The 144,179-nt window shown below is 41.5% G+C and overlaps 2 protein-coding genes across 2 annotated transcripts; both read left to right on the plus strand.

Moving 5' to 3' along the window:
* The first annotated feature begins 17,066 nt into the window (after window positions 1-17,066).
* On the plus strand, window positions 17,067-74,747 carry LOC125464593 (ATP-dependent zinc metalloprotease YME1L1-like). The gene is made up of 19 exons (XM_048557176.2): window positions 17,067-17,239; window positions 27,803-27,931; window positions 37,866-38,037; window positions 41,666-41,767; window positions 41,856-41,965; window positions 42,048-42,198; window positions 45,358-45,441; window positions 48,390-48,472; window positions 48,559-48,649; window positions 51,335-51,487; window positions 51,584-51,716; window positions 53,994-54,056; window positions 54,559-54,671; window positions 54,753-54,908; window positions 56,051-56,202; window positions 59,549-59,675; window positions 64,173-64,246; window positions 68,793-68,879; window positions 73,758-74,747. Exons 1-19 carry the CDS (start codon window positions 17,210-17,212, stop codon window positions 73,899-73,901), a joined length of 2,154 nt encoding a protein of 717 aa, XP_048413133.1. The 5' UTR covers window positions 17,067-17,209; the 3' UTR covers window positions 73,902-74,747.
* Window positions 74,748-106,365: 31,618 nt separating this feature from the next.
* LOC125460572 (patched domain-containing protein 3-like) lies at window positions 106,366-137,719 on the plus strand. The gene is made up of 7 exons (XM_048548176.2): window positions 106,366-106,482; window positions 114,772-114,962; window positions 123,656-123,685; window positions 123,816-124,594; window positions 129,845-129,966; window positions 130,073-130,218; window positions 132,571-137,719. Exons 4-7 carry the CDS (start codon window positions 123,866-123,868, stop codon window positions 134,205-134,207), a joined length of 2,634 nt encoding a protein of 877 aa, XP_048404133.1. The 5' UTR covers window positions 106,366-106,482; window positions 114,772-114,962; window positions 123,656-123,685; window positions 123,816-123,865; the 3' UTR covers window positions 134,208-137,719.
* Window positions 137,720-144,179: the final 6,460 nt, after the last annotated feature.

The raw sequence follows: 144,179 nt of genomic DNA on the forward strand, positions 1-144,179 counted from the left end.
ATTTGAATTGTGTGAACTCATCCAGATAAGTGTCAAGTATTCCATCATACTCCCAACTTTCACCTAGTTAGCCTTTGAATTTGGGATCACACCAGTTAACCTTTTGGCCAGTGGTGATTCTATGATGTTGATGGTGGGGGACAGTAGATGGTTATTGGCTTGCATGAGCAAATATTTCTTGCCATTTATCAGCCTATGCCTGAACATTGTGCAATCCTTGCTGTATGCAGGCAAAGCTGTTTCATTATCTAAGAAGATCTGCATTGACCTGACAACAAGAAGGAAATAATTAACTATCTCTCACTTCAGATTATAAGGGAAAAATGTACGTTATCTCAATTTCAAGACATTGCTGGAGGGTTGTTTTAGGGCTATAGCTAACACCCAACTGCCACAATAAGGACATTTTGCCTTATTGTGGCAGTTGGGTGTTAGCTATAGCCCTAAAACAACCCTCCAGCAATGTCTTGAAATTGAGATAAGGTACATTTTTAAAAACCTAAACCACCTTTATTTGTGCTGGTATGGGCCCAACTCATGGAGAGTTTTCTTTCAGGTTCTTGAGTAGATTTGTAGCTTGAGTTGTGGATGCTGTGGTTGGTTCACTCACTAAGCTGGCTTACATTGGACAGACAGGAAGGAAATTGGCTACAAGAATACATGAACACTAACTAGCAACAAAAAGACATGACCAATACTGACTTGTCATACACACAGACAAAGAGAACCATCAGTTCAATTGGGACAATGTCAGGATCCTAGGACAAGCCAGTTAGAGACAAGCACGAGAATTTCTACAGGCCTCATTCTCCAACAGGAAGGCCATCAATAAATACATGGAATTAGACCCTATATACACACCACTACAAAGAAAAACCAGAAATGAGGTAATCGATTCCAACAAACCCGAGTTTAATTAACAAGTGAGAAAACACGACAATGCTTCATCAGAGGCTGCACCAGTAGGGTAATGAAAAATCTGCAAACTAACAAACCAGGTCAGTGAGCGAACCAACTGCAGTTTTCTTTCAATTCCCATTGACCTAACTTTTATTTAGGCTCCTTGAAAAGTGGACTACTTTAACAATGTTTTTAGGAAAATATATTTAAGTAGAAAAGTAGTTTAGCGGGTGCACCTCAGACAGATTGGCAAAAGGCCAAGCCAGGGAATGAGTGATGGAAACAAGGATGAACCCTAGGCAACATAATCAGCAGGATAATGGGAAGCCTTGTGTGGACATGAACAATGTATGACATATGTACTGTGGAAAATAAAAGACATCTGATCAAATTACAATCATATTAGAAATTGAATATATGACTTAAGGTCTACATGAGGTAGGAACTTCTGGGATTTCACCAGAATTCAGTCTTAGAATGTTCAAGACTGGACGTCTTTGAGTACATATGAAAAAAACATAATGTCCTGCACCTAAGTCTCCTGGTGGTTTATCAATTTGAACAGTCAAGAACTGTTTTGAGCAAGACCATTCAATCTTAAGTCAACTCTGAACAAGACCACTTTCGACCATGTTTTGACTAAAGACCGTAATGAGTTTTAAAGTCAGTTGTTCATATAGAACTTATCTCAGTGAGCCAGTCAGTAAGAGTGGAATGAAACTTCCAAATTTTAGTAAATGCCTACCTGGTTCATTAATGCTCTGAAGAGAAGGAAACCTACTGTCCTTATTCACTTTGACATAGGTGAGGCCTCTTCTGGAATACTGTCCAGTTCTAGTCACCCAGTTATAGGAAGGATATTATTAAGCTGGGTTCAGAAGAGGTTTCCCTGTATGTTGCTGGGTACGGAAGGTTTGAGTTATAGAGAAAGGTGGGATAAGCTGGGACTTTTTTTCACTGGAGCATTAGAGGTTGAGAGGGGACCTTGCAAAAGTTTATAAAATAATGACGAGTATAGAAAGGGTTAACAGTAGTTGCCCTATGCTTAGAATGGGGTATTTCAAGACCGGGGGCACGTCTTTAAGATGAGAGGAGAAAGGTTTTAAAAAAGACATGAGGGGCAATTTTTTTTACACAGAAATGTGTGAAATGAACTTCCTGAGGAAGTGGTGGATGTGGGTACAGTTAAACATTTAAAAGACATTTGGGTAAGTACATGAAAAAGAAAGGTTTGGAAGGATATGGGCCAAGAGCAAGCAGGTGGGACTAGTTTAGTTTGGGATTATGTTCGGCATGGACTGGTTGGATGGAAGAATCTGTTTCAGTGCTGTCTGACTTTATTGAGCCTGGAGTCACACAATGTGGCTTACTCTGAAATGGCCAAAGAAACCATTCAGTGCCATAATGTTAAACTATAATAGGCATAATACAGATCATAGAATTCCTACAGTGTGGAAACTGGCCCTTTGGCCCAACAAGCCCACACCGACCCTCGGACATCCCACTCATACCCATCCCTCTATAACTCACCTAATCTATACCTCCCTGAAAGCTATGGGCAATTTAGCATGGCCAATCCACCTAGCCTGCACATCTCTGGACAATGGGAGGAAACCCACACGGACACAGGGAGAATGTGCAAACTCCACACAGACTGCCGCTGGAGGGTGAAATCGAGCCCCGATTCCTGGCACTGTGAGGCAGCAGTGCTAACCACTGAGCCACCACTTGTTAACAATTTCAACACTAGGTTTAAACATAACAAAGGTACAGCTGGCCCTGCCCTCTCCAACTTAAGGAGTTGGCAGTTGGGATTGGTACCAAAATTGAGAGCTATCCCACAGACTCAAGCAATTACTTGAAATGATTAAATATAATCTTTCTTCTATATTCTAAATTCCTCTATCAAATCTCTGGGTACACCTGTTCCTACATCAGGACAAAACGGCAGTGGTAGCACTAGCATAGAGTCTGCATGGAGAGGTTCTGGGATCGTCAATAATTGCCTAGATGCCATGAAATCTCATGAAGACTACATGAGATGTGACCAAATATAACCAAAGAAACATCATGCTGATTGTCACTTTCCCTCATCTGATGAATGAGTTCTCCCTGCTGTTGACTAACATAGAAGAAAAATTGAGAGTAGCAAGAACACAGAATGTCCAACAATAAGAGTAGCTTGATGCATCACTAGTAGCCAAGACTCGAAGGTCATATTTTCAGAATGACTGGCGGCAGATAGTGAGTGTAACCATGAGTGTAAAATATACTTGATGTGCTCTCAAGAATTGATGAGTCACATGCGCATCTCCATGTTATTATTTCTCAGGGATGATGTAAAACCATCCCTTGTGAAGCCCCAACTTGACTCTGGATGGTCTCCATTATATCATGTGGCCAATGCGCATGCTAAAAAGGAAAGATTTAAGAGATCTGGGCATCCATGAAGTGCTGTAGGGTTCATTCGCAACATCACTGGAATTGTTTTACAATACAGTCTGTGACCTTGTGACTCAGAACATTCTTCACTCTTATCATTATATTCAGGCCAAAGGATCAAACTTGGTTCAAGGAGAATTTAGGAATGCATACCAGAACTAGCATTTTGTGTATTTAAATGTGAGGTGCCACCCTGGGGAAGCTACAACACAAGGCTATATACATACTAAACTGTGGAAACAGCATGCTATAAGTCAAGTTAAGTGATCCCAAAATGATTGGATCAGGTCATAGTTTTAGTGTCCATCCACATCCAGTTGTGAATGATGGTGAACAATTAAACACCTAATCAGAGGAGAAGGCCCCATTTTTAATGATCCCTAGCCTCAATGATGCCTCAGCACTGTACTTGAAATGCAATTTTAAAGTTCTTGCATTCTTCAGCCACATTTGAAGTGGGTGATCTATCTTGACATCTTGTGGAGACTTCCAATATCTGAGATGCTAGTGTTTAATACAATTAACCTATAAACAGCTGAGAGCACAGATTTGAGCAAAGAGTATTGGGGTAAACAATAACAAAAAGCAAAGTAGCTGGAAAAGCTCAGCAGGTCTGGCAGCATCCATGAAGGACAAAACAGAGTTAATGTTTCTGGTCCGGTGACCCTTCCTCAGAACTGGCAGTGAGTTAAATACTAAATAAAAACCAAAAGAAAGTGGATGCTAAAAATCAGGAATGACAATGTTCTGGCTGTTTTGCTGAAACTCCTCTAGGAAATACCTCTCATAAAGCTGTTTCAGTATAACTGCAAAACTGGCCAAGAAAATTAAAAGATATAGCCTTTTCCTTCACGAAAAGCTGAATAAAAATCTGCTGTACATGTGCTGCAAGAGTTGGAAGGGTTAATACTTGAATGTAATCAGCAACACCCACTGTGATGATGTCACAGGCACTTGATGAGGGAGAAGAGAAAACCAATATTACAGCAGAATAAAAATCTTTGAAGATGGGCTACCCAGTCATATTAAAGAACTGTAGAATCAATAGTGTTGCCAGGAAAATTTAAGTTCAGAGATGGGTTAAATAGAACACAGCACTGGACATGCTGTAGAAATCAATTCTTGCTGCATAGAATGGTAGATGTTGGACAAATAAATACAATTCCATATATTATTATAAATATTATGTAATGACATGGACACAGTTTATAAAATCAAATCAGCCTCCCTATCTCTGAATTTGCAAAACGATAAAATTACTCAGTGGCTGTCAAAATTGATCCCAATAGTTCCTGACCAGATTTAGTGAATAATTGATACCAGACACTATGTTTATAGTTTAAACAAAGAAAACAATTTATTAATAATACAGTAGATATAGCAGAGCAAAGTTAACCTGCAAGGTTATATATTTAAGTCTATGATTTAAACCCAGTCTTCTTTAATTAGAGTCATAGAGCTGTACAGCATAGAAACAGACCTTTTGGTCCAACTTGTCCATGCCAATCAGATATCCCAAATAAATCTAGTCCCATTTGCCAGCATTTGGCCCTTATCCCTCTAAACCCTTCCTAATCATATATCCATCCAGATGCCTTTTAAATGTTGTAATTGTACCAGCCTCCACAAGTTGCTCTGACACCTCATTCCATTCATGTACCATTCTCTGCGTGAAAAAGTTTTAAATCTTACCCCTATCGCCTTAAATCTGTGCCATCTAGTTTTGGACTAGCCCATCTCAGGAAAAAGACATTATCTACTCACCCTATCCATGCCCCTCATGAACTTATAAACCTCTGTAACATCACCCCTCAGACTCCCCAGTCCAGGGAAAGTAGCTCTAGTCTATTCAGTATCTCCATATAGCTCCAACCCTAGCAACATCCTTGTAAATCTTTTCTGAAGCCTCTCAATTTTCACCACATCCTTCCTATAGCAGAGAGACCAGAATTGCATGCAGTATTCCAAAAGTGGCATGACCAATGATCTGTAGAGCTGCAACATGACCTTCCCACTCCTATATTCAATGCACTGACCAATAAAGGCAGGCATACCGAACACTTTCTTCACTGTCCTGTCTAATTGGGATTCCACTTTCAAGGAACTATGAAACTGCACTTCAAGATGTCTTTGTTCAGCAACATTCCCCAAGACCTTACCGTTAAGTGTGTAAGAACTACCTTGATTTGCCTTTCCAAAATGCAACACCTCACATTTATCTAAATTAAACTGCATCTGCTACTAAGAGATAACACGCAAATTCTTACTATGCTCAGATAACAAGCAGAGGCAATTTCAGTGATAACAAAGTGTGGAACTGGATGAACACCCAGGCCAAGCAGCATCTTAGGACCAGGAAAGCTATGTTTCGGGCCTAGACCCTTCATTTCTAATGCCTGCTGAACACAGGCATTAGAAATGAAGGGTCTAGGCCCGAAACATCAGCTTTCCTGGTCCTAAGATGCTGCTTGGCCTGGGTGTTCATCCAGCTCCACACCTTGCTTTCTCAGATTCTCCAGCATCTGCAGTTCCTGTTATCTCAGAAGCAATTTCAGTTTCTATTTTTAACATATGATCCTCCTCATGACTTAAGAGACTGATGTTGTTCCTTCGGAGAGAGATTTCAAGTTTATTGAACAGTGTTTTCTCCAATTTTGACAGATTTTGAGAAGCTTAGTTGAGAATTCAATTTCTCCCTGGTTGGAGAGTCTGATAAATCATCAACTGAAACAGAGTAAGGAGAAATTTGTAAAGAACATGACTGCTTTCTTTGCTAGAGGGAGTGGCCCTGACAGATATCATCACATTTTTTAAGCCAAAAAGATGTAAATATTTGAAACAAGGATATGAGATGAAGGAACCAAAGCCAACCTGTGGGATTAATTATATATTTCTTCTGCCAAAGAACCAGTTTAGACAAGAGATAGTAGGAACTCCTGATGCTGGAGTCTGAGATAACAAGGTGTGGAGCTGGATGAACACAGCAGGCCAGGCAGCTTCTCCCACTTTCTACCTATTAGCCTCATCCCCGCCTCCTTGACCTGTCCTCCTTCTCTCCACCTATCTGTTCCTCTACCCACCTTCTATCACTGCCTCCCCCTCTCTCTATTTGACTCAGAGCTCCCTTCCCCTCCCCAATTTCTAAAGAAGGGTCCAGACCCGAAATGTCAGCTTTCCTCCACCTCTGATGCTGCCTGACCTGCTATGTTCATCCAGCTTCACACCTTTTTATACCAGTTTAGACCAAGTGGCTGAATAACCTTCTCAGTTCTTTAAACTACTTTGATTTATTTTTAGCTTTGTCCTATTCACTCTTTGTACAAAACATTTGTTCCAATTCTCTCTTTCTCCCAACAGATCATTGTGGTCTCTGACAGGAAAGAAGCTTTGAAGAACTTGACGTGTGACTGCTTGTAAAGTAGAAAGAAGCCAATATTGAAGAAGCAAATTGACTGCATCAAGCCAGTATTTAGGACATAACTATCATAAAAATTCAATCCAAATAATACAAATATCAATAGAAGCAGAAACACATGTCAATGAACTCACATATCTTAACAGCCAAAACTTATAAATCTTAAGGTAACAGTGAACAATTGTTGTTAACGAGAGTGAAACTCTTTTGCTCTGAAAGTTGTGAAACTTTGGAATACCCTTCCTTAAAGGGGAGTGGATGCAGAATCTTTAGATTTTTTTTAAGACAGAGGTAGATAAATTTTTCATTACCAAGGATGAAAGTGTCTCAGGGATGTGCTGGACTTTGGAATGGAGGTTAAAATCAGATTGGCCATGATCGTATTGAATGGTGGAGCAGACTTAAATGGCCAAGTGGCCAGTTCTTGTTTCTCTTGATATGTTTAAATGTAAAACGCTGGGGATGTCTTTACTTTTAAAAGTTTTGGTACCATTATTCACAGAAAGATGTCATTTCATTTTAGGCAGTTCAGAGAAAGTTCACTAGGGTGATTCCTAATATGGAGGGACTGTCTTATGAGCAAAGGATAAACAGGTTGGGAGTCTACTCATTGGAGTTTAGAAAAATGAAAGATAATCTCATTGAAACATACAGGATTCTTAAGGGGAAACTGGGTAAATGCTATGATGTTTCCTCTCACAGGACAGTCTAGGATCAGAGGGCACAGTGTCGGAATAAAGGGGCACCAATTTAAGACTGAGATGAGGAGTCTTTGGAATCCCTAGTCGCAGAGAGCAGTGGGGGCAGAGTCCCTATGTATATTTAAGGCTGAGATAGATTGATTCTTGATCAGTCGGGGAAAAGGGAAGGAAAGTGGATGTGAAAAATGTTGGATCAGCCATGATGGGTCCTATTCTGATTTCTTATGGTCCTATATTGTTGAACTGTGCATTACAATGTTGCTTTTTGGAAGCAAATGTAGATTTTGAGACTGATTGGCATCAAGAATCTTTCAAGTTAAGGTAATTTTGCCTGGCCAGAGTCCTCTGATTTGTTGACCCGCAGAGTGTTAAAAAGGTGTGAGAGCCAAGAGCATCAGAAAGTGAAAACATCCAGAACCTGCTCACAGCATCTCTCTCTCTCTCTCATTCTCTTTCTGTCCATGTGGGGAAAGTGACAGAACACCCCAGAAAGCTGAAATAAAAGAATTCACACAAGGAAAGGCCTACGTTTGCCTGATGAACCATTGAATCAAAGGACAACCATTATCAGACAAACAACAGCGTCTCATAATTATAAAAACCAAGAGGTCTGTAAGTGGAAAAGAACTTTACAACTTATGGTCTGGACAAATTCTATTTATTTATATTCTTTACGCATCCATGGTATGTGTGTTAAATTGTGGATAGTGCCACGCCAGAACAAATAAATAGGTTTTTATATTTAGGAGAAATTATAATAACAGATGGAGGATGTGACGTAGAAGTTAGACAAGGATAGAAATAGATGGAAGTAATTTTGTGAAGCTGAAGGATATGTTATCAACAAGAAAACACAAGCTTGTAACAAACAGAAAATGTCATAAATGCTTTATTCTATCTACTTTCCTGTATGACTCAGAAACCTGGACACTAATTAAAGATCCATGGAAGAAAATAGAAGTGTTTGAAAACTGAATACTAAGATATGCAGACTATAAGACAAATGAAGATATATTTGAATTTGCAAGAGCAAGACAAACTCTACAAGAGGCATCCAGAAAAGAAAATGACAATATTTTGATCAGAGCTGAAATATTAGAGATCTCTTCTGAAGGGTAAAGTGGAAGGAATGTAGTCATTGGTTGTTGGATACTAGAGTGACTGCAAATGAACTCCAGTGGATGTATGAGAATGGCACAAAACAGCTGAATATGACATGCCATGACAGACATGTCCTCACTGTAACAGCTACAAGCATTGGCAGCAACAGAACTGCACTATACAGAATGCAAAGGTATTAGATTTGAGTCCGTGTTGAGTCAGTTGATCTTGACTGGATGTTGACAGTAATTCAGCCAGAGCATCTCTGTACTAGAGTTATAGAGTCATAGAGTAATACAGCATGGAAATAGGCCCTTTGGCCCAAACTGGCCCATGCTGACCAGGATACCCACTCAGTTAGTTCCAACTGCCCACATTTGGTCCATATCCCTCAAAACCCTTCCCATCCATGTACCTATCTGAATGTTTTTTAAATGTCACTATTGTACCTGCTTCATTCCATTTACGTACCACTCTCTGTGTGAAGAGGTTGCCTCTCAAGTCCTTCTTAAATCTTTCCCCTCTCGCCTTAAACCCACGCCCTCTAGTTTTCAATTCCCCATCCCCAAGACTATATGCATTCATCCTAACTATGGCCCTCATGATTTTGTACACCTCAATAAGGTCATCCCTCATTCTCCTGCATTCCAAGAAATAAAGTCATATCCTGGCCAACCTCAATAACTCAGGCCTACTAGTCATGGCAATATCCTCGTAAATCTTCTTTGCACACTTTCCAGTTTAACCATGTCTTTCCTATAACAGGATGACCAAAACCATACACAATACTCCAAAGTGTGGCCTCACCAAGGACTTACACAATCGTAACATAATGTCCCAACTCTTATATTCAATTCCTAGACCAATGAAGGCATGTCTACCTGTGATGCTGCTTTCAATGAACTTTGTACTTGTGTTCCTAAGTCCATTCGTGCTCCTGCACTCCTCAGGATCTTATCATGTATTTTCTGATGAAGGGTCTAGTCCCGAAATGTCAGCTTTTGTGCTCCTAAGATGCTGCTAGGCCTGCTGTGTTCATCCAGCTCCACACTTTTTTTTATCCTGTATAAAACCTACCTTGGTTTGACTTTTCAAAGTGCAACATCTCACACTTATTTGTATTGAATTATGTTTGCAATCCTCATCTCACTTCCCCATCTGATCAAGATCCCTCTGTAATTTTTGATAACCTTCCTTGCTATCAACGGTACCTCCTAATTTTTTAAAATCATCCACAAACTGATGAATCATGCCTTGTACACACACATCCAGATCATTAATGTAAACAAGTAACAAAGTTTCCAGCGCTGATTCCTGTGGCACACCACGAGTCACAGGCCTCCAATCCAAAAAACAACCTTCAACCATCACCCTCTGCTTCCTACAATTGAGCCAAATTTGAATCTAATTACCCTGTCAAGGGGACCTTGTCAAAGGCCTTACTAAAGTCCATATAGACGACATCTACTGCCCTAACTTCAAATATCCTCTTGGTAATGACTTCAAAAATCTCTAAAAGATTTATCAGACATGACTTACTGCACACAAATTCACATTGACTATCCCTAATCATACCTTGACTATCCAAGTGTTGGTTGATCTGTCCCTCAGTATCATCTCCAATAACTTGCCTACCACTGATATCCGGCTCACTGGCCTGTGGTTCCCTGACTTGTCTTTGCTACTTTCTAAAACAACAGAACAACATTAGCCACCCGCCAGTCTTCTGAAACTTCACCAGTGGCTAAAGTTGAAGCAAAAATCTCTGCAAGGGCCTATGCAATTTCTTCCCTAGCCTCCCACAATGTCCAAGTATGGACTTGATCAGGTGCAGGGGATTTATCCACCTGAACGTGCTTTAAGATTGCAAATACGTCCTCTCTGGTAATATGGATGTGCTCCAAAACATCACCACTTGTTTCCCTTATTTACTTAGCATCTATGATTCTCTCCTCAGTAAACACTGAGGAGAAGTATTTATCAAAATTCTCCTCTGTCTCCTGTGGCTCCACACATAGGCAGCCAAACTGATCTTTAAGAGGACCTATTTTCTCACTAGCCATTCTTTAACTCTTAATATAGGTATATAACATCTTGGGATTATCTTTAACCTTATCAGCCAGATCAATCCCTTACCATCTTTTTGCTTTTCTGATTTCCCCCTCAAGTGTGCTCCTGCACTTTTTAATAGTCATCTAGGATTCACTTGAGTCCGTTAGCTTAAAACCAAAATATGCCTTCTTCTTTTCCCTGACCACAGCCGCAATATCCCTCATCAGCCAGGATCCCTAAACCTGCCAGCTTTTTCCTTAACCACATTGTCCCTGGACTCTTGATATCATACTTTTGAAAGCACCAAAATTGGCCCATCTCCAGTTCAGCACTTTTACCTGTGGACCCATCCTATCTTTTTCTATAATTATGTTTAAACTAAGACACTTATGGTCACTGGACCCAAAGTGCTCTCTGACTGACACTTCAGTCACTTGCCCAACCTTGTTTCCTAAGAGGATATCAAGTGTTGCACCCTCCTGAATAGGGACCTTTACATATTAAGTTAGGAAATTTTCTTGGCCATATCTGACAAATTCCGCTGCATCTAGGCAGCCCAGTCAATACAGGGGAAATTAAAATCTCCAACCAATACCACTCTATTATTCCTACAGGTATCTGCAATCTCTCAACACATCTGCTGCTCTAGTACACGCTGGCTATTTGGGGGTCTATAATATAAATTATAAAAAAATGACCATCCCTGTCTTGTTGCTAAGTTCTAACAATATGGCCTCATTTGATGGCCCCTTAAGAATATCCTCTCTGAGCACTGTTGTTATCTTCTCTCTTATTAAAATGGGGCAACATGGTGGCTCAGTGGTTAGCACTGCTGCTTCATAATGCCAGGGATCTGGGTTCAATTTTAGCCCCAGGCAACTGTGCGGAGTTTGCACATTTGCAGCTTATTTTCTTGCAAGCTGCTGATTCTTCTAATGTCAACAGGACATCCACTTACATGTTATTTTCAGGGGTTATCTGTCCCCACCATCTGCTCCTAGCACCCATGCCTTCCCTTATAATTAATACTTACATAGAAACATAGAAGATAGGAACAGGAAGAGGTCATTCAGCCCTCCAAGCCTGCTCCACCATTCTCCACGATCATGGCTGATCATCCAACTCAATAGCCTAAACCTGCTTTCTCTCCATAATCTTTGATCCCATTCACCCCAAGTGCTATATCTAGTCACCTCTTGAATACATTCACTGTTTTGGCTTCAACTACTTCCTTTGGTAATGAATTCCACAGGCTCTCCACTCTTTGGTTGAAAAAATGTCTCCTCACTAAGTGAGGGAAGTCATACTGAGCTGGGTAATTGACGGATGGTTTTGGTTGACCATGGTGTGGTTGGTAATATCAAAGATTGGAGAGAACATGACAGGACAGCACATCTGGTCAAAGAGAAAGTCATTTGCAAGTTTAGATCTTTTTCAGTGCTCTGGTAGCGGTGAAATGATTTGACAGTAGATCATAGAGTAACAGATAAAGGCATGACGTGTGGGTGGTCGGTGAGTATGGTAATGACAACATGTTCGAGGGTTTTAGTTTGGAAAGTCGGGATCATTGTGCAGTCGTGAGGTCTGGACAGAAAAGAGTGAGACACTTTAAATTAGACCTTTTACCATTTCCAAAGGACACCTGATGGAGAATGGTTCCAGTTGAAAGCATAAACAGGGAAGAATGGGAAGACCAATATTGTGACTGTTTACAAAAATAAACACTGAGACACCTTCATATTTCAAAATGGCATTATTTATGAGTGTATCCTGAGAATGGAATACTTCAAAACCCATTATACTTTTTTCAGTTATACTTATTTCTTGACCGGCTCATAACTAAGGCTGTCTGATTCCTTGTATGGGCATGCCAGTTCACTACACCATAGGAGTAGCAGTTAAATATGAAGATTAAAACCACCGTCCTCTAAGTGTAGGCATTAGTGTAGGCACTACTAGGCCAGCTTGTTCCAGTAGGGTACGGGAAAACCACTTCCTGATCTAGGTAGAAGAGTTTTTTGCAGTGAACAAAATATAGATTATTGTTTGTTAACAACTAGTTACAGGTTACATGTGCATGACAGATACTGTTATGGAGATTTTGAAAAGAACCAAATGTTAGGTCTCACTCCTTCAAGATCCTCAGTTATTCTGCCCTCAAGTCCATATGACATCATCACATTGGATGGTGCATATAGCATTCCCCAGTATAAATCTTATTCGAGCCATCTGCAACGTAAATTTGAATTTAATGAAATTGTGTAATAATGAAAAAGTAAAACTGACGTGTTAACATGAAAGAATTCAGTATTTCCTTACATATTTTTGTAGTGGGAATGCAAACATAAATAAAATCTATTCCACAAAACAAAATCCTTTCAATAAACACCCCCTAATTTCTTTTAAAGTACAAGTTTAAAATGCAAAAGTGGGATGCTCTTTGAAGGAACAGTGTGGACTTGATGCACCGAATGGCCTGCTTCCAAACAGTAAGCATTCTATGATTCAAAGTTCAATTTATTTCCCCTCAGCACAATGTAAACAAATAAGCTTCCCTGAACATAGTGTTATGAATTATGGTTACAGTCTGGCCAGGAAAATTTTTTTTTGCTTAAAATAGACTAAGTTTGAGATCCCAGGTATTTACCTAGAGAATAAAATCACCATTCTATCATGATATACATATAGTTTTTGATGAAACAAAAACACTTTCCAAGATTAGTACTGTAAAACAATCAATATATATTTGTACAACTTGTTCTCTCCCCCTGTGAATTAACATGAGGTAAATATGGATAATAGATAAAACCGTGGTCAAACGCCCAGACAACATGTCGAATAACAAATGCAATCAAGACACTGCCATGGATTTATCTGCAATCTCGCAATGGTTCGTGACACATTGGGCCAGCAAATCTCATAAAAATGTTATCTCCTTTAAAAGATATCAGAATTATTCGCATTTGAAGACCTAGTTTTGGAACTCTACCACAAGCCATTCCATTATGGACTGTCTCACCAATTGGGGTAGCATGGTGGCTCAGTGGGTAGCACTGCTGTCTCACAGTGTCAGGGACCTAGGTTCGATTCCACCATCTGGCAACTGTCTGTGTGGAGTCTACACATTCTCCCCATGTCCACGTGGGTTTCCTCTGGGTGTTCCGGTTTCCTCCCACAGTCTAAAGATGCACAAGGCAGGTGTATTGGCCATGTTAAACTGCCCATGGTAATCAGGGATGTTTAGGTCAGTGGGTAGGTGGGGTTAGATATGGAGAAATGCAAGGTTAGGGGGCTGGGTCTGGATGGGATGCTCTTCAGAAGGGCAGTGTGGACTTGTTGGGATGAATGGCCTGTTTCCACACTGTAGGGATTCTGTGATTGCTAAAGTTGAGGTATCTCAATTTCTTCCACCAAAACCGAATCACCAGATTCCCAGCTGCACTCCAGCACCTGCTCATGGCCAGAATTTCAGATCTTTCACAGACAGCTTCAGTAAGTGACACTGGCCCCAGGGTGTTCCTGAGCTCCAATATTTCTTAGCTGCACCAAACAAGTACTGCATGTGGGCTTATTTCACTCCCACTCTCAGCTATTAAAAGGCTCCTGAGACTAAGCACAGCTGACCACAGTACTTTAACTGTATTGTTTGTTTGTCTTTTGCTGCTTCCCTGTTTCCAGTACGGAATAGCAACCTTCCATCACCTTATCTGCTCCTTGGAGCTTCAACGAGCCTTTGACCACCTGGAGACTGCTAAGAGCAACACTCATGGTACTTGAAACTACTATTTTTGCTTCAATATTCTCCCAGTTCCAAATCATGATTTTCTTCTCCTGGCAAAAAAAAAAAAGATAAATTGAAACCAGAGGGATTTTCTTAATGTTCACTCATCTCCACCATCTAATTTGCTCTGGATTATTCTCCACCTAACCTCATATGCAATATAGTTTTAATCTAATTCAGTAAATAGTTTTTACAATCTTGCAGAGTTCACTAAATGCTTTTAATATTATTAGGCTCTAACTTCCAAACAGAACATCCATTAGGATCACAAGGTGTAGAGCAGGACGAACACAGTAAGCCAAGCAGCATCATAGGAGCAGGAAGGCCGATGTTTCGGGCCTAGACCCTTCAAGAGAAATGGGGGAGGGGAAGGGGTTCTGAAATAAATAGGGAGAGGGGGGAGGTAGATCAAAGATGGATAGAGGAGAAGATAGGTGGAGATGAGACAGACAAGTTAAAGAGGCAGGGATGGAGCCAGTAGGGGTGAGTGTAAGTGGGGAGGTAGGGAGGTGATAGGTCAGTCGAGGTAGGATGGACAGGTCAAGGGGGCGGGATGATGTTAGTAGGTAGGAGATGGGGGTGGGGCTTAAGGTGGGAGGAGGGGATAAGTGAGAGAAAGAACAGGTTAGGGAGGCAGGGATGAGCTTGGCTGGTTTTGGGATGCAGTAGGGGCAGAGGAGATTTTGAAGCTTGTGAAATCCACATTGATACCATTGGGCTGCAGGGTTCCCAAGCGGAATATGAGTTGCTGTTCCTGCAACCTTCGTTGTGGCACTGCAGGAGGCCCAGGATGGACATGTCGTCTGAGGAATGAGAGGGAGAGTTAAAATGATTCGTGACTGGGAGGTGCAGTTGTTTATTGCAAGCCGAGCGTAGGTGTTCTGCAAAGTAATCCTCAAGCCTCCACTTCGTTTCCTCGATGTAGAGGAGGCCACAATGGATGCAGTATACCACATTAGCAGATGTGCAGGTGAACATCTGCTTTATGTGGAAAGTCTTTTTGGGGCCTGGGATGGGGGTGAGGGAGGAGGTGTGGGGGCAGGTGTAGCACTTTCTGCGGTTGCAGGGAAAAGTACCAGGTGTGGTGGGGCTGGAGGGGAGTGTGAAGTGGACAAGGGAGTCACGGACAGAATGGTCCCTCCGGAAAGCAGACAAGGGTGGGGAGGGAAAAATGTCTTTGGTGGTGGGGTCGGATTGCAGATGGCGGAAGTGTCAGAGGATGATGTGTTGGATCATCTATGCAAACACTTCAACCCCACCTTTTCAGCTCAACGCATCCACCAGCTGTTTTATGATCACATCCTTCTAGCTGTTAAACTTGAATTACTAACACCAAAAAATTAAAACACAAGAAGTTTGAACTAAAATAATAAAATATAAATTTCTGAATCTACATACATGTCATTAAAGAAATTAGCTGGAAACAGAGAAAATTACACTGTGAAGCCTACATGTTGCAGTTAGAAACAAAAAGTCATTTAGGGTTCAGATAATTCTGTACTCTCTGATGTGTATTCCAAAAACAACACACAGCTAGTTGGGCTAGGAGCAATAGCCGTGTACGTAACATAACAGATCTTCCAGAAAATTCTTCTACCAGTTACAGAAAGTTGGCATAAAAACAAAATGTTGAAGAAATTCAACAAGTTTAGCTGGGGAGAGAGAAACCCAGTCAGTATATTAAGTCTGATATGACTTCTTTAGTTGGTATGCTGCCAGAGATCCCACCCCGCCAATTTTTTTTGGCCTGGCACATTGAGGCTATTTCTATCATTGTTGCCCATGCTGAAATCTTCCTTGTAAATGGATAAAGCAACCATTGCACGATATAGCAACTTTAAGAACTGAACCATTGCAGGAATTATCTAAATCACTACCATACCTGGTCAATGACCTTTTTGCACAAATTATGAATCAAAATTACAGAAGTTTGTACAGATTGGACAGGGAAAAGCTATTCACATTTCAAGAGGGTCAAGAACCACAGAATCAGAAGTGAATTGCAGAGCATTCTTTTTACGTGGCAGTTTTAGAATCTGAAATCCATGTCTTGACAATGCTGTTGGAGCAGAGTCAATGTAATAAAATGTGAGGCTGGATGAACACAGCAGGCCAAGCAGCATCTCAGGAGCACAAAAGCTGACGTTTCGGGCCTAGACCCGCAGAGTCAATCTTGGCTTTCAAAAAGGAATTGGGCAATTATCTGAAGAGAAAAGATTCACGAGGCCTTCAAGCGAAAGCCAGGGTTGAAGTTGTTTTTATTAAAGTGACAGGCCCCCTTCTGTGCTGAAGCATTCCAGCATTACACACAATTAACAAAAGAAATCCTCCTTTTTCAAGAAGTAGAGGAAAAAATATATAAATATAAGTCAAAAGGGTATTATTTTTGTCTAAGATAATTACCACACTGCCCACCCCCCCCCCATCATGGACAGAATGATTGCTATTATAAAGTATATCAGCCTATTCAGAGTCATTAGGAAAGAGCTCTATAACCACCCGAAGCGAGTCGTGAACCTGAGCCTTCTAGCCAAGAGGTAGGCACATAAGTACTACACCACAAAACCCCAAGCAAGTGAATTATGAGGTTGTCACAGAAGCAGGTTTACTGTACTCCATGTCAGGGAAGTGACGGTAATCGTAACCCGGTAGCACTAGCACAGTGGTCCGGAATGAGTGGTGGATAGACGTCACAGAGAGGAAGCCATTTTCCGGGCTGTCAGCGGTTGGCTTCTTGGGCTTGTCCGGGTGCGGACGGAGCGGGATTCCGGTCTTGCATCGCGTCTCGGTACACGACAGGTCGGACTGGTATTTGAGATGTTTTCCCTGTCTACGTTTCAGCCGCAGGTAGGAAGTTGGCGGTAGTGATGAATACGTGTGACTGATAGGCCGACATGTTGCGGGTGCCTTTGTACACATAGCTGGGGGCCCAGGCGGTATGTCACGGCACTGGCCGACCCGCGGCGAAAGCTGATTTTCCAATTCAGACCGCTCTCTGCCGCGTCAGAAGTTGATGAAATTCCTTACTTACTCAGCTCAAAACCTCTCTTCCCCTCATCGTCAACTCCCGTCTCTCATTGTGCTAACTTGTTGCAAATCCTGTTTGTGCTCGTACATGCATGCAGCCGACTGTTTTCCACGTACCAACAGAAATTGCTGGAGAAACTCATCAGATCTGGCAGTATCTCTGGAAAGAAAGCAGAGTCCAGTGGATCTCCCCCTTCCCCCACCCCGCGCCCTTGATGAATAGTTTCTCCCGCAAACTCTGTTTTTGTTCCACGTTTCCAGTATCAGTAGTTCTTTGTTCTTTGTATAGTTTCCAGATGGGTTCACTGGGAATGACGTGATACGCAGCTTTATCTATGATAACAAGGATCCTGGAGAGAAGGGGGCAATGACCTACCAAAATTTGTTTTTATTTCAGGCTTCCTGCACCCTCACTATTTTACCTTTGCCTCATTTCGTTAGACTTAATCTAGATTTCCTTCCAAATTTAATTGCAGATTCAAAGTAGCGTTGATGCATCCAGCAGGAATAGTTGCCTGCTGTTTGATATTTAAGCACTTTGTTTTGGAAAGTACTGTTTAGCCACAATGATGTGATCTTTTGTCATGAGCAATGAAAGGCAGGGAAAGACCCACTTTTCCAGCCATCCAGGTAGCCTCACAACTGCTACATAATTGCATCAAAATATATGGACTTCAATTTTTTTCTCTGAAAATCATGTAAAAATGCAAGGAAATGTGTGAAAACTTGAGATTGATTGATTGATTATAAGTAAAATCTGAAAAACATTTTTGCACAGTCATAAGTGACCAAAACTGGTACAGAAGGTAGCCTTTGTCGTGATTACTGTTATACAACCTTAGTGCAAAGTCAAGGTATGTGATATGGACCTGTGCTTGAAAAACTTGCCGATTACAGGAAAGTACTCAAGGAATTAACAGTGGAAGTAGAAGGAAGTCTTGAAATTGTAAAGTTGGATTGTGGTGTATAAACTTTTAAAGATTCCCAAGCTCTCCAGCTATACCTTTTTTTTGTCCTTCTAGACCCTTCTTAAAATTCAACTGTCTGATCATTCCATGTAACATCTTCCTCCTCAGCATCCTGCCATTTTTGTCAGATTATACGTTTGTAACCAGAAACAGAAAATAGGAGCAGCAGTGGGCGTTTGGTGCTTCAGCCTACTGTGCCATTCAATATGAACATAGCTGATCATACAACTTGGTACTGTGTTCCTGCTTTCTTGTCCATTCCCATTTGATCACTTCAGCCCTAACTTGCCTTGGAATGAAATTTAATCCTCTGAAAGTTATGGCACCTGCTTCAGTTTGTCATTGAGGCCTACAGCACAGAAAAAGGCCATTCGGCTAATCGAGTCTATGCTGATCAAGGACACATATTTAACTATTCTCACCCCGTTTTCCAGCACTTGACCCAGGTAACCTTATATGTATTGCCATTGCAAGTGCACATCTAAATGCCTACACTTCTTAAATATTATGAGAGTTTCTGCTTCTGTCATTCTTATAGGCAATGAGCTCCAGATTCCTATCACACCCTGGGTGAAAAATATTTTCAGTGCATCTCTCTGAACCTCCTGCCTCTTACCATAAATCTAAGCCCCTGGTCATTGATTCCTCCATCAAGAGGAAATGTTCCTTCATGTTAATGATTCTCATTTTATGCAACTCAGTCATGTCCTCTCTCTCGGTCTCCTCTATTCCAAGGAAAATAACCCTGGTCTATCCAACTTTTGTTCATAACTGAGCTTTCCATCTCAGACAATGCCTTGGTCAATCTTCTGTGCAACTTCTGCAGTGCAGTTGCAACTCTTCTATAATATGGATTCCAAAACTGCACATGATACTCCAGCTGTGACTTCACTGACAGTTTATACAGTTACACCATAACCTACCTGCTTTCAGAGTCTGTACCTCAGCTAATCGAGTCAAATAGCCCATCTGCTTCTTAACCACTATATCTACCTGTTCCTGCTACTTTAAGGGACCAGTGGACATGCAAGCCAAGAACCTCTGATCCTCTGTGCTTCTCAAGGTCCATCTGTTTCTTTGCTTGTTTGCACTGCTTATCCAGATTGAATTTCATTTGCCACAGACCAGATCAGCCTGTCTATCTAGAACATAGAACATTACAGCACAGTACAGGCCCTTCGGCCTTCGATGTTGTGCTGACCTGTCATACCAATCTCAAGCCCATCTATATGCTCCTGTAATCTAAGGTTATCCTCCTGCTTACCATCATACCAATTTTTGTGTCATGTGCTGACTTATTAATCAACTATAATTCAAGTCTGATTCGTTTGTAAATACTGCAGACAGCATTGATCCTGCGGAAACCCAATGGATACAGATTTTCACTCATAAAAACATTGCTTGACCATCACCCTCTGTTTTCTGCCACTCAACCAATTCTGCGTCCATTTAGCCAAATAATAGAATCATACAACATAGAACAGGCCCTTTGGCCCATGAGTCTGCACCAACAAAAAAAATTACATGTTTTCTTTAGGGTTAAAATGTAGGACCATCAAGCCCAGAGAACCATAGATGTCTGGGAATATCCAGGACTGGATAAAAATGAAAAGAGAGGTGCATAACAGTTACAAAGGGAGCAAAGCAATGGAGACTGTTCAGGAGTAAACAAGAATGCAATTAGGAGAGCAAAGAGTGGGCAGGGGAAAATGCTGCCACACAAGGCTGGGGAGAATCCCAAGATATTCTACAAGCTTACCAAGGGGAAGAGAATAACCAAGGAAAGAGTAGGCTCAACTAGGGACCAAGGAGGATATTAACAGAGTGTTAAATGAGTACTTCACATCTGTCTTAACTTGGGTGGAGAGTGATGCAATTACAGAATTCAAAAAGATGGACTATGAAGTTCTGGCGCAGTTTGAATTAAGAAGTGAGGACATATTGGAGGTTTTGATGAATGTCAAAACGAGGGAGGAAATTACAGGTGGCCCTGACCCAAATTTTTAAAAATATCTCTGACTACGGAGGTGCCAGAAAACAGTAAATGTACTTCTACTTTACAAGCAGGGTGTTAGAGATAGACCAGTGAATCATAACATCTGAGGTAGAGAAGCTATTGGAGAAAAGCATGACTTTGTCAGAGGGAGATCATATATGACAAATTTGGTGGAATTTTTTGAGGAAGTCACCAAGTGCTTGGATGAGAGTAAGGCAGTTGATGTAGTTTTATATGGATTTCAGCAGAGCCTTTCATGTAAGAAACTGATAAAGAAGATTAAAGCACATGGGATCCAGGGTAACTTGGCAAGTTGGATCCAAAACAGGCTTTGTGAAAGGAGACAGATGGTGGTGGTAGAAGGTTGTTTATGTAATTGGAACCCAGTGTGCAGTGGTGTATACCACAGAGATCCGTGGTGTGTCCCTATTGTTTGTTGCATTCATAAATGATGTAGATGAGAACGTAGGGGTGATAAGTAAGTTTGAGGATGATGTAAACATTGGTGGGTGGTGACCGTTAGGAAGTTGTTAGCTTACTGGAGAATATAAACATTGATCAGATTGCAGATCAGTAGCAGATGGAATTTAATTCTGAGACATGTGAGATGATGCACTTTGGAAGAAAGGTGAGAGAGTACTGAATGAATGGCAGGACACAAGGATGTTCAGAAGGATCTTTGCATGTCCACAGATTCCTGAAGGTGGCAGAACAGGTTAATAGGGTAGTTAACATTACATGCGGGCCACTTGTTTTTATCAGTCATGGCATAGATTGTAAGGGTAGGGAGTTCATGTTGGAGCTGTACAGATCTTTGTTTAGCCCACAGCTGGCATACTTTGTGCAGTCCTGGTCACCACTGTATGGGAAAGATGTGATGGCACTGGAGAAGGTGCAAAAGAGATGAACCAGGATGTTGCTTGGAATAGAGAGTTTGAGCTATGAGGAGAGGCTGGATAAGTTTGTGTTGTTTTCTTTGGAGCAGTGATGGTTGAGGGGACACTGGATAGAGGTGTGTAAGATTATGAGCGGCACGGGCTGGATGAATTGAAATCAAGTGTTTACGTCAGTCAAAGGCATCATAATTTTAAAGAGAAAAAGGAGTTGAGGAAAACAGAGGGTGGTGGGGGGAGGGTAGTCTGGAATGCATCACCCAGGAGGATAACTTGGGAAACCTGACAACTTTTAAAACAGAGATAACAAGGTGTAGAGTTGGATGAACGCAGCAAGCCAAGCAGCATCCAAGGAGCAGGAAAGCTGATGTTTCGGGTCTGAAACGTCACTTTTCCTGCTCCTCTGCTGCTTGGCCTGCTGTGTCCATCCAGCTCTACACCTTGTTATCTCAGATTCTCCAGCATTGGCAGTTCCTACTATCTCTCAATTTTTAAAACATATTTGAATGAGCATTTGAAGTATCATAACATTCAAGGCTGTGGGTCTAGTTAGGAAGTAGTGTTTTTTTATTGGTGCTACAGACTTGATGAGCTGAAAGAGATAATGGGAACTGCAGATTCTGGAGAATCCAAGATAACAAAGTGTGAAGCTGGATGAACACAGCAGGCCAAGCAGCATCTCAGGAGCACCAAAGCTGACGTTTCGGGCCTAGACCCTTCATCCAGGGTGGATGACTCGTGACTGGATGTGGCAGGACTGCAGTGCATTGTTCTGATCTTTTGGTTGTGGATTCACTTAGTTCTGTCTCGCTTGTTTATGCAGTTTGGCATGCAAATAGTTCAGTTTTTTTTAAGCTTTATCAGGTTAATACCTATTTTAAGGTAAATGTGTTGCTGTTGCTGGCATATCCCCCTGCACTGTACATTGAACCTGGGTTGATCCCCTGCTTGGTGGTAATTGTAACATGGGAAATGGCCTTAGCCAAGAGAATACAGATGATAAATTACAGGAGTAATTTTGGAGATTCTGCTGTTGATGATAGTCTCAGCACCTTCTTGCGTGCCTAATCTTGGGTTGCTAGATCTGTTCCAGTGTCTAGCCAGGTTGATAGTGCCAAACAGCATGATATAAGGTTTTCTTACTGTGAGGACTTAATCTCCACAAGGACTATCCGGTGGTCATTACTGATACTGTCATGCATAGATGCATTTGTCAGGTAGATTGGTGAGAATGAGTTCAATGTGCTTTTTTTCTCATTGGCTCCTCACCATTTGTTGCAGATTCAGTCTACCACCTGCCTTCTTTAGATACTGACCAGTTCAGTCAGTAGTATTGCTGCTTAGCCACATCTGGCAGTGGACATTGAAATTTCCCACCCGGAGTACATTCTGTGCTCTTGTCCTCCTCTGTGCTTCCTCCAAGTGGTGATCAAAATGGATGTGTGGTAATGAGCAGGAGGCTTCTTTGCCAATTTTTGCCCTGGCACCCTGAGTTTGCATGGGGTCCAGACTCAATATTGAGAGCTACCAGGGCAGCCCTCTCCAACAGTGCACCACTGCCATCACCTCTGCAGGGTCTCCCCTGCTGGTGGGACAGGACATACCTAGGGATGGTGATGATGTTATCTGGAACATTGTCAATAAAGTATGATTCGTGAGTATGACTGTATTGCTTGCACAGCTATCTTATAGACTAGTTCAAATTTGGCAGTAACCCCCAGAGGCCAGGAGGATTACAGGTTTGTTAGGGCTGTTTCTATCGTCAATGCCAGTCTAGTTTCTTTTGTTTTTTGAAACATTCTAGCAATTGTTCAAATTGAGTAGCTTTCTTGGTCATTTTATAGAAAAGTTTTATTGTTGATTTGTTTTAATTATTATCATGTGTGCCAAAATACAGTGAAAAGCTTTGTTTACAAGTGGTACAGACAGACTGCAGCAAGCAAAGGGTGGACAGATCAAAAAGACTTAGAGGCGTGCAGGTTACATTATTCGATGCTAGAGTCCATTCAACAGTCTGATAATGGCCAGAAAGAAGCTGTTCCTGAACCCATTTGTGTGTGTGTATTCAGTATTCTGTATCTTCTGCCTGACAGAAGGGGTTGTAGGAGGTCGTTACCATCGTGTGATGGGTCTTTGATGTTGGCCACCTTTTTGTGGCAGTGAGCCGTGTAGATAGAGTTCATGGGTGGAAGGTTGGCTTCCATGATGATCTGAGCTATGCACATCACCTTCTGTAGTTTCTTACGGTCCTGGGCAGAGCAGTTACCATATCAGGCAGTTTGCACCCAGACAATATGCTTTCAGTGGTGCATCTGTAGAAGTTGGAGAGGGACCTTGTGGATATGGTATATTTCCTGAGCCGCCTGAAGAAGAAGTGTTGTTGTGCCGCCTTGATTGTAGCATTTATGTGGGAAGTCCAGGACAGGTCATTGGGTATCATCACTCCAAGGAATTTGATCCTCTTCACTCTCTGAACCGCAGTTCCGTTGATGTAACTGGAGGCACGTTCTCGTCCTTTTTGTTTCTGAAGTCGATGAAGAGTTCTTTAGTTTGCCAATGGCGAGAGACAGATTGCTTTCATTGCACTACATCACCAAGCCCTCTATCTCCCTTCTACAGTTTGACTCATTGTTGTTAGATAACTGTCCCATGATGGTAGTGTCGTCAGTGAACTTACAGATGACGATCTTTCGGAATTTGGCTGTGCAGTCGTAGGTGTACGGTAGGGGGCTGTGGTGGGCCTCCAGTGTTGAGTGTTATTGTGGAGGAAATGCAGTTATATATCCTCATTGGTGTAGCCTATGGATCAGAAAGCTGAGGATCCTGTTGCAAAAGGCAGAACTGAGACCGAGATCATGCACTTCTGACATCAGTCTGAAAGAGATAATGGTGTTAAAGGTAGAGTTGTAGTCAATGAGCAGGAGTCTGATGTAGGTGTCTTTGATGTCCAGATATTCCAAGGATGAATGCAGTGCTAGGGATGTGGCGTCTTCTGTGGACATGTAATGTCGCTTTAAGGTAACCACGTTGCTGTGTGTTTGGAGTCACATGTTGGCGAGGCCAGGTATGGACAGGGGATTGCTTCCTGAAAGAATATTAATGAATCAGACAGGTTTTCCCAGCAAATGACAATGATGACCATGAATCCATTGGGATGTCTCAGCTTTGGAAGGCACTGTTGGAAGAACCATGGTGAGTTGTTGCAGTGCATCATCTGGATGGTGCATATTCCTGTTAATGTATGTCTACAATGGATCAAATGAATTTTGAATGGTTAGTCAGGGTGAATGTCGGTCTCACGGGGTGCTTTGTAGTGCATGGTTTTCAGTGTTGTTGGAGCTGCACTCGCCGTGCTAGTTGGAGAATAACCCATCACAATCCTGGCTTGCACCTTGTGGATTCTGGCTAGACTTTAAGAAATCAGGAGCTGAGTTACTTGTAGAATTCCCATTGTCTGACATTGTTTCATAGAATCCCGACACTCTGGAAGCAGGCCATCTTGAAAAGGATTCATATTACGGAGGAGGTGTTGCTGGATGTCTTAAAATGCGTAAAGGTAGATGAATCCTTGGGACATGATCAGATGTATCCTAGACCTTTGTAGGAAGCTGGGGAAATGATTGCTGGACCCCTTGCTGAGATATTTGTATCATCGATGGCCATGGATGAGATACCAGAAGACTGGAGGTTGGCTAATATGGTATGATTATTTAAGAAATTTGATAAAGAAAAGCTAGGGAACTATAGATTGGTGATCCTGACATCAGGTGGTGGGTAAGTTGTTGGAGAGAATCCTGATGGGCAGGATTTACGTGTGTCTGGGAAGACAAGGACTGTTTGGGGATAGTTAGCATGGGAAATCATTTCTCACTAACTAACTTAGTTGAGTTTTTTGAAGAAGTGTCAAAGATTGAGGAAGGCAGAGATGTAAATTTTGTCTGTATGGACTTCATGAAGGTGTGCAACAAGGTTCCACATGGTAAACAGGTTAGTCAGATTAGATTACATGGGATCCAGAGAGAGCTAGCCTCTTGAATACAAAATTGGCTCAAAGGTACGAGACAGAGAGTGCTGTTGGATCGTTGTTTCTCAGACTAGAGGCCCGAGACTAGCCCAGTATGCTGTTAGGATTGATGCTGTGTCCACTGCTTTTTGTCACTTATGTAAATGATTTGGATGTGAATATTGGAGGTATGATTCGTAAGATTGCAGATGACACCAAAATTGGAGGTGTTGTGGACAGTGAAGGAGGTTCCCTCAGACTACAAGAGGATCTTATTCAGATGGGCTTATAAATGACAGATGGAGTTTAACTTAGAAAAGTGTGGGGTGTTGCATTTTGATAAAGCAAATCAGTGCACTTAATGGTAAGGTCTTGGAGAGTGTTGCTGAACAAAGAGACCCTGGAGTGCAGGTTCTTAGTTCATTGAAAGTTTTGGGTCCCAGGTAGACAGGATTGTGAAGAAAACATTTGTTGCCCTTGCCTTTGGTCAGTGCATTGAGTATAGGAGTTGGGACATCATGGTGAAGCTGTACAGGACATTGGTTAGGCCACTTCTGGAATGCTGCATACGGTTCTGGTCTCCCTGCTATAGGAAATATGTTGTGAAACTTGGAAGGGTTCAGAAAAGATTTACAAAGAGTTGCCGGGGTTGGCGGGTTTTCCCTAGAGTGTTGGAGGTTGGGGATGACCTTTATAAAGGTTTATAAAATCATGAGGGACATGGATAGAGTAAATAAGCAAGGTCTTTCCCCAGGATATGGACGTTCAAAACTAGAGGGCATAGGTTTAAGGTAAGAGTGGAAAGATATAAAATGGACCTAAGGGGCTGTCAGAAGGAGTGATGGAGTCTGATACTGTTACAAGTTCCAAAAGGCATCAAGAATAGGAAAGGTTTAGAAGAATGTGGGCCAAATGCTGGCAAATGGGACTAAATTAAGTTTGATATCTAGTTGGCGTGGATGAGTTGGACCAAAGTGTCTGTTACCGTACTGTACCACTCTGACTGTTTGACTGCAAAAGAACAAAATTTGTGTTTGTGTGTGTGTGTGTGTGTGTGTGTTTAGATTGACATTTTAAAGTTAAAGTTAGTTTTAATGTGGAAATATGATGATGATAAAAGGGTATGCCACAAAAGGCTCACTTTCTCATTTAGTAACCCAATACCCATGTCACACTGGTGCAGAATTTGTCCAGATTACTTTTGCCGCAGAACTCATCCAGACTGACTAGACCAATGACCAGGGATGGTTCTATTTCCCTTTGACTACAAAAACCCTGCAAGTTGATCGTTGCATTTGTCCCACTGGATTGACCATAGATTTGTTTTCCCCTGTTTACCTCTAGTAAATGACAACATTGGCTATTTATATTGCAATTGTATTTAATTGCATAGTCAGGGTATTCTTCAACTTATGCCTACGTTGACAGTCTGCTGCTTTGCTCTCTTGACATATGTACTGTATCGTAATCAAGTGAATATGCGCAGTGCATATCAAGCAAACTAGGTCTGTTTGTGTAGATTGACCTGCAGCTCATTTTAGTGCAACATTTCAGGCATCCAGCTGGTCGAAAAAATGCTTATCCACAAGTACCAATGCTTTTAATGAACTTACTGCAAGAGTAATTTTTCTTTATATTGTTAACATGGTATTTGTTTCTGTTTTTTATTTTAGAGTAGCTCTAGCATACTGACCGGTTCATTAGTTGTATGGCAGATAAATATCTTTTATCCCATGCCATTGCGCTGATCCAAAGGTGATAGTGTCTATTTTTGCACATCCTCACGAAAACTCTTGGGCTAGTACAGAATGATTTTGGTTAGGCAGTAACAATGAAGTTTAGTTGGGCAATTATCCACTTTGTTGTAATTCATATATAGCAACTTTCATTCGTTCCTGTTTACTTCCAACATTTTCACCATTTGCAACCCACCCCCACGCCCTCAAAGGGTCCTTGCCATTATTTGACCATTAGAAATTAAAGTACAGGTATCAGGAATTCCTCCACTTGGTTTGATTTCTTCCTTTACAATTTTAATTTCTTGCATTAGAAATCAAATTTCTAATGCAACCATACCAAAAGTACTTGACCGGCTATAAAATGCTTCGGAATGTCCTGAAAGTGTGAGAGCAATTGTTTTTGATTATACTTACTCAGGTTGGAGAAAAATGGCAGTTTGATGTTGGATTGACTCTAGCATCAAGGTACTGAAAGACAAATTGATTCAAGTTGGGAATCCTTGTATCTAAAGTAGCTGTGCAGATACTTTGCAATGAAAACTTTTCAGAAGGCAGAAGAAATTTTCAGTTGACAAATACTGCTGTTTACAGCTTACATTGTTATATAATTGTTTATATGGAATGGGAATATGATCAGATTATTAAATGTGATTTGATGTGAAGTTTTGTTTGCTTAATAGGTAAACCTCAATCTTTACGTTCCTTTTACGTTTTTTCTAATTTAGAAATCCAATCTAATTTATATGACTCATATAACTTAAACGTTATTGTTTGAATTTTATAGGTAACTGTCCCTCTAAGTCAGCTGATCAGCACTTTCCATTCCCTTAAAAGTTCGGCAAGCTCAGTCAATTCTGTGTCAATACAGTGTCTGCAACGAGAAGCACCCCCAGAACATGATCAAGTTAATGAGGTAATGTTTGGCTAAATTATCTTTGTTGGGGGGAAAAAAATTGTTGAAACAAATAAAAAGTGAGGTTTTCCAGAAGATTAATTTTCTTTATTGTTTGTCCTTTTTATTATAATGGTAACATCATTTAAAGTTGTGCTCTGTAAACAAGTATCAGAATAATTAGAACTTAACATTTTAGTGTCATATAGGCATTGGTGAAAAGTTATTATATATGAGATGCTATAGTTTTCTCTCTTAACTAGAGAACAAATTAACCTTCAAATGTTGTAGAAGGATAAAGTTATTTTGGAATCTTACTGCCAGTACATTCTAGCAGACTGTTGGAAATTATCTCTGAATATTAGACATTTACAGGACTGGACTTCTATGAAACCTCCAGTAGCTTTCTAAATTATCATTGTCTATTCTCAAACATAAAGTATTGGCATCATGTATGGAAGAACTTCATATGCCAGGAAGTTTTGCAATTGACTGAAATAAAATTTGCATCGTGTCTAATAAGCCAATTTTGTGTTCTCAGTCACAACGTTTAGCAAGCTCCTTGCCATGCAAATTTCTCCCTATTGCTGGTGTTACCTTTTTAGATCTTGGGAACGCAGTAACACGGGTAGGCCATTTAGTCTTTATAGCCTGTTCACCGATTCAGTGGGATCATAGTTGATTTGTGACTGAACTCTGGTTATCTACCTGACGCCTATCATTTCATATTTTTGATTTAACAAAAATCAGTTAACCTCTGTTTTTGGTCCTGTGTCGGTCACTGCTTCTACCTTTTGAGATGTTCAGCTTCTATCACCCTTTGCATGTAGAATTGTTTACTAATTTCATCTCTGAGAGTTGGGGCTTTAATTCTTGCACGGTGCCCCAATGCTTGACTCCCAGCAGCAATCATTTCTGTTGAGTCTATCTACCCCCTGACTAACGTTAAACTTTTAACTTAAATCACCCCTTAACCTTCTAAATTCCAGCTGAATACAGTGCTACGTGGTATGATCTCACCTTGTAGTTAGAGTTTGAGTCCAGTTATAGATTTGGTAAATCTGTGTTGCGCTCCTTCCAAGACTAACATTTGCTTCCTTGCTGTTCAAAACTTCTGGCACAGTCCAGGTGTAGATCAATCAGGACTTTGATAGTTAAACATGATTTCTATTTCCTTAATTTTTTTGCATCTACTCTTGGTATCTAAAGATTTATGCACCTGGACCACCTCCAATATTTTCACCATTTAGAAATTACCTTGCAATATCCTTTTTAAGTTCAAGTTGGATGATCTTATGTTTGACAGCATTGGGCAAAAACTAGCAAATGAACTTTAGTTTCTTTATCTATCAAAACCTCTTTAGTAATTTTGTGTTTCTTTCTACACTGCTTACAAAAAAACTAACCTATGATGATCATGTAACCACCATTGATTGTTGTAACACCTCATCCAGTTTATTACTGCCTTTAGGGATCAAAATCTGCCATCCTTACCTGGTCTGGTCTACGTGATCCCAGACCCACAGCAATGTGCTTAACTGCTCGCTGGGCAATTAGGAACGGGCATGAAATGCGGGCCCAGCTACAACCTTTGAACACATTTTAAAAATGCCACTTTTATGCCTTCAAATTAGTATATGTGGTTCTTTTGAACAGAGCCAGTGAGTGATGCTGCTCCGAAATCCCCCAAAAAACTCAAAAGGCTGATCAATAAGAAAACTAGTCCCATAGGTAGAATGGATAGAATTTCTAAGGAGTTACTTATGTTTCGCTGCTGTTCTAGCTGCTGATAGTCCCTTACGAGGCTAACAGTAAAATTGGGAGAGAAATTTCCTGTGACAGGTGCAGGGCAAAAAAGTAAGGAAAGAAGGTAATTAAGTCAGTGAACCACCAGAGCTGGGCATCACCAGTGATGAGGATACTGAGGCCTGGGAACTGTGAAATGAAGGAGATTAATGAAGACAAATGTAGGCTCCTCGAAATCAGATATAGGGAAAGTTATATTGGGGATTAAAAAGTAACAGAATAATTACGTATTTGATTCTGTCTTCACAAATGAGACCCAAATAAGATACCAAAATTTTTGGGGAACGCAAAGTCCAGTGGGAAGGAGAAATTGAAGGAAATTGGTATTAGTAGGAAAATGGTAATAGGGAAATTGATGGGATTAAAGTCTGATAAGTTCCTAGGGCATGATAATCCACATCCTCGAGTACATAAAGAAGTGGCCCTAGAAATAGTGGATACGTTGGTGGGATCATTCAAGAGTCTGTATACTCTGGAATAGATCCTATGGTTGGAGGTTAGCAAATGTAGCCCGGCTATTTTAAGAAATGAAACAGTGAGAAAATAGTGAATTATAACTGGGGATAAAGCTAGACTCCATTACAAAAGAGTTTAATCATAGTGCACTTGGACAACCTGATCAAACAGAGTAAGCATGGATTTATGAAAGTAAAATCATGCTTGACAAATAATCTGGAATTTCCAAAGATGTAACTAATAGAATTGATAAGTGGGAGTCAGTGGATATGGTTTATCTGGACTTTCAGGCTTTCAGTAAGGTCCCATATTAGGGATTAGCAAACTGAAACATATGGGGTTGGGAGTTCCATACTTACGTGGATAGAGAATTGGTTGGCAGACAGAAAACAAAGCGGGAATAAACAGGTCATTTTCCAAGTCGCAGCCAATGCCTAATGAGGTACTACATGGATCAGTACTTGGATCACTATTAATGATTTTGATGAGGGCGCAATGTGTGTTAAGCTTGTGGAAGTCTCTGCCACAGAAAATGCTTGAGCCCTTACCATTGGATGTTTTCATGAAGGATATATCTATTGTTCTTAGGGTTAAAGGGACCAAAGAAACGCAGGAAGAGGGTTGTGAGTTAGATAATATGTCATGATCACATTGAATGGCTGAGGAGGCCAAAAGGCTGAATGACCTACTCAGAGTCCTAGAGGTATACAGCACAGAAACAGATCTTTCGTTCCAACTCATTCATGAGGAGAACCAGATATCCTAAACTGATCTAGTCCCATTTGCCTGCACTTGGCTTGTATCCCTGTAAAACCTTCCTATTCACGTACCCATCCAAATGCCTTTTAAATGTTGTAATTGTACCAAGAGTATTTTCTTACACTTTTTAAAGTACAGTATGTTAACTTAAGTAAAGGTAGGGGATTTCAATTATAATAGAAGTGTTTGAACCAAAATTAAATTCTCTCAAAGGGCATAATCTTGCCCGCTCAATTTGGAGAGAAGTCATGGAGACGTCAGACCTGTGGTGCGCTCCTCACGCGCAATGTGGAAAATAAGGGACGCTTGCAGTCTTCCTGATGATTGCATGTGCAAGAATTGTGACCATCTGCAGCCACTGCCTGGCAGCTTTTCAGAGCTGGAGCTGTGGGTGCTCTCACCGTGGAGTATCCGTGATGCTGAGAATGTCATGGATAGCATTATTCCTGCTCCCATTTTCTGTGAATGGGAATTTCATCTCTTGGAGGTAGGTAAGAAACAAGGGGACACGAGGAGAGTAGAAAAAAGATACAAGGAAGATGAGGCTATGGAGGGAGAGGGGTGCAATAAGAGGCTGCCAAGGGTATAAGGAGGAAGAACTAGGCTGCAAAGGGGATGGAGAGTGGAGGAGGCTGCAAGATGGGTAAGAGCAGTTTTAAGGAGCTACAAAAACCTTGAAACAACTAACATAGTAGATTCTTTGCAAACATATGTAGAGTCTCAAGCCTGAGACTGGATATGTTTGGAAGCTAAAGTATGGTGAGAAATGTAGTGGTTGCTGTCAAACACTATCTCAATTGTTAACTTTAAATCTGAAATCTCAAAAGTAGCAAAAAAGGTAGTAAAATTGTGCCTTATAAAAACCCAGCTTTGTGTATATGCAAAGGAAATGCCTTGGTGGTGATCTCACCACTCTGTGTAAGATGTGTTTTTGGGTAGAGATGGTGTATGACAGTTATTCAGAAGAAAACTCATTGGCAAATGTTTGGACTGTTGTCTTGTGCCAGTGTAAGTACTTTGGTGTTTAAGAGGATATTGTTGAATTCTAATTCATCCATGAGAGTCCAAATACAGCGCATGTCAACTTACATACAGAACATTGTTCAAGTTAACTGGAAGCATTGTTCTAGGAGGCAGTCACACCTGTTAGACTAGGCACTTTAGATTTTTAGTCTGTGGACAGGGCCCAAGCATGATTGAAATAGCGGAAGGTTTTGAGCTCCAGAAAATAGCATTAGAGACAAGTTAACTCTCTTGATTGACAAGCTGCTTGTGGCTCTTAGATGAGAGGGGACTGCAAGGCAGATAAACAGACTGTCAACATGCACACATGGGCACTTGTGCATGTGCTTACACATGGAAACATACTGTGGTGCAGGAGACTATTCAGTGGGGATGGAAGAGTGTAGCTGAAGGGTATGTGTGGAAGGAACTAGCTACTGTTGTCTGCACCCTTGGATGTCAAATTGAAACGTCAGCTTTTGTGCTCCTGAGATGCTGCTAGGCCTGCTGTGTTCATCCAGCCTCACATTTTATTATCTTGGATTCTCCAGCATCTGCAGTTCCCATTATCACTAATACAATTTCAACCTCACTGCGAAGCCTCTTCCAGGGATGCCTAACCTGAAGAAGTTACCCTCCTCCCTCCGGACCAACCTCAGGGAATCTCTTTCCCATTGCAACTCTCTTGTAATCTCTTCAGCCTTGAAACTGCTCGCCTCTCCACCTATCTTCTTTTCTCTCCATCTTCGGTCCGCCTCCCCCTCTCTCCCTATTTATTCCAGAACTCTCACCCCATCCCCCTCTCTGTCTAGGCCCAAAACGTCAGCTTTTGTGCTCCTGAGATGCTGCTTGGCCTGCTGTGTTCATCCAGCCTCACATTTTATTATCTTACAATTAAATGCTCCTTATTTTAATACAGGTCAGTCAATTAATTGGTCTCTCTCAATAATAAATAGATATCCGATAGCAATTGCAGAGCTTCAGTTCCAAAATAACTGTGACTGAGACCTAGATATTTAAAAATGTTTGATATTTTGGCAGCACAAAGTAAGGAATTGTAGGAGTGCTTGTGTAACACCACAGTTGATTAAGCTAAGTGCTAAAGGACGTGGTTGATGGATTGTCTGCAGTTGTGGCGTTATACCAAGCATAAAGAAAAGTGGCATTGGTTGTTGGAAGTCAGGCATCTTATCCCCTGGATATTACACCAGGAATTTCTCAGGATTTTTTATTTTATTTTCTAATCAACCTGTTCAGAGTTGCTAGCACACTGGAGCAACTAGAACTTGAACCCCAGCGTTCTGGTCCAGAATTGTGGATGCTACCACTGTGCCACAAAGGTGCCAGTTCCTCAAGTTAGGTTAGGCTTAAACATTGTCAGTTTCTTCAATGATCTTCTCTCTGTCATAAGGTCACATGGGTTGCTCACTGATGATGGTATAATTTCAGAATCATCTGCTGTTGCTCAAACAGTCTGTATGCATATGTGGTGAGACCTGGAGAGTGTCCAGGCTTCATCTGCTAAGTGGCCAGATTTCCTCTTATTACTTCTGGAAGGATTCACTTGCTTTGAAAACAGTTAATAGAAGATTCACCAGCCTGATTCCTGGAATGAAGGAGTTGCCTTTTCAGGAAAGGTTGAGCTGGCTGCATACAAGCATTCAAATCTGGAGCAGGAATATGCCATTCATCATCCTGAGCTTGCTTTGCTATTTAATAAGATATTGGCTGATCGGAACTATAATCTTAGGTAACTTCTTGTCTACCGGAGATAACCTTTCACTGTCTTGCTGAACAAGAGCCTCCCTCTTAAGAATATTCAAAATGTTGCTTTTTTTACATGCACTCAACCCTCAGAATTTTCCTAATCCCTGTTTCAAATCAGCAACACTAGATTTTTAAACAGTGACCCCACCTCTAGATTCTCTCAAGATGAATTGAGCTCTCCATGTTAGCCTTGTTCAAACCCCTCAGGATCTTGTGGATCTGATATTCTCATGAGTGGCAACCACAGTTTGATTGCCAGTTTGTTTAGTTTTGTTAGTGCTGAGCTCTGCATTTCCACCCAGGAATTTGTATCTCAGCTCCTTCAGAAATGCACAGTATTGCTGAAATCAACACTGCATCCTATTGTACAGGGGATTTGAAACTGCATCTCGTTTTGCAGCAGACATTATGCTGTGTTCTGAGATTTAAGTGTCCAGCAGCACATCTGGGCAGTTTTTGTCAGCTGGCAATGCAAATCAGTAGGTAAGGCAACTGGGGCGTTAGAGTGCTAGATGAGTGATAGAATGCTTAAAGCAGGTAGAGGATGAGGTTGAGTCTGTTGCAGTGGGGATTGTGGATCGTGGATGTTCAGGCTGGCAATTGGAATGGGTGAGTTATAGAAAGCTCCAGAAAGAGGTTCTTCTGCCCATCAAGTCTGCATTGATCAAAAATAACCATCTAACTATTCTAATCTCATTTTCAGCACTTGGCCCATAGCTTTGTATGCCTTGGCTTTGGAAGTGAAAATGTAAATGCTACTTTAAATGTTACAAAGCTTTCTGCCTCTATCCTTACCAGCAGTGAGTTCCAAATTCCCACTACTGTGAAAATAATTTCCTCACATCCTCTTTAAACCTCCTGCCCCTTACTATAAATCTTTGCCCCCCCCCCAAAAAAAAGTCATTAATCTCTCCAAGGAGAAAAGTTTCTTCCTGGCTACACTCTCTGTCCCTCATATTTTTATACATCTCAATCATGTCCACTCTCAGTATCTTCTGCTTTAGACTATGCAGTCTTTTTTTTTTTCATTTTTAAAAAACTCTCCAGCCCAGGCAATCTGCTGTAAAATTTCCTCTGCAGTGCAGTCACATTCCTCCTATAATATGGAACTGCACATAATACTTTAGTTGTGGCCTAATCAACTTTTTATATAGTTCCAGCATCACGTACCTCAAAGTTAAACTCCAAGCCTCGACTAATACACACTAATGTCTTTTGTGCCTCTTGACCACTTTATCTACCTATCCTGCTACCTTCAGGATCAAATTAGAATATTCACCAAGATCCCTGGGGCTTCCCAGTGTCCTACCTTTTGTCATGTATTCTGTTGCTTTGTTTCCCCTACCCAAATGCTTCATTTCACTCTTTATCCAGATTGAATTCCATTTGCCACTGATCAGCCCATCTGACAAGTCGAAGGTTATCTTCCTCAATGTTTAACATTACTTCAATTTTCATATCATCTTTGAACTTACTGATGAACCCTCCTACATTCAAGACTAAATCATTATATGGCACAAACAGCAAAGGTCCCAACACTGGTTTCTGTAGACCTGACTGCATACAGGCATCTAGTCACCCCTCAAGTATTGCCCTCTGCTTCCTGCAGCCCAGCCAATTCTGCATCTAGTTAGCCAAATTTCCTTGGAATCTAAGAGGTCTTACCTTTGGTGTAAGTCTTCCACGCCGCACCTTACTAAAAGCCTGGCTGAAGTTCAAGTGGACTATGTCAAACGCATTGCCATCATCTACACCTGTGGTCATCTCTTCCAAAAATTCGACCATGTCATCTGAAGTTGATCTCCCCTTAACAAAGCCGTGCTCACTGTTCTTGATTAATCTCAGCCTGTTCAAGTGCAGATTGTTTCTGTCCCCTCAGAATTGCTTGCAATAGTTTCTCCACCACTGAAATTAGACTGACTGGCCTGTGTTTTTGGGCTTTAACCTTGCTTCCTTCTCGAATAATGGTACCACATTGGCTGTCCTCCAATTCTATACTGTGGCCAGAGAGATATTGAAAATGATTCTGAGTGCCTCTGCTATTTGCTCCCTTGCCTGGGATACATTTCATTATGGTCTGGAGATTTATCTATATTTAAGCCTGTCAGACAACTCAATCCTCCTCTCTGTCTATGCTAATTTTTAAAATCACGTCACAGTCCTTCTCTCTTTTTATACATTCATATCATCCCTCTCACTAGTGAACATTGACATAATATTTGGGACCTGGGAGGTCAGGCTGGTGGGTGAGGAGTGTCTCTTAAAACCTCTGTGTCCTCTGTTAAGGGTTTTTGTTTTATTGGTGGGTTCCACATGCAGGGAATTGCCCATTGGAAACTGCAATTTTGCAGGCAATTCCCATGGAGCCAACTGTATCTGGGTTTCCGCAAGATCCCAATATCCACTTGCAGACATTACTTCTTCAGAAAGGCATTTATCAGGCTACACCTCAGTCTTTTGTTTGAAGATGGAAAAACCTCAATCTGTTTAATTTTTTCTTTTGGGTGCAATCTCAATTCTGTTATTGTTTTAGTAAGTCTTTCTCCTTTGCCCCTTGTTCATTGTCTGTTTCTTCTGTTCACCGAGTGTGGATTAACCGAGATTTCAGACAAGGTTAACACAATCTCATGGCTCTCTGCTGCAATTCTTTCTAGAAATGTACTCAATGAATCATTTGCAATTTTAATTGTTAACCTCTGGTGCTAATGATTTGTGTATCTGCACCCCAGTAGATCTGCAGATCTTTATCTCGCAACACAATTTGGAAACTTATTTTCCAGGCTTCCGTGGCTCTGTATCTTTCTATTCCTCAGGATGCAATCTAAAGCATGTAAATCATTATCACCTTCCAAACAAATGTACTCTCTTTTCACCAATTCCTGTTGGTTTTGTGGCTCTGAACTCAGCACTCCTGCAAACTAATATCTTCATAGTTCATTCTAACTACACATCTCTATTTTATGGCTGTGTTAAACTGAAAGTGTACTTTTGTTTACTAAAATATTTGCCTAATGTTTGAAACAATGATATATTGAGATGAATTGGACTAAAGGATAATTTCTGTTGCAGTTTTAGTAGTGATGTTGGTGGTGCAACATTTGCATTTATTAAATAATATCAAATTGTTATGACCAGTCTCCTGATGAAGTTCTCCAGTTGTCTACATTTCTAGACAGAAAACCTTAGATTGTTAAGCTCCTGGGCCAGAAGAGAGAAACTGGTTCCCCTTGTTTATTTACCTAGCCTCTTAGTTGGTTGTAACTAGGTTTAAGAGCAGCACCGTGGCTCAGTGATTAGCACTGCAGCCTCACAGTGCCAGGGACCCAGGTTCAGTTCCAGCCTCGGGTGACTGTGTGGAGTTTGCACATTTTCCCCATGTCTGTGTGGGTTTCCTCCCACAGTCCAAAGATGTGCAGGTTAGCTGGATTGGCCATGCTAAATTGCCGATAGTGTTCAGGGGTGTATATGGGTTTGGGCCTGGGTCTGGGTGGGATGTTTCAAGGGGCGGTGTGGACTTGTTGGGCCAAAGGGCCTGTTTTCCACACTGTAGGGAATCTAATCTAATCTAATCTAATTATAAACAAGAATATGTTTCTCCCAGAGCGAATTAATTTGTTTCCAAATGAGTCAATCATTTCACAAAAGTGGTGTGTTTTTGTTACAACACTCACCAAGAAATAATAACGGAACAAAGAATACAAATTAGGAATAAGAAGGGAGTCCAAAAAATTAAAATTTAAGATAAAAAAACACTGGTTTCTGAGTCATTCAGGTAGTGTAGATAGTCAAACATTGTAGTTGTTACCAGTACTGTCCACTGTAATATTTCTGTTAGTGGCTGAACAGTCAGTTTCAGCATTCTTCTCTTTGCAATTTGATTGAAATTCCTTTTGACCTCATTCCTTTCTACAGTGGCTGACTGACAATATTAGAGCGAGTCTAATTTTTCCTTTTTTCACCTGTTGCAAGGGTGTTTAATAGCGGTTTTCAAATCTGACCTTCACAACACATTTAGGCTGTCAGGCCACGAACATGCATGTGCACACACACACACACACACAGGAATTAAACAATATGTCCATTAGAACTCCGTTGTTGTGACAAAACATTTTGTTAAGCAATGTTAGTGAATTGTCATTAAATGTTTTTTGACCTTTTCTTTCAGCCTGTTCTTAACTTACGGGAGTTTGGATTATCTGATTTGAAAATCAGCCAGCTGACTGAATTGACAGACAGATTGCTCCCATGTTTGTCTCCAGCTGATTCAAATATTGAACAGTCATCACGTTGGCAAATCTCCCACGTTTCATCACAGTCTTTTTTTGAAAATAAATATGGTCAGTAACAATTATTTTCATCTTGCCCTGTGGTCCCAACTCTGCTGTATTAAATGTCTCAGTTTACAGCCACCTTTCTTCTTACCACACCAATAATTATGAAGCCCAAACTAATGAGAGAGCATTTTTTAAACTATTCCTTTGGAGAGGCATGATGTTGTAAGTACTTGCACATTTGGCAGCTATATTCATTTTGCAATGTGTACTGAGTTGATTTTGGCTGTGCAACAACAGGGACTTAAGGGTCCCGACCCGAAACGTCAGTTTTCCTGCTTCTCTGATGCTGCGTGGCCTGCTGTGCACCTCCAGACCCACACTGTGCTATCTCTGACTCCAGCACTGGCAGTTCTTCCTATCTCTGAGGGGCTTAATCGACCACACTTTCTTGTAGTGAAAGAACTGTGGAAGCTGAAAACCTGAAACTAAAATGGAAACTGCTGGAAAAACCTCAGCAGGTCTGGCAGCAACTGCGGAGAGAAAGCAAATTTAACATTTTAGGTCCAGTGGCCCTTTGTGGTAGTGGTAGTTTGCAGAGGGATGCTGGGATGGGGTGGGAGTAAATGGTAAGTGGAGATAGAACCCACAGAGAGACAGACAGACAGTTGGGCAGACAAAGAACTGGGTAAAGGTCAGCTCCTAACAGTTTGTTGTGAATGATATCTTGTGATAACAAGGCCATGTGGGTGATAGTGAGTTAAATACTAGAAAACCAAAAGAACTGCGGATGCTCTAAATCAGCAACAAAAACTGAAGTAGCTGGAAAAACTCTGCAGATCTTGCAGCATCTGTGAAGAAAAATCGGAGTTAACGTTTCAGGTCCCGTGACACTTGGTCAGTGTTTTTGTTCCTTGTGTGTGGGGATTGGGGTAACGACATGGGAAAGGTTGCTCCAAGCCCATGTTTTGTTAAACTCAACTTCGAGTCTAGACGGCTGAGGGGTTTCCAAACAGGAGATGAGGTACTGTTTTCCAGCCTGTGCTAAGCTTCAGTGAAGCATCGCAGCAAGCATGAGACAAAGTTAGTGCCTAGGGATCATGGTGGTATATTGTAGTGGCAGACGAGTGGAAACTCGGATAACAAGGCATAGAGTTGGATGAAACACAGCAGGCCAAGCAGCATCAGAGGAGCCGGAAAGCTGACGTTTCGGGCCTAGACCCTTCTTCAGAAAATCTGTGAAAGTGGAAACTCGGTCATTTTTTCCAGATTAATATAGGTGCTCTGCCTGTTGATCACCAGTATGCTCTTCATTTCCCTGGTGTAGAGGAGACCACATTGTGAGCAGCAAACAATTAACTAGATGTAATGAAGTGCAGGCAAAGTACTGCTTCACCTGGAAGGTGTGTATGGGTACTTGAGTGCTGAGGAGGGAGAGAGTAAACCGGCAGGTGTTACAACATCTGCATTTACAGGGAAAGGTGCCCTGAGAGTGTGGGGGATGTGTGGGAATGAAGGAGGAATGGATGAGAGTGCCCCAGAAGGAATAGCCCCTTTGGAAGGCTGACAAGGGTGGTTAGGTGAATGTGTGTCTAGCGGTGATGGCATCCCACTGGATGTCATGGAAATGGTGGCTAGTGATCCTCTGGATGTGGATGCTGATATGGAAGATAGGTGAGGACAAGGGATCCTCCTGCCTATTGTGGGAGGAAGGAGCGAGGGTGAGGGCCAAAGTGCGGGGGTAGTTGTTGTGGATCCCTGCTGGAGGGTCAGTCAAACATTAGGCAGAGCATGAGAAGTGGTGTTTGTTGGAGGCAATATGTTTCACACAGTGTACAAGTCACTGGTCATGGGGATTATTTAGAAGCCAGCAATAATTTGATAATGTAGTGGAAAGTCTTTTCAATTTTTAGTATTGGTTAGGTCATACAATTGCATTGGTAATTTCATTTTCTCTAAATTTCTGAATCTTTCTTACATTTTACAAATAGAGCAGCTCCTTAGTTATTCCTCAGAATAGAGGAGATTACCCTAATGACATGTAGAATTGTTATAAATGACCCCACTCTAGGAACTAAAACCGAAGCACTCAAAGAAGAGCCACTTCCCCTATAATCTGTAAAAGGCGTGTGAAAACTAGTATGCCTGCCTTTCAGAAACTTCTAGTGGTTAAATAAAATAAACCAAACCCCTAACACTCACTTTACAATCAACAAGTACCAGTTTATTTATCTAACTCTAACAGTGCTCAAATTAACTAAATTATTAACAAACCATGTAAATCCTTCTAACGACTAATTATTTCCAAATAAAACAAGATTCTAATGGTATGCTGTTCCAGTAAATACAACTCCCACTTATACAAAATTTAAAAAAAAGTAGAATTTAGTGTCTGGAGATTAGTCTTCCAGAACATTCTGTGCCTTCTCTGTAGATTCTTATTCACTAGTTGTGCCGTTTTGTTCTTTTAGATGTCGTTTTATCGAAGACTTGGAGTCTGTGAGAGCCAGTGATTCTCTGTTGAGAGATGATGGCGGTTAACTCTGGTGGATGGCAATTGGCTCTTCAGTCTTTGCCCAACTGCCCCTTCTTTTATACCTTTGATGTATCAAATTTTTACAATAGGATTTGGTGCTATGTTGTAAAAACTATCAGATTTAAATTTAATTAGTTTTTGGTATCTAAGTGCTTGGTTCAAATTGATTGGGTAAATTGAAAACCTGTTTCGGCCTGCTAACTGTATGGCCTATTGATGTTTCAACTTGGGTACTCGCTGTGTATTTACAAACTTTCAAGCTGCTGCTCACATTTTTTTTAAAACACTCTGAGCACAGAAAAAACACATGATCTTTTAAAGGGACTGCACAAGGCTTTCCCCCTAGCATTTTACAAACACCAAATTCTAGTTTCCTGCCTCCCATTCCGCAAGTACTCTACCCAACTTCGTAACAAAATGAAAGATGTCAGAATTTCTGAATTACTCAAAATTTATGACTGTTAGCGTGTAGTAGAAATAAAAGTATGCTCCACCATTCGACAAGCTTATAGCCAACTTGCAATTTCAACTCCTGTCTTTCCGCAGTATCCCTCATCACTTAATTTCAGTAAGTGGTATGCTGTGCAATGTTTCTGTAGTGTGCACAGTTGCACCGTAGTCATGAATGTGCCTGCCCTGAAAAAAAGGCTAAAAGTAATAGGGAATGCTCAGTGCAACAAACCAGTTATGTACAGTAAATAGATGTTCGAGGGTCTATTAGTCCTATGTAGGCAGCTTTTTTGAGCAAATCTAACAAGTGGCAAATACAGGCAGGTCTTTTGAGAGTGTAAAAATCAATTAATCAGCTATTATAAGACTAGGTGATCATGCTGACAAAAGTAGTATTCTCTTGTTTTCTGCTGCTAAATCACTGAAAATTAAGCACTTAACACAGTAAGGATAATTCAGGCTCTGATCTATTTTAAATGTTTTATAATTGTCAGTTTTTGATCCATGCTCCTAGACATTGTTATTTGTGTGGAAATGACAGAATATTACATTTCGAAAAATCTCTTATTTTTTAAGCCTGTCCCCCCCGCCCAACCAGACCAAACCATAATAACTAACCATGTATTCTTATGCTCAACAATGATGCTTCAACTTAATTGCACTGATAATTCATCAAAATGGGCATTAAAGTATCAGTTCTGTTTTTAGGATTTTCGAGCAACATTTTCAATGTGCTACGTACATCTCCGCTTTCCCGACAATATCCCAGGCCACTACAGACTTTATGTTCCAAGCTTCATCTCTGTCCAGGTATGTATTCCAGGTATTAAGTGCTGATTCTTGCATGAAAATCACCAATAATTTGTAGTGGTACTAATGAATCATCATCCTTTTTAAGTCCAAGAGCAAATTCGTGGCTTTAAGACTCTAAGGTCAAGAGCAAGGAGGCTGGCAGTATCAGATAATTTAGTTGAATCGGAAAGTATTGCCCCTTCTTCTTTTATGAAGGTAAGCAGAGATATTAGTTTGCTTATTGAAACAAAGCCACCTCTTTGAACAAGATAGTGTTGCTAACACATTTTGTTTATAGGGGCTTCTGTTAAGAGATCGAGGAAGAGAGGTTGAGAATTTGGACAGCTTGATAAAAACAAAAAACATTCCTGAGGCACACCAGGATGCATTTAAAACTGGCTTTGCAGAGGGATTCCTAAAAGCACAAGCTCTTACACAGAGGACAAATGGTAAGTTAGGATCTCTTTACTGCGTTCAAGCTGAAGTGATATTCTTGGCACAATCGTAGTGTTGTTTGTGACTATTTTCTCTTAAAGTGAAGATTTTCAGTTGATCTCTCACGTGAATATCATGAATATTATTTGACCAGACACACCCAATATTCAGGTCAAGGCAAAAGCATCACATAGGGGAGGCAGTGGCGTAAAGGTATTAGTTCTTCAGATTCCAAGCTAATGTTCTGTAGACACGGGTTTGAATCCTATCATGATCAATTGAGACACCTGAAATCAATAAATATCTGGAATCAAAAAGCTAGCCTAATGTGACCATATAATCAATGTCAATTGTTGTTCCCCTTTAGTGAAGGAAATGTGACATTTTTACCTGGTCTGACTGACTTGAATTCAGACACACGACAATGTGGCTGACTCTCAACGAGCCGAAGGCGCTAATCAGTGAATCAGCAACAACAATTGTCAGCATTACCACATCCAATATAATAATGAAAATAATGTAATTAAATCTAATTGAGCCCTGTTGATCGCCTCAAAGTGGAACCCAAGAAAGAGAAAAGTGATACATCTCTGAACTACTTCTGGTAATGAAGTAGTCATCAGAGTGGAAACTGCAAAATTGGGAGACCGGCTAGTGTTTAGCATTCTGTTAGAAAACAGGCATATTGAAAGTAACTGGGAGTTGGTGGGCTTGCTTTCAATGCTCATAAAAACTCCATTGTTAGAGGTAGACTTCCTGACTGCAGAGTATGGAATCTGAAATGGACTGTGTTCGTTGAAAGGTGAGCGGATTTTGGAAGCATAGAATCTGTACAGTGTGGAAGCAGGCCATTCAGCTCATCAAGTCCACACCAACTCTTTGAAGACCATCCCACCCATACCCTGATCTCTGTAACACTGCATTTCCCATGGTTAATCCATCATCCCTGCACATACCTGGAAACTATGGGCACTTTAGCATGGCCAGTTCCCCTTACCTGCGTATCTTTGGACTGAGGGTGGATACCTGAGAACCCAGAGAAAACCCAGGCAGACATTGGGAGAATATACAAACTCCATACAGACAGTCGCCTGAGGCTGGAATCGGACCCAGGTCCCTGATGCTGTGAGGCAACAGTGCTAACTACTGAGCCACTGTGAAGCCTGAAAATATAAACATAATTAATGATATTTTCAATATTAGAATAAATGGCGTAGGCTACATAACCAACAATGTATTGGAAGAGGAGGAATATGTGGGTGTCTGTACAACTGGCATAGTGTTTATATCTTGTAAAAATTTATGACTAGAACCATGTGGGTTCAATAGTGGTGTTATTTATTTCCAGGATGCAAGTTAAATTGAGCTAAAAATGTTTGAAGTAAGAACAAATTCAAATCTGAGGCTAAAAATAAATGACAGATAGAGATTGCTTTACCGAATATTTCATGAAAGATCATGTTGCAGAGCGTTTGAATGTGAACACATTGAGAACCTAAAATCTGAATCCATTCATAACAAAAGGCAAAAGAGGGATTATAGATAAGTATGAGCTGATGTGATGGGCTGAATGGCCTAATTTGACTATTGTATCTTACATTTCTATGGTTGTATGGAATATTAAATAAACTAGGGAAGAGAAAACGTAGTTAATTTGTATGTATGCTTTGTATACATTTAGAATTTCTAATTTTGATTATTTCTGCAGCTTCTCAAATGTGTTTCCCATGCTTACAATCTACCATTTGAGAATATTACTGTGAGAACTGTAGAGCTCAAATTTGTAGGAGTTAGAATTTTGATTGGTCCATTCTAAACAACTGAAATACCGTAGCCCAATATAACTCAACAACGAAAATGTTGCGCAATATCTCTGAACAGGTTGTGAAATATATCTAGAACCAGGGACCCAGAGGTAAGGACGTATTTGAAAGCAAAGATGAGAGTTTTTAATGGAGACAGTTCTGAACTAGCGGCCTGTATAGATTACAAAGCACAGGGCGATGGAAGAATGATATTTGATGAATCAGAACGTGGATAGCGGGCATTGGATAAGCTGAAACTATTGTGATTATGGGAGGTTAGCCAGGCTGCCATAGGATTGGTCAAGTTGACAAGTAATAAAGACATAGTTGAGGATTTCAGCAAAGTTTGAGCTCAAGTGTGAATTTGCATTATGTTTGAAGGAATTGGATTGGAGTGTCCAGAGACTGATTATAGTTAACGTGGATGATTACCGGTTTAAAAGGAATACAGTAAGGAGACTAAGATACATCTCTTGATTAAGGCAAGAGTCCAGAGCGTGTGATGGGACAGAAACTAGAAAGCAGTGAGGAGGAGATAGGTCATGGTCCTTGGGGAAAGTTTGGCCCAGTGGACTATAAGAAAGAAGGAAAAGAGCAGAAATAATTTAACAGATGGGCTTAATCTTCTGTGACAAACTCTGAGCTCTTTGCAGTTGTTGAAGATTAACTGCAAACAGTCATCCCAAACAACTGTGATCAGAGATAATGGGAACTGCAGATGCTGGAGAATCCAAGATAACAAATTGTGAGGCTGGATGAACACAGCAGGCCAAGCAGCATCTCAGGAGCACAAAAGCTGGCCTACTGTGTTCACCCAGCTTCACACTTTGTTATTCCAAACAATTAGTTGTTTTTGGTCTTTGATCATAGTGGCCCTCCCACACTGCCCATTTGATCTATAGAGATTATACTCTGTTAAATCCAGTCTTCCTAACATGGATAATTGTGCACCGTGATCATGGTTTACCTAACTTCTCCATCCTGCTACACCTGACTTGACTTGTAATTCCATTTTCATTTGAATGAAACAGTAAAGCAAAGATTAGAACTTCAAAACTTAGTATTACTAAAATATGCATAATAAAAGAAAAAGGCTAATGAGAAAATATTAAAGTACTTTAAAAGGTGCAGTAAGTTTAAAAGTGTGCAACTTGCATACAGAATAGTCGTTCTGAAAATATGAACTAGTAGAAACTTGGATTAAAAATAACAAAGCTCACGTTGGTAACTACAGGTGTAAAACATTATAAATGATTTGTGGAACATTCTATTGGTATTCTCAAAAGCACTGTACTAGCTGGTACCTCAAAGAAAGGTCTCTTCTTTAATTAATACCATTGCCTTTTTTTTAAATTCTGCTTGCCACAGACTCTTTAAGAAGAACAAGACTAGTTCTTCTGTTCCTTCTCTTGCTTGGGATTTATGGCCTATCCAGGACTCCGTTCTTATCTGGTAATATTTCAGTGACTTTTTTTTTTGCTTTTGTAGTTTTGAACCATACAATTTAAAAAAGAATTTATGGGTTCTTAACCTATCATTTTGCTGACCAATTCATTAATGTGCTTGTATGTGTGTATTTGGAAGTATTTCCAGTGGTGTCTCCAAACCGACAGATGTTGTCTGGCAAGCCAAGTAGGTAGCATTGAAATGAATCCTCACGGAAGCCATGCCTCCTTTTTAATGCAGGGTAACTGCCCATCGGAAGTTTAAACTTTGCAAGCGTTGGCAATTCTGTTAGCCTCAATGAACATCTTTCAGGGTGCATGTGGTCTCTAAATATCCAGATTATCTGGTCAAAGATATTGGTAATTCAATAGGCCACTTGTTATAACGTCCTGACATTTGCTTTTTATAATCAACAAATAACCAATAATTTATCTAACTCTAATAGCAAACACATTAACTAAACTATTAACAAAGCGAATAAACCCCTTCTAACTACTAACTGTTTCTGAATAAAACAAGATTATAATGGTATGCTGCTCCAATAAATACTAGTCTCACTTCTATAAAACAATTAAACTTAGAATTTAGTCTCTCAAAATTACAGCCAAGTTACAACACTAGCATATACTTGACAATGTGGAAATTGCCCAGGTGTGTCCTGTACACACACAACATGACAAATCGAACCCAGCCAGTTACTGTCCCATGAATGGACAATCTCGATTGTCAGTAAAGTGATAGGAATTGTCTTAAGCAATGCGGTCAAGCAGCATCTGCACACTAACACCCAGTTTGGGTTCTGCAAGGGCTACTCAGCTCCTGACCACAAGTCTGTAAAGCCTTGTTTCAAACATCGACAGAGGTGGGAGCAACTGCCCTCAACATCAAAGCTGCATTTGACTGAGTGTGGCATCAAAGTGTTGTCTCAATACTGAGAATTGAGGAAAAACTCTCAGCTGGTTGGAGTCATACCAGGCGCAAAGGAAGATGACTGTGATTGTAGGAGTTCAGTCATTTCATTGGAAGGGCATCTTTGTAGGAATTCCTCAGGATAATGTCCTCAGGCCAACCATCTTCAACTGCTTCATCAATGACTTGCCGTCCATCGTAAGATCAGATTGTGCAATCGTTGGCAAGCATCCCGAGTGTTCAGAGCTATTTGTGACTGCTCATACACTGAAGTGTTCCAAATGCAACAAGACCTGGACAATATCCAGGCTTTGGCTGAAAAATGATAAGAACAGTTAGTGCCACACAAGTGCCAGGCAATGACCATCTCCAATAAGAACCATCTAACCATTAACCCTTGATATTTATTGGAGTTAGTATCGCTGAATCTCTCACTATCGACATTCTGGGGATTACCGTTGACCAGAAATTCAGTTGGATTTACCACATAAACACAGTGGCTGTAAGAGCACGTCAGATGTTAGGAATCCCACATTGAGTCACTGGCCTCTTGATTCCCCAAAGAATGTCCACAATTTGCATGGCACAAGTCCGGAGTATGATAGAATATGCCCCACCTGCCTGGATGAACGCAGTTCAGCAGCACTTAAGAAGCTTGAAACCGTCCAGGCTAAAGCGGCTCACGTGGTTGGCCCCAGATCCACAAACATCCTGTTCCTGTACCATTAATGCTCAGTAGCAGCACTCTGTACCATCTACACAATGCTCTGCAGAAATTCACCAAAACCCCTTAGATAGTCCCTTCCAAACTCCTCATTTCCTCCTAGAAGAACAAGGACAGCACATAACGTATAAGAATACCACCATCTGCAAATTCCCTTCCAAGCCACTCACCTCTTGACTTGAAATTGTACCGCTGTTCTTTCGGTAGCGTTGGGTCAGAATCATGGAATTTCCTTCCTAATTGTATTGTGATCTACCAGCAGCACATGGATTGCAGTAGTTCAAGAAGGCAGTCCACCACCACTACCTCAAGGGTAACCAAGTATGGGCATTAAATGCTGGCCCAGCCAGTGACATCCACTTTCCACATGTTTAAAATAAAATTTGAGAATGTCATATGTATTGAATTTGAAAATGAATTGAACTCATGCAGGGAAAAGTAAACTGCTCATACCTTGAAATCTAAGCTACTGTGTTTTTTGTAAAACATAACTGTTACTTTAAATCCCTGCAAAATTTCTTGGAGGTCGAATGGCTCAGGGATTGAATTCCAGAGACCCAGGTAATGTTCTTGGGATCTGGGGTCAAATTCCGCTGTGGCAGTTGGTGGAATTTGAACTCAGTAAGATTCTTCAGTCTACTGGTCTAATGGTGACCATGAATATATTGTTGATTGTCAGAAAAATACATCTGTTCACTAATGTACTTTAGGGAAGTTAACTGCCATCCTTTCTCAATCTGGCCTCCATGTGACTCCAGACCCACTGTAATGTTAACTCTTAACTATCTTCAGAACAGTTGGGTATGGGCAATAAAATGCTGGCCTAGCCAGCCACATCCACGACCCATGAATGAATTAAAATAAAGCTGACTGGAATTGGGTTGACCCTACTGACTCAGATCTTTCGTGTTTACAGTTGAAAAATTCAAATTTATCCAGTGTTTTGTAAAATGAAACAATGTGCAATTCAGTCAAGCTGAATGCTGTTGGTCCTTTTATTTGTGAGTAGTATGAGACTTTAACTTTCGGGTTAGGAAGCTTTGCCTGATTAGTAATATAAAGACGCCTGTTTAATCCTCTCTTTCATGTCAACTTGTGCATTTGTGTCAATTACTTGTTTTAAAGTTGTTCACTCTGTGAAATTCGCATTGTATTCAGTTGTGTTGCACTGTTCAGTTCTTTCTGTGAATCATGAGTAAAATAGTGATAGAATTAAACTTCAAGCACCACTGTTTCTAGTTTAGTTTTTAGATTCAGTAAGCTGTTAAGGAGGAAGTTTGTATAGATTGAGTAGTTTAGTTTTTACCTCCTTTTCCAACAGTACGCTTTCGCACTACATCAGGACTGGATGCAGCTGTGGATCCAATTCACATGAAAAATGTAACCTTTGAACATGTGAAAGGGGTAAGTTACACCTGTTTCTACTGTTTGTAAGCATATTAAATTTTAAATGATTTTATTTACAAATATTGCTTTTGATTCATCACCAGGTAGAGGAAGCAAAACAGGAGCTACAGGAAGTAGTAGAATTTCTGAAAAATCCTCAGAAATTCACTGCATTAGGAGGCAAACTACCTAAAGGTATGCAGCTGGTAATTATACCTTCAGCAATGCATTTTTACTACCACAGTTTTCTAAAAATACTTTCTTTACAGCTGATTCCAACAAAAGTTTGTTTCTAATCAGTGAATGTTGTGGTGCAGAAGAATTTATTTTATCATCAGTTCATAGGATGTTAACATCATTAGTAAGGCCAACATTTATCACCCATCTCTAATTAATTATTCTTTTACATAATTTATTTTTAAACTGCAGCAGATGATGAAACATATTGTCACATTGCAATTAGAAAAGGAGCTCCAGGATTTTGACTGGTGATATGTTTCCCAGTCAGGAGAGTGGGTGACTCAGAATATTGTTGTGCAAGCAGTCACACATTTCTCTTGCCCTTGGTGGTGGAGGCTCTGGGCTTTAAAGAAGCCTTGGTAAGTTGAATGGGACTGACCACTTTAATCACAAGTGAGCTCAAAGAACTGAAAATGGTTATGGTGCAACACTGTCCTGAGGAACTCGTACAGCTGAGACAATTGGTTTGTACTGGATATGACTTCATTCAATCAGAACTTTCCTCTAATTCCCTTAGATTTCAACTTTAGTAAAGCTGTTAGATTCCACACTAAGTTAAATGCTGCCTGGGGTTTTGAGGTCAATCGCATTCACTTCATCTAAAGTTAAGCTACTTGTCCATTTTTTGGAACAAGATTTTAATGAGGACTGGCTTACTGCTTATTCATTACCATAAGCACCTTTAAGTTCTTTTTTAAAATACGATAACAAGCTGAGAAAGAGACCTCATAGCCTTCAAGAATTGTTATCTATTAATTTGAGAATTATTTCAAATGATTTGTAGAAATATTTTTACTGGCATCAGATTATTTAAACTTGCATATGGATATGGTTATTGGTGCACAATTAATGCTTCTGATTTTGTAGGGTAGCTTTTAAAGAAATATTTAGAACAGTAAACTATTTATTAACAAGCATCTATGGGACCGAGAGCATGCCAGTTGATGAAATGTTCTGGATAATCAAGGGGTATACATAACCGCAGTAAATCCTGACCAAGGGAAGCTTTGAGATATTAACATCCTGTGCAAAAAAATCTATGTAAAAACATCATTACATCTTCTAAAGTCAATGTAAAAACACATGGTAAGTAATAGAAATGTACTGGAGGGGGTATACACATCATGTTAGAACATAGAACAGTACAGCACAGAACAGGCCCTTCAGCCCACAATGTTGTGCCGACCATTGATCCTCATATATGCACCCTCAAATTTCTGTGACCGTATACATGTCCAGCAGTCTCTTAAATGACCCCAATGACCTTGCTTCCACAACTGCTGCTGGCAACGCATTCCATGCTCTCACAACTCTCTGCGTAAAGAACCTGCCTCTGACATCCCCTCTATACTTTCCACCAACTAGCTTAAAACTATGACCCCTCGTGCTAGCCATTTCTGCCCTGGGAAATAGTCTCTGGCTATCAACTCTATCTATGCCTCTCATTATCTTGTATACCTCAATTAGGTCCCCTCTCCTCCTCCTTTTCTCCAATGAAAAGAGACCGAGCTCAGTCAACCTCTCTTCATAAGATAAGCCCTCCAGTCCAGGCAGCATCCTGGTAAACCTCCTCTGAACCCTCTCCAAAGCATCCACACCTTTCCTATAATAGGGCGCCCAGAACTGGACGCAGTATTCCAAGTGCGGTCTAACCAAAGTTTTATAGAGCTGCAACAAGATCTCACGACTCTTAAACTCAATCCCCCTGTTAATGAAAGCCAAAACACCATATGCTTTCTTAACAACCCTGTCCACTTGGGTGGCCATTTTAAGGGATCTATGTATCTGCACACCAAGATCCCTCTGTTCCTCCACGCGGCCAAGAATCCTATCCTTAATCCTGTACTCAGCTTTCAAATTCGATCTTCCAAAATGCATCACCTCGCATTTATCCAGGTTGAACTCCATCTGCCACCTCTCAGCCCATCTCTGCATCCTGTCAATGTCCCGCTGCAGCCTACAACAGCCCTCTACACTGTCAACGACACCTCCGACCTTTGTGTCGTCTGCAAACTTGCTGACCCATCCTTCAATCCCCTCATCCAAGTCATTAATAAAAATTACAAACAGTAGAGGCCCAAGGACAGAGCCCTGTGGAACTCCACTCACCACTGACTTCCAGGCAGAATATTTTCCTTCTACTACCACTCGCTGTCTTCTGTTGGCCAGCCAATTCTGTATCCAAGCAGCTAAGTTCCCCTGTATCCCATTCCTCCTGACCTTCTGAATGAGCCTACCATGGGGAACCTTATCAAATGCCTTACTGAAGTCCATATACACCACATCCACAGCTCGACCCTCATCAACGTTTCTAGTCACATCCTCAAAAAACTCGATAAGGTTTGTAAGGCATGACCTACCCCTCACAAAGCCGTGTTGACTGTATTTGATCAAGCCATGCTCTTCCAGATGATCATAAATCTTATCCCTCAGAATCCTTATATTTTATTTACAGCATAAACACTCTGATATCATGGTAGATCACAGTGTTTAAGATATATAATTTTTCCTGGCTGATAAGGTGCTGGTTAAAACAAAGTTTTCTGTATAAGCACATATGTTTAAAGATTTTGATATCATTTATTTTGTAACATGTTATTTGACTTTGAACTTGAATTGTCCAACTCTGTTTAATTTCAGGCATTCTTTTAGTCGGACCCCCTGGAAATGGGAAAACACTCCTTGCAAGAGCTGTTGCAGGCGAAGCAGATGTACCATTTTATTATGCATCAGGATCAGAATTTGATGAAATGTTTGTTGGTGTTGGAGCAAGTAGGATAAGAAATCTGTTTAGTATGTGTCCTGGTATATAAAAATGAAAGTTTTGCAGTAAGAGTACGACGATTGCTGTTTCTTTTTTCATTAACTTGCTCTCTTTGTGTATTTTAGGGGAGGCAAAAGCAAATGCACCCTGTGTCATCTTTATTGATGAGCTGGATTCTGTTGGTGGAAAGAGAATAGAATCACCAATGCATCCCTATTCAAGGCAAACCATAAATCAACTACTAGCAGAGATGGATGGGTAAGAAATGGTTCCAGTACACTACCAAAAGTAAACTTTGACATAAAATGGCCCAGATATATTGGCATTTTTGTAGCATTGCTTCCGAAACCTTTTCCCATTTTTACCCTAGGTTGTATTGTGAAAATTATCATAATCTCTGAAAATTGAGAAAGACAAGGCTTGGAGCTAAGAGCGCAGGTGTCTACTATATTGGATGTACAGCTGCTCTGACTTAGTCTGATTTCCACGGCAGCTCTAGAGAGTATAGGTCCACTTTGTCCAATCTCTCTATAATCCACCATCGTGGGAACAAATCTGGTGAACATGCTTTGCACTCCATTTATGGTGGCAATATTCTGCCTAGGTAAGAAGACCAAACTCCCACACTACAGGTGCAGTCTAACGAAGCTGTAATGCAATTAAAACAAGACTTCACTACTACTAAGTTCAAATCCTCATGAAATAAAAGCTTACATTCCATTAGCCTTCCTGATAGCTTGCTGTATTTGCATATTACCTTTTGTAACTAATCAACAAGAGCACACAGGCTCTTTGTATATCTACATTTACCAACCCCTTTCCACTTAAGAATTCTGTATATATTGTATGTCTGTTTCATCTACCAAAGTGGATAGCTTTGCATATTTTTATATTATATTCCATCAGCCATGGTTTTGCCATTCATTAAGCCTGTCCTCCTTCTAAAGCTGCTTCACTTGTTGTTCACAGCTGACATTCCCACTTGACTTTGTATAATCCTTAAATTTGGATCAATTCTATTTGCTGTGCACCTCCAAGTCATTGATATGTATTGTGAACAGCTGGGACCCAAGTACTGAAATTGAGGTACTCCTCGAGTCGCAGCATGCCAATGTGAGAATGACCCATTCATCCTTACGGTGTTCTCTCTGTTAGCCAATTATTAATTCATGCCAGTACATTACTTCTTATCCCATATGCTTTAATTTTTCTAACCAGCCTCCTGCAGGGGACTTAGTTAAAAGCCTTCTGAAAATCTAAGTAAATATACAACATCTAATGACTCCTTTATCAATCTAGTCAGTAACATCTTCAAAAAAAACCTACAACTTCGCCAAACAAAATTTCCCTTTGACAAATCCCCACCTGACCATGGCCAGTCAGATCATTATCAACCCACAGTCTGTTTATCCCACTGGAGGTAGTTGATGCCAAAACATTGAATATATTCAAGAGGCAAATAGATATAACACTTGGGACAAATATGTGCAGAAAGCAGGATTAGGCTATTGAGTTGGATGATCAACCGTGATTGTGAAGAGTGGCGGAGCAGGCTCAAAGGGCTGAATGGCCTCCTCCTGCTCCTGTCTTCTGTGTGTATGTTTCTATGTTTATTTTAAGGCAGATTTTTGTTAATATAAAACAAGGAACCTTGTTAATACATTCTTGATCATAGAAAGCAAAGAATTGTGGATGCTGGAAATCCAAAACTGAAACAGAAATCGCTGGAGAAACTTAGCAAGTCTGGCGGCATCTGTTGACAGAGAAACAGAGTTAATGTTGTGGATCTAGAGCGACCCTTGTTAAGCAGGCAGTGAAAGGTTATCAGGGATAAGCAGAAATACAGATCTGTGGTGACAATCCGGTCAGGCTTGAAGAGACTGTAGGTGTTGACTGACCAACTTTTCCACTTTATTTGTATGTTGCTGCAATTGTGAACATATCATTCCAACATTTTACCACTGAGCTACTGAATGATAAAATGTGAATCTGCAAAATTGTGCTGTGTATTTTTCTTAAGTTATGTTTGAGTCACCATGGCAAATGTGCAGGTAGCAGTCCATTTTGTAGCAAATACCATAACTTACTTTTAGGTTAGGTTAGATTAGACTCCCTACAGTGTGGAAACAGGCCCTTCGGCCCAACAAGTCCACATCGCCCTTGAAGCATCCCACCCAGACTCATCCCCCTATAACGCGCACACCACTGAACACTACAGGCAATTTAGCATGCTCAATCCACCTAGCCTGCACAGCTTTGGACTGTGGGAGGAAACCGGACCACCCTGAGGAAACTCACGCAGACACGGGGAGAATGTGCAAACTCCACACAGATAGTCGCCCGAGGCTGGAATCGAACCTGGGCCCCTGGCGCTGTGAGGCTGCAGTGCTAACCACTGAACCACTGCGCCGCCCCCATTTTAAGGAATGTAAATCCAGTAGCAACCAAGTGATTAATATTGGGATATTTGAAAATTGTTTTTTAATTGCAATAACATTTAATGGCTAGTGCTGTAAAATTTATTTTTCTCTTTAGTTTCAAGCCCAATGAAGGTGTTATTATAATTGGAGCTACAAACTTTCCTGAAGCATTGGATAAGTAAGTGCAAATTGAGCTTTGTATTTATAGTATTTATTTTCTCTAAATTTAAGCTTTAATATATTTGTAGCAAAAATGGCAAATAACCTTAGTGCTATTTCCTTTTATTAGAAAAGTTTAGGATATAGGCTTTATTAAAGTTTGAGGTTTTGTTTAAACATACTCTTATAAAAGGGTTAACATTATTTTATTATGACCCTTAATTAAGCCACATTTGATAAATTCAGCCACAGGATGTCAAAACAATCCTGCACAATTGTAGTGACTTCATTGCCTTGACTTCTAGTACTACTCATTAATTGTAATTTTGCATTGACGATGTTGTTCACCAGTTGAATTGTTGCTAATTGAGCTTGAATGCAGCTCAGACGAACAGTCTTGGTGTAATTTTGACAAATCAAACTGTTAAGTGTTTTAATACAATAGTGATGATGAAGAAAAACTCTCAAAGCTGGTCATATTTGAAATTGAGGTCCTTTTTTTATGTATTCTTCTTCTTTAGTGCTCTTGTTCGGCCAGGTAGATTTGATATGCAAGTTACTGTTCCGAGACCAGATATAAGGGGGCGAATAGAAATCCTCAAGTGGTATCTTGGCAAAGTTAAAGTTGACCCAGGTAGGTTGCAGATATTCCTTAACTTGAATGGTTATTACAAACTTACTTCCTGCGTGACTTGACTTTGTTTCTCCAATACAGCAATTGATGCAGAAATAATAGCTAGAGGCACAGTGGGTTTCTCGGGAGCAGAACTGGAGAACCTGGTCAACCAGGCTGCTCTAAAAGCAGCTGTAGATGAAAAGGATCAAGTTACAATGAAAGACTTGGAATTTGCCAAGGACAAAATCCTTATGGGTATGTTCTTCCTGCTGTTTGGATTTTGACTTTCGAAAAGCCTTAGGAGTTTCTTCTGTTAAACTTGTGCTTTCAGGTTACTTATTTAAGAAAATCCAAGCTAAGAGGTTGGAAAATATTTTTATCTTGCTGTTTGGGTAGATCAGCTGTACGTGTGTTTTAAGAACAGTGTTTTTGAGTTGTGAAATTTGTCCAAATAAGGTTTTGTCTCATGTTTCAGGAATTAATCTCTCCATTTAAATCACATTCATGCGACAGATGTGGATTGTTTAAAATGTCAGTGGAAAAATTCAATTTAATTAAATTTTTCTACATATGCAGAATAATGTTTTTGGAGAAACTGCTTTAATTTTACAAACTTTCTTTGGGATTCATAATATGAACTTTATTCCATGCATTGTCATTAATCTAGTGATATGTTTTAGAAATGCAAGTGATGGGATCAAACTAAGGTAAAAGACAGCTCTGCTGTCACCCATTTATATTGGAGCTGTTGAGCAAACACTGACCGGCTAAGCTGAAAGCTGCAGAAAATTCCTGGCAATTGGTTGTTGGTGAGAAGCCACTTAGTGGTAGCACCAATGAAGGAATATCAAATGCTAACCATGAACGTTTATACACCACTTTTAGGACATAATATAAAAGTCTTTATTTCTAGATATTTACCCATTGCCTGTAACATTTTTAGCCTTCTTCCTTCATTCTGGCCCTGAAATTATGCGTATCAGGTGTTGACTTTCATCTTGGTTTCTGTATTCCATCTCTTTTTGAATAGCTTTTTGACGAATATGAGAATATTTGGGAAGAAGATTTTTGTATCATACAGCAATGAATCAAAAGGATTCTGTTTGAGTTAGATTTTTTTATCGTAAATTTTATGATTCTCAAATGTTTCTCTTTAGAGTTTCTTGTCTAGGCTGTGTCAGTAATTTAACAGGCCCTGAAGTTGTTGCTTCTAATAAGTTACAAAAGGAAAAAAACTTTAACAGGAAATTTAACAGATGTAATGATGAAATTGAGTGCTAAGTGGATTATGGTGCTTGAATATCTGATGTTAAAAAATACCAATATTGTTGGGCATTTGTTCAAATTGTGTCTTATTTGAAAATATTGTATGTGCTTAGACTATCTGTTGCCAACAGGACCAGAACGTAGGAGCATTGAGATTGATGCTAAAAACAAAACTATCACAGCATATCATGAATCCGGTCATGCAATAGTCGCACATTTTACAAAAAATGCTATGCCCATTAACAAAGCTACAATAATGCCAAGAGGACCTACCTTGGGACATGTAAGTGTAAAATTGTACTTAAGCTGTTATCTTGTAAGAAATTAATTAATCTATTTTATTTGTTCAGTTTTAAAACCAAAGCAATTATCCTGAAAGTTAAGTTTTGAATATCAAGTTTTAACTGCCAGTATACTGCAGTATGGTAAGTTGACAATTTGGCAAGGGTAGTTGTTTTTGTAGTTTATTATTACTTCGCAGGAGACAAACGTTTTTTTAAATTGTGTAACATCATGCAGAAAGTTACTTTGCTTGCATTTCAGATAAAATTTGTGTAGCAATCTCTGCGGAGACTGTTAATGTTTGATGAGATGTTTGAGCATCTGTTGATCAAATGAGAGAACTACTCCACAAAATTTCAGTGTTTAAATGAAAAAAAACTTACTGTATAGATCAAAAAAATACAAACGCTACTAACTTAATATCATGGTTTGTCAAGACTCACACATCTAATTCCTCTTTTACTTCCCAATTCAACCGTGATATTTTAAAATTGAGGGTTTTAATGACTTTTGAGGTTAAACTTTGATATCTCCTCCATGATCTAGCCATTTTCTGAGGACAAGATATCTTGGGATCGTTCTATTAGCTTTTTAGTGAAGAGATTTTCCAACTTTCCTTCAAATCCTCATGATTTTTGAGTTCATTTTGAACATTGTTGCATTGTTCACTTCTTGTCCTGGCCTTGAACAGACACAGTCTGCTTTCTACAGGCTTTACAGGTACAAATTCAGAAATTGCTGGAAAAACTCAGCAGATATACCAGCATCCATGGACAGAAAGCAGAGTTAATGTTTCAGGTCCAGTGACTCTTCAGCGCTCATTTCAGAACTTCAGAGCTGCTTTACTGTTTCTGGCAGGTACACGGTCTGCCTCCTCCAAGGAGTGCAGCTCCAACAACTCAAGAAGCTTGACAACATCTGGGACAAATCAGCCTGCTTGATTGGCCACCATATAACTAGCATCAACACACTTTACTCACTGACGTTCAGTAGCAGCACTTTATGCTATTGACCAAGATGCATTTCAGAAATGCATCAAAGATAGCACTGTCCAAACCCATGACCACATTTACCTAGAAGAAGGGCAGCAAATACATGAGAACACCACCAACTGCAAGTTCCCCTTCAAGCCACTAACCAGCCTGATTTGGAAATACATCAGTGTTCCTTCACTGTCACTAGGCCAAAATCTTGGAATTCACTCTCTAATGGCATTGTGGGTCAATCTATAGCATGTGGGCTGCAGCAGTTCAAGAAGGCAGCTCATCACCAGCTTCTCAACGGCAATTAGGGAAAGGCAGTAAATGCTGGCCAGCCAATGACACCGATATCCCATGAGTGATTTTAATAAATAACCCCCCCAAGCTGACTGCTCACTGCCTGTTTTAATGAAGAAGCGCACCAATTTAAGCAAAGAGACCTCGTAACCCCACAGCTCATCTTCATGCTTTGAGAGGCTCCAAATAAAAATTTTAACAAATTATCTGTTGACTTCAGAATGTACCATTGATTTTGTGACTCGCATAAATACCTTGCATAACTGATGGAATTAATGGCCTGCTTTCCAGAATTGCTTGTTTCAGTAAGAGCCCCTATGTTGGTCATGGTGCTTTTAATTTATTTAGTTTGAGAAATACATGAATAATTTAATTCCTTATTGAAATAACTGGATTTCTTGTCTCTATCAAGAACTCAGAAATGAATGATTCCTTGTTGACCAGTTTCTGAATCCAGAGTTTTATTTGTCTGTCTTTAAAATTCCTAAACTAAAATTTATTTCCTAAAGAAAAGTTCAGTCAGATATTAGCAATAATACCTATTCAATTGCTAAATTACTCAATAAGCACTTGTATCAGGACATAAGTGCTTTTGAATGTGGTCTATTTCAAACCCATGCAAGTCTCGTTCCTTTTTTTTGTTAAAGTAGCACCAAGATTTCTTTTCCAGTTCTACAGCACAGTTGTACCAACTTGAATTTAAATTGAATTGTTTGCTTGCTGAAAAATGCCGGTTTATTATTGGAAAAGCAGAAAGGGAGAATGAAGATGAAATGAAGAAAGAGACCTGTAGAGGATAGGATGGGAATCCAAAAGCATGGTGAAAAAGAGTCTGAAGAGATTTTGTGGTTACTTATACAAATTATGAAACTCGGTGGTTCTTCAGTCTTGTCTGTACTTTAATGTCTTCACATCCTGCCAGAACTGAACACATTACTCCAGTTGAAAGTAATCAAGTGTGCATTACAAGAGCAAGGAGATTATGTCCCTTTTGATAAAGCTGAGGATATCGTGCATTTTATACACTAGCATGTCCTATCTGCACTGCCACGTTCAAAGATAAATGCGTGTATATACCTTTGTCCTTCTGCTACTCCATATTTCCCCCCCCCCCCCATCCTCCACCACCACCACCCTCAGAATTGTACCCTTTATGTAATATTTTCTCTCCTTGCTCTTTCAAACAAAATGAAGCATTTCGCACTTCTTTGCGTTCCACCTGTCACTTCTCCACTCATTGCATCAATCTGTGTACATCTTTTTCAAGTTCTACTCCATACTCCTCACAGTTTGCAATACCAGTTTTGTAAATTTTGAAATTCTGCCCAGTACACCAAGATCTAGATTATTAATATGTATCAGGAAGAACAATGGATCCGAATACCAATACCTGGGCAATACTCTGCTATAAACAGGCAGCACGGTGGCTGTGGTTCGCACTGCAGCCTCACAGTGCCAGGGACCAAGGTTTGATTCCAGCCTCGGGCAACTGTCTGTGTGGATTTTGCACATTCTCCCTGTGTCTGCGTGGGTTTTCTCCCGGAGCTCCGGTTTCCTCCCACGGTCCAAAGATGTGTAAGCTAGATGGATTGGCCGTGCTAAATTGCCCGTAGTGTTCAGGGGTGTGAGGGTTATAGGGGGATGGGTCTGGTTGGGATGTTCCAAGGGGTGGTGTGGACTTATTGGGCCGACGGGCCTGTTTCCACACTGTAGGGAATCTAATCTAATCTATTCTAAACCCTGCTTCCAATCTGAGAAAATATCATTAACTACTATTGTTTGTTGGTCACTCAGCCAATTTTGTATCTATGTCACTACTGTCCTTTTAATACATATGATAAAATGTATCTTAAGTCACAATCAGTGTTTCTTACAGCTAACTGTCCATTGTGTGTTTATGTCAAAAGTAGAAGTTTGTGTCCTGTTTAATGCATATAGAACTGAACATGGAATGTGGGAGTTGTTGCAATTTAAAATTAGTACTTTGTGTTTGAACTTTAATTGAACTATTAACTAGTGTATTGTTTACAGTTTCTTAGGAGTTTGTATTAAGTATAATTCTCTTTTCAGGTGTCATTGTTACCAGAAAGTGACAGGTGGAGTGAAACCAGAGCTCAGTTGCTTGCACAAATGGATGTCAGCATGGGTGGGAGAGTAGCTGAAGAACTCATCTTTGGAACAGAACAAATTACCACAGGTTTACATTAAGAAACAATAAGAACTCAATTGTTCCATTTTGTGATTTAACCTGATTAGTAATTCAGTGACACTATAGCTGACCTGTGACCTACCTCCATATACCTACTTTTCTCCCATTTCTTTTAATACCTTGTTTAACAGCTCTATCAACCGAAGAGTTAATTTTAATACTTGAAGTGCCATCCTTTGTGTGTAGAAATGTTTCTTGATTTCACTCCTGAAAGATCTGGCTCTAAGTTTTAAACTATATTCTCGTGTAAATTTACCAACTAGGAAATATACTTTTTCTCTCTAGCCTATCAGCTCCCCCTTAACATCTTGAAAACTTTGATCAAGTTTAATCTTCTAATTTTCAGGAAATATGATCATTGTTTGTATGCTGTCTCCTTGTAAGTAGCTTCTAGAACCTGAGTATCTTTTTGGTTAATCCTGTGTTGCTCCCTTTCCGAAGCCTGCATGTCCTTTCTGAGATGTCACATCCAGGAATTTGCTTAGCACTCCAGGTCTGGTCCGTGCTAGACTTTGTATAGCTGATGCTTGACTTTTATCCCCTTATGTTCAGGCTCAGGTTGCCTAATATTCTATTAGCCTGATTGATTATTTTCTGTATTGGTTCATGGTATAAATTGCATTTGGAAAGAGTGACAGAATTGGTTTTAGTTAGCATAGATTCACGAAAGGGAAATTATGCTTGCCAAATCTTCTTGAATTTTTTGAGGATGTGACCAGTAGAGTGGATAAGGATGAATCAATAGATGTTGTGTATCTGAACTTTCAAAAGGCTTTAGACAAAGTTCCACAGAAATGATTAGTAAGGAAAATTAAAGCTTGTGATATTGGAGGTAATGTATTGACATTGTTAGAGAACTGGCTGGCAGACAGGAAGCAGAAATTTGTAATAAACAGATTCTTTTCAGACTAGCAGGCAGTGATGGGTGGGATACTGCAGAGTTCAGTGCTGGGACCTCAGCTGTTCACAAAATCCATTAACAATTTGGACGAAAGAATTGAATGCTGTATCTGCAAATTTGCAAATGCCACCCAGTGTCAATGTGTGCTGTGAGAAGGATGCTAAGATGCTGCAGGGTGACTTGGACAGACTGGCTGATTAGGCAAATACTTGGCAAATGCAATATAATGTGGGTAAATGTGAGGTTATTCACTTTGGTTGTAAAAACAGGAAGGCAGGATATTATCTGAATGGTGTCAGTTTAGGAGAAGGTGAGGTGTGGTGAGATCTGGCTATCATGGTGGAACAGTCACTGGAGGTTGGCATACAGGTAGTGAGAAAAGCTTATGACATGCAGACCTTTATAGCGGGAGGATTTGAGTATCAAAGTAAGGATGTCTTGCTGCAGTTAGATATGGCCTTCATGAGGTCACACCTAGAGTATTGTGTGCAATTTTGGCCTCCTGGTCTGTTTTTGCGACTCTTGACATTCATGCTATCGAGGGAGTCAAACGAGGGTTCATCAGACTAATTCCCAGGATGGCAGGACTGACTAATGAGGAAAGACTGGATTGACTGGGCTTGTACTCACTGGAATTTAGAAGAATAAGGGGGCTCTCATGGAAACATGTAAAATCCTGATGGGACTGGACAGGCTAGATGCAAGAAGACTGTTCTGATGTTGGGGAAGTCCAGAACTAGGTGTGAGCAAATCAGGACTGAGGTATAGAAGAAACTCTTCACTCAGTGTTGTGAACACGTGGAATTCTCTTCCACAGGGAACTGTGGGGCCAGTTTGTTAAATATAATCAAGAGGGAGCTGGACATAGTCCTTGCGGCTAAACAGATCAAGGGGTATGGGGATCGAGGGGAGATTGGGATACTGAGATTGCACAATCAGTCACGATTGTATTGAATGCTGGTGCAGGCTCGAAGGGCTGAATGGGCGGCTGCTGCTGCACCTATTTTCTGTGTGCCTCAAACCTGCAGTCACTCTCTATCTCTGTTGTTACTGCTTTGCAGCATCTTGACAGTCCGTAGCTGCCTGAAAATGGTGAAACAAATAGATAAGGTAGTAAAGAAACGGCACGGTATTCTTGCCTTCTGCAGCCTAGGCACTGAGTATAAACACCAAATAAAATTCTGGATGCTATAAATCAGGAACAAAAGCAATTTGCTGGAAAAGCTCAGCAGGTCTAGCAACATCTGTGAAGAAAAAACCATTGTTAGTGTTTTTGGTTTGGGTTTTGAGGAAGGGTCACTGGACCTGAAACATCAACTCTGATATTTTTCTTCACAGATGTTGCTAGACCTGCTGTGCTTTTCCAGCAACTTCTGTTTTTGTCACTGAATATAAAAGTTGGCAAGTCATGTTGCAGCTTCAGTAAAACTTTAGTTAGGCCGCATTTGCAGTATTGTGTACAGTTCTGTTCACCACATTATTGGCAACAACACGTGCGTATACAAAGCACAGATCAGAAACAAGTGAGAACACGAAGGTATGTCAAAAATAGTTACATGGTCACTGAGTTGCTCATGAAGAGCATATAAATGAATGTTGTGGAGGTTACCATATAAAATTACATTGATCGTTGAATAATCAAATTTTGAGATTCTTGATTTTGTAGACTGATTGAAGTTCTTTTGTCCTGATTCCTTTTAAATTGATTTGCATGCCTTTGAATGAGAAAGGTTCTACCTTTATCTGCAACACAGGATGAGTAGGGGATAGTTTTTTGACTGTGGCATGCCAGTGTTCAATACACATGAAAGCATTTCGTTCCACTACCCTTTAATAATGTTAAACCTGACATTTTAACCCTGATTCACTGTGTATTCCTGGAAGGTAAAACAGATATGTCTGGTAGTGGTGGCTTTCTGCTGAAGGGGGTAGTGATAAACAACCCTTCTGCATCTCTTGTTAAGTCTTTCTCTGTTTGAAGTTTCCCAAGCACTTTATATGTGGGCAATTTCATGGAGTTCACATGGGGCTTTGTCCAAGTGTCACTGAATTTAGTTTTTCTATTAAGTCGCCCTTGTAAAAACAGCTCATTTTGAAATTAAAAGTAATTTTAATATGTCTGTAAATACCTTCTGTGAGTTCTGATCCATTAGTATAACACTTGCCAACTTGTGATACAACTTCTAGTGATTGGTGTATTTGTACTCCAAGTTCCCTTTTGTTTCTTGATCCATCTTAAACTTGCACCTTCCAGGTAACTACCTTCCCTTTTCTTTCTACTAGCCTCACAATTAGCTGTTTATTTGCCCGTTCTGCACATTATTGATGTCCTCTTGCAATTTTTTGCAATCTTACTCAGTTTTAACTAACAATATATGCAGTCCTGTACAGCTCCCCTCCCCTTCGCTCCCCTGAAAAAAGAAAAGCAAGATTTGTGTCATCTGCCACCTTGGAAAGTGTGTTTTTGTGTATAATGAATGATAATGGTTCCAGCACTGCACATTGTGGAACTCCATTTTCTACTTTCAGCCTTACGGAATATTTACCTTTTTTGTTTTAAGGTATCCTTTTCTTGGAACCTTGAATCCAGCCAGCAATCCATTCTGCCACTTCTGTCCCAAGTCGCATTCTCTGACCTTTATTCATTAGTCTATTCTCAGTTCGCTCAGTTGGCTGGAAGCTAGATTTGTGATCCAGTGATGCCAACAGGGTGGGGTCTGTTCCTGCATCAACTGAGCTTACCATGCAGAACTGCCCTTCTCAACCTGTCTCCTTGCCTGAAGTATGATGACCCTCTGGTTAAACTACCACTGGTCATCTTCCTCTCTCCCTCTAATGAGAGGGAAACCCTGTGGTCTGGTAAGATTATGGTGACTTTCCTTTTACTTCTCTGGCACAACATATCAAAGATCTTTTAAAAATTCAGGTAAATTACTTACATTATTATTATATGCTCCGTTCCATCCTCAGAAATTCAACAAGATTAGTTAAGCACGAGTATCCATTTGAAATGCATGTCAACTATTCATTATTATGTTCCCCATTTCTAGATATTCTTAAACTGTCTACTGTAGGAAGAATTCAGTTTAACAAAAGCTGACTAATCTGTAATTCTCCGGACACGTTCCGATATCCTTCCTAAATATAGTAATTACATTAGCTATTATTTTGAAGATTGAAGTTTTCACATTTGCAGTGTTCTCACCTGTTGCCTTTCAAGCTCTGGTATAGAAACCATCTGGTCTTGCCTTTCATAGGTGTGATATTTATTTATCTGTTACTTTGCTTGTGTTAATTTGGGTGACGCCTTGTCTCTGTTTCAATGTTCATTGTTTTTCTGAAATGTCTAGAATATTATTCTCTTGCTCTACAGTAAATACTATATACTCAACAAACCATTTTCACCAACTGTCACCATTATTACTTGTGGATAGCTTCTGCATGTCTTCTTTTTGCTAATGTTTTTAAAATGTGCAATGTTCCTTGCAAGTTTCATTCTCACTTTTTCTCAACTGTTAAGAGTAAAATATAAAGAAAAACATTGTCTGTCCTCTGTAACTGAAATATTCTTTCTATTAACCTAGGTGCTTCGAGTGACTTTGATAATGCAACCAAAATAGCAAAGTTGATGGTCACAAAATTTGGAATGAGTGATAAGGTAAGAGAAGTTGTATTTTATTGATATTAAATCTCTCTCCAGTTTGAATTTCTGTAAAAGTAGCTTGGATCTGCTCAAAGTTGTCTGTTCCATCCTCAGAAATTCAACCTAGAGCCCATGTTGTCTGTGAATTGTTCTTTATATGTCAGCTGTGATTTGATTTTGCTGCTTTCCAGTTGCACCGATATATCAGTTTGTCTTTTACCCTTTTTTCAGTATTTATAGATTTCCAAATCAACTGTAACCTATTTGCAGTTTAACTACATCAGTCACCTCATGCTTTCCTTTAACGGAGAGGAGACTGTCTGTAAAATAAGTGTATTAACTTTGATTCTGATTTCCCTGTTTACCTTTGCTACATTGTATTATAATAGGGGAACATTCCTGACAGAACATTATTGGAAGCTAGGGAGGAGATTCCAGGGACCCTTACAGAGGTATCTGCATCAATGACAGTTGTGGGTGGGGTGCCAGAAAACTGTAGGGTGCCTAATTTTTGTGCCTTTATTTAAGAAAGGCTGCAAGGAAAATCCAGGGAACTATAGACTGGTGAGTCTGATGTCAGTAGTGGGCAAGTTATTGGAGGGGATTCTGAGAGACAGGATTTACGTGCATTTGGAAAGGTAAGGACTGAATAGGGTTTGTCAGCATGGCTTGAGTGTGGGAAATTTAACTCTCAAATTTGATTTTGAGTTTTTTGCAGAGTTCATTATGAAATTAGACGAAGGCAGAGCGGTACGCGTTGTCTATGAGGACTTTAGCAAGGGCCTTGACAGGGTCCCACAAAGTCAACTAGATAGTAAGATTAGATCACAAGAGATCAAGGGAGAAAGAGCCAGTTGGCTACAAAATTGGCTTGTTGGTGGAAGGCAGAGGTTGTTATTCAAGGCCTGTGACCAGCGGTTTGCTAAAAGTATCGGTTGTGTGTCCAAGGTTGTTCATCATTTTGTCCATAATTTGGATGAGAATAAAGGAGATATGGTTAGCAAGTTTGCAGATGACACCAAAATTGGGATATAATGGATAGTGGAGCAAGCTGTCTAAAGATTACAAAGAGACCTTGATCAGATGGGCCAGTGGGCCAAGAAGTGACACATGGAGTTTAGATAAATGCAAGATGTTCAATTTTAGTAAGGCAAACCAGGGCAGCACTTGCACAGTTAATCGTAGGGCCTCAACAGGTGTTGCTGAACTGAGGGACCCAGAGGGTACAGGTTCATTGTTCCTTGAAGGTTATGTAGCACATAGACGGGGTAGTGAAGAAGGCATTTAGTACATTTGCCTTCATTGGCCAGAGCATTGATTTTGGATTTTTGATGTCATGGTGCGACTGTACAAGACATTGAGGCCACTTTTAGAATACTGCCTACAATTCTGGTTGCCCTGTTTATAGGAAGGAAGTTGTGAAACTAGAAAGGGTACAGGAAAAAATTACCGGCATGTTGCTGTGTCTGGAGGATTTGAGTTATAGGGAAAGGCTGGATAGGCTGGGGCTTCTTTACCTCGAGCATCAGAGGCTGAGGGGTGATTTTATACAGGTATTTAAAAGCATGTGGGGCAAAGATAAGTTGAATAGCCAAGGTCTTTTTTACAAGGGTTGGGGAGTGCAAAACTGGAGGTCATTTGTTTAAGGTGAGAGGTGAAAGATTTGAAAGGGACCTGAGAAGTAACCTTTTCACACAGAGGGTGGCACGTGTATGGAATGAGCTGCCAGAGGAAGTGGTGGAGGTGGGTACGTTTACAAGATTTAAAAGACATCTGAACATGTCCACAAATAAAGAGAAGTTTAGACCAAAATGGTACAAATGCAGGTAAATGAGACAGGTGCAGTTCAGGATACTAGGTCAGCATGGACAAGTTGGACCAAAGTGCCTGTTTTCATGCTGTATGACTCTGTGACTCTGTTAAGTATACTTTTTCAGAAATTTCTAATTTTTAATTTCTGAGGAACATTTGGGGCTGCATTTTCAAGTAGGATGTGTGCTTGATTGCAGATATTGTCTTGAAATCAGAATTGGCAACAGTTTTTCTCTGGGTTGGAGCTTTCATTAAGGGGTGAATTGACTGTCCAAATACACTGCCAGGATGTGTGAATAGAAGTGGCATGCCTCTTTTTTTTGTGTGGGTAGGGGCGTCAGGTAGAAAAGCCATAATTTAAGTGTTCTGTAAGTGACCTACATAACAGCAAAATTGCTACTTTGGGTGGCACGGTGGCTCAGTGGTTTGCACTGCAGCCTCACAGCACCAGGGACCCGGGTTCGATTCCAGCCTTGGGTGACTGTCTGTGTGGAGTTTGCACATTCTCCCTGTGTCTGTGTGGGTTTGCTCCGGGTGCTCCTGTCAGGTTCGTTTTCGGAGACCCTCACTGACTTGATGCAATAACAAGACACTGACCTGTTTAGAAAAACACAAATCCTTTTATTACAAAGCAAGTACAAGCTGTGGAGAATCACTGTACTTAACCCAGCACAGAGTGCAGAGTCTCACAAGTAATTCTCCCCGAGCAGCAGACAGTCCCCGCTTTTTATATTCTACAAAATACATGATACATAAAACAATTTCACATCTCACAATGACATGATACATGAAACAATTATTACAACAGACAAAGACAGGATACAAGACAAGTATTACACCAAAAACAAAAGACCAGGATATAGTATCGATTGCTAGTGAAGTGGCTGCAAATGGCAGGAGGCGATTTCAAGCTGTTGTCGGGACAGATTGTGGTTTCAAGTTGCTGATGTGTCTGGCTAGAACAAAGTCAGTGCCCTGGCCCCTTTGTCAGCGACAGAAGTTGCATACTTCAGAAGTCTCACACCTTTACAAATGTTCCTCACTTAACCTTATTTGAGACAGTTTAATTCTAATTTTATTCAGTCAGGAAGCTTAAGGCGGTGTCTGCATACCGATGTGTGGGAAGATAAGGAGTTACAAAAGTTTTACACTGAATTCCTAGCTGGGCAGGAAGCTTTAGGGCAGTGCCTGCATACCTACGTGTAGGCAGATAAAAGACATTAATTTATAGAAGTATAGAAATTACTGGGATGTCATCCCAGTAACATCTCACGCCGGTTTCCTCCCACAGTCCAGAGATGTGCAGGCTAGGTGGATCAGCCATGCTAAGTTGCCCGTAGTGTTCAGGGGTGTGTGGGTTATAGGGGGATGGGCCTTTGTGGGATGCTTCAAGGGTGGTGTGGACTTGTTGGGCCAAAGGGCCTGTTTCCACACTGTAGGGAATCTAATCTAATCTAATCTAATCACTCAAAGTTGTCAGCCAAATATTAACATAAGTTTTCTTGACACCAACCTTTCTCTTTTCCAAACGCTAAATTCTAGGTAATATTTCTATGCTTCCTCTAATTTGTAGTTTTGAAGAAATACTTTAAATAAATTGAGTCACAGACAGTGGTACACTGGAAACTGATGAATTTCAAACTCAATAAAATCTGGAACATAAAGCTAGTCTTAGCGGTGATGACCATGGGACTATTATCAATTATCATTAAAGAGAACTAACCTGGTTCACTAATGTCCTTTAGGAAAGGAAATTTGTCATCCTTGTCTCTTGGCCAACATGTGACTTGAAACCCACATTAATGTAATTCAAACTTAATTGCCCTCTGAAAATGGCATTATAAGCCATTGAAGACAAGGAAAATTAGGGATGCACAACAAAAGCTGGTGCTGCCAGTGGTGTCCACATCCCATAAAAGAAGCAAAGAAAATTCTTTTGTATATGACATCACTATTACCTTGTATGCACTTGTACTTACATGGACTCCAGTAAGTACATCTTGTGTACTGCTCTAAGGTCGGTAATGCAGCAACTTGTACCATGTCTTTTAACCTTCAGAAAGTTTTCTTTGCTGACATGCCACATTCCCACCCTTCTTGTCTCAAGCTGAGAATTCCTCAGGACAAACCATCTCCATTAAAACTTTATTAAAATAAAGTCAGGCTTTTAATAGGCCCATAAGTAGTTTAATCAACATGTTATTTGACATGGGCCCTTGTGAAAATTGGTGATGATGAAATCAAGCAGTACTGGTGTCGGTGCTATTCAGCTATTTTTCTTCTGTCCTACCTCCGTTGCACCACATTGTGCGATGGGAATATCTGGATCTTAGAATTCAGTAAATTCATTCTGCTGAAATCATTTTGGCATTATCAACATTAGCTTTGCCTCCTTGTTGTTGATCATTAGTTGAAGTTCTCATTTTCATAAATATCATCAAAGCCCATCAGTCCACTTATGTCTTAGATGTTAATTTAGCTCACTTTAAGCTTGTCTGCGGTATATTTCAGTGCAAAATTCTTTTACATCTTCACTTGTACTTTAATAGAATACATCAGTAAAAAGATTAAGTGCGTAACTAACATCTAATTGCAACCCTTACCCCTGTTCCCATGTCTACAAAAGTAGCAGAGATCCTATTTTTGTCATCTTTGCTGTTATCCTGAAGATGAGCTGTTAGGTGATGTAGTCATGAAGATGAATATCATGTAGGGTTGTGATCACATTCTATTTTGTTTTTGTTTAAAGCTTGGAGTGATGACTTATTCGGATCCGGAGAGAGTAAGCCCAGATACACAATCTGCTATTGAACAAGAAGTCAGGATATTATTGAGGGTAAGATTATTACTTTTGTTTGATATCTTAGCTAATACAATACCCAGAATTTATGGTAGACAGTTCTGAAGTGCAGATTAAATCTGATTATTTTTCTACACTTCATTGTCCAGAGTCTTGAGAAGAATCATCTAGGCTGACAGTGCACTACTTTCTTTAATTTAACTTTAGGACGTACTTTCTTTCAGATCAACTACCTTCTCTCAGATGTAAGAGCCAAGGCATGAGATACAATCCCTACTGTCCTGGCCAATATTAATTCCTCAGAAAATATCAATTAATAAACAAATACAGCGCATGATAACATTTCTGTTTGAGGGAGCTCATGTACCAATTGACTGCTACTTTTCTTACATGACAACTGTGATTACCAAACAGACTAGACTTGATGCTATGCTACATGACAACATTGATTATTGACTTCCAAGGTACCTTCTAGATAGCAGCAATTCTAATATGATTGAATTTTACAAGGCAGGAAAGTAAGTCCAAGACTTGTATTTTAAGTGTAGGAAGGGCAACTATGTGGACATGCAAGTTAAGCTAGCTATGAACTAGATATTATTTTAGGAGATAGATGAGTAAAAAAGTGTTGGCATATATTTAAAGACAGCATTTCAGAATACTCAATAAGTGTATTCCTGGTATAAAGAAAAGTTGCAAAGGGAGCACCCACTAACCATGGCTAACTAATAAGGTTAAGGAGAGCATCAGACTTGTGGAAAAAGCATATAATTGTGTGAAGATGAGTGACAGATCAGATGATTGGTCAGAATACAAAAAGAGCTAGAAAATGAATAAAATGTTAATTAGGACAAAGAAATCACAGCAGGAGAGGAAGTTGACTAGAAATTTAAAATCATGAAAGTTTCTATGAATGAAAGAGTGAGTGAATGTTAACCCTGTAGAGGATGAGAATGGGGAGTTAGCAGGTAATAAAAATGGCAGATGCATGGAATAAATATGTTTCTTCTGTCCCCATTATGGAAGATGCAGAAAAATCTCAGAAATAGCAGTAAATCGGTTGGAAGCAAAAAAGGAATTTTATCGAATTCTAGTCACTAGAAAAGGAGTATTGAGCAAAATGATGAATCAGTAGTTCCTCTTTTGACTTAATTGTAGGAACTTTCAAAGAGGTGGCTGAGGAAGTAGCAGGTGCATTCGTGTTAATTTTGCAAAATCTGTTAGATTCTGGAAAGGTTCCATCAGACAGGAAAGTAGTAATCTAGGTATGGGGGGTTATGAGGAAAGATTAAGAAAGTTGGGCCTGTACCCATTAGAATAAAGAAGAATGAGAGGTGTTCTTATAGAAACATATAGGATTATTAGGTAATTTAACAGGATGGATCTAAAGTTCTTTCCCCTGTTGGAGAGTCTAGGACCTGAAGGCACAATCTCAGGGTAAGGGGTTGCACATTCATCTCAGATGAGAAATTTCTTTTATGGGTAGTGAACCCGTGGAATTCTTTACTGCAGAGGCTTATTGAGGTTAGATCATTTATATAAGAGTTATGGGGAAAAGGCAGGAAAATGGAGTTGAGGATTATCAGATCAACCATTGAATGGTGGAACAGACTCGATGGGCTGAATGAGCCTACCTCTCATATTTCTCTGGCCTTATAATCTTACGTGAGGCTGGTTAGCTCAGTAGGCTGGATAGCTGGTTTGCAGTGTAGTATGATGCCAATAGTGTGGCTTCAGTTTCCACACTGACAGAGATTGCCATGAAAGAGTCTGCTCGTCAATCTCCCCTCTCACTTGAGGTGTGGTGATCCTCTGATTAAACCACCACCAAGTATCTTTCTCTAATGAGAGTATAAGCTTATGGTCTGGTAGGACAATGGCACCTTTATCTTTAAGTTTTACAGTAAACATAACCCATACATTCAAGAATGGAACAGAAATCAAGAAAGTTACAGCCCAGTTTGCTTGGTGTCTTTTGTAAGGTGTTAAGTATTAAGCAGTTAGGAGGATGTAACCAGATAGTTGGAAATCTCCCATAGAGAAGAGTTGTCATGGCTTAATGAAAGGAATGCCATGTTTAACCAACTCACTAGAGTTTGAAAGACTAGCATCTGCTGTAGATAAATGGAAGTTTATTGATGTACTGATCTTAGATTTCCAGAAGGCATTTGAACAGCTTCCCCATAAAAGGTAACTTTGCCAAAGTAGGAGTTCACAGTGTATGCGTAATGTACTAGCATGTATAGAAGATTGGCTGACTAGCAGAAAAGAATATGCATAAATGGGACTTAATTTGTTTGACAGGTATGATAAGTGGAGTTCTACACATATCTATTATGGATTTTCTCAACTTTTTGTAATTTATATAGATGTCTTTGATCTCCTTGTCCAAGTCATGGTAGCGAAATTTTCAGATGACACAGAGGTGATGGATTGTAGATCGTATGTTGTGGATGTCATAAAAATAAGGATGCAGACAGCTATGGATGGATTAAGTGCATGGACAAAAATCTGGCAGGGTATAATGTGGGGAAAATGCGAAGTTGTTCACGTAGGTAGGAAGAATAAAAATGTGAAGTATGACTTAAATGCAGAACACCTATAGAAATCCAAGATGAAGAGGGATTTAAATAGGCCTTTGCCAAGGTGCTGCACACAAGGCTGCCAAATAAGATAAGAGCCCCGTGGTGTAAGGGAATACTGGCGTGGATACTGGATTGACTGATTGGCACGAGGCAGAGTGGCTATAAAGGGATCTTTTCTCAGGATGTCAGCAGGTGATTAGTGGACTTCCGCAAGGGCCTGTGTTGGGACCACAGCTTATTCGCATTGTCCATTAATGATCTGGATGAAGGAACTAAGGGCGTTTTTGCTCAGTTTATAGATGAAACAAGGGTGGAAGGAGTGGTAGTGTTGAGGAAGTGAGGAGGCTATTGAAGCACTTGGACAGGCTAAGACAGTGGGCAAAGAAGTGGCAGATTGAATTCAATGTGGGAAAGTATGAGGTTATGCACTTTGGTAAGAAGAACAGAAGCATAAACTATTTATTTTCTAAATGGGGAAAGGCTTTGGAAATCTGAAGCACAAAGGGACTCTGGATTCTCTTAAGGGTCACATCCAGGTTTATTTGGCAGTTAGGAAGGCAAATGCCATGAAGCATTCATTTTCAAGAGGGCTAGAATACAAGAGCAGAGATGTACTGCTGAGGGTATATAAGGCTCTGATCAGACCATATTTGGAATATTGTGAGCAGATTTAGGGCCTTGTAATTGGGCAAAGATGTGTTGGTGTTGGAAGGGGTCTAGAAGTATGCAAGAATGATTCTGGGGATGAAGAGCTTGTCATAAGAGGAGCAGCTGAGGATTATGGGTCTGTACTTGGCGTTTAGAAGGATGAGGAGGGTATCTCCATTGAAACTTACGGAATACTATGAGGCTTGGATAGAATGAACATGGAGATGATGTTTCCAAACATAGGAGAGACTAGGACCTAAGGGCCCAGCCTCAGAGTGAAGGGATGACCCTTTTGAACTCAGGAATTTCTTCAGCCAGAGGATGGTGAAGCTGTGGCACTCATTGCCACAGAAGGCTTTGGAGGCAAAATAATTGAGTGCATTTAAGACAGAAATAGTTATGTTCTCGATTGGTCAGGGGATAAAGGGTTTTGAAGAGAAAGCAGGAGAATGAGGTTGAGAAACATCAACCATAATCGAATGTTGGCGCAGACTTGATGGGGCCAAATGGCCTAATTTCCTGTATGTCCTGGTCCTAAGATCTTCTAGTGCATGTGTCATATTATTAGTATGCAGGTGCCACCAGAAATTAAGGGGCCAGTGGAATGTCATAGTTTATTCTCCGAGGAATTGAATGTAAAAGTAATGATGTCCTGCATTGGTTTTGTAGATCATTTGGTGAGACCACCCTTCAAGTTCTGAAAGTAATTTTGGTCATCTTATTTACAAGAAGATGTGAATACATTGGAAGCAGTCCAATGAGGTTTACTAGGCTGATGTTTGGAATGAGTGGATTCTCTTGAGGAAAGACTGAACAGTCTGGGCTTGTTCTCATGGAGTTTAAATAGCTTCGGGTGATTTGATTTAAATTTATAAGATTCTGAGTGATCTTGACAGGGTTGAGGTGGAAAGGGTGTTTACACTAGAGGGTGACTTTGTAGCTAGTGGACATCTCTAAAATTAAGGGTCACCCTTTTTAAGACAGATGAAGGGATTTTTTTTCCCTCTTGAACGGTCGTGCAACTTTCGAACTCTGCCTCAGAAGGTGGTGATGGGGGTGGTGTGTCATGAAATATTTTTAAGGTGGATGTAGATAGATATTTTTTTTTAGGCAAATAATCGTAAGTTATTTGAACTGATGTAAAATGTAGAACCCACACCAATCAGCAAGGACTTTATTGAATGGTGGATCAGACTTGGAGAAAAATTACTTATTTCTGATCATAATAGTGCCTCATTTCCTAGAAAGTGTTTTGGGATGTCATAAAGTCAAGAATGTTGGTCTTTCACAGCATTTTGGTTTTTGCATGCTTGCATTTGCTCATTCGCTCTCTTGCACACACATTCAGCCACCTTTCCTTGCAAATTTGAGATAGACCAGATTCAAGTTTCTTCATCCCACTTCTTCAGTGTGACATACTTGTAACAAATTTGTATGGAGCACAACGTAATACAGTTTTTAACATCTTTTTCACTGAACTGTATAACCACCATGTAATTTAACTTCAATTCATTTAGTTTATTTTTAATACTGTTCAGTGTGTGGTGCTTTAGAGTACTGATATAGCAACTGTAGACATAAAATATCACTAAATTAGTGATCCAATGTTAAATGTTTGCAATGTACTAATTTTGATTGAGATCTTTGAGAGAGTATTAAAAGACTTTTATTTCAAACACAGGATTCTTATGAAAGAGCAAAGCAAATCTTGAAGACTCATGCAAAAGAACACAAAAATCTTGCAGAGGCTTTGTTGAAGTATGAGACACTGGATGCCAAAGAGATACAAATGGTTCTTGAAGGAAAGAGACTAGAACTAAAATAACATCCCATTGGAAAAGAGACACAGTTCTTCATTATTTATCCAGATGTATATATGTGGAAGAGCAGTAGCCCACTGAATGCATACTATAGGTGAATTTAACACAAAGGTATTGTTAGTAATTTTTACAGTTACAGGAAATGTTAATTTACACAGTGACATTACCTAAAATCGGTGTATTGGGGGTTTAAGTTCCAGCTCAACCACACCCATTGAATAAGTGGATGACTTTTAAGTGATTCTGCATTAATGAATATTTTGCTCTGTAGTGTAAGATCTAAAGATGCACAAGAAACATGGTGAGCGTTGTTGCCTTCAACTATTTTCTTTTTTTTTCCTTCTGTTTGTATTTTCAGTCTATTTATGTACACATTTGAGATGTAATTTTGATGAGTGCTTCCCGGTGCAATTAAAATCAGATGAAATGCGTCTCAGGGTTGCTTTCATCTTTGACTGATTCAGGTATTAGTTCAGTTATTGGTCATATCTATCCCTAGGCTGCTGCTGGGCATTCCAACCCTTCATTACATTTTCTCTACTGCCAATGTTTCTGGGGTCAGTAATAAAATGAGAGTCCTTCTGATGCAAAGTGCACAAGCTGTAAAATTAGTTACTTTTTAAGTCATCACTAGCTTTGCCTTAAGTGGCTGTGAGGACATAATTGCACAAAATACAAAATAGTTCCCTCCTTTTTTGCTGTAACGTAGAATAAGCAGTGTATTGTAGGATTTAAAAACCATCAATGTATAGAAAGTTTATTAAAGTTGTACTTTTTATTTTGAATATAGCAGTAAGTACCTCAGATTCTGAGATTTCTATTGACATCTAAATAAAGAGGTCATATCTGAATTTCTTCTGTTGTATATTTGTATTTGGCTTTGGAGTCAAGAATTTAGAATTAATACATACCTGTACTTACATTTGTCAAGAAGCCAGATGAGTCGATAAGACAAAGGCTGAACGATCCTATCAAGTCTGCTTGGCCATTTGCGATTTTGCTCTGATGTCCCTTCTTGGCTGTCTATTTCTCTACCTATTTTGGTGTCACCTGCAAAGCTACTAACCATGTCTGCTATGTTCATGTCCAAATCATTTATATAAATGACAAAAATCAGTGGACCCAACACCCATCCTTTGTGGCACACTGTTGGCCACACTCCTCCTCCAGTTTGAAAAGCAGCCCTCCACCACCACCCTCTGTCTCTTACCTTCAAGCCAGTTCTGTATCCAAACGGTTAGTTTTCCTTTGTAGTCCATGTGATCTAACCTTGCTAACCAGTATACCAATGCTGAACTTCATCGAATGCCTTAGTGAAATCTGTATAAATCTCATTCATCCACTCTGCCTTCATCAGTCCACTTTGTTACTTATTCAAAAACTCAAGTTTGAGAGACATGATTTCCCACGGACAAAGTCATGTTGACTATTCCTAATCAGTCCTTGCCTTTTCCAAATAAAGTAAATCCTGTCCCTCAGGATCCCCTCTAACAACTTGCCCAGCACTGATGTCTGGCTTAGACGGTCTGTAGTTCCCTGGCTTTTCCTCATCGTCTTTCTGAGATAGTGGCACCATGTTAGATAACCTCCAGTCTTCTAGCACCTCACCAGTGGCTACTGATGATACAAGTATCTCAACAAGAGGCCCAGCAATCACTTTCCAGAGTTCTAGGGTACATCTGATGAAGTTCCTCGGGATTTATCCATCTTTATACATATTAAGATATCCAGCATCACCTCCTACAATATGGACATCCTTTCTCCCCAAATTCCCTAAATCCATACAGTAAATACTGATGCAAAATACTCATTTGGTATCCCCCCCACAAATCCTGCGGTTCCACACATAAGTGGCCTTGTCTGATCTTTTAAGAGGCTCTATTCTCTCCCTGGTTACCCTTCTGTCCTATCTCAAAGCACTTTAAAGGTAATGAAGTACTTTTGAAGTGTAGTCACCACTATAATGTGGGAAACACCACAGTCCATTGTTTACAGCAAGCTCTCATAAGTTGCAATGTGATCATAACCAAATAATCTTTGTATAAATGTTGATGGAGTCCTGGAGAAGTAAACTATCAAGATTCATCTGTCAGGTAACTGCTTAGACTTTTAAGTCAGGAATTGATGCTGTCTACTTTTTACCTGTACCTAAAAAAAAAAGATTGTGGTGCACAAGGCAAGATTAACTAATAATGAGATGAAAATGAAATAGATCTTTGTCACTTACTACCAACATTCTCATTTGTTATTAAAATCTTAAAGGGGATATTAGATTTTGTTTTGCTCAGTGTTGAAAACCCAATTTCTTGGTTTCTTTCTGCATTCTCTCAAATTACTTTCCAATGGCTAGGATACTTCTGCTGAGTGTCTTTAGTTCATAAGTTAATAAGAAATAGGGGCAGAATTAGGCCATTTGACCCATTGAGTCTGCTCCGCCTTTTGACTGTGGCTGATATGCTCTTCACCCCCACTTTCCTGCCTTCTCCCCATAACCCTTCAACACATTACTACTTAAAAATCTGTCTGACTCCTCAAATTTACTGTCTCAGCAACCTGCGCACTTTGGGGTGGTGAATTCCACAGATTCACAACCCTTTGGGAGAAGTAGTTTCTCCTCAATTCTGTTTTAGATTTCCTACCCCTTGTCCTAAGACCGCTTGTCCAAGAATGCCCCACAAGAGGGAGCACCTGCTCCAAGTATATTTTGCCCATACCTTTTATCATTTCGAATACCTCAATTTGAAATCCCCTCATTCTTCTAAATCCTAGAAATTATAGGCCTAAACTATTTAATTTCTCTTGATACGTCAAGCCCTTCATCTCGGGCATCAATCTAGTAACCCTCCTGTCAACTGCCTTCAATGTCGCCACATCCTCCCTCAAATAAGAGCACCAAAACTGTGCACAATAGTCCAGGTGCAGTCTCATTAATGCTCTGTATAGTTGCAACAATACTTCCTTACCTTTTTATATTCTATTCCTTTATTATCTGATGTACCTGCGTGCTAGTTTTCTACGTTTCATGAACGAGGACACTCAGATCTCTCTACACCAGAGTACTCTGAAGTCTCTCTCCATTTAGTATAGATAGTAGGTCACCTTCCCATCTTTCTGACCAAGATGCATGACCTCACACTTATCACATTAAACCCCCTCTACCACATTTTGGCCCACTCTCCTAACCTAACTATATCCATAAAGGTTCTTACTTCATCATTGCTATTTACTGTCCTGCCTATTTTTGTGTTGTCAGCAAATTTCATTATAGAGCCTTCTATCCCTGTATCCAAGTAGTTAATGTAGATTGTAAATAGCTGGAGACCAAGGACTGAACCCTGTTGCACACTAGTTGCTACTTCTTGCTATCCAGAAAAAAAAATCTCATTTATCCTGACTGTGTCTTTTGACCATCAGCCAGTCACCTATCTAAACTAACAGATTGCCCCTAATCCCATATAATCCAACCTTGTGAATTAACGTTTTGTATGGCACCTTATTAAATGTTTCCAAAGTCCAGATGTATTACGTCTACAGGATCCCCATTATCCACTTTGCTTGTTACATCTTCAAAAAACTCTAGCAAATTAGTCCAACATGAGCGGCCTGCTCCTTGGTTGGTTTCACAACATACTGCTCCAAGAAACAATATCTAGTACATTCAATGAACTCTGCTTCCAGGCTACCCTTGCTAATTTGATTCTTCCAATTAGTGTGCATGATAAAATCACCCATGATTTTGCCATACCTTTCTTGCAAGCCTCTAATATTTCTAGTTTATACTGTGCCCCACTGCGGAACTACTGTTTGGGGACCTATAGATTACTCCTACAAAGTACTTCATCCGGATGCGAGTTTGCTCGCTGAGCTGGAAGGTTCGTTTTCAGACGTTTCGTCACCATTCTAGGTAACATCATCAGTGAGCCTCCGACGAAGCGCTGGTGTTATGTCCCGCTTTCTATTTATCTGGTTAGGTTTCCTTGGGTTGGTGATGTCATTTCCTGTTCTTTTTCTCAGGGGATGGTAGATTGACTTGGAGCCAATGTGTTTGTTGGAGTTCCGGTTGGAATGCCATGCTTCTAGGAATTCTTGTGCATGTCCCTGTTTGGCTTGTCCTAGGATGGATGTGTTGTCCCAATCAAAGTGGTGTCCTTCCTCATCTGTATGTAAGGATACGAGTGATAGTGGGTCATGTCATTTTGTGGCTAGTTGATGTTCATGTATCCTGGTGGCTAGCTTTCTGCCAGTCTGTCCAATGTAGTGTTTGTCACAGTTCTTGCAAGGTATTTTGTAGATGACGTTTGTTTTGTTTGTTGTCTGTATAGGGTCTTTTAAGTTCATTAGCTGCTGTTTTAGTGTGTTGGTGGGTTTGTGGGCTACCCTGAGCAGCTCTGCCAATCATCCAACCCAAACTTTGGGTCCGCTATGTGAATGACACCTTTGTCATCACTGAACAAAACAAATTAGAGGAAACCTTCAAGACCATCAATAATACCCTTTACTGGCATAACATTCACAAAAGAGGAGGAAAACAACAACAAACTGCCATTCCTAGATGTCACAGTAGAGCGAACAGCCAATGGGGAACTTCAAACCAGCGTCTACAGGAAAACAACACATACGGACCAAATACTGAACTACAGGAGCAACCATCCCAACACCCACAAACGAAGCTGCATTAGAACATTATTCCAACGAGCCACCACACACTGCAGCACAAAGGAACTACGCAGAGCAGAGGAAAATCACCTATACAGCGTATTCAAAAAGAATGGGTACCCTATGAACACAGTCCGCTGATTTCTCAGCAACAAACCCAAACAAACAGACAAAACGGGCCCAGAAACCATAACCACTCTCCCCTACATCGAAGACATTTCCGAAACGACTGCCAGACTACTCGGACCTCTTGGCATCAGGGTATCCACAAACCCACCAACACACTAAAACAGCAGCTAATGAACTTAAAAGACCCTATACAGACAACAAATAAAACAAACGTCATCTACAAAATACCTTGCAAGAACTGTGACAAACACTACATTGGACAAACTGGCAGAAAGCTAGCCACCAGGATACATGAACATCAACTAGCCACAAGACGACATGACCCACTATCACTCGTATCCTTACATACAGATGAGGAAGGACACCACTTTGATTGGGACAACACATCCATCCTAGGACAAGCCAAACAGAGACACGCACGAGAATTCCTAGAAGCATGGCATTCCAACTGGAACTCCATCAACAAACACGTTGATTTGGAGCCAATCTACCATCCCCTGAGAAAAAGAACAGGAAATGACATCACCAATGCAGGAAATGACATCACCAACCCAAGGAAACCTAACCAGATAAATAAAGAGCGGGACATAACACCAGCGCTTCGTCGGAGGCTCACTGATGATGTGACCTAGAATGGTGACGAAACATCTGGGAACAAACCGGCAAGCTCAGTGAACCAGCTTACATCTGGAACACAATAAAGACCCACTCTCTTGTGGACCGAGAGGAGGAGAGTGCTGTCTTGGAGGTGAAAGGAGGACGTCGGGTTGGCTGTGCACCCTTGCGACCAGTGGATCTTAATGCTGGCTTCGGCCTAATGCTGGTTCAGGGGAGCAGCCAACCTGCAACGATGGCTGCGGCAAGTGCTCGTGCCCCAGGTCAGGGGGTCCGGAACACCATCCGTGTACTGTAAAGAGGGTGGATGAAGGTGCACCTGTGGACCGCACCTTCTTCGTGAAGGTGTGGTCCACAGGGTCCTGATGGACTGTTGCGGGTTCACTGCGGACATTTACTGCCTGCAGGATTTCCCCGGAGGAGGTTTTTACGACGTGACCTTCAGGAGTGCCAAGCTTTGCGAGCGCTTCCTGGAGGTTTTCAAGGAGAAATGAGGTGAGGGCCCCCTCTCTGTATTGACCGCTGTCCCGCTGTTTGTGATGCCAGCACAGAGGAGCCGTATGGTGACTGTACATATGTACAACCCGCATGTGCCAGCAGTTGATGTCCTGACCTTCCTTGGAAGGTACGTGAAGGTGGAAGGGGACCTAACTGACATCATGGACCCCTTTGGCATCTGGACGAGTAAGAGGCAGGTCAAGGTGATGCTGAGGATGGGCACGGACGGGAATGTCGTACACCCACCGTCCAGCTTCGCGATCGGCGGGAGCAGGGGCTACCTGACCTATACCGGGCAACCTAAAGTCTGCCATGCCTGTGGTAGGCCAGGTCACGTGGCAGCCGACTGCAAAGCCACCATCTGCAGGGAGGAGGGACACCTTGCAAAGGATTGCCCACAAGAGAAAAGCTGCAACCTTTGCGGGGAAGCGGGCCACCTCTATAGGGCATGCCCGCGGTGGGGAACCACCTATGCCCAGGTCGCCGGCAGGGGCAATGTGGGGCCAGCCCCCCCGGAGGAGATGAAGGCACCAGGGCCCAGCAAGGACCCCACTAATGTGCAGGAGGGCCAGGCCGTGCAGGAGGGTCCAGCCCCGCAGGATGGGCCCGAGGCCGGCAAAGCACCCCTGCAGGCTCCGATCCCTCCGACAACCCGGAGTCGATGGAGGCGGCGACAGGCAACCCAGGGGAGCGGACAACAGTCCGGAAAGCGAGGAGGAAGGTGCGTCGACGGGCCCAGGAACCGCAACCATCAGGGGGGAAGAGGCAGCTACAGGGGGGCTATAAGAGCTCCTCTGATGAGGGGGATTCGGAGAGGGCCCACCCGAAGCAGAAGTTAAAGATCTCGAGGAGGAAGGAAAGCAGCACTCCGCTTCCAGGTGATGGGAGGTGTCCTGAGGCTCCCTCCGACACCCAGTCAAGTGCCGCTGGAGCACCGGAGGGCCCGCTGGAACTTCCAGGCGGGAAGGAGGAAACAGCGCGCCCCCAGCCTGACCCGGAGCCGGACCCTCCTGCCTCCGCACCCCCGACAGGGGGATGCCACCCGGAAGGCAGCACGGACGGTTTCCTGAGCCCGGAGAGTGTCCAGCAGTTAGCCCGGGCAATGGGCATGAAGGGACAGATGGAGGGGCTGGACCTTGGACTTGGGGAGGGTACTGCGGTCACTGCCCACAATGGGGGTACGAGTTGCGAGCGTTAATGTGCGCAGCGTCAAGTCAACCGCGAGATGTGTGTCCACGTTGGCCTACCTGACCACCATCAAGGCGGACCTCCTGTTTCTGCAGGAGTGCGGGATACCGCACCTCGGCAGGTACGGCAAATGGTGCGGCGCCTGGACCTGTGGGCCTTCGATCTGGTCGGGGGGTAACGACTGTCGGTCCTCGGGCCTGGCTATTCTGCTGCGGGGGAGCAACTTCACCATCTCTCAAGTTCAGGAGGTGGTGGGGAGCGCCTCCTAGTGGCTGATGTCACCTATAGGAACGCTCCCCTGAGGCTGTTCAACGTGTACGCCCCAGCGGTACGGAGTGAGCGGTTGGCCATCCTGCAGCGGCTTCCACCTCTGCTGGCTACGCCAGGCCGGTCATCCTAGGTGGAGACTTCAACTGCATCATTGATGCAGATGGAAGATCCGGCGTGGGGACAGCGGGTGGGGGGAGTCAACTGGACGTCATGTCCAGATTCCTGATGGGCACGGTGAAGGACCCCAAGATGCTCGACGTCTTCAGCACCCCTGCAGACGGAGCGCAGCAGAGGTACACCTGGTCGCGGCCAGACGGGTTTATTCGCTCAAGGATAGACTTCCTGTTTGTGTCACGGACGTTCTCGGTCAGGTCCACCGGCGTCGAGCCGGTGTTCTTCTCTGACCACTGCCTCCTGCTGGCCGACTGTCACTTACAGGACAACCAGCAGGCAGGGAAGGGGACGTGGAAGCTCGACACGACTCTGTTGACCCCAGAGAACGTCGAGGAGCTTAAGAGGGAGTACGCCAGTTGGAGAACCGTGAAACTCCTCTTTGAGTCTCCAGGCGACTGGTGGGAGACGGTGAAGGAGAACATCAAGAGGTTCTTTGTCCTCAAGGGTGTTCAGAAGGCAAGTGAGAGGCGGGGAAAGCTGTTGCAACTCCAGAAAAGGGTGCAGAACCTGCTCCTTCTGCAGTTGATGGGGGTCGATGTCACAGAGGACCTCTGCGAGGTGAGGGGCCAGCAAGCCTCGCTCTTCGCCGCGGAGGCCTCCCGGATAATCTTCCGGTCCAGGGTCCGCTCCGTGGAGCAGGATGAGACGTGCTCGCTTTTCTTCTTTCAGTAGGTGCACAAAGAGAGCTCTGTGCTTAGCCAGCTGAAGGAGGATGACGGCTCGGTGACGTCGTCTCGGCCCGACATTTTGAGGATCAGCAGATCCTTCTATGCCGAACTGTGCGACACGAAGCCCACGGACAGCACGGCCTCCGAGTCGTTCCTGTCGTCTATCACGGAGGCCTTAGACTACGGCACGAGGGAGTGGCTGGACCGGCCGATAACCCTGGACGAGCTGACCAGAGCCCTCAAGTCCTTGGAGAGGAATAAGACTCCCGGGAGCGACGGCTTACCGGTCAAACTGTATTCCGCTCTGTGGGGCCTGGTCGGCCAGGACCTGCTGGAGGTGTACAATAGTGCGCTTCAGGCAGGGGAAATGTACAAGTCCATGAGGAAGGGCATCATCACCCTCATTTACAAGAGGAAGGGGGAGAGGGAAGAAATTAAGAATTGGCGTCCCATTTCACTTTTGAACGTGGACTACAAAATCCTGGCCAAGGTCATAGCCAACCGGGTCAGGTCTGTCCTGGAGTCAGTGATTCACCCTGACCAAACCTGTGCTGTGCCGGGCAGGAAGATCGCTGAGAGCCTCGCGCTCATCAGGGATACGATCGCCTACGTACAGGACAGGTGGGTGGACACCTGCCTCGTCAGCCTGGACCAGGAGAAGGCCTTCGACAGGGTCTCTCATGCTTACGTGAGGGAAGTCCTCTCCAAATTGGGGTTCAGGGAGGGCATCCGCAATTGGATCCGGCTGCTCTACGCCAACATCGTTAGCGCAGTCTCGATCAACGGGTGGGAATCAGACAGTTTTCCTGTTAGATCTGGAGTCAGGCAGGGCTGCCCGCTCTCTCCTGCCTTGTTCATGTGCTGTATGGAGCCCTTCGCCGCCTCCATCAGGAAGGACGTGAGCCTGAAGGGCGTGACTATCCCAGGCAGCGGAGGCCTTCAGGTCAAGACCTCCCTGTACATGGACGATGTCGCCGTCTTCTGCACCGATCGTCGGTCGGTGAGTAGACTATTGGACATCTGCGGCCAGTTTGAACTGGCCTCAGGTGCCAAAGTCAATAGGGGTAAGAGCGAGGTCATGTTCTTTGGGAACTGGGACGACCGCTCCTTCATCCTCTTCACTGTCAGGACAGACTACCTGAAGGTGCTGGGTATTTGGTTTGGCGGAGCTGGGGCGTGCACTAAGACTTGGGAGGAGCGTATCACCAAATTGAAGCAGAAGCTGGGCAGGTGGACGCTCCGGTCCCTCTCCATCGCAGGTAAGAACCTGGTTGTCAGGTGCGAGGGGCTTTTGGTACTGTTGTATGTGGCGCAGGCCTGGCCTATTCCCTGGACCTGCGCCGCTGCAGTCACCCAGGCCATCTTCCACTTCATTTGGGGGTCGAGGATGGACTGGGTCCACAGGGACACCATGTGCAAAGACCTGGGAAATGGGGGAAAGGGCGTACCGAACGCCACCCTCGCCCTTACGGCTACCTTTGTGTGCGGCTGCATCAAGCTGTGCGTAGATCCTCAGTACGCAAACACCAAGTGTCACTACTTACTGAGGTTCTACCTGTCCCCGGTGTTGCGAAGGATGGGCCTGGCCTCGTTGCCGCGGAACGCTCCGAGTAGTTGGACCGTTCCGTACCACCTGTCATTCGTGGAGAAATTTTTGAAAAGAAACACCTTTGACCACAAGGCCGTCAGGCAGTGGTCAGCACGTAGTATCCTCTGGACCCTTCGGGAAAAGGAGAGGGTGGATCCCGTCGTGTGGTTCCCCACGCAGACTGCCAAAGTCATTTGGCAGAATGCCTCATCGCCAGAACTTTCAAACAAGCACAAGGACGTTGCTTGGCTGGCGGTGAGAGGGGCTCTGCCAGTGAGATCCTTTAAGCATGCCCGGAATCTCTGCACCACCGCACGCTGCCCTCGAGGTGGCTGCGGGGGGGACGAGACTGTCGGTCACCTCCTTCTGGAGTGTGCCTATGCGCAGGAGGTCTGGAGGGGGATGCAGTGGTGTTTGTCCAGGTTCGTCCCGAGCAGCTCCGTGACGCGGGACTCTGTGCTCTACGGGCTGTTTCCGGGGAGGCACACCGAGACCAACATCAACTGCGCCTGGAGGACCATCAATGCGGTGAAAGACGCTCTTTGGTCTGCCCGCAACTTGCTGGTCTGCCAGCTGAAAGAACTGACCCCGACCGAGTGTTGCAGACTGGCGCACTCCAAGGTCCAGGACTACGTGCTGAGGGATGCGCTAAAGCTTGGGGCAGCCGCCGCCAAGGCGCGGTGGGGAAAGACCACCGTATGAAACCCCTCGTCCAGAATAGGAAAAAGAACCCTATCTGGTAACTGGGCCCAGCTGGCGCCTTCCCCAACTGGTCAGGGGGCCAACTGGGACTGTGCGGGGAGATGACTGCCGGGGTATTTTCTTTGCTTTGTTTTTTTCCTTTAGTTGGTGTATGTACCCCCTGGGTAACCCGGAGCGGCTTGCATGACTGGGTAGGTGTGTAAATATGTTTTATTTTTTGTACATCTTACGAATAAAGTATATTTTGTCAAATAAAACAAAAAGGTGACGAAACGTCTGAAAACGAACCTTCCAGCTCAGCGAGCAAACTCACATCCAGAACCTCAACCTGAGCTACAAATCTTCTCAAAACTCGCTAGTACTTCTTCCCTTTGCTATTTCTTATTTCGACCCAGGCTGATTCTATATCTTGATCACCCGTGCTTATGTCATTTCTCATTACAGCACCAGCAAAGCTACATCACCTCCTTTTCCCTTCAGTCTATCTTTCCAAAATGCTGGGTAACCTTGGATATTCAATTTCCAGACCTGGGGGTCTCCTTGTAACCATGTCTCAGTAATTGCTACCAAATCATACTCTATTGTTTCTATTTGTGCCATTAACTCATTAATTTTGTTACAAATGCTTCATGCATTTAGATACAAAGCTTTTAAATTTGCACTACTGGTACATTTCCCTAATGTTTTATTATTTCTTGGTGCATAAAGACATTCACCTGTTGTGTCCCTCACCTTTATTGTCTGATAACCATCTGTCACATCGCGAACCTGCATTCTTACCTCCTCCTTTAATTTTGTGTTTTTTTTAAATTTCCCCTACAACTGAATCCTTGAGTTATGCAATTCGCTAGGACTCTGGTCCCAGTGTGATTCAGATGAAGACTGTCCCAAGGGAACAGGTCCCGTTTTCCACCATTTTTTTCAGCTTCTGTTTAGTTTAGGATCTGAAGGTAACTGCAAATCCATATTCCTGTGCGTGCCTAATAAACTTTCACCCTTAAAAAGAATCCATCTACCTGCACCTCAAAAAAGTATTCAAGAACTCTGCTTGCCCAACCTTTTCAGGAAGATTTCCAAAGACTGACCACACTCAGGAAAAAAAAATTCACCTCATCTCTGTTTTAAATGTGCAACCCCTGATTTTCTTTTTACAGTGATTGCAATCTCTCGCTTCTCCCATAAGAGGAAGCATTCTTACCACACTTATGAGATCCTGCAAAGTCATGACAAGATATGTTTCGAGGCACCCCTTCCTCTTCTAAACAGATATAAGTCTAGTCTATCCAACCTCTTATTCCAGGCATTAGTCTGAAAAACAAAATCTGAAACTGCTGGAATAACTCAGCTGGTCTGGCAGCATCTGTGAGGGGAAGGCTGAGTTAATGTTTCAGATCCAGTGACCCTTCTTCAGAACTGATGGTATCTGGGAAAAGCTTTGTTATTTATGCTGGAGAAGAGGTGTGGGGAATGGTAAAGAGGTAAATGATTGGTGGAGATGTAGTGCAAATAGAACTCTATTACTCTATAAACAGTTGGGCATTCAAAGGACTGGGTAAAGGTCAGCCTGGGAGAATGAATAGCTGCAAATGGGAACTGTTCGCGGCTTACATTGGGCCATTTGTGGCCGCGGCATGTGATAACAGGGTCTGGTAAGTGGAGGTTGGGGTAAAGGGGTGGGAGAAGGTGCTCAGCTGTGCTAGAACTTTCTTGGAACTGTTTCCAATGCATTTGCATTCTTCCCTAAATGAGACTATCAATATTGTTCACAGCACATTCAGGTATGGTCTTGCCAGTGCCCTGTATAAATGACACCATGTATACTCAAACCATATTATCATGGGATGCTTTCTAGGCTCAGCTCTCACTAACACTTTCATTGGTTTTCATGAGAAACATTGCTTTGATTCCGATGTCTCCATTACCCTAGTTGCACATTTCCACTTATAATACATAGATGACGCATTTGTAACTGTTGAATCTGCATGTAAGGATTTTCTCCCAACTTTTAATGGATTCCATCCCACACTTGAATTCAACATTGAAATGGAGCTGTCTCTTTGATATGCAAGTTGTGAAACATACTTGTGGGTCAAGTATTGCTGTCTACCGTACTGGTCAATATATCCATTGGAACTCCTACAGTTCCTTGTGCTATAACATTCATCTTAACAATCTTGTAACTAAGGCCTGACCCTTGGATCACAGTGCAAGGTTAAAATAGGGTGCTCTAAACTTTTCTGCAGAATAATAGCTACCCTGATCAGATCATTCTTTACTGTTTATTACACAAATTTATGAATGAGCCTAAAGCTGCCATCCTCTGTCCTGAAAAGTGTGTAGTTTACCTCAGATCACCCTGGAAGGGAAATCCGTCTCAAAACTTTGAGGAACGGACAAAGTTAGCCATACCCCCGCTGCTACAAAGTAGCAACACAAGTTTTAATCTCAACTAACAGTATACAACTGTATAACATGGCTTCTGACTTTCAGTGCTGGTGTATCGCCAGGTATGTAGGCCCAGTAGTGGTCTATGTCAAACATCATGTTACTTTCACAACAGGCAGAGTGTTGACTGTGTTCAACCAACCTATACCTGCCAAACTCTGGACGTACTGTTCACACTAAATGTGATTCTGTGATTGGACACACTTGATACAATCACAAATGTTTAGTAAGAAACACACAAATAATCAATTTAAGATTGTCAGACTTGCAATTTGGCTCACTTACACTTGCTAGAAGATTTATAAATTCAAACACATGACTCTGTCCTTTATAAACAGAAAATCCATGTTCACTAGCTCACCCTGCTCAACAAATAAGCTTGGAGGATAATTATTTCCTGGTGCATTCCCCATGGCAATGCCTTAATTAGAATTGACTTGCTTGGTTTTAATTTACACAACTTGGGGGATTAACTGTTCTAAGGCGCATTCTCAAAATGGCAATACCTCCACCAGTGTTCACTTGCCAACCAATCAGCATCTTCTTCACATGCAGTCTAAATTGTTATTCTGTCCTGATGAAAGAAAGTTTTGACAGCAATATTCAAATTAGGAAATGTTGTATTTTATCTTGGGAAGCTAAGAGGACAAAAAGGATGTTAAAAGTTGAAACAATTCATATGGGAGCCTATTAGTTGAATATTCTCAGTGAGAATCTCTACAAAGGTTGTAATGAAAATAAGAAAAAGGCAGGGTAAAATCACTACAGTCCCAGAGGACCTTCAGCTGATCTCTCATCAGAGAGAAGACTGGGGGTGGTTTAACCTGAGGATTACCAGACCTCAGTTGAAGGAAGAGGATGACAACAAAAGTCTTTCATAGTAACCTCAGTTGATGCAGGAATTGAACACATCTCATTGGCATTACTCTATAATGCAAACCAACTGTCCAGCCCACTGAGCTAACCAAACACCATTACTGAAAGCATTTCTTAATTGAATGTTAATTAAATCAATTTTCACTCTATAATAATGTACACTGTAAAAAGAGTGTAAAGTTACAAATTTCAATTGCTTTCACCTGAGAAATGTTAAAGGTTAAACATAAATACCCATATTACCCTGGTGTGTTCAAGTGCTCTTTATAATGGGCACCAGGTACTTTGAAGTGTGGCCCATTCATTTGCAATAGAGAGGGAGGCAGGCTGCTGACCCTGATTCCCTATGGCTTGAGATGACCTTAGGAGTTATCCACTAGATAATTGAGGCCAGGATTGACCTGAAGTGCTGAGGGGCCAATGCAGAGGCCTCCTTTGTAACAGGTTACATTTCAGTAAGTTGAATCACTGAGAGGGAGACGAATGATCACTGATCGGCTTTGGAGTGCCTAGAGACAAATCCCTCCATGTAGCAGATTGCAGCATCTCATCGGTGCCTTAACATTGACTGGAGATGGAAGGAGGGCTGGGGAATGCTGTCAAAAGACAAACCTAGAGGTGCAGCTACACAGTTCCTTGAAAGTGGTGTCACAGGTAGACAGGGTGGTGAAGAAGTCATTTGGCATGCTTGCCTTCATCAGTCAGAACATTGAGTACAGGAGTTGTGATGTTACGTTACAGTTGTACCTGAGTGGCCACATTTGGAATACTGCATACAATTCTGGTCATCGTGTTGTGTTTGACTAGAAAGGGCACAAAAAGGATTTACAATGATGCCACCAAGGCTGGAAGGTTTGAGTTATAAGGAGAGGCTGGATAGACTGGGACTTTTTCCCTGGCTTGTAGGCTGAGTGGTAACCTTATAGAACAAAAATGAAGTAGCTGGAAAAGCTCAGCAGGTCTGGCAGCATCTGTGAAGGATAAAACAGAGTTAACATTTCGGGTTCGGTGACCCTTCCTCAGAATAGTAGCATTATAGAGGTTTATAAAATCATGAGGGGCATAGATAGTTTTAATAGTTAAGGCTTTTTACCAGGGTACGGAGCCCAAAGCCAGACAACATAAGTTTAAAGGTGAGAGGGGATAGATTCAAAACTGACCTGAGGGGCAAATTTTACACACAAAAGGATGAGGTGTTTATGGAATGAGACGCCACAAATACCCTCATCCACAAAGATGGTGAAACCAAATTTTTCAGGACAAAAGGTCAAGCTGAAACATTCAAAACAATCATCAGCCAGAGGTGCTAAGTGGATGATCCATCTTGCAATTCCTTCAGAAGTCACCTGCAACATGGATGACAGTCTACAGCAAATGCAATTGACTCCACGTGATATCAAGAAACAACTAAGTACTGGAGACTGCAAAGGCTATAAGCACCAACAACATTCCAGCAATAGTACTGACGACTGGCCCTTCAGAACGTGCTGCACCTCTAGCCTAGCTGTCTCAGTACAGATAGTTCTCCTAGAACATGATAGTTGCTTTTGTGCGTGATCTTGTGGTACAGAAAATCGCCACTGAAAATTGTGTTATAGGGAAATTGCTATAAAAAATCGCAATGCTGAAGCAATGCATGCTCATATGCAGCAAGATCTGGACAATGTCCAAGTTTGGGCTGAAAACTGGCAGGCAATATTTCTACCGTGCACATTCCAGGCAATGATGATCTCCAACAAAGAAGAATCTAACCATTATCCCTTGACACTGAATCCCTCATTTCAAGTATCTTGAACTGGACTAGCAATATAAATACAGTGGCTACATGAGTAGGTCAAACAGCAGGAATTTTGTTGCAGGCAAGTCACTTGCTGACTTGCCAACGCCTGCCCACCATCTATAAGGTGCGACGTAGGAATGTGACGGAATACTCCCCACTTGCTTGGATAAGCACACCTCCAACAACACTCAAGAAGCTTGACACCATCCAGGACAAAGCAGCCCGCTTGATTGTCACCACATCTACAAATATCCACTCCCTATATCACTGATGTGCACAAGCAGCAATGTGTGTCATTTATAACACAAACTGCAGAACTACACCAAGGCTCTTAGACAGCACCTTCCTAACTCAAACATTTCCATCTTGAAGGACAAGAGAGCAGACATATGGGAACACACCAGCTACTAACTCCCTTCCAAACTCTTTGCCATCTTGACTTGGTCTTCCACCTACCTACTTCAATGATCCTACCATTGCAGTTCTGGCAAGATGACGACAGGGAGCTGAGAAGGAGTTGGGGCGCGACCAGGAACTGCGTGGTGGGAATTTACACGCAGGCCGTGTCCTGCAGCGACGGTGGATCGAGTGAGGGCTGGAGCGACATCGGTGGTGAGGGCACGATGGTGAGGCAGCAGCAGACGATGGTGAGAGCAGGACGGTGAGGCGGCCGTGGTCAATGGTGAGAGTGGGATGGAGAGGGGGCAGTGGTTGGTGGTGAGAGTTGGACGGTGAGGGGGCAGTGTTCGGTGGTGAGAGTGGGATGGTGGGGGGCAGTGTTCGGTGGTGAGAGTGGGATGGTGGGGGGCAGTGTTCGGTGGTGAGAGTGGGATGGTGAGGCAGCAGCAGATAGTGGTGAGAGTGGGATGGTGAGGGGGCAGTGGTTGGTGGTGAGAGTGGGATGGTGAGGGGGCAGTGGTTGGTGGTGAGAGTGGGATGGTGAGGGGGCAGTGTTCGGTGGTGACAGTGGGATGGTGAGGGGGCAGTGTTCGGTGGTGAGAGTGGGATGGTGGGGGGTCAGTGTTCGGTGGTGAGAGTGGGATGGTGGGGGGTCAGTGTTCGGTGGTGAGAGTGGGATGGTGAGGGGGCAGTGGTTGGTGGTGAGAGTGGGATGGTGAGGGGGCAGTGTTCGATGGTGAGAGTGGGATGGTGGGGGGTCAGTGTTCGGTGGTGAGAGTGGGATGGTGAGGGGGCAGTGGTTGGTGGTGAGAGTGGGATGGTGAGGGGGCAGTGTTCGGTGGTGAGAGTGGGATGGTGAGGGGGCAGTGGTTGGTGGTGAGAGTGGGATGGTGAGGGGGCAGTGGTTGGTGGTGAGAGTGGGATGGTGAGGGGGCAGTGTTCGATGGTGAGAGTGGGATGGTGGGGGGTCAGTGTTCGGTGGTGAGAGTGGGATGGTGAGGGGGCAGTGGTTGGTGGTGAGAGTGGGATGGTGAGGGGGCAGTGTTCGGTGGTGAGAGTGGGATGGTGAGGGGGCAGTGGTTGGTGGTGAGAGTGGGATGGTGAGGGGGCAGTGGTTGGTGGTGAGAGTGGGATGGTGGGGGGCAGTGTTCGGTGGTGAGAGTGGGATGGTGAGGCAGCAGCAGATAGTGGTGAGAGTGGGATGGTGAGGGGGCAGTGGTTGGTGGTGAGAGTGGGATGGTGAGGGGGCAGTGGTTGGTGGTGACAGTGGGATGGTGAGGGGGCAGTGTTCGGTGGTGAGAGTGGGATGGTGGGGGGTCAGTGTTCGGTGGTGAGAGTGGGATGGTGGGGGGTCAGTGTTCGGTGGTGAGAGTGGGATGGTGAGGGGGCAGTGGTTGGTGGTGAGAGTGGGATGGTGAGGGGGCAGTGTTCGATGGTGAGAGTGGGATGGTGGGGGGTCAGTGTTCGGTGGTGAGAGTGGGATGGTGAGGGGGCAGTGGTTGGTGGTGAGAGTGGGATGGTGAGGGGGCAGTGTTCGGTGGTGAGAGTGGGATGGTGAGGGGGCAGTGGTTGGTGGTGAGAGTGGGATGGTGAGGGGGCAGTGGTTGGTGGTGAGAGTGGGATGGTGAGGGGGCAGTGTTCGATGGTGAGAGTGGGATGGTGGGGGGTCAGTGTTCGGTGGTGAGAGTGGGATGGTGAGGGGGCAGTGGTTGGTGGTGAGAGTGGGATGGTGAGGGGGCAGTGTTCGGTGGTGAGAGTGGGATGGTGAGGGGGCAGTGGTTGGTGGTGAGAGTGGGATGGTGAGGGGGCAGTGGTTGGTGGTGAGAGTGGGATGGTGAGGCAGCAGCAGATAGTGGTGAGAGTGGGATGGTGAGGGGGCAGTGTTCGGTGGTGACAGTGGGATGGTGGGGGGTCAGTGTTCGGTGGTGAGAGTGGGATGGTGGGGGGTCAGTGTTCGGTGGTGAGAGTGGGATGGTGGGGGGGCAGTGTTCGGTGGTGAGAGTGGGATGGTGAGGGGGCAGTGGTTGGTGGTGAGAGTGGGATGGTGAGGGGGCAGTGGTTGGTGGTGAGAGTGGGATGGTGAGGGGGCAGTGTTCGATGGTGAAAGGCAAGGTGAGGGGGCAGGGGTCGGTGGTGAGAGCATGTCAGTGAGTTGGCCTAGTGATTGGTGTGATGCCTGCACCATTATGGAGATGGGACTTCGGAATCTGAGATCTGGAGTTCTTTTCTCTTGCTCACCTTTTGGCTCAGTTATATTTTGTTCACTATTCGAGTTTTCGTAAAGGAGTGGATGCCAGTGAATGGCGAACGTGCACTTTTCACTGTGTTTATGTATTTCTATACTTAGTACATGTGAAAAATAAATAAATAAAAATAAATCTAAAATATATCACTGCTCCTCAGTATCACTGCATTAAAGTCCTGGAACTCCCTCACTAATACCAAGCATTGTAGTGGTTCAAGAAGTCAACTCACCACCACCTTCTCAAGGACATTTGGAATGGACAATAAGACTAAGTTTATGAAAAGAAAGTACTCAGATGTGACAAGTGAACTATCGGGTATTTCTGTATAAAGGAGTTAAAATGATTGCTCCTCATATCTATTTCTGTGGTATTGTGCAGAATTAAAACATAATGCATGTAAAGAATACTAAAAAGTAAATATTAGGCATATATATTAAACTTATACATATAAAGCAACATGTATAAACAAAGTCACCAAACAATTCTGTATTTGATATGGTTCTACAGTGGCAACCATGCAGCAATTGGAAAAATGATGGAAGTTGCTAGATTAGTGTAAAAGAAAAGAAACAATTGGTTCATGACCACCGTTCATGGAAGGGAAAATGACTTCCCTACAATTGCCACCATAATTTCAATGCCAGTTTTGTACTACATGGTTAAGAATTGCACAAGAACGTTAGCTTTAGGTGATCTGTAGCGAAGTTTTCCTTCTTTGATATTTTTCTCCCATTAATATAGTATAAATAAGGAAAACATTACATCATGAAAAAAAACTAGAATCAATTTCACGTAAATTTTGGCTGCAGTGGGATTTAAAACTCACAAGCATTTGTTAGTTCAGCACCATAAGCACAACACCATTGCATCCAACTTCATCTCTGTACCTACGACTTAATGTTTTTGTTATATTAGAAAGAACACGTTAAGCTTAGTATTTGTCTTTTAATATAATGTAAAGTAAATGTTATTGTTGTAGAAAAATTAACTGCATAATTCACAACATAGAAATAAATGAGGAAGGTCATTGGGCCAATTTTGGATAGAAAGAGCATGTCACCATTGAACTATTGCCTTTTTTTATTAGATTAGATTACTTACAGTGTGGAAACAGGCCCGTTGGCCCAACAAGTCCGCACCGCCCCTTGGAGCATCCCACCCAGACCCATCCCCCTACAACCCTCACACCCCTGAACACTATGGGCAATTTAGCATGGCTGATCCACCTAGCCTGCACGTCTTTGGACTGTGGGAGGAAACCAGAGCACCCGGAGGGAACCCACACAGACATGGGGAGAATGTGCAAACTCTGCACAGGCAGTTACCTGAGGCTGGAATCGAACCCAGGTCCGTGGCACTGTGAGGCTGCATTGCTAACCACTGAGCCACTGTGCCACCCCATTGTAGAGACATAATCTTGGTTAATAACATAAGAGATGACACACACCTAAGCCATGCCGTTTCAGCACCGTTATTAGTCATTGTTGATAGCCAGTCAAACTGTTTGTGACAACAACGACAACAAAAATAAAGTTGCTGGAGAAGCTTAGCAGGTCTGGCAGCATCTGTGAAGGAAAAAATCAGAGTGAATGTTTCGGATCCGGTGACCTTTCCTCAGAACTATTTGTGAATTCATTTACAAAGCATATCAAGCTGAGATTTGAGTTTGTAATTTCTGTGATGCTGATGAACTAAATCATTAGACCATCATACACTTATTAATCAGAAATGCTTTGATTGTAGATGGAATAAAGTTGTTTTACCATTTCTGATTTGAAGGCATGCTTTTGTCATTCCCTTTACTGTTCTCCATTTCTTCTCACAGTTTATCCACATAATGTCTTGGACTTTAAACAGAAATGAAATATTGACATTAACACAACTCCATGAATTTTACCAATAAATATGACAAGAAATATGAATTTGAAAACAATGATAAAAGATAAGCCTATATTTTAGTCAAGCATATTGATAAGTAAAAACAGGAATTGGGAATGACATTACCCAACAACGTACAGTAAATTTAAAGATAGTTTTCCCTTGTACAGCATATGCATCAGAAAAAGAATGTTGATGAGTTGAAGCCCTTTTTGAAAGCTCAGTAGTCATTTTCACCTAAACCAGTGGCAAAAGGTAAGACCTGCACTGAAGGTGCAATTTTACATTTGCCATCTTTTAAAAAAGCAAAATAGATCATTCATGGATGACACAATAATTAAATAAACAATTACTGTGGTCACTGGTTCATTATTCGAACATTTTAAAAATAAATAAGAAATAACACTGGTAACCCACAGTATGTCAGTTGGTGCTTGCACCATAGCAAGATGATTGGAATCTTCATCAAACGACACCAAATGACAGCAACTACAACTCTGAATGGTTCTCACTGCAGCTTGATGAATCCATTGACATAATCAATGCAGCTCTTCTGGTTGTTTTTGTGTATGTGTTGTTAAGGATAATGCAACTAAAGAAGATTGTCTCACTCGTATGCCATGTAAAGAGACAACAAGGGGTGAGAGTATCTGCAATAAATTCAAAAGGTAAGTACTTAAGATAAACATTCCAGTCAAGAAACTTGTTTCCAACACAACTGATGGTGCACCCGCCATATCTGGTGCAAATGCGGGCTTTTTTGGATTTTGCAGAAGTCATTTCCCCTCATTTGTCAGCTACCACAATGTTCCACCAGCAAGCATTATTGACTAAAGTTATCAACTAATGTTGTCATGTATTGAAATTTGTTAAGACTGTAAACTTGCTGTGAACAACTGCTCTTCAGCACTGCTTGAAAATATCTGTACTCAACGAACCTGATAGTGATAATGGGAACTGCAGATGCTGGAGAATCCAAGATAACAAAGTGTGGGGCTGGATGAACACAGCAGGCCCAGCAGCATCTCAGGAGCACAAAAGCTGACATTTCGGGCCTAGACCCTTCATCAGAGAGGGGGATGGGGTGAAATAATCCTCCATACTGTTTGAGGTGGTTTGTTGTGGGAAGGCCTTGCAAAGCTTTTTAGGTTTGATGCCTCAAATCATCACATTTCTCAAATCAAAGAATGAAGTGTGCAGTGAGCTGTCAGACAGTACATGGTTGCTCAATTCTGGGGTCCTTACAGACATAACATCAAAAGTTCAAGAGCTGAAATGTGATCTTCAGTGAAAGGGCAGAGACTTGGCATATAGAATCAGTGCTTTGAATGCATTTAAATTGAAACTTGGTCTGTGGTTCTCCTTATTTTAAAACAAAATGCTTAAACATTTTTAAGTGGAGAAAATCATAGAAAACTCAAAGTTTAAAAAAATGGTTCCATTCAAAAAACCGCTGCGTGAAGCTGAGAAATTCTGAAGAGGAATTTAACGGGCGATTTCAAGAGTCAGATGTGTTAGAACAAGTTGTCATGTTTGTCTGAAATCCATTTTTTCAAGTAGATGTTGGTGCATTAGCCATCAAATTCCGTCAGGTGGCTGATTTACAAGACAATCGACTTAATATGGAGATTATTATGTAACTTGATACTGTGATACCAAACAGGAAGAAAAAGGTGCTTCTATTATCCCATGCTTTTATTCTGGTTCCACGTAGTTCTGTGAAACAGCATTCTCCTTCTTGCTCATTTACTTCTTAAACTCAACGTAACAGATTGGAATGCACACTGGGCTGAATTTCACACAATGCTTTGGGTTCTGTTTACTTGGCTAAAAAGATAGTGAGAAACCACCTGGGGGAAGAATGGTTGTTCCAAGGTTATTTAATGGTCAATTGACTATTAAGAGGTTAGACATGAATGAGATTTATGTTTCTTAGAGCCAGGAAGTCCAACGTCATGGAGCTGTTGACTTCTTGAGGACTGGCGTGTCTGTAGCCCCAGAAACACTAGGTCGCATAGGTGGCCACTGCTGGAATAACATGACTCTCCGATTGGGATTGCCAATAAAATTAGATACAAAGCTAATTGTGGACAGGGATAATTTGTTGGAAAAAGCTGACAAGCTCTGGTGAGCAGAGTGTTAAGAGTGGGAAGGCCAGTTTTGAAAGGCTGGAGAGCAGAAGAAGATTAAAGAGGATGGGGAAAGGGGTGGGTCCAATGTGCACAGGGGACTTACAATGGAAGCCCTCTCCACATACCCAACCCTTGACCATAGACTGAAAGCCTGAGAATTAAGACCGACAGGAAACTATTCTTGCTGTATTTCCATGCCAATAATGGGCCAGCAAATAAGTATTCTCTTCTCTTGCTGTATTCAGGGGGAGGCAATAGCCTAGTGGTATTATCTCTAGACTGTTAATCCAGAGATCCAGACAAAGTTCTGATGACCCAGGTTCAAATCTTGCCATGGCAATTGGTGGTATTTGAATTCAATAAATATCTAGAATTAAGGATCTAATGATGACCATGAATCCATTGTCAATTGTCAGGAAAAACCCATCTGCTTCACTAACGTCCTTTAGGGAAGGAAACTGCCATCCTTACCTGGTCTGGCCTACATGTGACTCCAGACCCACACCAATGTGGTTGACTCTAAACTGCCCTCTGGGCAATTAGGAATGGGCAATAAATGCTGCCTAGGCAGTAATGCCTTCATCCCATGAATGAATGAAGAAAAAAAATACAGTGGTGTCCCTTTGTATGAATCTGTTTCTTACATCCTAGATCTGATGAGCAGAAGGTGAAAAACTTAAATTTATGGTTACCTTTTAGGTAATTGTGAGGTTCTGTACTACCATGCAATTATTTATGTTCAGACGTATGAACATCTCTTGCATCTTTCCTCCTTTGAACCCTTAAAACTTAACTCTTTGACTGAACATCTGATAATGTCACTCTATACTTTCTTTTAACTCAGATACTTTTATCTAATATGATTCAGCAAAGCATCTTGACACATTTGTTTACATTAAAGATGCTGCTACTCAAAGTTGTATTGGTCAATGCAGTTGTAACAACAAGACTGGTGCAGAATACAGTAAGGGATTTCTCTCATTTTGGGCTCCTTCTCTGTCCACTGCACCTTACTTCAAAAATCTACTTTCCTTCCTTTACTTTAAAGCACTCTAGTAGCCTAGATATAATGTATTATTGGGCCTAGTTCACATAGATCTTGATTTCTCTTGTAAAGACATTGCACTAGTTGATTGCTACAACTCAATTGGCCTGCCCACATTCTCACTCTCTCTCAGTCTGTCTCATCCCTGCAATCTCTTTGTACATAATTGCTTGTCACGAAAGATTTTTAGAGTGGCTTTGTCTCCAGTCACAGATTTTTGGACTGTTTTGCCTTTGGACAGTCCGTTAGGCCCATGGAAGTTATGTTCATTATTTGGCTAAGCAGGTTGATATGCAGCAAGAAATTGTTTAGCAAACCTCTTTGAGCTATAGGATCATAAGACTACAAGATACAAGAACAGAATTGGGCCATTTCACCCATCCAGTCTGCTCCAACATTCGATGATGACTGATATGTTTCTCAACACCATTCTCCCGCCTTCTCCCTGTTGCCTTTGATCTCCTCACTAACCAGAAACCTATCTATCTCTGTCTTAAATGGTCTCATTAACTTGGCCTCAGCAGCCTTCTATGGCAATGAACTCCATAGATTCACCACCCTCCAGCTTAAGAAATTCCTCCTCATCTCAGTTCCAAACAGCTGTTCTGTGACACTGAGGCTGTGTCCTCGGGGCGCAGTCTCTCCTAGCGGAAAATTCTTTTCCATGTCCACTTGATCCATAGGCCTCTCAATTTTTTTATAAGTTTCAATAAGATCACTTCTTATCTTGCCAAACTTGATTGAGAACAGACCAAGAGTCCTCATATGAGAAGGCCTTCATTCCCGGGGTTATTGTAAACTTCTCTGTAACACCTTCACGGTCGGCACATCCTCAGATACAGGGCTCAAAACTGCTCACCATATTCCAGATGTAGTCTGCTGAGATTCTTTTCTCACCTCAGTAGTACATCCCTGCTCTTGTATTCTAGCCCTCTTGAAATGAAGGCTAACATTAAATTTACCTCCCTAACTACCAATTGAACCTGCATGTTAACCTTAAGAAGAGCCTGAGCTAGGACTCCTAAGCCCCTTTCAGCTTCAGATTTCCAAAGCAATTCCCCATCTATAAGATAATATATGCCTTTATTTTACTTACCTAGTATGATTCTAAAATCGTACTAATTGACTGAGGTCCTGTCTTCTGCTTCTCTCCCTTATTAAACAGAGGTGTTATATTAACTGTTTTCCAGTCCTCTGAGACCATCCCAGAATCTATTGATTCCTGAAAGATTGCCACCAATCCCTCCACAATCTCCAGCCTCATTTTCTAGTTGACCAATGTACACTCTTGTCTTTCTTACCTTTTAGCTTCTTTAAACATACCATTGCAATCTTCATTTCTATTGCTAGTTAGTTTACTCACATATTTCATCTTCTGTCCCTCTAATTACATCTTCAGTTGTCCTCTGCTCATTTCTGAAGGCTTCCCAAATCTCTGGCCTCCCACTAATCTTAGTAACATTGTCTGTTCTTGCTTTTGATTTTATCCTGTCTCTGACCTCCCTTGTCAGCCATGGTTGCCTTATTCCCCTCTTAGTATTTTCCTTCTTCCTTGGGGTGAATTTGTGCTATGCCTCCCAAATTACCCCCAGAGATTCCTGCCATTCCTGCTCCACCATCTTCCCTACTAGTCTCCCCTTCCAATCAACTTTGGCCAGCACATCCCTCATGTCTTTGTAGTTATCTTTACTTAATTGTAACAACATTACAACTGACTCAAGCTTCTGCCCCTCAAATTGCAGGGCGAATTCTATCATTTTATGTTCACTGCCTGCCAGGAGATCCTTCACATTAAACTTCCTAATCAAGTCTGCCTCATTATACATCACCAAATCCAGAATTATCTGCATAATAATAGGCTCTACAACAAGTTACTCCAAAAAAAAATTTAGCAGACATGCCACAAATTCCTTTCTTGGAACCCACCATCCACTTGATTTTACCAGCCCACTCACATATCTAAATCCCCATGATCATTGTAATAGTGCCTTTGCATGCCGCTCCTGTCTTCTGATTTATTTTCTTCCCTGCATCCTGACATCTACTAAGGGGCCTATTTATAACTCACATCAGGCTCTTTTGTCCACTATGGTTCCTCAACTCTAACTACACTGATGCCTCTGGCCGTATATCACTAGGTATCAATTTAATTTCATTTTTTATTAACAAGGCATCTTTGCCTCTCTGCCTGTCTGCCTGTCCTTTCAATAGTGCATCCATCCTTGGACATTTAGTTCCTGGCCTGATCCTCTCACAGCCACATCCCTGTGATGTGCACAGCATCACACATACCAATTTCAGTCTATGCTGCAAGCTCACTTCCCTTGATTTGTATGCTGGGTGAATTTAAGTACAACGTCTGCCTTGACTATCCCTTCTCATAGTTGTCCACTTGTCTGCTGTGCCTGAAGTTCGATCCCAGACCCTTTCCATATTCTGTCCTATTACTTATTCTGGAACTTTAATAAGGTCTCCTGGGCCCTCCCCACCTCTAAGTAGTTTTAAGTCCTTGTGATCTCAGTTTGTCTTACCAGTTCACCTACCTTATTCCGAATGCTTCATGCATTAAGATACAAAGCTTTTAAGTTTGCTCTATTATTGTGTTTCCCCACACTTATCTGATTCTTGGTACAATGGGACATACATAGTTCTTTGTGTTCTCATGTGGTATATTTGAATTGTTAGAGGCATTTGGTAGATCACACAATGGATTTTTAAAAAAAGATTTTTTTTACAGCTTGGCTGTACGGAACTTAATCATTGCTACAAGGAGACACAAATTCAAACTTTAAACAATGTCACTGATCCGGACTGGGACATAAGCATCTAAACATGTTATCTTTCTACGTTTAGTTTCTCGCTTCTCAGTTCTAATGATTGCAAATTGAACAGCTGTGAATTTGCGACTCCATTTAGCAATGTTTAGGTCAATAAATAGAATTAGAGGACCCAGAATTTTATTTATTTTTAAAAATTCATTCATGGGATTTGGAGGTCTTTGGCTAGGCCAGCATTTATTGCCTATCCCTATTTGTCCCTGAAAAGATAAGCTGCCTAATGAAACCACTGCAATCCACTTGTTGCATGTAGATCCACAAGTCGTTAGGAAGGGATTTTCAGGACCCAACCACACTGAAGAAACAGCAATGGATTTATAAGTCAGGATAGTGAGTAGTTTGAAAGGGAACTTTCAGATGATGGTGTTCCTACGTATCTGCTTCTCTTGCCCGAATGGTATTGATAATGGACTCGGAAGTGCTGTTTAATGAGCCTTGGTGAATTTCTGTAGTGCATCTTCTAGAAGGAACTCAGTGCTGCTACTTGGTATCAATGATGAATGTGGAGACAATTGGGGGGCTGTTTAAACCAGCTTCTGAATGTTGCTAGAGTTGTGAGGCACGCCCTACCCTTCACAAAACCATGTTGACTATCCCTAATCAAATTATTCCTTCCTAGATGATTATAAATCCTCTCTCTTATAGTCCTTTCTGACACTTTACCCACAACTGAAGTAGGGCTCACTGGTCTGTAATTACCAGGATTGTCCTTCCTCTCCTTCTTGAACAAGGGGACAACATTTGCTATCCTCTAGCCTTCTCGCACTATTCCTGAAGAAAATGATGACATAAAGATCTAAGCCAAAGGCTCTGCAATCTCCTCCCTGGCTTCCCAGAGAATCCTAGGATAAATCCCATCCAGCCCTGGTGACTTATCTATTTTCACACTTTCCAGAAATGCTAGCACCTCCTCCTTGTGAACTTCAATCCCATCTAACCTAACAGCCTGTATCTCAGTATTCTCCTTGACAACATTGTCTTGTTCCTGTGTGAAGGCTGACAAAAAATATTCATTTAGCGCCTCTCCTATCTCTTCGGACTCCATACACAACTTCCCACTGCTGTCCTCGACTGGCTCTAATCTGACTCTAGACATCCTTTTATTCCTGACATACCTATAGAAAGTTTTAGGGTTTTCCTTGATCCTACCTGCCAAAGACTTCTCATGTCCCCTCCTGGCTCTTCTTAGCTCTCTCTTTAGATCCTTCCTGGCTAACTTGTAATTCTCAAGCACCCTAACTGAGCCTTCAAGCCTAATCTTTACATAAGTCTCCCTCTTCCTCTTGAGGAGAGTTTCAACTTCTTTAGTAAACCACAGTTCCCTCGCTTGACCACTTCATCCCTGCCTGACAGGTACATACTTATCAAGGGCATGCAATAGCTGTTCCTTGAACAAGCTCCACATTTCAATTGTGCCCAACCTCTGAAGTTTCCTTCTCCATCCTATGCATCCTAAATCTTGCCTAATCGCCTCATAATTGACTTTCCCCCAGCTATAACTCTTGCCCTGTGGTATATACCTATCCCTTTCCATCGCTAAAGTAAACATAACCGAACTCTGGTCACCACCACTGAAGCGCACACCTACCTCCAACTCTAACATCTGGCCTGGTTCATTGCCCAGAACCAAATCTAAAGTGGCCTCACCTCTTGTTGGCCTATCCACATGCTGTGTCAGGAAACCCTCCTGCACACATTGGTCAAAAACTGACCCATCTAACATACTTGATCTATAGCATCTCCAGTCAATATTTGGAAAGTTAAAGACCCCATAACAATTACGCTGTTACCTTCACTCCTATCCAGAATTATCTTGGCAATCCTTTCCTCAACATCTCTGGAACTTCTCAGAGGCCTATAGAAAACTCCCAACAGGGTGACCTCTCCTTTCCTGTATCTAACCTCAGCCCATGATGTAGGGTAATATGTTGGCATGGATTGAGAATTGGTTAATATAAATAAACCAGAGGAGGGATAAATGAGTTAAAGTGGTATACTGTAAGTATCAGTGCTTGGGCCCAAGATGTTTACAGCCTCCATCAATGATATGTATGTGGGACCAAATGTAATATTACAAATATTTGTGGATGATGCAAAACTAGATGGGAATGCCAAGAGCAGCACCAGACATACTTAATACTGCGATATTAACCAAGTGAATCTACAACTTGCTGGCCAGTCAGTAGAAGCAGTATTCAATAGGCGAGCTATATGGTTCCTTAACTAATGTATCAGATTAAAGCTCTTCCACATCCAATAGTGAACAACTGTGTCCAATTAAACAACTGACAAGTTTCACAAATATCCTCAATGATAAAGATAGACAAGCCCAGCACAAAAATGGAAAAGATATTTGCCTCCACTTTACCTAGAAGTGCCAAATGAATGATGCATAGCTACAACATTTACATATACCCAAGAAGTCAAGATTGCTTAGGTGTGTTCTGTTCAAAAGCATAGAATATAGAAACAAGTTTAGCCCATTCAGCCCTTCAAGCCTACTCATGGCTGATCATCAAGAACTATATCGAACTCCTTGAAAGCATTCAGCATTTTAACACCAACTGCTTTCCCCCTGAGAAAAGCAGTACTTCATCTCTGTTTTAAATTGGTGATGCAGATTATATGCTCAATTTCCTAAAGTATATCTTAAATGAGGGATTATAACTCATTCAGAGAAGGGTCCCGACCAGAAACGTAAGTTTTCCTGCTCCTCTGATGCTGCCTGGACTGTTGTGTTCCTCCAGCTCCAAACTGTGTTACCTCTGACTCCAGCATTGGCAGTTCTTACTACTTGGAGGGTCCCAACACAAAACATCAGCATTTCTCCTCCTCTGGTGCTGCCTGGCCTGTTGAGGTCCTCCAGCTCCACATTGTGTTATCATAAATGAAGGGTGACATTTTCCAAATTCTTTTGGCAAATAGAGCAGCTGATTTCAAATAGCAAAGCTCCAAAAACAGGAAATGAAAGAAGTAACAATTGACTGACTTACTTGGTAGCGTATAAGTCGTGACACTGCTGTTCAGGTGACAAAGAAACTGTGTCATAGAATGTTTGTAAACTCATGTAAACAAGAAGCTATGGCCAAAATGTTGTCTATTGTTTGATGGGACACATCTCTGACAATGCAGCCTTTTGTTTTGTAATGCACTGAACTTTCAGCTTAGGTTTTGTGTCGAAGTCGTGTGTTTGAGTCTTTAGCAAAACCGCAGTCTAGTCAGAAAACCTCATCCATTTCCTGTGATGTATATATTTTATAATCTAAATTTGTATTGGCGTAGTTTCTATAATGTTTTATGAACTTCTGAAATGCAAACTGAATTTTCCAGGAACAAGTAAGTGTGTACAGGTAGCACCCATTTGTGCTCATGAGTGTAAACCCAGTAAACAAATGAGATACAAATTGAAAATGAACATTAGTGCAATACGTTCATTCCTTGTGCCTTTCTTTATTATTGAACATGTGGTATTAGAAGATTACAGTTGTTGGCCAGCACTGGTGTTGACTCTGTTCTAAATTTGAAGGCCGACTAATATGAATACTGTTGGATGGGATAAAGATATGGGTCCTGCTAGTAATTGAGTATATGTATCAAAATGTGTTCAGAAATCTCTCTCAAAACGGGAAAGAAGTCCTGATGTAATGTTGGGGAGGCCAGGGCCCAGGGAGTGGGGGAGGAGGTGGGAGTGTGGAATTATCTTAAATGGTTCTGCATAGCTTTGAATCTTTGACTAGCGAAGGATCTAATTGATGTCTTTAAAATTTGATGGGTAGGAAATTTAAGAACCAGTTTTCTCTGGTGAGGTATGTAAACAAAAGGGCATATTTGTAAAGTTTGAGCTTGTCAATTAAGAATGAAATTAGGGTGTTTCTTTTCTATACCGGTGGAAATCCGGAAGTTCCTTCCTTAAGGAGCTTGAGTGAATTGAAATTCTCCACACTGTGTTATCTCTGACTCCACCATCTGCATTTCCTGCTATCATTGGCAGATTTTTGTTGGATGAAGGTACAAAGGTAGAGAAGTAGCATTTGAGGTTAAGAACCACTATGATTTCATTTAGTGGTGGAACAAACACATGGAACCCTTTATTCCAGTGAACCAAATTAAGTTCTGAAAACATTTCAGAGTATGTTGTGAAAGTGTGATAAATAAAGATATGACAAAAGAGAACGAAACTTTTGTGAAAGGTGGTGGGATGCATGCATTTTGATTTAATCTAACAGAAAAATTGTTCTACATCAGTTTTAAATATAGCATAGTGAAATTTCACTGTACCCCAACACCTTTTCTGATTTCTGTTTGTCTCTATCCTGAAGCTTCAAACCAAGAAAGAAAAGGAAAAAGAGCTACCAAAGCCTTTTTACTTCTGGAAATGTATTTTTAATCTACTTGGTTCTTCATTCACAGCACAGGGGTGGCACAGTGGCTCAGTGGTTAGCACTGCAGCCTCACAGCACCAGGGACCCAGGTTCAATTCCACCCTCAGGCAACTGTCTGTGCGGAGTTTGCACATTCTCCCCATGTCTGCATGGGTTTCCTCCCACAGTCCAAAGATGTGTAGGCTAGATGGAGTGGTCATACTAAATTGCTCGTAGTGTTCAGAGCATTAGGTGGGTTGTAGAGGATGGGTTTGGATGGGTGCTCTGAGGGTCGGTGTGGGCTTGTTGGGCCAAAGGACCTGTTTCCACACTGTAGGGATTCTATATAAAAAATCATTCACTCCCTCAATGCCACTTGCCAACCATGTCAATCTGGGGAAAGACAGTTAAAAAATGGTGAGTCAGTACCAGATAATGTGAAATGGTTATTGAAGCCAGAGGAGTCACTAATGACCTTGATGCATAAAATCTCTTGAATAATAAGAAATGTCCCCATTCTTATGTATTATGGGTCCATGAAGTCAACATCTGAGTGTTCGTCAGGAAAAATGGAATGTCATCTCATCATTAGGTGAGTATCTTTTCAATTTGCCCTAGTTGCTGCAGATTTGTACCCTATTATTTGTCTTATAAAGGCATTTTTACCTGGATTATGCTATGATCCCTGTAACAAAGTTCAAGATTGAGTTGGTAAGGGGTAAAAATTAGTGAATGATTATGATGTCAGAACGGAAAAGGTCAGATGTTAGACGTGTAAAAGTTGGACGGAAGCACATTGATTAGAAACACATTTTGGTGGATAAAAACAGTAGATAAATGTGGGAGAATTTCTAAAGGGACAAATAGGGTGCAAGCTAGGTACATACCCGTGAGGAATAAATACGGGGTATCCGCAGCTACAGTACCCTGTCACAGGAATTTGATGAGAAAATAAGGAACAAAAAGGAGGCATATAATGCTGGAATAGAAGGGAGTGCAAGCCAAATTCAGGAGAGCGACTAAGGCTAGAATAAGGAAGTCTAAAAGGAAGTATGAGGAAACGATGGCAGGTTGTTCTAAAATAAATGGTAAAATGTCCTTCAAACATATTAATAATGAAAGATTTGTGAAGGATAGAATGGGGAAGAAGCAGGGTAAGGTGTTCACTAAAGCAAAGGATATGGCAGACTTACTAAATGAATAATTTGCTTATTTCTTTACCAAATTAGAAGATGGTGAGTTGAAAATAAGGGTATTGAGCAACTGAGCAGTATAGTGAGAGATAAAGAAGGGGTGGTAATAAAAGGCTGCAGTATTCCAGGTAGAGAAGTTGCCAGGCCTGAATGGGAACCATCCTGGGTTGCTAAGAGAGGTAAAGGAGCAAATTGCAGAGCCATTGACAGAAATTTTCCATGCATTCTGAATGCAGAATTATCTCCAAAGGACTGGAATATTGCAAGGGTGACACAGTTGTTTAAGAAATGGGCAAAGGATAACCCAGGAAACTACAAACCGGTCAGCTTGACATGAATGGTGAGCAAATCAATTGAAGTCATATTTACAGGATAAGGTAAATATATACATGGAGAAAAATAAATTAAATGGAGAGTGTGGCTTTGTCAAGGGCAGGTCATATCTGACAAATTTGATCAACCTTGACGAGGTGGCACAGGCGGAGGAAAAGGCTGGTAATGTGTATGTTGCATATTTGGATTTTCAGAAAGCATTTTCCACAGCACTACATGGCAGGTTGGTTAGCAAACTGGAAATATTTGGAACTGATGGTTCCTTCATGGCATGGATTAGAAATTGGCTAAAAAATAGGAAGCAGTGTATAGGTATAGATGGGCATCTCTCAGACTGGAGATGAGTTGAAAGCAGTATGCTCCAAGAATCAGTGTCGGGGTCCGTGCTTTTTCTGATTTGTACAAATGATTTGGAGATGGTTATTGAAGTAAAATCTCTAAATTTGCAGATGATATTGAAGTTCGGGAGAATAACGAGTTGAAGATGATGCTGAGCGACTTCTGAGGCACATTGACCGATTGGCCAAATGGGCAGACACTTGGCAGATGCGTTTCACTGCAGGGAAAAGTGAGGTAATGCATTTTGAAATAAAAAACAGAGAAACAATACATGCTCAATGGTACAACTTTCAATGGAGGTTTCTCACACTCTGTATCTCACACTCTGTTTCAGCCCCTCTGTTTTTGGCACTCTCTTTCAGCTGCTCTGTTTATCACACTCTGTTTCAACCCCTCTGTTGTACACACGCTGTTTCAGCCCTTCTGTTTCTCAGACTCTGTTTCAGCCCCTCTGTTTCTCACACTCTGTTTCTCACATGTCTGCTTCTCACACTCTATTTCAGGCACACAGTTGCAGCCCCTCTGTTTCACGCACTCTGTTTTATGCCTTCTGTTTCTTGCACACTGTTTCAGCCCCTCTGCTTCTCACATTCTGTTTCTCATGCTCTGTTTCTCACTTTCTGTTTCAGCCCCTCTGTTTCTCACACTCTGTTTTAGCCACTCTGTTTCTCATATTCTGTTTCAGTCCTTCTGTTTCTTGCAATCTATTTCTGCCACTCTATTTCTTGCACTATGTTTCTTGCACTCTGTTTCTCACACTCTGTTTCATCCCCTCTGGTTCTCGCACTCAGTTTCAGCCCCTCTGTTTCAGGCACTCTGTATCTCGCACACTGCTTCTCTCTCTCTGTTTCTTGCACTCTTTCAGCTGCACTGTTTCTTAGACTCTGTTTCAGCCCCTCTGTTTCTCGCACTCAACATGAGTCCCTTGTTTCTTATGCACAATTTCAGACCCTCTGTTTCTGCCAATCTGTTTCATCCCCTCTGTTTCGCATACTCAGTTTCAGCCCCTCTATTTCTCAAACTCTGTTTCTTGCACTCTGTTTCTGGCACTCTATTTCACGCACTCTGTTTCAGCCACTCTATTTCTCGCAATCTGTTTCAAGCACTCTGTTTTTCACACTCTCTTTCAGCCCCTCTGATTTTAGCACTCTGTCTCATGCCCTCTGTATCTCACACTGTTTCTTGCGTACGGTTTCAGCCCCTCTGCTTCTTGCACTCTTTTTCATGCTCTGTTTCTCGCACACTTTTTCAGCCACAGTATTTCTCGCACTCTGTTTCAGCCCCTCTGTTTCTCGCACTCTGTTTCAGCCCCTCTGTTTCTCGCACTCTGTTTCATCCTCTCTGGTTCTTGCATTCTGTTTAGCCCCTCTGTTTCTTGCACTCTTTTTCAGCCCCTCAGTTTCTTGTGCACAATTTCAGCCCCTCTGTTTTTTGCACACTGTTTCAGACCCGCTGTTTCTCGCACTCTGTTTCAGCTGCTCTGTTTCTCACAATCTGTTTCAGCCTCCAGAGAAGGGGGACCTCAAGGTGCATAATTCTCTAAAGGTGGCCAGGCAAGTTGAAATGATTGTTGAGAAGGCTTGCAAAATTCTTGGGTTTTTAAAAGAAGATGCAGAGTATAAAAGCAAGCTATACTTCTGTAAATCAGTGGTCAGATCACTTTTGGAGTATTGTGTTCAGTTCTGTGAACCTTATTTACGGAGGGATGTTAAAGCACTGGAGAGAGTGGAAAGGAGATTTACTAGAATTGTACCAGGAAAGATTTTAGATACAAGGAAAGATTAGAGAAATTAGGCTTATTCTGCTTGGAGCAAAGAAGAATAAGGAGATCACTTCATTGAAGTGTTCAAAAGTAAAAACAATTTTAACAGTGTCAAGAAGGATATTCTGTTATCCACTAATTGGCATGACAATAATTAGGGGACACAATTTCAAGATTGTCGGCAAGAGAGCCACGAGTGAGATGACTCTTTACATATTTGCTGGAATTTGGATTACGCTCCCTGGCAGAATTGTGGAGGTGAATTCCTTTGGAGGCTTCAAAAGAGAGCTGAATATATGTTTAAAAGTGATGAATTTAGGGCTACGGGGATGGGACTGGAGAATGGGACTAGCTGGATAGCTCTTTTTGGAACAGATACAGACCCAATGGGTCAAATGGCTTCTTTGTGTGTTGGTCAAATTCTGTGATTCTATGATAATACTGGATATGTCTGATCCCAGAGTGACAGTTGGCCTGATGTACTGATAGCTGGGGCATGCGATGGCCTAGTGGTATTATTGCAGAGACTGTGAATCCAGAGACCCAGAAAACATCTGGGGACTCGGGTTTGAATCCCACCATGGCCAGATGGTGGAATTTTAATTCAATAAAAAATGTCCGGAATTACGAATCTAATGATGACTGTGAAATGTGCTTTGGGGAAAAACCCATCTGGTTCACTAATGTCCTTTGGAGAAGGAAACTGCCATCCTAATATGGTCTGGCCTATGGATGACTGCAGATCCACAGCAATGTGATAATGGGAACTGCAGATGCTGGAGAATCCAAGATAATAAAATGTGAGGCTGGATGAACTCAGCAGGCCCAGCAGCATCTCAGGATCACAAAAGCTGACGTTTTGGGCCTAGACCCTTCATCAGAGAGGGGGATGGGGTGAGGGTTCTGGAATAAATAGGGAGAGAGGGGGAGGCGGACCGAAGATGGAGAGAAAAGAAGATAGGTGGAGAGGAGAGTGTGAAGAGATTACAAGAGAGTTGCAGTCGGAGAGAGATTCCCTGAGGTTGGTCCGGAGGGAGGAGGGTAACTTCTTCAGGTTAGGCATCCCTGGAAGAGGCTTCGCAGTGAGGTTAAAATTGTATCAGTGATAACGGGAACTGCAGATGCTGGAGAATCCAAGATAATAAAATGTGAGGCTGGATGAACACAGCAGGCGCAGCAGCATCTCAGGAGCTCTTCATACTCTCCTCTCCACCTATCTTCTTTTCTCTCCATCTTCGGTCCGCCTCCCCCTCTCTCCCTATTTATTCCAGAACCCTCACACCGACCCCCTCTCTGATGAAGGGTCTAGGCCCGAAACGTCAGCTTTTGTGCTCCTGAGATGCTGCTGCGCCTGCTGTGTTCATCCAGCCTCACATTTTATTATCTTGGAATTCTCCAACATCTGCAGTTCCCATTATCTCTGATACAATTTTAACCTCACTGCGAAGCCTCTTCCAGGGATGACTAACCTGAAGAAGTTAACCTCCTCCCTCCGGACCAACCTCTGGGAATCTCTCTCCCACTGCAACTCTCTACTAATCTCTTCACACTCTCCTCTTCACCTATCTTCTTTTCTCTCCATCTTCGGTCCGCCTCCCCCTCTCTCCCTATTTATTCCAGAACCCTCACCCCATCCCCTCTCTGATGAAGGGTCTAGGCCCAAAACATCAGCTTTTGTGCTCCTGAGAAGCTGCTGGGCCTGCTGTGTTCATCCAGCCTCACATTTTATTATCCACAGCAATGTGGTTGATTCTGAATTGCCCCCTGGGCAGTTGGGGATGGGCATTAAATGCTGCCTAGCCAGCAATACCTTCATCCCATGAATGAATAACAGGAAAAACTGACTATAAAGTTAATTTGTGTAATTTTATTATGTGGTAGCCAGTGACTGAACATATTCTCAATAGGCTACCAGTTTTCTTAACAAAATATAAAATTTATTACACACAAAGGGAAAAGAAGACTAACTATATTACATTGTGCAAGAACTACTTGAAATAGTCTTATTACAAATATCAGAAATAGAGAGTTAAACCTTTAACAATAAATTTACAGATACTCAGTGAGGGGTTAGCCTGTCTATATTTCCTTGTTTATTTGGCAGGGCTACAGTTGTTCTTTTGGAGCTTTCTCCTTACTGACATTTAAATACTTTAGAACAAACACATGGGTTTTTGTTACATAAAGTTCCAGCATTTTCTGCTCTGGGATATTGTTCTTTTAGACCACTTAGGACTTTTCCACAGCCCCGACATTTTTTGAGACTGTGAAAGTAATGATAATTTTTTGCAGTGACTGAACCTGTCCATTTTGCTCAGTCTTCTGTGTCATTTGGTCGTTGTGATACTGGGCTCCTATTGTAAGTACCAGCAGTGCTTTTATCTTTTACCTGTGTTTCTATTGTACTGATTTGTTCACTTTACACTCACTCCAAGTCGGTGAACACTGATCTAAAAATGCGTGTATCAACAAAATTCACACACTCAACAACATTCCCAATACAAGTCTAAAAACTATATCTCCCTTCTTAACACATAATGTCTGAAAATACAAATCAAACTTTGGGCATCATTTTTCCACTTTTGAACCCAAGTTCCTAAATGATAATAAAATGGTAAACCTTCTTCACATCAGCAAAGTATATGAAGCGCCAGTATCTGAGCTATTATTTGTGAGTGCAAGCTTTAATGATGTTGGTTCATTATGATGACTGGCATCCTTTTCTTCAAGTCACAATGGAACTGAAATGAGAGTATAAAGGTGCAGCAGAGAGAGAGAGAGAGAGAGAGAGAGAGATGTTAATCAAAATCTTTTACAATTTGTCTTGCAGAGTGTATCAATTTGAGATAGAAACAAGAAAGGGGAAAGGGAGATAATGTTCTGGGATCACATCTATTTAGTGTGTTATAAGTTGCCATGGTAATGTTCTGTGCCAGCCGATGATGGCCAGCACTGTTAGTTGGAAGAGAGATAATTCTTGCCTCATCTGCTAACAATGTGGTCTCTGAAGTTTTTCATAATCTTCTCCCACACAGGATGAATGATATGTGTTCATGAGCAATATTGACTCCAGAAAAGGATGAGTTTTGGTCAGGCGAGAGATTAAAATGCTAAAAAAAACTCTATTGGGGACCAGAAAACTCAAAAACCTAGGTTTGTCAAGAGCTGAGCCCATTTAAACAAACTGCGTCTCAAGCAGTTCACAGAAGTTGCTGGAAAAACTCAGCAAGTCTGGCAGCATCTGTAAAGAAAAGAGTCAGTGTTAACGTTTCAGGCCGGGTGACCCTTCCTCAGAACTGATTTCCAGCAACTTCTGTTTTTGTTCCTGATTTACAGCATCTGCAGTTCTATTGGTTTTGACTTGAAAACTGTGCCTATGATTCCTAATCACAAGTAGGAACTATTTCTACCTATTGAATCTATCTGCTCCACTCATGAATTTGAAAATTTCTTTCGATCTCTTCTTAGCCTTCTCCTCTTCAAAGAAAACAGTCCCAACCCCTCCAATATTTCTCATAGTTGAAGTTACCCATCCCTGAAGCCACTCTTGTAACTATCTTCTGCATTCTATCCAATACATTCACATCCATCCTGCAGTGTGGCTCTCAGAACTGTACAGTACGTTTCACTGAAGTCTAACAAGCGTCTTATCCAATTCATCATAACCACATCCACAGTTCTTTCAGTTTCTATTTTACCCTGCTCGTTACTTCCTCAAAGAATTCTACCAGATTTGTCAGGCATGACCTCCTCTTGATGAAACCATACTGACTTTGCCCTATTTTGCCATACCCTACCAATTATTCAGAAATCTCACCCTTTACAATGGACTCCAAAATCTTACCCACGACTGAGGGTAGGCTAATCGGCTTGTAATTTTCCATCTAAATTGCTTTGTAACATTTGACTCTCCCCTGATTCCCCGTACTATTTTGTCAATTTCACCACCTACTCCAATCCCCATTAACTTCCCAATCTACAAAGCCCTTTCTGATCATTTATGCTTGCTTGCTATTCCTTAGGATTCCTTACCCCCCCACTCTTCTATATCCCACCCCACTGACAAGCAGTCTGTTCATTGGCTTTTGAAAAATTCATCATAGTATGTGATCTTTACTGGCTGGTCTAGCATTTATTGCCTGTTTCTAGTTGCCCTTGGGAAGGTGGTGGCGAGCTGCCTTATTGAGGCCCGCTGCAAGCCATTTAGTGTAGATACATTCACAATACTGTTAGAGAGGGATACTTAGGATTTTAACCAAGCTACAGTGAAGGAGGCAAGAAATCTGTTTACAATGGAATGCATATTTTAATATAATGTATTTAAGTACATTAGACTCCATTGCATGTGGGGACACCTGGTCTTGTCATTGTGTTGCACTCAAATTACAATTAATGTTCAGGTTGCATGAGAACAGAAAGGTTGCAGGGTGTGCTTAGATCAGCGCGTGATACCAAATCAACAGGGTTGGCCTGGATTGCAGGGAGGGTTCAAATTGCACAGTGGATCCTGAGTGTTTGAGTGCAGATGGATTGTAGTGTGGACTGGCATGGTGCAGTGGATGCAGCAGCAGGTAAAGGAGTTTACGTGATGTGTTCATCTCAGGATGGAAGGGAGATTGTGAAGTGCATTTAGATTGCAGGAAGGAAGAATGTCTGCAGGAACACTTGGACCGCAGTGGGAAGAGATGGTTTCAAATTGCATTGTGGGCAAAGATTGAAGGTAAATTTATATCGCAAGAGGGAAAAGTGCGAGTGAAAGGTAGTGAAGATTATCAGTTATAGGAGATCATGAGGTAGGCTTCGATTGCTGAAGGGAAGAAATTGCTGAGGTCGTAGTTGTGGTCTTGGATCACAGCTTAGAACCAGATCATGGATGTGTTCAGATTTCAGAAGGGAAGAGAGATTACAGGGTGGGCATTGATCTCTGACGGGGTCAAATTATCTCACACCTGACCACGCTGAGTATAGCATCCCAGCTCCCATCCAACAATAACACCCTCCACTCAGACCAACCACACAGGGCCCAAATCTCCCCTTTACCCTGTGCAAAGACTATGTATCTTCCAATTTTGTTTCTTTTTAAAGTTATGGATTAAAATGATAAAGAAATGTTTTAAGACAATGGCTGCGTGGAACCTGAAACCCATTGAAACCATTGTGTTTGTACAACTGTTTGGACAAGTATTAATTGAAGTAGTTACAGATGAATTGAGGTTTTGTGTACAGATGCAGCTGGGTGGCAACATGAAGTTAATTAGCCTGTGGAATAGTAACCAGTTACTGATGACAAGGGCCTTTTGCTTGGCTTACAGCCATGCGATTTTGTCTCGGGTATCTGAAGAGCTTGAAGTTGGGGTAAAAAAAAGAGAAGCATTTTGATCACAATCTACTTAGGTTCAGTATCTCCGTACTCTGCAGCTAGTACTCAAACCTGATAAACTCCTTTCTGAAGAATGGTCTGGACCTCAAACATCAGCCTTCCTGATCCTCTGATGCTGCTTGATCTGCTGTGTTCATCCAGCTCTACACCCTGTTATCTCAGATTCTCCAGCATCTGCAGTTCCTACTATCTCTGAAAGTCCAGTTAATCTGTCTTTCAGTTGTTGTAAGTTCTGAGACAGTTTATAATTGTTTAAATGTAGTTAGAGCCTAATTACTTGTGATAAATAAATGCAGAAACCTGGGTCTGAGCATCAGGTAAATTGTCAAATTTTGCGTACTTATTTTAAAATCCTTAACTTTTGTGATGAATCTGGGAATATCAGGGTGCTACCCCAATGAGTCCACCTAATCTGACCTCATTAGACCAAAGACACTGTCATGAGTCTGTCAGATACGGCACGCCATCAATCTTTACCAAACCTATCTCTCACAGATGCCCCCCAAAATTTGCCATCAGTCCTCCCTGACCTGTCAATCCCACCCTAAGCTGACCTACCTACACACCCTCAAACTACCCTAAAAACTCAGCTACTTACCATCCACCCCACCCCGGCTCACCTAGCATCCTATATCCTCACCCATCTGGCACCTAAGCTGACATCTGCCAGCCATCCTGTGCCCTCCTCCATCTGCTCATTGAGTTGCCATCCAGTGCTAAATTTTAAGTCACTAGTATTTAAGGAGTATAAAATGTGAAGCTGGATGAACACAGCAGGCCAAGCAGAATCTTAGGAGCACAAAAGCTGACGTTTCGTGCCTAGACCCTTCATCAGGCCTGAAACGTCAGCTTTTGTGCTCCTGAGATGCTGCTGGGCCTGCTGTGTTCATCCAGCTTCACATTTTATTATCTTGGATTCTCCAGCATCTGCAGTTCCCATTATCTCTGACAGTATTTAAGGAGTGCTTTGTTTTAAAATCACCTGGAGCCTGCTTCAGGAACTTGAGGAGAAATTGTCCAGATTTATGTTTTCCAGAACTGCTAGTGGCTTTTTTTTTCGGTGTAGAATAAGTGAGTTGCTAAAAAAAAACCCAGCTTGGAGTTTTGACTAGATGTGACCTTTGTGGATTTCATAGTCTTAAATTCACAACAAGTGCAGTGAGGAATGTTGTGTTCAAAGAAGAGCCATATTGGACACAAAGTGTTAATTATTTCTCTGTTGCCACAGATATTGCTAGACCTGCTGAGTTTCTCCAGCATTTTCCACATTTTTACTTTAAAATTTTGTCCCATTTAAGAACCGCCAGGTTTTCAAATGACTGCATTTGATTACATGTGTAAACATTATAGAGAACTGAAACAGGTTCATCTGTCACCCTAGTGGTTATGAGTTCCGCCCCTTCCTGGAGTTTGCCTGCCTTGTGATGAGTCACATGTCATTGATGCTGCCTTTTACCTCAGTGAAACCAGAAACAGTTTGTGTGTCTGAAGACCAGCTTACAGCAAATAAAAGACTGCACAGAGATTGATGTTAGCCGCATTTCTATAGCTGAAAATGTATGTATTAATCAGGTAGGTTTTTCTGATGTTTTACCTACATGCAATGATGACACAATTTTACTCTGTACATATCTTGTATAAAATGGTGGAACATCTGTTGCTGACTGTAACCACATCAGTTAGACCGTTTTTTCATTAGTTTTGAGTTTTTGTACATTTGTAATATTGTTAATATATTAAATTTGTTTGATTGAAATAATGATCTGTATGTCAGTTGCTACTGTTCTGCTTTCTTTCTTGGCTATTGTGTAGCTTTAGGTTGACAAGCACGAGATGTAAGGTTAAAATAGAAACCACAACCTCAATCAGAGATCATGAATAAATTTGTCACAAACTGTCCAAAATTAAATAAGGAAGTGTAGTAAAAAATGCATCATATCTATAATGTAGTTATACTAATCATTGCAGAAATACATGCTTTGGTCATGATTAAAAAATTAGGTAGTTTTGCCAGAGCTCTTCTCTCTTTTCTGATGAAAATGAAAGCACACTTAGGTTTTTAATGTGGTTGAGCTTTTTTTAAGCTCAGAAAGGGTGGAATTAAATTCCTGGCAAAATTTTAGTACCCGAAAATGATCAAGGCCTTTTTTTCCCCTTCTGGGATGTACAGTCATTGAGTTGTACAGAGCAGAAACACTCCCTTCGGTTCAACTCGATGCTGACCAGGTTTCCTTTGCCTGCATTTGGCCCATATTCCTCTAAATCTTTCCAAATGTCTTCGAGATGTCACAACCATACCTGCATCTACCACTTCCTCTTGCAGTTCGTTCTACCTATTTTGTTTTTTCTTGTTCATTCATGGGATGAGGGCGTTGCTGGCTGGGCCAACATTTATTGCCCATCCCTAATTACCCAGAGGGCATTTGAGAGCCAACCACATTTCTGTGGGTCTGCAGTCACATATAGGCCCAGACCAGGTAAGGATGGCAGTTTCCTTCCCTAAAGGGCATTAATGAACCAGATGGGTTTTCCTGACAGTTGACAATGGATTCATGCTCATCATTAGATCCTTAATTCCAGGTATTTTTTTGAATCTAAATTCCACCATCTGCTGTGGCGGGATTCAAAGCCAGGTCCTCAGAATGTTATCTGGGTCTCTGGATTAATAGTCCAACAATCATACCCCTAGGACATTGCGTGCCTATGAAGCACCCTCTGTATGTGGAAAAAGTTGTCCCTCAAGTCTTTTTAAGTCTTTCTCCTGTCACCTTAAAATTATGCCCTCTAGTTTTGAATTCACCTACCCTAGATAAAAGACCTTTGCTGTTCACCTTATCTATGCCCTTCGTGATTTTATAAACCTCTATGAGGTCACCCCTCAACCTCTTATGCTCCAGGGAAAGAAGTCCCAGCATATTCAGCCTCTCCTTGTAATGCAAACCCTACAGTCTTGGTAATATCCTTGTAAATCTTTTCGGCCCCCATTACAATTTAATAATATCCTTCCAATAGCAGTGTCAACCAGAACTGTACACAATACTCCAAATGTGGCCTCAACAACATCCTGTAGTTCTGCAGCACAACAGTCCAACTCGTGTACTCAGTGGTCTGAGCAATGAAGGCAAGTGTGCCAAACACCACATTTGCCACCCTGTCTACCTGTGACACAATCTTCAAGGAACTGTGTACCTGAACTCCTAGGTCTCTCTGTTCAATAACACTCCCCACGGCCCTTCCTTTAACTGTGTAAGTCCTGCACTTGTTCATCTTACCAAAATTCAACTCCTCATGTTTGGCTAAATGACACTCCATATGCTACTCCTCACTGCAGTGCCCAGGTTATCAAGTATTCTTAGATAAACTTCTTTGCAGTCCACTATGCAACTGATTTTGGTGTTATCTGTAAACTTACCATAGCCACACTTCCTATACTCTCATTGATTATATAAATGACAAACAACAGCAGATCCAGCACGATCCTCTGTCTCCTATCATCAAACTAATTTTGCCAATTGGCAAGTTCCCCTGGGTCCCATGTGATCTAATTTTACAAATCAGTCTACCATGCAGAACCTTGTCAAAAGCCTTATAAAGTCCATGTAGACAACTTTTACTGCTCTGCCTCCTCCTTCTTAGTCACATCTTCAACAAACTCAATCAAGTTGTGAGACATGATTTCCCCTGCACAAAGCCAGGTTGACTATCCCTAATCAGTCCTTGCCTCTCCAAATGCATGTAGAACCTTTCTCTCAAAATCCCCTCCAAAAACCTACCCACTACTGACGTCAGACTCACTGGCCTATGATTCTTCTTGTAGCCTTTCTTAAATAAAGATACAACATTAGCCACCCTTAAGTCTTCTGGCTGTAACTGATGAAAAAAAATCTGTGCTGTGGGCCCCACAATTTCTTTGCTAGTTTCCCACAAAATTCTGGGATACACTTGTTCAGGTCCCAGGGATGTATCTACATTTTATGCTTTTTAAGACCTCCAGTACTTCCTCTTCTGTAATGTGGACTTTTTCAAGACATCAGCAGTATTTATTTACCCGAGTTCTGTTGCATCCATGTCTTTTGCCACAGTAAATACTGATGCAAAATATTCACTTAGTATTTCTCCCATCTCTTGTGGTTCCACACATTGGTGACCTCACTGATTTAAGGGGCCCTATTCTCTGCTCAGTTGCTATTTTTTGCCCTTAATGTAGTTGTCAAATCTCTGCAGTATCTTTAACCTTACTTGCCAAGGATATGTCATATTCAATTTCTGCCCTCCTAATTCCCCTCTTAAGAATGCTCCAACTTACCTTTTACTCTTCAAGAGATTCATTTTATTCAGATTGTCTATACTTGACGTATGTCTCCTTTCCTTGACCAGAGCCTCAATATCTCTATCTCTAGTCATCACTGTTCCCTACTCCTACCAGCGTTCCCCTTCACACTAACAGGAACATACTGCCCCTGAATTCTTATCTCACTTTTGAAAGGCTCACACTTGCCAATGTTCCCTTTACTTGTGAACAGTCTACTCCAATCAGTTTTTGAAAATTCCTGTCTCATAACATCAAAATTGACATCACTCCAATTTAGAACTTAGACTTTTTAAAATCCCCTGCATCACAACCTAATTAATCTTATACATAATTCAGATCTGTCTACGTTTTTGATTGGAAAATATCCAAAAGCAAACGCATATAAAATGGTCCAAAATAGTAGAAAATCTGAGGATTGTGAAATTTTTAGAATGTTGCGAAGGAGGACCAAGAAACTGATAAAGAAAGAACTGAACACAAATAATCTAGCAAAAAACATAAAAATTGAATGTAAAAGTTTCATTGATTATGTGACAAGCAAATGTTTGGCTAAGATAAATATGTGTCCATATAAAGCAGGTTCAGGTGAATTTATATTATGGTGGATAAACAAAATAATTTCTTTGTCTGTTTTGTGAATGGAAAGTAATGTTTGACAAACTTGGAGTTTTATGAAGATGTTACTAACAAAATTGATAAAGGGGGTTAATGAATGTAGTATGAGTGATAATGGGAACTGCAGATGCTGGAGAATCCAAGATAATAAAATGTGAGGCTGGATGAACACAGCAGGCCCAGCAGCATCTCAGGAGCACAAAAGCTGACGTTTCGGGCCTAGACCCTTCATCAGAGAGGGGGATGGGGTGAGGGTTCTGGAATAAATAGGGAGAGAGGGGGAGGCGGACCGAAGATGGAGAGAAAAGAAGATAGTTGGAGAGGAGAGTATAGGTGGGGAGGTAGGGAGGGGATAGGTCAGTCCAGGGAAGACGGACAGGTCAAGGAGGTGGGACGAGGTTAGTAGGTAGGAGATGGAGGTGCGGCTTGGGGTGGGAGGAAGGGATGGGTTAGAGGGAGAACAGGTTAGGGAGGCAGTGATAGGTTGGACTGGTTTTGGGATGCAGTGGGTGAAGGGGAAGAGCTGGGCTGGTCGTGTGGTGCAGTGGGGGGAGGGGACGAACTGGGCTGGTTTTGGGATGCGGTGGGGGAAGGGGAGATTTTGAAGCTGGTGAAGTCCACATTGATACCATTGGGCTGCAGGGTTCCCAAGCGGAATATGAGTTGCTGTTCCTGCAACCTTCGGGTGGCATCATTGTGGCACTGCAGGAGGCCCATGATGGACATGTCATGTGATGTCCATCATGGGCCTCCTGCAGTGCCACAATGATGCCACCCGAAGGTTGCAGGAACAGCAACTCATATTCCGCTTGGAAACCCTGCAGCCCAATGGTATCAATGTGGACTTCACCAGCTTCAAAATCTCCCCTTCCCCCACCGCATCCCAAAACCAGCCCAGTTCGTCCCCTCCCCCCACTGCACCACACGACCAGCCCAGCTCTTCCCCTCCACCCACTGCATCCCAAAACCAGTCCAACCTATCACTGCCTCCATAACCTGTTCTTCCTCTCACCCATCCCTTCCTCCCACCCCAAGCCGCACCTCCATCTCCTACCTACTAACCTCGTCCCACCTCCTTGACCTGTCCGTCTTCCCTGGACTGACCTATCCCCTCCCTACCTCCCCACCTATACTCTCCTCTCCAACTATCTTCTTTTCTCTCCATCTTCGGTCCGCCTCCCCCTCTCTCCCTATTTATTCCAGAACCCTCACCCCATCCCCTCTCTGATGAAGGGTCTAGGCCCGAAACGTCAGCTTTTGTGCTCCTGAGATGCTGCTGGGCCTGCTGTGTTCATCCAGCCTCACATTTTATTATAATGAATGTAGTATGTTTGGATTTTCAAACGGCTTTTGATAAAGTCTACCACAATATGTTGGAAAGCAAAATCAAAGCACATAGTAACAGAGTTAATGTACTGGCATGGATTGTGGATTGTATATCGGACAGAAAATGTAGAGTAGGAATAAATGGGTCATTCTTACATTGGAAGATTGTGACTGGTGTGGTGCTGAAATGATCAGTACTTGGGTTCCAGCTGTTCACAACATGTATCAATGGTTTGAATATGGGATTAAAGATAATACTTCCTAACTTGTAGGAGATTCAAAACTAAGCAGGAATGTGTGTTATAGATCATGGCTGATCTGATTGTGGACTAAATCCCACTTTCCTAACTGTGCCCCAAAATCCTTGACTCCCTTGTCCTTCGAAAAATTCAGCATTGAATGATCCAGCTAAGGAAGAGAATTCCGTAGACTCAGCGCCTCTGAGAGAAACGTCTTGTCTAATCTCCATTTTGAAATGGAGATATATTTTTTTAAGAGTCCATGACCCTAACTAAAGTCACAAAAGATATTTTGTGACTTTTGTAACCGCTTTCCCTTATTATCCTCGACATATCTGCGGCCATAACATGGTTAACCACATTATCTCGCTCAAACCTCTCCTCCATCATTCAATGGATTGGATGACATTGACTTGTTCCATTCTTATCTACTCAATCGTGACTAGAGAATCATCTGCAAACTTTTCTCCCGCAATGTTTCCTCTGGTGATCTACAAGATCTATTCACAGTCACCTCCTATTTCCCATCTACTTTTTGATCTTCGGTGACATCTTCTGAAAAGTACAGTGCTGATTCCCACATGTATACGTAAGACACCAAGCACTAACATACAATTATCCTTCATAACCCTTTCACTTTCTCTGAGTTGTCACATTGTTTATTCAGTATTTGACTCTGGATGAACAGGCCTTTCTTCCAATTAAATGTCAGGATGACTGAAAACATAGCCATCAGTCTCTGCCACAAACACTGTTCACTAGCTGTGAACTTATATCCCTTTCCCTGGTAATGTATGAGGTAGAACCAGTTAATTCATATCTTTAAAATATTGTTTAACCCTACAATGAATCTCCATCTACAAATACAGCCCCTCAAGGCTGCCAACCTTCGCTTCCATTACAGCTCCTATCTCTGTCTTTGTTTTGGCTTATCTGTGGTTGGAGACTTAATTCCTGCTTTTACTCATCTTGATTATTCCTCTGTTTCCTGCTTTATAACTCACCTCAAGTTCTGTTCATTCATCAACTTTCTGTTTTCTAACTTACATTGAATGCAGTAAAGCCACATCTCTGATTTAAAATAACCTATCCTTGCTTTCAGATTTCTCCATAACATGTGACTTCTGGCACACATTTGTTCTGAAGCCCTATATTCCTTCTCTTTTTGTTCTTTGGCCAGTCATTATATTGAGGACTGAGATTGATAGACTCTTGGGAACTCAAGGGATCAGACGATTTGGGGATCAGATGGAGGAGTGGAATTTAAATGGTTTAGCCATCTTCTTATTGAAGAAGGCTTGCCACAAGAGTAGCTGTGAAGAGTTTCTAAAAGGGATTGCAAAAAGGTTCATCAAAATCAATAAGAAGAAATTTCATATTTACATAAAGCACGTGGTCAGGATCTGTGTTGGCCCATGAAAGACTGAAAGTGGGGATATTGTCAATGACAATGGGGAAATGTTAGAAATGCCCAGTCATAGGAAGGATATTAAGCTGGAGAGGGTTCAGAAGAGATTTACCAGGATGTTGCTGATATGGAAGGTTGGAGTTATAAAGAAAGGCTGAATAGGCTGGGATTTTTTCACTGAAGTGTAAGACGATAAGAAGTGACTTTACAGAGGTTTATAATATCTTGAGAGCATAGATATGGTTAATGGTAGATGTTTTTTTTCCCCTAGGGTAGGGGATTTCAAGTCTAGGAGGGATAATTTAAGGTGAGGGAAAAGAAGAGATTTTGAAAAAGACATGGGGGGTAAATTTTTTGCAGAGGGTGGTTCACGTATAAAATGAACTTACTGAGGAAATGGTGGATTGGGGCACAGTTACAACGTTTAAAAGACATTTGGATAAGTATGTGAATAAGAAAGGTTTGGGGGTATATGTGCCAGGAGCAGGCAGCTAGGACTCATTTAGTTTGGGATTATGTTTGGCATGGACTGTTTGGACTGAAGGGTGTGTTTCCAAACTGTATGTCTGCCTATGTTAGAACATGTTTGCTTCAGTATTTACGGTAGAAAAGGAGGATGGCTTGCGGGAAATCCCAAGGAAATAAATAATAGACTGGGGACAGGAACTGAATAAAATTAATATAAGTAAAACATGCTAATGAGAAAATTAATGAAACTAAAGAGTAAGAAATCCCCAGGACTTGATGGTTTTCATTCAAATGTGTTCAAGAAAGTAGGGGAGCACACTGCAGAAGCTCTAATTGTAATCTTTCAAAGTTCCTTAAATTCAGGAATTGTTCTTCTGAATTTGAAAATCGTGTATATCACTCTATTGTTTTAGAAGGGCGAAAGAGAAAATCTGGAAAATTACAGGCCAGTTGGCCTAATATCTGTGGTGGGGAACTTGGAGTCTATAATCAATGATAGATTAACTGAACACCTTGCAAATTTTCAGTTTATCGGGGGAGCCAGCATGGATTTGTGACTGGGAGATTATGTAAAAAAAAATTGAATTTTTTCGGAAAGGTGACTTAGGTAATGGACAGGGGAATGTCTATGTGTGTTGTTTATCAAGAGTGGGAATTTGGTTCAGTGCCAGGCAACAGAAAGTAGGGATAATGAGTAGATACTGAAATTGGCAGGATCCTACAAGGATCTGTGATAGAGCCTCAATTATTTGTGATTTGTTAATGACTTGGATAATGGCATAGAAAGTGACATATCCAAATTTGCTAATGACACAAAGTTAGAACAGCATTGTAGATGTTCTGATAAAATTAAAGAAACATTGATAGATTAGGGTGAATGGGTAAAACTGTGGCAGATGGATTCAAAGGAAACAAGTGTGAAGTTGCTTAGGAAGGATGAATTGGCCTTGGAGAAAGTACAAGATAGTTTTACAAGAATAATGCCTGGACTTCAGGGATTTAAATTACAAAGAGAGATTATTCAAATCAAGACCATTTTCTCTAGAATTTTGAAGGTTAAGGGATAATCTGATCAAAGTCTTCAAATAATAATAAGAAAAGACCAGGTGGATAAAAGATAAACTATTCCCACTGATTGGAGATTCTAGAACTAGGGACAGAGTCCTTAAAAGTAGGGCCAGATCATCCAGGCGAGTTGTTAGGAAGGTGTGGAGCTGGATAAACGCAGTGGGCCAGGCAGCATCAGAGGAGCAGGAAAGCTGCCGTTTTGGGTCTGGACTCGAAACAGCTTTCCTGCTACTTTGAATGCTGCTTAGCCTGCTGTGTTCCTCCACACCTTGTTATCTCAGACTCCACCATTGGCAGTTCCTACTATCTCTAAATTGTTAGGAAGCACTTATACACACAAGTGGTAGCCGTTTGAAACTCTTGTCCAAGGCAGTAGTTGATACAAGAGCAGATGTTAATTTTGAATCTGAAATGGATAAAGTTTGGTTAATCAGAGGTATGAAGGGGTACCAGCCAAAGTCAGGTATAGGGAGTTAGACCGTAGATTAACCATAATGTCATTGAATGATGGAACAGGCCCGAGGTGCTGAACGACTTACTCCTGTTCCTATGTTCTGCAACCTTAAGACTGTATGCTCCCCCTATGTCTTTGCATATTCATTTTATGTTAAACCTATCCACCTTTCCACTTCATTCTTAAGAGCTTTCTTTGGACCCGCCTTCTTTGACCAAGTTTTAGTCCTACTGTGGCTTGGTGTTATATTTTGGTAGATGACCCCTGTGAAGCTTCTTAAGAGAATTTCTTACATTAACAATGCTATATAAATGCAAATTGTTGTTAATCCACTTTCATGTCAACACTTTATTAAGTTTTTTGTTCTTTTTACAGAATTGAATGCAGTCATGAGTAGACAGATAGGTGGGTAATCTCTCAGTACAAATATTTTTAACTTGAATCTAGCTTGTGCTGGACAGTTTTATGCACTACTTGCCATAACCCGTTTTGTCAAAATCATTTTTTAATCATTGTTTCTGTCTTTGTTTTTCAGAATATTGAACTTGTTGAATTGAAAATCTTGGAACATCTTCTGTTTTTATCATGGCTTGGTATCAAACAGATTGTATTGAAAAACCTCTTTGTACTACATTCAGAAAACTGGGAACTTGTGTTGGTCAGAATCCTTGGTGGTTCTTATTGATTCCTCTGTTTGTTTCTGGAGGAATTGGGGCAGGATTTTGTTTCTTTGCTGAAAATGAAAGCAATAACATAGAGGATCAATTCACACCTATTAATGGGCCAGCAAAATCAGAGAGAGAGTTCATTAAAGAGCATTTTCCAACCAATGATTCTCAATTTTTCTCCAGACAGAGACTTTATACAGAGGGGACATTTGCTTCTTTTATTGCTGTTTCGAAAGATGGCAACATTCTGACAAAAGTAGCATTTGAAGCGATTCTATTCCTTGATAAAAAAGTCAAAGACTTCCAATTTTATGACAATGGCACAGCCTACAACTATTACAATATTTGTGCAAAAACAGCAGACACTTGTTTCTCAAATGAACTCTTAGATTTGCTACACTATGATCCTAATCTGGTTGAGAGTACAAATATTTCTTACCCAATAGCAAATCGTACTTTTATTGCTGGTACAGTGGGTGGTGTTGAATTAGGTAAAAGTGGAACAGCTATAAAAATGGCAAAAGCTTTAAGGTTACATTATCCATTAAGAGAAGATGATGAAACATATAAGAGACTCAGTTTGCTGTGGATTGAAAAGTTTCTTAATGAATTCCCCGTGGACCTTACATATGCATCTTGTATTGAGGTAAGGATTTAAAGTAGGCTGGTTACAACTTTGAAAATACCCTGCCTTGTCCCAGTAGAATTTAACCTTGCAGCGCAATCAGAATAGATATCAAGGCCTGAATGGTCGATCCCTGCTCCATGTGCTGAGAGTCAAATTTGTGAAATTTATCAGTACTTATTCCAGTTGTAACAAAAACAGAAGTTGCTGGGAAAGCTCGGCAGGTCTGGCAACATCAGTGAAGAAAAATAATCAGAGTTAATGTTTCGGGTCCGGTGACCCTTCCTCAGAACTTTATTCCAGTTGTATCTGCAAATTCCTATTGCTAGTCTGACATTTGGCACCTTTATATGATGGCTTTATAAACTATAGTGCCTTATACCATTGAGGGACATCTCAAAGCATTGGACATGCTGTATTATTGCAATGTAGTCATTGCTGAGTCAGTAAAAAGCAGGCTATTTTTACTCTATTTGACAAAGTAATCCACCATGCAAAACAATTTGCCTTAACATCACTCCTCATGATCAGTCAACCAAATCTCATCCCAGGAATCAGTCTGGCAAACCTTCACTGCAGTAGTTTTGTCAAGCATATTTTCCTTCAGTGAGAAAACTAAAACAGCATGCATTCGTTCATATGTGGTCTCAACAAGGCCCTATGCAGCTGCAGTAAGACTTCATTGATCCTGTTCTCAAACCCTCTTGCAATGAAGGCCAGTGTCCCACTTGCTTCCCTAACTGCTTGTGGGGCGCCTGCATGCTTGCTTTCAATCAACAGTGTACAACGTCACCCATGTCCCTTTGTGTATCAAAATCTACTATTTACATAGCACTCTATTTTAATTCTGCTTTTTCTACCAACATGGACAACATCCCGCTTTTGCCCACCCACTCAATTTGATGAAAGCATTTTAAGCTTCTTTATTTGTCCTCATTACTCTCATTTTCTCTTATTTTTGTATAGTCGGCATTAGTCATCTAATGTATACTACATTAGATTCCCTCATCTAAATTATTGGTATAGTATATAATTGTGAATTGATGGGCCCAAGCATATGTTCCTTCACGAATTGACACATTCTACTCTGATTGTTACTTCCTGTTAGCTAACTAATGGTCCATCCATGCCAGTACATCAACCCCAACTGCATGTTCTTTAGTCTTGCACACAAACCTCAAAAGTGGGTCTCTATGAAAGTTTTCTGAAAATCCAAATGCCCTACATCCTCCATTGTTTCTCCATCATGTATCCTATAGTTACGTCCTCAAAAAACAGCTCCAGTCAGTTTGTCAAACATGATTTTCCTATCAGATATCTATGTTGAATTCATAAAATTGTTATGGTGCAGAAGAAGGCCATACAGCCCATCATGTCAGCATTGGCTCTCTGAGTGAGTATTTTAACATTATGCTAATCGCCTGCCTTTCCCCCATAACCTTGTACATTGTTTTCTTTTTAAATAAATACAATTGCCTCTTGAATTCTTCAGATGAACTTGCCTGCATCAGATTTGCTGGGAGTGCATTCCATACCTTAACTACTCCCTGAGTGAGAATTTTTTTTATCATCTCGCATTTGTTTTTTTTCTGCAAAGCACCCTAAAACCATGTGACAAAAAAAGCTAATTCTAATCCCAGATCCTTTGGTCCAAAGACCTATCTACACTAATCCCCAATTTCCAATCTTTCCAAGGCCCATAGCCTTGAATGTTATGATATTTCAAGTTCTCATCCATGTACTTTTAAATTTTGTGAGGTTTATCACCTGTACTTCTTTCTCCCTGGCAGTGTATTCCTGATTCCAAGCACGCTCTGGAGGAAAAGTTTTTTTTTCTTCAAATCCCCTCTAAACTTGATGCCTTCATCTTAAAATTAATATCCTCATTATTGACCCTTCAATCAAGGGGAACAGCTGACCACGTGTCCATTCCTGTCATAATCTTATTTGTCTCAATCTAGTCCCCTCTCTAACCTCTCAGCTATGAAGAGAGGTAGGATAAGCTTCGGTTGTTTCTTTTAGAGCAGAAATGCAGTAACCTAGGCAGCATCCTGGTCAATCTCTGCTGCAGCCCCTTCAGTGTAATCATATCTTTTTCTATAGTATGGCAACCAGAACTGCACACAGTACTACAACTATGTCCTAATCAAAATTTTGTCCCAATATAACCTGCTTGCTGTCATAATCTGTGTGTGCCTCGCCTAATAAGGGCAAGTGTCCCAAATGCTTTCTTAACCAACGTATTAACCTGTCCAGGCACCTTTAAGTTTCTGTGGACAAGCACCCTAAGATCTGCCTTCTGATCTTCCTAGTGTCCTAGCATTTATTGAATACTCCCTTATCTTGTTATTCCTTCCAAAATACATCAGCTCACACATCTCAGGATTAAGTTGAATCTGCTCATCTGACTAACACATCTATAACTTCCTGTAAGTTAAGACTTTCTTCCTCCGTATTAACCACCTGGTCGACATTCTTGTCATTTGCAGCCCTCCTACATTTTCATCCATATTGTTTATAAATGTCATGAACGATAAGAAACCCAGCACTGATCTCTGTGTTACGTCAGTACACACCTGCTTCCAGCCACACACATAGCCTTCTACCACCCGCTGTCTCCTACCATTAAACCAATCTGGATTCATTTCGCCAAGTTATCTGGGATCCTATGAGTTTTTACTTACTTTAGAGTCTCCCATGTTGGACCACATGAAAGGCTTCGCTGAAATCCACGTAAACTATATCAACTGCATGACCCTCATTTACATACCGGATTGCCATCTTGCAAAATTCAATCACATTTGTTAGGCATGACCTCCATCTGATGAAGATAGGCTGACTACACCAGATCAAATCTTGCCTTCCAAGTGGCGATGTGGAGCTTGAACACGAACCCATACTGTTTGGGACAACTCCGGTTTCTTTGCTGCAAATTCTATGCAAAATATTTAAATTTGTTAAAAAATACTTTACAGAATTGTTGAAAATTATTAATGAACTGGTAATCGTGCTCATAATTCTAAAGCTGTCTAGAGATGATGGACTGTATACCACTTCTGGATTGAACATTGTCTGTTGTGGCTGTAGAGCTGGATCCATAAATGGCACTCCTTTTCCCAGTTAAAATGATTAGTGTTTCAGGTTGCTTGGTGTTTCGTCATCCAGCGGGCTCTCTTTTGTGCCAAATGCTGACTTCTTTTGTCATCTGTTTTTTCCATGCTCTTCCTGTCTCCAAGCACTTGTCCCCTTGTTTAAGAGGGGTTGCAGGGATAATCCAGGTAATTATCAACCGGTGAGCCTGACATCAGTGGTAGGGAAGCTACTGGAGAAGATACTGAGGGATAGGATCTATTCCCATTTGGAAGAAAATGGGCTTATCAGTGATAGGCAACAAGGTTTTGTGCAGGGAAGGTCATGTCTTATCAACTTAATAGAATTCTTTGAGAATGTGACAGTTGATTGATGAGGGAAAGGCTGTAGATGTCATATACATGGGCTTCAGTAAGGCATTTGACAAGGTTCCCCGTGGCAGGCTGATGGAGAAAGTGAAGCCGCATGGGGCCCAGGGTGTGCTAGCTAGATGGATAAAAAAACTGGCTGGGCAACAGGAGACAGAGAGTAGTAGTGGAAGGGGGTTTCTCAAATTGGAGACCTGTGACCAGCAGTGTTCCACAGGGATCTGTGCTGGGACCACTGTTGTTTGTGATATACGTAAATGATTTGGAGGAAGGTGTAGGTAGTCTGATTAGCAAATTTGTAGATGACACGAAGATTGGTGGAGTAGCAGATAGTGAAGGGGACTGTCAGAGATTACAGCAGAATATAGATTGACTGGAGAGTTGGGTAGATAAATGGCAGATGGAGTTCAATCCGGGCAAATGCAAGGTGATGCGTTTTGGAAGATCTAATTCAAGAGCGAACTATACAGTAAATGGAAAAGTCCTGGGGAAAATTGATGTACAGAGAGATCTGTGTGTTCAGGTCCATTGTTCCCTGAAGGTGGCAACGCAGGTCAATAGAGTGGTCAAGAAGGCATATAGCATGCTTTCCTTCATCTGACGGGGTAGTGAGTACAAGAGTTGGCAGGTCATGTTACAATTGTATAAGACTTTGATTCGGCCACATTTAGAGTACTGTGTACAGTTCTGGTTGCCACATTACCAGAAGGATGTGGATGCTTTGGAGAGGGTGCAGAGGAGGTTCACCAGGATGTTGCCTGCTATGGACGGCTCTAGCTATGAAGAAAGATTGAGTAGATTAGGATTATTTTCACTAGAAAGATGGAGATTGAGGGCGGACCTGAATGAGGTCTACAAAATCATGAGGGGTATAGACAAGGTGGATAGCAAGAAGCTTTTTCCCAGAGTGGGGGACTCAATTACTAGGGGTCATGAGTTCAAAGTGAGAGGAGGAAAGTTTATGGGAGATATGCATGGAGAGTTCTTTACACAGAGGATGATAGGCGCCTGGAACACATTGCCAGCGGAGGTGGTAGATGCAGACAAGATAGTGTCTTTTAAGATGTATCTGAACAGGTACATGGATGGGCAGGGATCAAAGGGATACAGACCCTTAGAAAATAGATGACAGGTTTAGACAGAGGATCTCGATTGGCGCAGGCTTGGAGGGCCGATGGGCTTGTTCCTGTGCTGTAATTTTCTTTGTTCTTTGTTCACTCTACAGCAGTAAGATCTATCCATTGACCCTGTTCCTAGCCAACTTTAGGTCTCACTTGCAAAAAATATAAATGCCCATCATATGTATCAAATCTAAAGTTGTATTCAAGTCATTGACTATGCTGAATGGCCTCCTATTTGTGTTGGAAGATTGTACTAATAGACAAAGGAATCTTAGTTCATCACAGAGTCTCTTCAGTGTGGGAGGAGGCCATTTGTCCCAACAAGCCTACACTGATTCTCTGAAGAGCATCCCACCCAGTCTCACCCCACCTGTGCTATCCTTGTAACCCTGCATTTCCCACGGCTAATCCATTTAACCTACACATCCCTGGACACCACGGGCAATTTAGCATGACCAATCTACGTAGCCTGCACATCTTTGGACTGTGGGAGGAAACCAGAGCACCCAGACACAGGGAGAATATTCAAACTCCACACAGACAGTTACCCAAGACTAGAATCGACCCTGGGTCCCTGGTGCTGAGAAGCAGCAGAGCTAACCATTGAGCCAGCGTGTTGCCATATTTTTGTACATTCAGAAGCAGTTACGCGTTCATAGTGTATAAATAACATTTATTTTCACTAATTCCAGGTTTCACATTTCACGTCTGTATCAAGGCAAGAAGAATTTGAGAAAAGTTCCAAAAGAATTATTCCTCTTTTTTCTATAACGTATTTTCTTTCAATATCTTTTTCCATCTTGTCTTGCATGAGGTAAAGTTAATTTCAATAGAACTTGATGCATATTTTTATTTCCATAAATCCTTAATAGAAATGTAAAACCTTGTTACTTCACCGAATACATGTTGCTTATTTTCAGGCTTGACTGTGTGAGAAATAAAATCTGGGTTGCTGCTATGGGAGTTATATCAGCTGGATTAGCTGTGTTTACTGGCTTTGGATTGCTACTATACTGTGGAATGTCATTTGCGATCAATACTGCTAATGCACCTTTTCTGATTCTAGGTCAGTACCATTTCAACAGCTTGTGGAATATCAATGTCTGTTTGGTGGGATTCAGCATAAATTTTGTTCTGGCAGGTTCTAAAGATATTTTTGGTAGTAAATTGGTAGTACATTGCAATCTGGCAGCATTCTGTTCATTGCATGTGGCTAAAATCTATTATTCAAAAGATACACAGCAGCAACATAAGTATTGTAACGTAGCGTGCATCTAAGCTCCATTTATAGTTGAATGTGGCAAATGATAATCTTTGGTTCATCTTTAGTTAATCTTTTTAGTACACATTATTAATGTCAGCCAGCATAGCTGTTATAATTTACACGTACTACACAAACCCTACGCTTATTCACAAATTTTTCTCTCTTTCTAATAGCCAACCCAAAGCAACAAAACTGTCAACTCTGCAACGTCAATTATATAGTCCTATCAGTGCCATTAGTATCAATGATGATTGCATTTCACCCACCCACTCTCAAGTTCCTCCGCATCCCTGAAGAGGTGTCCTTAACTCTGGTAATAGGAACTGCAGATGCTGGAGAATCCGAGATAACAGGGTGTACAGTTGGATGAACACAGCAGGCCAAGCAGCGTCTTAGGAGCAGGAAAGTTGATTTTTATGATGAAGGGCCTGGGCCCGAAACATCAGCTTTCCTGCTCCTAAGATGCTGCTTGGCCTGCTGTGTTCATCTAGCTGTACACCTTGTTATCTCCTTAACTCTGGTACTGTGCAGACTTCATGCAGAATCTATACAGTACTCCGAATTTTTGTGTCCCCAATGATTACTATATTCCGATTTCATCACACGGCCCTCCCCGCCCCACACCATTGAAATGGCTTCCTGTACCATGATGCTGTGGTCAGTTTTCTCATCCTTGCTGCAATTTCTACACTTGTCCGCACAGTTTGCAAGAATCTCATAATTGTTGGATGATTCTGGGGACAAAGACTCCCTGAATAAAATCCTCTGAGTCCCCATACCTGCTTTATTTTCCATCATACCCTCCTGCCCTCAATAACAGACCACATTTATATTACATAGTCTGGGGATGTGACTTCCTTCTGGCCAAGCATCCAGATAACCTTCGCCTTCCTGATGTGCCACAATGTCTGCAATTTGCTGCACTCACATCACATCGACACCACTGGTTTCACTGTAAGTAGGCCTCTTTATCCTCTCTTATTCACTTCTCATTCTGGATAGTTTACTCCTTGGAATGAACCCTAGTTAAAACACCTCTGCTCCCCTTTGAACTGGATTCACACTTTGCACCAAATTCCTAGTTTCAATCACTTGGCCTTTGTCGCAGGTGCAGCCTCCACTCACATTAACCATGTTCTTTATAAACAATGATTTCTCTTTAGTCGTCAGGCACAGTATTGCATAACTTCAGGTTTCATCAAACTGCTGTATTTAAAGAACTCAGTTCTCCAGTTGGACTATTAGAAAGGACAGATGCATAATTATTGTGAATCTGGTTTGAACAGCCATAAAGATCCCCATTCTTGGTTAGATGTCACTAAAGGCAAGAAGGTAGATACGTTTCTGTCACAAGGCTACAATAGGATAAACTCTCTCTTCAAAATAATTTTGAAATTATGGATCAATTTCTACATGCTTTAAATAAATTGAGGCAAGTTTTCATTTCAGTACAGTATAATAAATACCTTCAATTTATTTTATTCCGAACAGAATTATGTTAGAATGGATTATTTATTCACTAGTATTAGTAATAAGCAAAAGTGTATTGTAACACTTCTAACGAACAGGAGAAAGTGTTGCAACCTTTAATTGTGTAGGAGTTAATTCATTCTTCCTCTTTTATCACTGTTCTCTTCTAAATAGCACATTATGGGCTGACAATCAATAGTAGTGCTCTATATAACCGTTTCACAAACTGTTCTGTATTCAGGTATATGTCATAAACACAAAAAAAGAAAGGTATAGTTATACTTGTTTTGTTATTTTTTTCTTTCATTCATTCATGAGCTGTGGGCATCATTGACTGGCCTGCATTTATTGCACATCCCTAGTTGCCCTTGAGAAGCTGGCTGTGAGTTGTTACTTCAATCCCTTTGGTTTAGGTAGACCGAAAATGTTGTTAGGAAGGGAGTTTCAGGATTTTGACCTCGTAACACTGAATAAATGGTGACGTATTTCCAAGTATGGATGGTGAGTGATTTAGAGGGGAATCTGAAGCTGGAGGTGGTCCCAAGTATCCGCTACCCTTGTCTTTCTAGACGGAAGTGTTCATGGATTTGTAAGGTACTGTAGGTAACTATTAGAACACTGCACTGAAAATGTGAAAGTCAAACAAATTGACAGAATTGTCTTACATTATGCTTGAATCTGCAGGTATTGGTGTGGATGATATGTTTATTATGCTCGCCAGCTGGCAAAAGACAAAAGTGCATGATAGAATTGAAGACCGTCTGGCAGAGACATACGCTGAAGCAGCTGTTTCTATTACAATCACCACTCTAACTGATGTTTTGGCCTTTTATATCGGTATTATGACACCTTTTTGTTCTGTCCAATCATTTTGTGTTTACACAGGCACAACTGTTCTATTGTGCTTCATTTACAACATTACATTTTTTGGAGCTGTTCTTGCATTGAATGGGAAAAGAGAAGCCAGTAATAAGCATTGGTTGACATTTCGAAAGGTTGAAGAAGATCACAAACCAGGGGAATCTAAATTCCATGCATTATGTTGTGTAGGTGGAACATACGATCGGGACTCAGGCATGGAATCAGAACTTAAAGTTTATTTTTTCTTTAAGAAATATTATGGACCATTCCTTACAAATCAATGGACCAAAGCAATTGTGGTGTTCCTGTATGTTGGGTATTTGGCTGGCAGTATTTATGGCTGTTTACACATCAAAGAAGGAATTGATCTCAGAAATTTGGCTTTTGATGATTCATATTTGATCAGGTTCTATGATGATGAAAGTGATTTTTTCTCAGAATATGGACCTCGAGTCATGGTTGCTGTCACTGAGCCCATGGAATATTGGGATTCCACTGTTCAGGATGAAATTGACACCTGCATGGAAAAACTGGAAAACAACTCGTACGTAGACCCTGAATTGTCAGAGTCCTGGCTTCGTGTGTACATTGATCTATCTAAAAAGATGTCAATAGATATAAGGGAGAAGAATACATTCATTGAAAATTTACCTAAATTGTTCAAGTTTGTCTCTTCATTTCAACAAGATATTGAGATCCCAGAAAATAATATCAGTATTAGAGCTTCACGATTTTTCATTCAAATTGTGAACACCAGTAATTCAATTGACCAAAAAAACATGTTGATTGAAATAAGAAACTTGGCAAATGAATGTAGAATCCCTTTGCTTGTGTTTCATCCAGCATTCATCTATTATGATCAATTTCTTGTGATTGTGACCAATACAGTCCAGAATATAATTATAGCAACTATTGCTATGTTGGTCATTTCTTTACTATTAGTACCTAATCCAGTTTGTTCTTTATGGGTAACATTTGCTATTGCATCTGTTTTAGTGGGTGTGGCTGGTCATATGACTTTCTGGGGTGTCAACTTGGATTCTATATCTATGATTAATCTGGTTGTTTGTATTGGATTTTCGGTGGATTTTACAGCTCATATTACATATGCATTTGTTTCAAATGATAAACCAAATGCCAATGAGCGAGCCATTGATGTGCTGTACAAGCTTGGCTATCCCATTCTGCAGGGATCTCTTTCAACCATACTGGGTGTTGCAGTGTTGTCTATTGCAGGTAGTTACATATTTAGAACATTTTTTAAGATCATGTTTCTTGTTATATTTTTTGGTGCAGTTCATGGCATTATATTTATGCCAGTGTTTTTGACATTTTTACAAGCTTGTGGCAAACAGCATAGTGGTCCTCCTAGTGGACATGATCGCAATGCCCACAGCTACCAGCATGTTCATCATAGCAAAGTAAATGGAGACTCTTCCTATGAACTGACAGGAAGGTGATAACAGTTGCTGTTATATGAGACGAAAGAGATCCATAGCAACTTTATTAACTTGCTGTTTTCTTAACTGTGATCCCAGGGATTAAAGGATAAACTTAGTTAGGAGTGCAATTAATTACTTCTTCCCCAATAATATTTTTCTAACTTGTATAAATTGAGTTATTGAAGAAGAAAATAAGTGACCTATTCAAAAATCTGGTCAAATGTTTCTGTATCAAAAATAATTATCATTGCAAAGGTCCAACTTGTTCTTCATAGCCATGTACCCATTGTCCATTCCCATCAATTTGAAATTAAGAGCAAATAGCATCCCTTGTTTCTCATTTGCATTTTCTAAGAACCTCAACACTGGGGCTCTTCAATTTTCGCAGTATTCATTTCCTACAGATCTGAAGAGCTATAATTTGTTAATACTTAAACAATATTTTTTGATTTATCATTTTTTCTGCCATTCCATCTCAACATTCTCTCTGTGTCAATCCTTATTAGCCACTCGCCTTGGTTCCTCAGTCAAAATGTTTCTCTTCTGGGACTTAGAAAAAGATATAAATATTGTTACAGTGAACATTATAGATAAGCCCCTCAAATCAAACAAAAGTCTGTTCATAATAAAGCAGGTATGAATTGTGACAAATTGTGTCTCCACCACTATTGTTATCAATCTGTTTGTGCCATCCAGCACTGGATGAGCAGAAATTACTTCTAAATGACTATTCAGAATCTCACAACCATTAGTTTCAGTCACTTTTCTGACTCAGTTCTCCACGAATTGACTCTATTCTTTCCTTTCTACTAGTCTTGAGACTAACCCAATTTGTTTGTAACCTTGGTGTCACATTCAAACCCACAGAGAGATTTGGATCATATGTTCAAGCCATCACCAAGGCTGCCATTTCTGTTCCTAAACATTGTCCAACTTTGTACGCGTTACTGAAATTCACATTACATTTATAACTCTGTTACTTCTAGAATTAACCTTTCTGTTGCACACCTGCTTGCTATCCAGCATTCTACCCCCTGTAAACTTGAGATAATGCAAAACTCTGTTCCATGTGCCTTAACTCACAGTAAATCTTGTCCCCCTCTCACCCTTGTTTTCCCTTTTGTAGATTGGATACTGGTCAAGCAACACCTTAATTTCAAAATTCTTGTCCTTGTATTCAAATCCCTCTATAATACTCCCAAAAGCCCTAAACTTTTCTCCAGAATAACAATCCTACAAGATATCTCTGCTAGTTGTGGCATCTTGAATGTTCCTGACTTTAATTATTCCGCCATTTGTAACTATATCTTTAACTGCCAAGGCTCAAAGCTTAGAAATTCCTTTGAAGCACTTTCCTACCTCTCTTCTGTGCCTTCCTCCTTTATTCCTTCAAACCTAGCTCCTTTGGTCATCTGACCTAATGTCTCCTGTGGATCACTGCCATATTTTATTTTATAATACTTTTGCAAAATACCCAGGAGCTTTTTATTAAAGGTATTATATAGGTATAAATTGTTGATGTTTTTGTATTTATCCATCATACTAGTTGCACTTTGCAAGTCCAAATAAGTGCGGAAACTCTGATGCCATGAAAGGGTATAATTTTTAAAGGCTTTTTTTGACTGTTGACCCAAAGGAGGAAGCCTCTTGGTAGTACAGTACTTGAATACTAAACGTAGTTTAAGATTTTTGCTTTGAACTCATCAGGACAGAAGCACAAGACCAAATATTAAAGGGATTGAGATTTTATTTCTGCATGAGAAAGGGTGCTAGATAACATTTGCTAAATAATCTTGGTTGTGTTAAGAATACACTAACAATTTAAAGTTACCAGTTGGCCTTGCAGTGCCATTGCTTACAGTGAAGTGATGTCCTAATGGTAACATTGCTGGGCTGTTAATCCAGAGATTCGGGTAATGATCCAGACAGCTGGGTTTGAATCCTGCCACAGCAGATGGTAGAACCACAAAACGAATGTTGATGTCAAGAAACACCCATCTCGTTCACTAATGTTCTTTAGGGAAGGAAACTGCCATCCTTACCTGGTCTGGCTGATCTGTAACTCCTGATCCACATCATTGTGGTTGATTCTTAACTGACCTTTGGGCCATTAGGATAGGCAATAAAAGCTGGCCAGCAATGAAATTATCCCATGAATAAATTTTAAAAAAAAACTTAAGTTTGCTGGAAACTACAAGCTAGGGAGGGCCCTGTCCTTTGCACACAGAAGGAACATATCCATGCATTCCAGCTGGTTTGATAAAAAACAGAGCCATGGGGGACAGCAGCTTTCTCTGTTGTGTTCCTCACGGCAATTCCACGACCAATCAGAGTTGACTTGCATGGTTTGAAATTAAGTAAAAACTTGCCAGTCCAAAGATATATTGCCCTGTAGAGTCTAGGGTTGCGCAAGCAGAATGGGTTAGCAATGGTAAATACAGGGTTATGGGGATAGGGTGGGGGGAAGGTGGCGTGGGATGCTCTACAGAGGGTAAGTGCTAATTCACTGGGCTGAATGGCCTCCATCTTCACTGTAGGAATTATAAACTGTTTCCTTTTACATTCTCAATGCAATGCTTCTACTAAATTTTGCCCATGAGTGAAACAACCGGTGCCTTCTTCCCATGCAGTGTAAATTGTTGTTCCTTTTCAAATTTGGTATTCTTGTGTTTCTGTCTTGATGAATGAAACGTAAAATATTTTATCAGCATATCTCTTTTTCTGTTAATACAATAGCAGTAATTGATTCAAACATGTTCCCAATTACTGTACATACTGCACAGCTGCAGAAGCATCTGAAATTGAATGGATTTTTGCAAATGCTTTTATACGGTGAATCAGATTAATCTGCAGCAGACTATGACTTGCACTGAGTAACAATATGATTTTCTTCTGTTTTGACATACTTGTGTCCACAATGACTATGCCTAATAAGATGAACTGCGAATTCTGTTACAATATGCTATTGTCACAAGAGATTGCAGTGTGATACTACCGTCATAGTCAAATATTGTCTGAAAACATCCTATTCAAATAAAGAGCATGATCCCACTGCTGTTATACAAAATAATTTGCATTTGGATTCTTACATCTACCTCTGTCACCATATGGGCTTTTATATGCTTTTTGTAATATGGTGATCAGAACTATTTACAGCACATCAAATATAGATTAACCTAAACTTTGTAAAGATTTATGTAATTTTTCTTTTCAGTTCTTTGCCTGTGGAATGATCCTTGTGTTTTATTTTTAACCCATTTAACAGCCTTATCAACATACATCATTACTTTTATGTACCTGAACTTTGAGGTCTTTTCTGTTTCTTCACTCTATTAAACATATCTGCTGTAAGGAATATGCAAGCATCTCAATCTTCCTACCAAATAAAAACCTCTTAAATGTCTGTGTTGAAGTTTATTTACCAATTACATGCCCATTCTACAAGATTACTAACATCATCCTGTATTTTGTTGTAATCCTCTATAATTCTGTATCCACAAACTAGTGTAATTGACAAATTTTCAAATTGTGCTTATGGGTGAATAAAATCATATGATGGTTATCATACAAATAAAAGATTTGTGGGTGTGTTGATTGAAGTGGTTGTACTTCAAATCACAGAAAATTTGTTTCACAATGAACAGTTAAATATTCTATGAAATTCCTTGTCGGAAATCTTAACAGCACCACTCTTACCACCTCTCTATTACATTGTAAAAGAAAGTACCTGAGGTAGTCAAAGATGATAGAATGAGTTATCACTGCCTATTTGAGAGATGAGAGGACTGGCAAATGATAGGCAGCTGAGTTGGTTGATGAATCTGATGTCTTCCTGTTGCAATATTATTTTGCCAGCAGCGTGAATTTGACAGCTTTTTTTACCCCGCTGCGCAACCAATCAAACTATTTACATTCCCACGTCTATGGATGTTTTGCCTGGATCAGGAGGACCCAATGCCACTCTGGGAAACCACTGGGTGATACTTGGCAATGTCCAGTGGGTTCTGTGGATGGGATTCCTTCTTTGAGTTTTTCAAGGCACACAGAAGCGCCTCCCCACCCCGCTGGCAATGGTCACTCAAACGATTGACACTGCTCCTTAGCAACCTCCTCCAAACCATTGCTTGTGCTTTGCTGACTGACCCTGTCTTCCCCCAACATAACTCATTTGCCATTGAGGTAACCTTAATGTAGCAGACTGAGCAATGACCACTACTAGCAGTGACACTGAAGTGACACTCCATTGATTTAAGTTGGCAGCTCTTCAGGATTGGCTCATCATTCCCAATTGGACAGCATCAAACACAGCCCTTATGAGACTTAAAAGTCTTCCTTATCATCATCTGGGGTCTAGACAGCATCATCACCACCTCTTCATGGTTCTTCTGGAGGTGAAATATTATTTTTGCATTGAGGATGCCCTCCTGTAAATGGTGTTGTACTACCGTTGTGCTAAATGGGATGGATTTTGAAAAAATCTAGCAACTTAAACTGGGCAGACATGCAGCGTTATAACAAGGTACAGAGCTGGAAGAAGGGGTCTAGGCCCGAAACTTCAGCTTTCCTGCTCCTAAGATGCTGCTTGGTCTGCTGTGTTCATCCAGCTCTACACCTTATTATCTCAGATTCTCCAGCACCTGCAGTTCCTATTGTCTCTGACACATGCAGTGTTGACTATCGACTGTATTCAACAACAATCTGTAACGCGATGGCGTGGCAAATTCCCAAGTGTATTAATCCAATGATCAAACCAGGAGATTAATCTGTTAACGAAGAATGCAGGAGGGCAGGGCAGAAGCAGCACAAAGCATATCAAAAAATGAGGCTTCACCCTCATGAAGCTACATCACAGGACTACTTGCACGGCAAGTATCTCCACCCACAACTAGGGGATAGTGCAGCACATTAGTGCAAAAGGCATAGCTGAAATATTTGCATCTTCCTGAGCAAGAAATGCTGAGAAGATGATTCATCGCAACCTCCTCCTGAGGTCCCCAGTATTACAGATACAATTCGATCAATGTGATTCTCTCCACATGATATCAAGGAATCTTTGTATCTTCACTGGCTACAGGGGTAGTTCCAGAAGATTGGGTATTCTCCAATGTTGTTTCTTTTGTTTAAGAAGGGTGGCAAGGATAATCCAGCTAATTACAGGCCAGTGAGCCTTACATCAGTGGTAGGGAAATCATGGGAGAGGATTCTTCAGGACAGGAGTTACCCCCAATTGGACACAGGTCGGTGTAGTAGCGAGAGGCAACAGGGTTTCATGAAGGGGAGGTCATGTCTCACTAACTTGGTTGAGTTTTTTGAGGAAGTGATGAGGATGATCAATGAGGAAAGGTTATGGATGTTGTCTGCATAGATTTCAATAAGGCCTTTGACAAGGACACCATGGCAGGCTGATACAGAAGGCAAAGTCACACGGGGTCTGATGTGAGCTTGCAAGATGGATAAACACCTGTCTGGGCTATAGAAGACAGAAGGTAGCAGTGGAAGAGTGCATTTCTGAATGGAGGGCTGTGACTAATGGCATTCCTCAGGGATCAATGTTGGGACCTTTGCTGTTTGTAGTGTATATAAATGACATGGAAGAGAATATAACTGGTCTGTTTAGTAAGTTTGCTGATGACACAAAGGGTGGTGGAATTGCAGATAGCGATGAAGACCGTCAAAGGATACCGCTGGATATAGATTGGTTGGTGACTTGGGCGGAGAAATGGCAGATGGAGTTTAATCTGGAAATATGTGAGGTAATGCACTTTGGAAGGTCTAATCTAGAAGGAAATTATACGGTAAATGGCAGATCCCTTAAGATTACCTATAGGCAGAGGGATCTGGCGTACAGGTACACAGGTCACTGAAAAGTGGCAACACAGGTAAGAAGGTCATCAACAAGGCAAATGGCATGCTTGCCTTCATCAGCCAGGGTATTGAGTTTAAAAATTGACAGGTAATGTTGCAGCTTTATAGAACCTTATTTAGACCGCATTTGGAGTATTGTGTTCAATTCTGGAAGCCACACTACCAGAAGGATGTCAGAGTGTGAAGCTGGATGAACACAGCAGGCCAAGCAGCATCTCAGGAGTACAAAAGCTTTTTTTTTAACATTTCGGGACTAGACCCTTCATCAGAAAAGGGGGATGGGGTGAGGGTTCTGAAATAAATAGGGAGAGAGGGGGAGGTGGACCAAAGATGGATTGAGGAAAAGATAGGTGGAGAGGAGAGTATAGGTGGGGAGGTGGGGAGGGGATAGGTCAGTCTGGGGAGGATGGACAGGTCAAGGAGGTGGGATGAGGTTAGTAGGTGGAAAATGGAGGTGGGGCTTGAGGTGGGAGGAGGGGATAGGTGAGAGGAAGAACAGGTTAGGGAGGCGGGGATGAGCTGGGCTGGTTTTGGGATGCAGTGGGGGAAGAGGAGATTTTGAAGCTTGTGAAGTCTACATTGATACCATTGGGCTGCAGGGTTCCCAAGCGGAATATGAGTTGCTGTTCCTGCAACCTTCGGGTGGCATCATTGTGGCACTGCAGGAGGCCCATGATGGACATGTCGTCTAAGGAATGGGAGGGGGGGGGGTTAAAAAAGTTCCCAACTGGGATATGCAGTTTTTGTGCTCCTGAGATGCTGCTTGGCCTGCTGTGTTCATCCAGCTTCACACTTTGTTATCTTGGATTCTCCAGCATCTGCAGTTCCCGTTATCTCTACCAGAAGGATGTGGTGGTTTTGGAGATGGTACAAAAAAGATTTACCAGGATGTTGCCTGGGATAGAGGGCATTAGCTATGAGGAGAGGTTGGAGAAACATGGGTTGTTCTCACTGGAACAACTGAGGTTGAGGAGCGTCCTGGGAGAGGGCTACAAGATTATGAAGGGATTGGACAGACTGGACAGTCAGAAGCTTTTTCCCAGGGTGGATGAGTCAGGTACCGGGGCCATAGTTTTAAGGCGTGAGGGGCAAGTTTAAAAGTGATGTACAAGACAAGTTTTTTACACAAAGGGTGGTGGGTACCTGAAACTTGCTGCCTTGACAAATACATGAATAAGATGAGAATAGAGGGATAGAGTCCCTGGAGGAGTAAGGGGTTTTAGTTGTAATGGGCAGCATGTTTGTGCAGGTTTGGAGGGCTGAAGGGCCTATTCCTGTACTTGTTCTTTGTTCTTTGAATGGCTGAAGATAGTGAACACTGCAAAGGCCACAGGCCTTGATAACATTCTGGCAATAGTACTGTAGACTTGAGTTCCAGAACCAGTGGCAACCATGAGCCATGCTGTTGCATTACACCTACAACATTGGCATTTACCAACCAATGTGGATAATTGTCAAGGTATACTCTTAACACAAAATGCAGAACAAATCCAAACTGAACAATTATTGCCCTTTATGTCTCTTGATCATCAGCAAAGTGATAGAAGGGATCTTTGACGATAGTCTCAAGCAGTATTTACAAAGGAATAACCTGCAGACTAACCCTCAGGTTGAGGTCTACCAGCAACACTCAACTCAACAGCTCATTACAACCTTGGTATTTTCAGAGAATAAAAGACTAAGCTCCAGGAATGTGGTAAAATTGACTGCCCATGACGTCAATCATTTGATTGGAAATGGCATCAAGATGCCCTAGCAAAACTGGAGTCCGTGGGAATCCAGGGAATAGTCTCTGCTTGTTGAATTATGATGTAGCACAAAGGAAGATGGCTGTGGCTGTTGGAAGTCAATCATCATAGCTCCAGGGTATTAGTGTATGTCAGAAAATAGGAACTTTGCAGCGAGTGGTGTTCCCTAAAGCTCAGTCAAACTGGTGACGGTGTCCATTTCCATCGGAATACCTTGCAACTTGTAATTTCTACTCACTGCATCTTCCAATGATAAAGCCACTTGTAGTGTCCGTTTGGAGTCCAGTGGGTTTTAGCTAACAGGCACTTTTGCATGGTTATATTATCGTAGTCCCACATATCAAATGGTGTCTCAGCATCTCATTAAGGGTTAAACCAAAGTCACATGCTTCTGCCAGTCACCTTAAACAAATCTAAAATCCTAATATGGATTCCCCTGGTTCTCGAATTGCTGAGGAAAACCAACAACATCTCAGAATTAGAGGAGGCTTGGGGTCATAATATACTTAACTAAATCTGTCAATTCTTGAAAGATTTCAGTATCTGATGCCTCAGAGAAAGTTTGGCTACTAATAACCAAAAAAGCAGCAGCTGCACGAGCTGTCAGAAAAATTACTTGTTGCTTTTCATCTGCCCGAATGCCATTAACCTGGAAAATAAAACACATTCTTTCCATGTACTGGGCCCAGTCTTCAACAGCAGGATCGAAGGAATCAAGCTTCCCAAATAACAGCATGATGACAAAAATGCTTATCCCAATTCAAAGACAACTATTACAAGCAAATTTCATCAGGAGTAGTAAGAACTGCCGATGCTGGAGTCAGAGATAACACACTGTGGATCTGGAGGAACGTAGCAGGCCAGGCAGCATCAGAGAAGCAAGAAAGTTGGTATTTAAGGTCGGGACCCTTGTTCAGAAATGGGGGAGGTAAGGGAGCTCAGAAATGAATTGAGAGGACGGTTGGGGCTGGGGAAAGTAGGTGGGATGGTGATAGGTGAATGCAGGTAGACAGTGGTGGGGATTGGTCAGTGAGGTGGGAGGAGTGGATAGGTGGGAGAGAAGACGGACAGGTTGTATCAGGCCAAGGAGGCAGGGATGAGAGGAAGGATCGGTCATGGGATGAGGCCGGGGGTGTGAAGATTTTGAAACTGGTACAGTCCACATTGAGGTCATTGGGTTGTAGGCTTCCAAGGGAGAATATGAGGTGTTGCTCCTCCATTTTCCGGGTAGCGTTATTCTGACACTAGAGGAGGCCCAGGATGGACATGTCGCCCAGAAAGTGGGAGGGGGAGTTGAAATGGTTCATGACCGGAAGGTGTTGTCGTTTGTCATGAACAGAGCGCAGGTGCTCTACAAAGCTATCTCCAAGCCTCTGCTTGGTCTCACCAATTTACAGGTGACAACATCAGGAGCAGTGGACACAGTAGGCCACATTAGCAGATGTGCAGGTGAACATCAGTCTGATGTGGAAGGTTTTTTTGGTTCCTTGGATGGAGGTAAGGGGGGAGGTGTACGGGCAGATGTAGCACTTCCTGCGGTTGCAGGGAAACGTGTCAGTGGAGGTGGGGCTAGTGGGGAGTGTAGACCGTACAAGGGAGTTACAGAGAGACCATTCCCTATGGGAGGCAGATAACCTACAAGATAACTTGTAGAGGTGGGGGTGGAAATATATCTTTGGTCGTGGGGTCAGATTGCAGGTTGTGGAAGTGGCGGAGAATGATATGTTAAATCCAGAGGTTAGTGGGGCGATATGTGAGGACAAGGGGGATTCTGTCTTCGTTTTTGTTGTGGGGAGGGGATGTGAGGGCAGAGGTGTGGAAAATGCAAGAGATGCAGTTGAGCGCTTTTTCGAACACTGCAGGGGGAATGTTGCGGTCCTTGAAATAAGAAGGCATGTGGGATGTTCGAGTGGAACACCCCATCTTGGGAGCAGACATGACGTAGGTGGAGGAATTGGGAGTAGTGGATGAATTCTTGCAAGAAGTTGGGTGAGAGGAGGTGTAGTCACCTACCTCCTTTCAAGACCTAGACCACAAACGGAGGAGTACTCAATCCTACTTCTGTCTCGAGCCTTGTGGATAATGGACAGGGTATAGAGAGTCAGGAGGTGCATTACTGGCTGCAGTGTTCCTAGCCTTTGATCTGCATTTGTAGCCACTGTATTTACACGCTCAGTTGTGTTTCTGATTAATGGTAACCCCCAGAATGTTGATAGTGGGGATTTAGTAACAGTAACACCATTGAATGTCAAGAGGTGCCGGTTGGAATGTCTCTTATTGGAATGGTCATTGCCTGGCATTTGTTTGGCACAAATGTTACTTGCCACTCATCAGCCTAAGCCTGGATATTGTCCAGATCTTGTTGCATTTGAGCATG

Source organism: Stegostoma tigrinum, chromosome 2, assembly GCF_030684315.1.
Source record: "Stegostoma tigrinum isolate sSteTig4 chromosome 2, sSteTig4.hap1, whole genome shotgun sequence".
Classification (NCBI taxonomy): Eukaryota; Metazoa; Chordata; class Chondrichthyes; order Orectolobiformes; family Stegostomatidae; genus Stegostoma; species Stegostoma tigrinum.

Bases quoted from the DNA above. Each gene is read 5' to 3' on its own strand.
- LOC125464593 (XM_048557176.2), top strand. From the start codon at position 17,210: ATGTTTTCCCTGTCTACGTTTCAGCCGCAG. The intron at 48,473-48,558 runs GTAAGTTACACC...ATTCATCACCAG, and splicing joins CCTTTGAACATGTGAAAGGG to GTAGAGGAAGCAAAACAGGA. The intron at 54,909-56,050 runs GTATGTTCTTCC...TGTTGCCAACAG, and splicing joins CAAGGACAAAATCCTTATGG to GACCAGAACGTAGGAGCATT.
- LOC125460572 (XM_048548176.2), top strand. From the start codon at position 123,866: ATGGCTTGGTATCAAACAGATTGTATTGAAAAACCTCTTTGTACTACA. The intron at 124,595-129,844 runs GTAAGGATTTAA...CACTAATTCCAG, and splicing joins CATATGCATCTTGTATTGAG to GTTTCACATTTCACGTCTGT. The intron at 130,219-132,570 runs GTCAGTACCATT...TTGAATCTGCAG, and splicing joins TGCACCTTTTCTGATTCTAG to GTATTGGTGTGGATGATATG.